Source organism: Diuraphis noxia, unplaced genomic scaffold, assembly GCF_037042655.1.
Source record: "Diuraphis noxia isolate RWA-SAM2 unplaced genomic scaffold, SU_Dnox_SAM2 contig0001, whole genome shotgun sequence".
Lineage (NCBI taxonomy): Eukaryota > Metazoa > Arthropoda > Insecta > Hemiptera > Aphididae > Diuraphis > Diuraphis noxia.
In genome coordinates, this window is record NW_028301711.1 from 19095800 (window position 1) to 19239978 (window position 144179).

A 144179-nucleotide genomic window follows, 5' to 3' on the forward strand; every position below is an offset into this window, starting at 1 on the left:
CGTATACAATAATGAATAATTACAAACATGATTTAAATAGATGTTAAAGCCATTAAAGGTACATTTTCGTAGGCTGGGAACATAGAAACACGTCTTATAAATTCACCGAGACATGGTATGTATTACGAGCATAGAGTATAGACCATAAACCAATAAACTAGGTAATGGATATCGTTTAGAGACAGACGGGATTATTGAGAGAGAAAAGAAACAAAGTACTCTGCACCTCGGTATTTTTGGTAATTACCGGAGTACGGTATTTTCGATAATTACCGTATAACCGGTAATACCGTAGTTACCAATAGTAAACAAATACCGGATACCGATATCTGAATTTCGAATACCGCCAGCCCTATTATACGGTATATCGACGAGTGATCTAAGGACAAATTTAAAAAAATATTTATTTTTTATAACAAGTACCTACGCCATATCATATTTGTCTAATATAAAAAAAAAATTGTATTAAAGTAAAGATTTTTAGAATCATTTAAAAATTTAAAAAAGTATGTTGAGGATTAACTGATCATATGGCGATGCTAAAGTTCTGGTGTAGAGCCATGTTGAAACTATTTCCATTTAAAAAAAAAAATATTGTTTTTCTCGAGTCAATTATATTCAAAATTAATATTTTTTGTTAAAAAGTAAAAATGTTTGTTATAGTTTCATTATTATCAATATTTTTATCATATTTAGCTCAATATCGATATATCACGCCTATCCTGCGACACTTGTGGGATCTTATTGAATCTATTGTCGAACATTTCAAGAAAATCGGTTGAAATATGTAGATTTGCATTAACTTTGTCCGTTTTATGCATGGTATAATTATTAATATAATATGTATTAATTATTGCTGATCCTGTTCGGAGTTTCACTTGATGACAAGTTATATAATGATGCTAGTGGATTTACCTGTCTTAAACTCTGTCCAATTTAAACAATAATAATAATATATATTGACTGCAATGCGCAGTCAGATTAGTGATTTCGACCAAATATAAAATACGGTTCTAAAATTATAATTATACTGCAATATTATAACAATAATTTCAGTTTATTTAAAATCAATTTCAAACGTTTAAAATTCAAAAAATGTACATAACATAATTGTACTTCATCTACTTAATCTTGGGCTGAGGCTCATCAGCTACGCATTTTTCCTTATCAATCTTGTCTAATTTTGGAAGCCTTGCAATGCTCCACACTTTGGTTATCCTCGGAAATGTCGGGTCTTCTGTTTGATTAGTAAATTCGCCGGTTACTGCATCGTCCGCGGGCCAGCTTATAAATTGCAGTTGCTCAAAGGGCATAGATCCATTATTTGGCTTGTCCGACATTTTTAGTTGGTTGCTATGTTCTGAGGACATGCACCTACCTAGTACTTATAAATGTTTGATGTTTTATTCTTAGTATCTTGAAATTAATTTCTAATTACTAATCAAATGAATCTATTAACTCACCAAAACAATGTCCGTACACTGTACAGCATAACTCCCATGCTCTAAATGTATGATAATATGATGTATATTATAATATTGTTTTATAATAATTATAAGTTAAAAACTACGAACTTATTATACATCGTGATAATTTAAAAACGTTTATATTAAATAATAGATCGCCGTATTAATGTTTTATATAATATTATAATCATTTCGGTTTCAAAGGTAAACATAAGGTAGGTAAATCTTATTCAACGAAACATTTCAGCATTTTATTGATTAAATATAACATTGAAAGCGATTTCGTGTCGAATAATAATTATTGTTTAAGAAGAATCGTTTATCAATAAAGCCAAGTCCAGTTCTAATTGAAATGATAACTTACACAAAAATACTGTTCAAACCACGATTTAGAGAAGAGAAGGTGATAACACTCTGCTTGATCGGGAGAAAAAAAGTGGCTTATTTTTCGACGGCAATTTTGTAGTTTAGATAAAATCCACCGTGAGCACCACAAGCTTCGAAGGCCGGTTGTTATTCAATAATAGCATTATAACCACTATGCAATTATGCATTATTTTCATTTTAAATCGAATAAATCGTAATCTATGATCGTAATGTATAAATAAATAAATATTTTATTAAAGATGAAAAATACCTGTGTCTGCCTATGCATTCAATTACCTATATAGAAGTTAACAGTTGGAAATTATAGCAATATTGCATTTAACAGTGTACAACTCATTACAAAGGTAATAATAATTTCTATATTTTGCAAGAAACTCAAAACTATTTATATAATATACTTACTTTTAATTTAATACTTACCTTGTATTAATACCTCTTCATAAATAAATATTTAAATACATCTAAAATATTATTATATGCATATTTATTGGTATATGAAATACTTTATACAACTGCCTAGAAGTTGACAGTTGGAAATTATAGCAATATTGCATTTAACAGTATACAAATAATTACAAAGGTAATAATTTCTATATTTTGTGAGAAACTCAAAACTATTTATATATACCTACTTTATTATATTAACTTCTTATTTCATACTTAGCATATACTTAATAGCAAATAATTAATGTTTGTTATGACTGGAAATCTAGAAGTCTACCTCTATATATTTATTTTATTGAATTCGTGCCTATACATAATATTTTTATTTATTTCAACTTGCATGTATGATATAATCATATTTCGTATGAATTATGAAATTTGATCAATATTTCAAATATTATAACAATAATTTCAGTTTATTTAAAATCAATTTCAAACGTTTAAAATTCAAAAAATGTACATAACATAATTGTACTTCATCTACTTAATCTTGGGCTGAGGCTCATCAGCTACGCATTTTTCCTTATCAATCTTGTCTAATTTTGGAAGCCTTGCAAGGCTCCACACTTTGGTTATCCTCGGCAATGTCGGGTCTTCTATTTGATATGTAAATTCGTCGGTTACTGCATCGTCCGCGGGCCAGCTTATAAACTGCAGTTGCTCAAAGGGCATAGATCCATTATTTGGCTTGTCCGACATTTTTAGTTGGTTGCTATGTTCTGAGGACATGCACTACCGGTTGATACCGAGTTGCGGTCAGGATTAAAATAGGTAAAAAAAAAATCCGAGTTGCGGTCGGAATCTAAGCAGGTAAAAAATAAACAAAATCTAGTTGCGGTTGGGAAATATGATTAATATTAATAATTAGTTAAATATTAAATATTATTAACTATTATGTTTTAAATATTGATATAGTTACATGTTATTGTGCTATGGTTAGATTCAAAATACGTGTTTAACAAATGTCAGTGAGTCAATAGAATACCAATTTATAGTTACACTTGCACATAAAAATACAAAATAGGTACATATTTATCGAATAAAAATAATAAAAGCAAACATATGAGTAAAAACTAAAAAAATATTGTATATCCTAAAAAATATCATGTCTAATAAAAAAAAATAATGATAATAAATTTATAATACATATTACAACGGATCAAATTTGTATGACACGCTTTTCACAAATGTTAGTGAGTCAATTTCTTTATTCAAATACTGTTTAATTTTATTTTTAATAAATGTCTTACTTATGTTATCGCTTTTTTTATTGCTTTCCAAATCTACTGTATTTTATATGTCCAATATGACGTCTTGCAATGAACTAAACGATATAATGTCCGACTGCAATTTGGATTTTGGATAAGAGCTTATCGGATAATCGATAATCGATAACCGAATACGGACCGCAACTCGGACAGTACCGCACTACCTACCTAGTACTTATAAATGTTTGATGTTTTATTCTTAGTATCTTGAAATTAATTTCTAATTACTAATCAAATGAATCTATTAACTCACCAAAACAATGTCCGTACACTGTACAGCATAACTCCCATGCTCTAAATGTATGATAATATGATGTATATTATAATATTGTTTTATAATAATTATAAGTTAAAAACTACGAACTTATTATACATCGTGATAATTTAAAAACGTTTATATTAAATAATAGATCGCCGTATTAATGTTTTATATAATATTATAATCATTTCGGTTTCAAAGGTATACATAAGGTAGGTAAATCTTATTCAACGAAACATTTCAGCATTTTATTGATTAAATATAACATTGAAAGCGATTTCGTGTCGAATAATAATTATTGTTTAAGAAGAATCGTTTATCAATAAAGCCAAGTCCAGTTCTAATTGAAATGATAACTTACACAAAAATACTGTTCAAACCACGATTTAGAGAAGAGAAGGTGATAACACTCTGCTTGATCGGGAGAAAAAAAGTGGCTTATTTTTCGACGGCAATTTTGTAGTTTAGATAAAATCCACCGTGAGCACCACAAGCTTCGAAGGCCGGTTGTTATTCAATAATAGCATTATAACCACTATGCAATTATGCATTATTTTCATTTTAAATCGAATAAATCGTAATCTATGATCGTAATGTATAAATAAATAAATATTTTATTAAAGATGAAAAATACCTGTGTGTGCCTATGCATTCAACTACCTTGTTCAAGATATATGAATATATATATAAATTATCGACGTGTCGTATAACCGAACTTTGGACCTTGATAGCTCGGCGGGCTCGACCGTCACCCTCCTATCTGTGCTAAAAGCTTCGGATAGCCACCCCAACGTGAAGCGTCCGTCGTGTTGTTCTCTCGCGACCGTCGCATGAAACGGTGCCGCAACTAGTGCGTGCGTTTTTCGTATCTCGACCGTGTGCGTCAGTGTTTTTGCCGGCCGTCCTTTTTTGTTGTTGTCCATATTCAACTGGTTGTCGCTGTTTTTGTTGATCTTAAATATTTAAGTCAACGTGTCTGTATTACGTCGATTCGACTGTTACACTATTTTGACGCGTGTGCGTATTTATCCATATTAGTTGGACGTTGAACGTATTTGTCTGCGGCTCCGGTAGTCCGGTCTGATCGGTCGACATCATAGTATTACATTCCTATACGTCGTCCGACCGGTATACGGTGATCCATCTGTGTGGAAAACATTCGCATATGTATATTTGCATATTGCACTGCCGACGCAAACAACTATTGAGGTCAAAGATCTCATAAAAAGCGTACGGAAAAGCACAAACACACGACACACACATGTACATCAGTAAAACCAGCGATAGCTACGCAGCTAAATCTCGTAAAAATTTTCAAACATTTTTTGGATGCATTGTGCGTTTTGATATTATAATAGCACAATTTTCCTTGTTTTATTCTGTCGTTAGATAATACACAAAAATAAAAACTCTTAACTAATAATATCAATATTAGTTTAAAACAGTTTTTCGCTTCGCCTGTCAAATTTGATAAAATCGATTGAGTTTTTATCCAGTAGCCGTTTACCCATCACAGTGACGACATGGCATATATTATTCGATGTGTCATGTGTAGTACTATTCTAGGAGTGGCCAATATGAATACGTCAACGAGCAACATTGATAAATACAATGGATATCAAGAGCCAAAATGTTTAGAAATTTGTTTTTTTTTCGTACTATTTAAATAATTTAATTATTAGCAAATTACCAAAGTTTTTAATTTATCCTCGTCAGCATCAATTATTTTTATTTCGTCCATAGTGGCTATAGGTATACTTAAACTAGACTGGTTGAAAGATCTTTGGTCTGTAGAGGTAACAGAATGGTTTAGATTTGTGTTTATTTCCATCAAAAGTTCTTGGTTTTTTATTAAATCTACTTTAATGATCTTTAATTCCTTTTGTAATATGTCCATCTTACATGAAACTTAATTAAAAAAATATAACAATCATAATTTTATTAAATGTCATATTAATATTAATATTAATATTAAGTGTAGGTATGAAATAAAACAAATATGTACCATCCATAACAGCGTGGCCAATAATATTTATCATTTGAGTAAAATTGTTATTTATATTTTCTGTCTCTAGGTTAGGTATATTCGGAATATTAGAGCAGATATTTTCTGACTCGAGTTGATGCTCAATATTAGAGCTGATATCTTTAATGCCTTAAATAAAAAAATAAAATATATTATAGGTATGTAAATTAAATTATTTTATAAACAATAAAAACATACTTCCTGACTGATAATTAGTGATGATTAGTTTGTCGGGTACTTGTGTGCTATCATCATCATATTCATTGTCATTGTCCACATTAAATAAATCAATTGGGACTAAAATAAATTTTAAAAACCCTCGATTTTATGTATTTTTTATTTTAAAGTAGGTACAGTGTACTAGGGTGGTTATATAAATATTTAAATTTTTTTTGTGGCACCCACCTGTTTTTTGTAAATGCCCAATTTAATATTAACTGCAAACTTTGAAATCAATCAATTGTTCAGTTTTTAGCCGTGCCCCCGGGAACTTGAAGTTCAGCAGTTTTGTAATTTCTTACAAAAATCACTGACATTAGGTTATATATTTTTTTTCAACCAAAGAACATAAAATATTTTAATTGATATAAGTAGTGAAGTTTACCCTACATTTTATGACAATTTCAAAAATGTCACTTTTTCATTATAACATAATTTATTACTGGCACAGTTACAATTTTAAGCAAAAAATAAGTAAAAACTAAACATATCTGGCTAAACCATTTTTTATTGTTTTATATTTATGTAAGCCAAACGATTCATTAAAATTACAAATGTAGAACATTTTTAAAACTAAATTGTCTATTTTAATGTTTAAAAATAATTACTTATATGCTTTGTCACAATTTTTTTTTTTAATGTTTCCTTTTTGCAGTCAGGATATATTTTTCTGTAATCACTTACAACTTGTAAAACAAACTGTTTTTGTTCCTCATTGGTGGTGAGTATTGAATTGTAGTCTTCAATCAATTGTAAGCATTTGTAAGTCGAAGGCAGCAATTATATAATACCAGCGTTACGTGCTCTTAAGAAGATTGATATTAGTCTGATAAATTTTGACGTTGCGAAATAAAGATTGACATAACGCCGTCGTACTGATAGTTATGCACCCCCATACACTCGCAGACTACAGTGGAGATACTACTATCTATCTGCTTGTACGAGGTGTGGCAATTAAATAACAAGAATTTTTAATTTTATAACATTTATTTAATATTTACAATGATTTATACACCCATGCCTTCACAGTACTCTCCTCCAAGTCTAACACACTTGGTCCAGCGTTCTTCCCATTTCTGGAAGCACTCCTGGAAGTCTCCAGAAATTAAACTCTTCAAAACCGTTGTTACGGCACGTTGAATGTCCTCCAAATCCTCATAGCGATGCCCTTTCATTGGTTCCTTTAACTTTGGAAATAGCCAGAAGTCCAGTGAAGCCAGATCAGGGCTGTACCGTTGGTGGGGGGAGCGTTGTTATGTTCCTACTGGTCAAAAACTGTTGAACTTTTAATGATGAGTGTGCAGACGCATTGTCATGGTGAAGGACCCAACCATTTTTGGCTAATTCCGGCCTCACACGAGACATTCTATGACACAATCGCTTAAGAACTTCAATATAAAATACTCTTGTCACTGTTTGACCTTGTGGAACAAATTCTTTGTGCACAACACCCCTAATATCGAAGAAACAGATCAGCATGGTTTTGATTTGACCTTGCATCGTCTTGCGCTGATTCTCGACTTGATGCCCATTCGTACACACGTGGTTTTGATAAGCAGTCATTACCGAACACACGCTGTAATTTACGAAAAATTTTGGCCGTTTTTTCACCAGATTTCACCAGAAACTTGGTGACGATTCGTTGCTCGTTTTTCACGTCACACATTTTTGTACGTCACGACACTACACTACTAACTTTAAAAAATCGGAGAGCACAAAATATAACACCGATCACTATCAAATTTGGCAGACTTGTGTATTACCTCGTGAACTTAAGGTCAACAAATTTTCAAGGTATTAGTGTTACCACTATAGGAGATAGAAACAAATTCTCGTTATTTAATTGCCACACCTCGTATGTATTTTCCTGACATTTTGTATACGTTTCGTTTTAAGGTAAGCGTATTTGAAAGTATTTGATAATATCGGCAGACATTTATATATCAGTGTATAGCTGGTTATACTAAAAGTAAAAAAGTTTCAATAACAAAATAACTTTTTGAGAAAAAATAAGACGAACAATATGAAACCATGAGTGTATATCTCTGGATAAGACGGTACACATTGTTTCCTCCATAGAACGTTTTATTCGTCCGGTTTTCCGATAATGTTATTATGTAACAGGAACGTATGCGGAGATCGTGTTGACTGGAGAACCAGTTGTTGTAGATAGTAGATACCGTCGTCTACCGCCACCACTACACAATACGTATCGACAACCTCTCTGCCGACTTCAGCCAATGCTAAGCCGAAACAGAAGACGCACCAGGAAAACAAGTTCCCGTGTGCTGTAACCCTGGTAATGTGGCCTCCATTTGAACCACAGAATAAGAATGAAAAATTAGAAACATTCGAACATTCAAAACTGAATTTCTATGCTGTAATCTTCTATATTTATATGTTATATAAATTATGTTTATACATACCAATTGTTTTTGTTATATTGAAGAATCTACATTATTACTACGATTTGTTAATATTAGTAAAAATTGTATATACCAGCATATAGTTTGTTGTAGTGAATGTAAAAAAAGTTTCAATAACGAAATAACTTTTTGAAAGAAAAAAATAAAACGAACAATATGAAACTATATGTGTGTATATCTCTGGATAAGACGGTACAAATTGTTTCCTCCAGAGAACGTTTTGTTCGTCTGTTTTTCCGATGATATAATTATGTAACAGGAACGTATGCGGAGATCGTGTTGACCGGGGAACCAGTTGTTGTAGATACCGTCGTCTACCGCTACCACTCCACAATACGTATCGATAACCCCTCTGTAATGTAACTTCAGCAACGACAAGCCGAAACAGAAAAATGCACCAGGAAAACAAGGTCCCGCTGGCTGTGACCCTGGTACTCTGACCCTCAATCGATGATTTCCGTAGTCGTTTAAACCGAATTGGTGGCATACCTACTCTGTCAGCAACACGGAATAGAGGTATTCAATGTTCAAGATGATTTGTTAAGTGCCTACGTCTTATGAATCACTGAAAATCCATGGACGTAAATGGGTGTGACATTGAGGGAGGGGATCTTGGGGATATGTCTATCCACCTTGACGTTCGTTTAAGCTTCATGGTATTATTGTCTGTTATTTTAATCGAGGACGGTGGTGTTTTGGACTTTTCAATTTTAATCCCGACGATCATATTGTATAATAGGCACCAATAGTAAACATTATAACGATGGTCGATGGATAAAAATGATGGTTCAAAACAAACTGATATCACTGTTTACTCCATTTAAAAGTATCCGTACGTACCAATAGTAATTACTAATTAATTTATATTAATTTTTTCAAATTCCAGTTAATTTTTTAACATTTTAACACCCACGATGTAGGCAACTACATAATATATTTCACCATCAGATCTATCGCGTATTCTTCATACAGACACGGAACAATATTGACAATATCGTATTCAATATTAATTTTTAGAGGTTATCACAAAAAAATTTGGGAAACACTGATGTAGATAACACATTTCTGATGGGTTATCACGTATACAAACACGGACTAATATTCTGTAATTATTCTAATATTGACAATATTAATATATATCATGTTCGATACTATTATACTAATAAAGGTATTAATATTAATAATAATATAAAGGTAACTATATTCGAAAAAAAAAATAGAGAATAAAGATGTCTCGCTGTATGCATGATAAATGCAGACTAATTGTAATGATCGTGATTCAAGATAAATCGTGTAATATCATGAAATTCAAATCAAGCCACTCGAAAGCACAGTCATAGCACATTATTTTTTGGTATAACTATGTTATGTATGATTGCCATTTATGAAAATCTTCTTCAGTCTATGAGCTTTGGTGAGTAAAAGAAAAATATGATTATTATTATACTGTTTTTTTCTGGTCTGTTATGCAAAGTTATATCAATATATAATTTTACTCTTGTTTAGGTAAATATTTTGTAACGTGAATTAGATTGATGTACTCGTGATCATATAATTTTGTCTACAGTAAAGGAACACTTCAAAAGTCCACTCAACACATTAAAATTCACCCATGATGGAATGAAACCCAATCACTTAGATACACTATATTTTAAAAACAAAACCATTGGTTATAGTTCCAGGATATTCTTAAACAACTTCGTTCAGTGGTATGTATGTACTTGTTATTGATCCTGTACCAGAAATGGGTTTATGAACTAAGTGTATCTTATGCTATTCTACCTAAAAAACTACATTCTCAGGTGACTTTTTTTTTGCAAATTACTGGAATCTATATGCTTTGGTAGAATAAAGTAATTCTGTGTCAGTTGCTCCAAACAATATTCGATGGATTGGTAATTTTTCAGGTAAACATGTTTTTTCTATTTATATAGGTATCTATTATTTATTTTGATTCAGCTACAAATCAGTACTATACAATAGGCTAATAGCCAATAGGTGTGTCTTACTGATTTACTTAAGGAGTTAGCATATAGATACATAATAAGACGCATGCTGTAATGGTGTATGTAATAAGGGAAAAAATGAAAATGCGTGTTTGAAGAAAAAAAATTTTTAAAAATGAGTCATCTAGTTAAGTAGTTTTGTTGATTATATTTTATTTACTTGCGTCTATTACCATTACTAGTGTATGGATATTATAGTATTTATTACTAGTAAAATTGATTGCAGTACCTATGCCAATATCGGGCTATAAATTATCATTTGAAAACTGTACTTAACAGTGTTCTGCTTTAAATATTTTGTATTCAATTATCATTAACTTGCTATCATTATTACGTTACAGTACTTTGAATAAATTTTTTTATAAAAAATAATTCCAAAGTTTGTTTAATTTTAATTTTTTTTAAACATTTGAACTACAATATATATATATATTTAATTTTAATTTAATTTTCTAAACCTACTCTTTCAATCATAATTTAATTTAAATAAAAATATTTGTTATAAATTATATTCAAACCGCTTTGGTTTTGGATTTTAACACTGCCTACTTGGAACGCATTTATAACATAGGTACATAAAAAATAATTTATTGCCATCCATTGATTGTATATACTCGTAATTGTTTTTTCCAAACTAAACTGTTATTTTTCGATGTGTTGGATGTGCTGATGAATTTATTAAAAAAAAAAAATTCCATAGTTTGTGGTCAACATTTATGATATTGTATAAGTGTAGAAAATATAGCTGATGAAAAAAATCAAAATAAAGGCTTGTTTACAATTAGTTGTCATTTGTTAATTATTAATAGTGAATCATTTTACAGGTCTTAACATATCCAATCATCAATCATAATCTCATTTATTTTATTATTCAATTATATAGTTGGTTTATTGAATTATATATCTAATGAAGTTATTGCAACCAATATGTTGAATATTTTATGTAGATTTTTGCAGTGCTTATAAAACATGAATATCCTAAGGTTTGTATTTTTATCTTTCATATAATTATAATATTAACTATAATTTTCATTTCCAACAATTTTTTCTTTTTGTTCATATATTTTTGTTTTATGTTTCAGTATTAATATTATATAAGTTGCCAGACAAACAACTCAATATTTAAATTGATGACAATTGGTAATTTCAATTGAAGTAGCTTGAAAAATATCATTGTACAGTTTATGACACTATATTAATAACCATATTTACCAGGATTGCTGATCACAATAAATTATGGTATCTTAATCAAATGTGAAAAACATTGCAAATTGTATTTCTGTATTTCAAAGTGCTAAAATAAACAAAATGTGAGTGTATATATTGATTATATCTATTATCTATTGTTTTTTTTCAATATACTTGTAAATATTGTATAATATGTATATGAATTTAAAATAATTTATTTTAACATTTACAAGGCCCACATCAAAAAACCGGCAAGAAAATAATTCTAAAGTCAAACCATTGTCTATAATTGACAGCATGCTCCTATGAATATTGACTACAAATCGCATTTGAATCTTCTGCCGATTGCTGCAATCGTACTTTGAATGCAAACGTTAAATTATTTAAAACAATATAAACATATTTCCTGGTTATTTTTTGATTAAATTTTATTAATATGCATAAAACATTGAAATAAGCACCAAATTATTTATATTTTGTAACTTTTTAAACATTTTTTTTTTGTAGTTCATGATTAATAATAAATATCTAAACCCTAGTAGTATATACCAGCCCTCTTATGGGCTACGTACACTGGTCAAGTGTCTAAGCCAAGGATCTGAAAATTGTTATTGAAATCAACATCGAAATTTTTATATGATATTAAATATGTCTATATTTCTTCTATCGTCTTTTTTGTGTTCATTTATATTTTTATACCTATATATTGTGTAAGTGGGCCTCAGTGTTTTTTTACATTATTAGTGTTACGCACAAATAAAAAAGGTTGGGAACTGCTGGTGTATATCATTAGATGAGCTTAGCGCACTCATTATGAATACTGATGAGATTGTATTTTGATAAGTTATCAAGAAATATTTATAAAATTATTAACATAAGTGTACTTGAAACACAGACTAATTTAGAAGTTATTATAGAAGTCTCAAGTCTGTGACTTGAAAACATAATATTATGTATATCATGAAAATTGGATATATAAACATTGATGCCTATTGAAACTGTATAATAAATGAATAATATTAAATAAATATAAATTATAAACAAATAAATAGTAATAATAATAATAATAATAATAATAATAATAATAATAATTCAATAAATAGTAATCAAAATAATAGCAACTATAGGTGCCACGCTCATCACAAAAAGAAAATTGATGCAGAGTGGAAGAAAATAGACTTTAATTGTGTCAAAAATAAATTTAATAATATTTTTCTCCTAATCAATTACACTTAATCCATATAGCTTCATATTTCTCATTAATAGAATTATTTATTTTTGTTCAAGGGAGTGGCCAACACTCAGCTCACTGTTTGTTTTATTTTTATGGCCAACACATAACATAGACGTATCACATTCAACAGAATCATTTATTTATTTTGTTTTTGAATTGTATTAGAGTGAAATCATATGACACGGTTTTAGTTGATTTAGGTGAAAGCATTTTGTATGATATATTATGCGTGGTTCTAAGAGAAAAAACAAATAAATATCGCACTAACATCCTCTTAATTAATTACATAAAAATAACAATAATTGTAAAAACAGTGCAAATGGTTGGATATTTCTAAGCTCATTGATCAAATTGTAGTATATAATAATATATCTATTAAAAAACTATCATATGAATAGGATGTTCAGTTTTGGGTCGATCATGTTTCAGAATTTACTAAATAGTATGTTAATAAAAATATTTTAAAGTAAAATTTAAGCTCTATTCAACACTATTTTTTTTCAATTTAAATGTTTTAAAAGAAAAAAATGAATATATTGAAACTCATCAAGCTTGTTTTACTGTGGTTGAATAAGAACCCAAATTAAATACATCAATACTAAATGTCTGTGTTGTAATCTTAAATATATGTATAAAAGTTAAATAATATTATAATATGCTGTTTTAATGATCTACAAAAAAATTGATACATAGCATGATATAGAAGATTGTATTATAATAAATTTTTGTCTCAAGCAGTAAGCACCATTCAAGTTAGAGATAACAACAAAAATTAATTAATTCTATATCCATATAAAATGAGAATTAAAATACTTACATTACACAATTCAAACATTTCAAACTAATCTTTATAGTTAAAAATCAAATAATTTGTCAATATAATTGTTCAGTTTTAAAAGTATATATCTATCATAAGAACAAGATACTTGGGTATGTTATATTGTTATGTCTATCTTATAAAATATGTATAATCATGCATATTTTATGTTTGATTTAATCCATTTAACTCTTTTATTTTTAAATTTATAGTAAATTGGCCTATTATAACATTTTAGTGTAAATCTTTTAAATTTTATTGATAATTTAATGTTGAAGACATTTATGATCATTTAAAAATTCACAAACAACTACGAATTTGAATATGTTTGTAATTAGAACATCAATAAAATCTTCTAAAAAGCCCTTTATAACAATCTTAACTTTAGATTTTATAATTAGTCAGCATACTATACTATATTTTTTAAGATAATATATTAAAATAGATTACCTATTGAGTAAGAATAATACATTTTGTAAGAAGGAGACTACACATGCTAGTGTCGCCCTTTAAAAATTTTCTATATGATTTGTAAGCAATATTTACTGTGAAATATGAAATTATATCAAATTACTGTTAGATAATATATATTATTTTATTATCATTATAAATACAATATACTGATAGGTAAATTCAAAATTAACTAATAGTTTAATTAGTTAATCATGGGTAAATTGGTACTTAATATTTTTTTTTATAATGTAAATTTTTGTATAATATATGATTTGTATGATAATATAATGTTAAAAATCATAAAACTTTTACATAAAAATGCAATAAAAATTAATATTATTGATTAATGATTATTATTATTGTATGGTGTCCATTCTTGACATATACTATATTGAAAAAATTGAAAGGATATAAAGAAGATTTTTGAGATTTATTTGTTTTAAAAACTATTAAATAATGAAAATGATAATAATATAAATAATATTCAAATTATCCTTAATCCCATTCTTTTATCTTTCGTAGTAAAAAAGCTGATATTTCTTTCCTTTCTACATTAGTTAATGGTAAAACTACATGTTCCTCTCTTTTATAATGTATTTATTAAATGTTCCTTAATATTACTTTCAAGATTTCTCTACATTCTATATTAATACCCACCATACTAATTAAGGATATAATAATCCCTTAGAAAAAATGTTAAGGATGGGAAATGAATCCGGAATTGATTTCTTTAATTTGTAAGCATCCACCGGATATTTATGAGCTAACGGTTATCTAAATTCTTATATATTATAACTTCTTAATTGTAAGTTAACAAATCTTATTATGTATTTATGTGTTAATATTATATAACGAATGTCATATGTTATAGTATTCTGTTATGCCATCTTTGGCGTTTATCTGAATAAATTAAATAAATGATAACCATTTATTATAAATATATTAAATTTTAAAAATAAATCTTTGCACAAACTTAATACATATTTTAAATCTTAAAGATCAATGACATCAATTTATGACCGTTTCGTGAGTTTATTTCAAGTTTAAACTGTAGTAGCCAATAAAAGTAGCATACACACATTCAAAATGTTTTAATTAAATTTTGTAATCAATGCAATTACCTAGTGGCTAGTATTGAATCGTAGACATTAAAATATGTTAGTTACATACACATTTATATATTATTTAGAAATATATGAATCGCATTAAAATAAGTTGACAGTATTTCCTTATTTTAATAGTTAGACCTTTAAAAAAATATGATTAAATGTTTTTAAAGAATATTTTAGGGCTTACACGTTTGCTTAATTAGTGTTTTCTTAAGGCTATAAGTGTACTTAAAAAGTAATAATAGAATATATTATTCTGTATCGGCTGATTAACAAACAGGTAATCTACCTATGTTATTCATAATGTATTAAACTTTATTTTAACATATTTCTCTTGAATGTAATACTGAAGTGATAAAATTGAATGTTTTACAGACTATATGTTGTTTATCTATATTTTATATTTCATCATCGTTAATACAAAATATAATAGGCAAATAATGAGTTTGTGAATTTAAGCCAGATGGACGTGATTGTTGCAGTTGATGAAAGAGAATTTTGAAAAAACATATCGACTAAATATTGCATTTTACTCTAATCTACTAATACTATACATTATACAACACTATTGACACCTATTATTCTATAATAATACAGTCAGTGATTGCACAATGTTATGATGATGTGAGGCTAAGAATAATTTACAAAAATAATATTTTAGGAATAGCAATAAATAAATATATTTAAATTATATAAAAATGATACAAAAATTAATACTTAATATAAATTAAAACTTAACACAAAATAATGTTTTCATTTTGAATTATTTGATTATAAAAAATGTATTATACACATAACAACGATACAATGTAAGTTTTAAAATGTAAAATGATATATAATACTGAATAATATTAACTATAAATACATGAAGATTTTAGAAAATACCAGTAACTAAATACCCTTAATAACTTCAATGACTTATGAAATGATGCCATTCAATAGTTTCAAATTCTAAAGATTCTAAATTAAAAAGTCATCGAAGCCAAAATCAATACCATAATCCGTTGCCAATAAAATCTCCACTGATAGAGATGGCACTGTCTCTGCCAAAATCTCATCCGCGGTCGGGAGCGGAGCATCCTCCATCAATGGTACAACAACCTCCGTCGCTGACTCATTTACCACTGATGTATCAGCTGACATAAAATTATCGGGTTCAATGGCAAGGGCTTGATCCATGCTATTTACCCGTTCTAAGTTCTGAACAAACTTTCTGGCCAACTGTAGCCATGGATAACGGACGCGTGACTGCGACGTTCCTCCGTGAGATCGACGATTATTTCTATGACGCATAAACGGGCGTCTAACACGATTAAAAACCATCTCCATAGATATTAGGTATACACCTGCTATAAAAAACATTATTATATCAATACTATAATGTGTACATAGGTATGTAATAATAATATTAATGTCAATCGTACTTACTCGACAATACGATAACTAGTATAGGTAATCCAAACTCTGTTAGTAAGTATGTACAGCGTTTATGTGTATGACAATATTCATTAACACGACTTATATTACTATGCTACTATAATAATGTTATTATAATAAACTAATAAAAACGCGAGTTGAGGTCTAGGGACACATCGAATTAACACTTAGTGTTAGTATCAAGACAACATGACATGATGACATATCACAATCATAATATAATATATGATCGTAATTGTATGGCTTATATAATAATATTTAAGGTTATGTTATTCTGACCCAGTGACTTGGAACAGGGGTACGAAACTCCGTGCGTTGGCCGAATCAGGCGGTTGTGGCCTTGAACTCGGTCTCCAGATGGGCGTGGCATACGTTATCAATTAAATATATCATATCAATATCACAATATCATTTGTACCATTTTGTAGTTTTTGTACAATACGAATACGACAATATTGTTTATTAATTTTACCAAGGTTTATGTTTATGTATTAAGATTTAAAATTTACTCTAATGAAAAAATATTACAATACTTAAATTAATGACTAGTGTAATAATAGGTAATTGGATTTGGAATAAAATACTAGGCTTAAAGAACAAACACATTGGAAATTTCGTAAGAATATATTTAATTTATTCAATGAAAAATAATATATTACATTAAAAGAATACATACATTTTATTATAACAATACTAAATGGCTCGCTGTAATAAAATAATACATCGATTTTATTATTTTTCATATGATCACAGTTGTTAGTCCTAAAAAGAACTGTTTAAGTAAAGTATTAGCTTTCTGAATCGATATAATAAAAGACTATTCAATTTTATTATTTGTTACATGACCAGAGGATAGTCCTAAAAAGAACAATTTTAGTCCTAAAAAGAACTGTTTAAGTAAAGTATTCGCTTTCTGAATCAATATAATAAAAGACTATTCAATTTTATTATTTGTAACATGACCAGAGGTTAGTCCTAAAAAGAACAATTTTAGTGAAATGTATTTGGCTAATAATACTGAAATTACTATTAATTTGTTACACATTCGTTGGTTATGAATCATTATAGGCATAAACAAAAATGAATTAATATCAACAGCTGGATTTTTTTTTTTTTTAATTCAAAATTTATAAATTCGAAAGAATTTGAACTTTTCTGTTCATTTTACCAGTACGTAATGTCTGAAATTCCTTGTTGGTTCTATTTAATGAGTTGTATATTCGAAATCTTAAGAACAAGTTAATTAAGAAGTCTTTAGGAAAATTATTACACGGATGATAGAAAAAAATTGTATTTATAATTAAATCTCTAAGAGTTTTACCCACGTTGGGCTGAGGAGCTAATGAAATGAAATGTCTATCAAAAACTTGATTAATTTGAAAAATATACTGATAAAATGTAGAATTGGGCATCATTAAATTACCGAATAATAAAGAAGGATTTTCTTCGTATGATTTAAAATGCGAATAAAAAGTTTCACTAGATAAGGAAGTAGTTGCTTGTGCATAACTTAAACAAATTGTACATTAATGAACTTTTAAACATTGCCCGATTAAGTAGCCACAAATGTATGTCAAAGCATTTTGTTCAGGTAAATTAATTTGTTTGTAATTATTAATGTTTGCAATAGGTAATGGAATTTGAATTGAATTTTTTTCGGGGAAAAGTATTTTAATTTCACTTATAGGGGTTTTTTTCAAGACTGAGTAAGACATCATCTAAATATTGAATACAGTTAGCACCTTCAGAGTGCTCAAAGTAATCAAGACAAAAAAGTGTTTTAAAAGTTCTTTTAAACTGAATGCATGTAGGATTTATGCAATTTCCATTTTGAATTCTTACAGTTCCAAAAAAATTTTCTAATTTATCTTGATTTAACCTATAAGTACATATCGAATCTATTTTGGAATTACCATCATTAGTTAAATTTTGATAAAGGCGATTTAATCCAGCGATTGATATTAACCAGCCATTAATAAATTTTATGTTATAGTGTCTATCTATGTTAACCCACTCATTTTTTTTAGCATTAAATTTTTGAATTTCTAAATTTTCAAAATAATTAAACATTAAATTTAAAAAATCTTTCTGATAAGAAGAGTTTGAAAATGGCAATGAATAACGTTTTGATCCCTCATGATTAGAAACTTCAATAGAATTGGAATGGGAATTAAATAAATCAAACAGTTTATCCATAGAATCTATGAAATCAATTGTATCGAAGGCACTATTCGGCAATTCATTACAAGAAACTAGGGTAGTCATCCCTGCAACCACTGTATGACTAAAAACATGACATGCAAATTTGACTCTCATTTTTTGAAAACTATTAGTATTTAAATGAACATCTGTTAATTTAGGTGCCAATCGATGTTGTTTACTTTTATCAGAATTGTAAAAATTTGTAAAATGAATTTTTTCTGCTATTTTGTTTTGACATTTGAAACGGTAATTGAAAAAGTTATTTCTAGTTGCCTTTAATAAATGAGGTGGGTCAACCATGTAAACGATTTCTTTGTCTCCGACATTAAAGTAAGGGGTCTGGGGGGTAATGCCTTGTTGATCTGCAAAATGCTTGAAATTTGAGCCTAAATCAGAAATCATGACTACTACATTAATAGAAATATTGGACAACCTTTGAATAGTTTGGAAGATTATATTTTGCAGATCATATCCAGTACAAGTAGTAGCAACAAAAAAATAGCCAATAGGTTGTTTCCAAGAACTATGTAGACCACTGATCATAATAACCATAACAGATTTGGTAACATCGCAAGATTTAATGAATCCTGTATTGTGAAAACCTATTATTTCATCTTTTTTGAAATCAAAGAAAAGAAAAGATTTATGTGACATTTCATCTACACACAAGACACATTCTTTAGCCTTTGCTGTCATGGAGTTTGCTTTTACTGCTAGAACTTTGAACAAAAATTCATTCAAACCAGGATTAATTTCCCAATTCTCTGTAGTTTTTTGCAAAGTTCTAACAGAAGGCAAACTCCAGGATTTCCGAAGAAATCTATAAACTTTAGGACCCATAAAATGTATCATGAGTGCAAATTGTTTTGTCTCATAAGAAAACCTATGCCCACGGGGATCTTGCGATGTTAGTTTGGACTGAACTTTAACAAAATTAGCAAAACCTTTATTCAGAAAATTATCGCACATTAAATGAAAAAACTCTAATGTTGAAGACTTTTTTTCTTGGTCGGAACAATGCTTTTTAAGTGTAAGAAATTTTTTTATGAAGATCATTAAATTAAGTTTTTTGGATACTTAGCAGTTGATGAAGTTTAGCCTTTCGCGGTGTATTCATTGACAGACTCTAATGTGTTTGAGTTTGAGAATTAGAAGTTGATGTGGAACTATTGCCTGAGGAATATGACAATGATCTCGATACAGAGCTGGCTACAAAAAAAAAATACAACGTTAATATAATTTTACTTACTTATTATAGGTATAGGTATATTTACTTTTAGGAGTTGAACAAGACATGGCAGATATGTTTGACCAATTTATTGCCGATAGAGACCCACTATTGTCAACAGAATCAGCCATTATTCCTGAAGTACTAGGAATGGACTCCTCAGTAATAACGTCTGAACTTCTGGTTTGTTGCAATCCTACATCAGACCATTTAAATACTGAAGGCACAGCAACACTACTCAACCGACAATTAATAAAATCTGTTTTCAGAAAGTGCTCTGAACATAATTTATATTTTTGATAGCAATAGGATGGACCCTCGTCTAATAGATCAGGACGGCGGCAGATTTCAACCCACTTAGAAAATCTAAAACATAAAATTATATGTTACAACATTGTTAGATTAATATTTAATTAATTCAATTTACCTTTCGCTATCCTTTGGAAATCTATGAAATGTAACACTTGACAATGGTCCATACTTATTTGAACAAACTAGACACTTAATAACCATTTTAAAAATTAAAATGTAAACAAAAATCGTATTTTACAATTGCTGAATAAAAAACTGGGGACCAGTTAGCAAAATTTGCAAAAGTAAACGATACTCGATAGCACAGAACAATACTCTATAAGCAGTCTACAAAACTACAAAAGTAACAAAACGTGGCTACGGCAGTCACAGCCTACGGGAAACCCACACAGCCGCACAGCGTACCCTGCCTACGTGGCAGAAACGTTTACATAATACGGGTGACCTTTGGGTCTAATATCATGTTGGTACGGGAAACGTTTCCATGTTTTTCGGAGGTTCAGACTTCAGATCATAGGGAAACAAAACTCCAATCAGCTGATCGAGTTTCGCTTCTATATTGTTCTGTGCTTGGAATAAACACCACAGTGTTTTCCCGATGGACTGTCGAATCAGTGGCGCCGGAATACAAACAAATCACTTGTTCAAAATATGTTCAACAGTACCGGTAACCACCTGCAATTGGTGTGCACAAGGGGAACGCTGATAAATCAATAATTGCACTTGTCCAGCTGTCAGACCCTTATTGATTAGGTACTTGCGCGCCACTGATAGTGATTATATTAATTATTTACGTTGATTATTATTAATAAGAATTTTTTATGATTTTCATAATTTTATATCATAATCATATTTTTTTTCTCTGCTTAAATTGTATAAAAATAAAAATACAAATAATACGCTGAAAATAATGCACAGCATTACTACGTTTTATCGTATTAAGAAACTAATGTCAACTTTTCTGTTTAAATTATTTACATAGGTTAATTACTAAACAGAGTCGTTTATGAACGTGTACATATTCGCATCCACAAATTTGAGTGGACGATACGCAAACATCACTCGTTTTTTTTTTTTTTAAATTAATCGTGAACGATGTTTATAAATGAGTTTGATCGATTTTTAATAAGACGCTCAAATTTTTCACCGTTTAATCAGGGCACGCGTATAATATCCGAAAATAAAACGGCCGAACAGTATTTTTGACTAAAAGTATTTTTTCCAAATAATATATCATAAGAAAAGTATTTTAACAGATCTGTATTTTTGCCGAAACATATTTTATCCGAACAGTATTTTTGCCGAAAAATGTAACGTCCGAAAATAAAATACAAGAAAATATTTCTTCCAAAGAATCGATTGGGCGTAACCTAAAGTAAAATCTGTTGGGTATTTAGGTTTTAGGTGTTTTTCTTTATGTGTTATAACTGTATTCGTTAAAGTGATGCTGAGGATAGAAAAATAAATTTCAGACAGTTTTATCTTAATTATAAAGTCTTAAATAAAATCCAATAAATTTAAGATTGCCTATACTAAACCCCTTAAAAAGTCTAAGTTCACTTAATGTTACCATATTACACCACTGTTATGCTCAGTCAAAAAAAAAAATTATAACAGTACTCCTCATGAGGGCCCGTCCGCATTGTGGTATTTTTCTATTAGGTAATACTAAATGGTTGAAAATTAACAGAATGAATAATACAAAAATATATTAACTAATAAAATTTAATTTAATAAGATAATTAACAGCTGTTATTTCGGATTCGATGTTCATCCATTCGTCGATAACAATCGTGTATCCGTGCTTAATATTTTTAATGTCACTTTTTATTTTTTTTTGTATATGTTTTTACAATTATACCTATTTCTAGTTACGTTATTTATAGAATGACTAAATTGCAAAAGAAATTTAAAAAATACCAACCAATTTGTTTGTACCTATAATATCATAAAGTAACGTTGTTACTTTTCTATTTTAAAAGTAAAAATAAGAGTAAATTAACCTTATTACATTTATCTCTAAATAATTTACCTAACATTGAACTCTAGTCTAAAGTACTTATTTAATATCCAGATTATCTATAGCTAATTCAATCAATATGTATCGGATAACCACGGATATGTTTGCAACAGTTTTTTCATGCAGAAGCTTTTCTAACAGATACTATTAAATATTAGCAATAGCTTAACTTATAATATCATTACTACCTCCAAATGCAATTTTACAAGGTTGTAAACATATAGATAACCCCTTCGATTTTAATACCTAATTATAATATATTGCCTTGTTTTAGTGTTGTAAGTAACAGCGTATGTGATACATAACGATATTATGTAGGTTAATCAAGAGTGGGTAATCAAAACTTAAAAATTAATTGTAATAAGCAAATAAATAAATAAATATTTAAATTTTACAAAATGAAACGTGGAAAGTGAAAAATGCTATCATTATATTATTTATATTATAATATATAAAGTATTAAGTATACATAACATATATAATATAAATAAGTCTGAAGTCATGAACAATTATATCAAATATAATGTAACGTATTATTACAATTATTATTATAATTGATGTTAGGTGACCTAATTTTTAAACAAATTTTGGCGTAAGACATTTATTTAAGTCAAGCAGCTATTTTTCACATTTTTTAAAAATTAAGTATCAATATTTTTTTTAGAGCTAATTACATCAAAATGCATCGACTTTTTTCCAAATATTGTTTTTATGGGAATATCTTGATATAATAATGTCATATTTCTTAAATTATTTATTAACAATATAACTTTCGTTATTTTTGTCATTAGTACGTTTAACTAGAATCTTTGTTTATATGTTTATTTGTCAGGCTTTTTTGTTACACTCTGTTTACTTCAAAATTTATATTTACATATAAACTACGTAGTATGTATATGACATATTTGAATATTTCTATATGCATATAACTAGGGCTAGGATTTATATACATTTGCATGTTTTTTTCCTTTAGTCCAAATTGATTGGTTGTCAGATTTGTCCACGATTTGGCTTATTCTCGTTTAAATCGGACCAATTTTTTTTTTGCATATTTTGTACATAATGCATATAATTAATTGCATGTTCATAATTTTTTTTAGAATTCGATATTTTTCAACTAAGATTTTTTAATTTTTATAAGTTATTGTTAATTTTAAATGGTACTTCACGAAACCGACAGTTTTTGGTTTATCCGTTGAATTTTTGTAAATATATGGCATAAATACTACCTATTTTATCTTAGGTCAGATGATATCCGTTTGTTATATTTTATTATATAAGATTATTATTTTTTTCGATATAACATTACAAAGTGTCCGCGTTCTGAAATGAACGTTTTTACCCGACCTGTGCAATGTGTACCTACGATTTACGCCTTTTGAATTTTGAACAATGAAACGTAAAAACTACTACAAAGTGACCTTTACTTAGGAGTTTGGACTATAGTCTACAGATTAAAATGAATGAATAGAATAAAATGAACTGACGTACCTAGTGACCTCATACAAATAATTTATCTTTTACATTCTAACTGATTACAGAACTTGAATATGTTTTTGATATGGTAAAAATAATATAAGACAGCCATCAAAAGTTTCAGGATCCAAGGGTCATGTTTGTTCCTGGCTATTAAAATATTATATTAGGTATTAATCAAATATATTAAAGTTATGAAATATGTTTAAATTAAAAATATGCTACCTATATCAGGATTTTTAATAATTTTCTGTAAGCTGTAATGACAATGTAATACTATGTCTATGTGTACAAGTTTACTACGAGTAGTATTTATATCGAGAAATATTTTTTCATAGTATTTGTTTTAGAAATAATTTTAAGGCATTTTTCATCCATACAAATGCCAATCGTTTTATACATAAAAGTGATGACATCTTTGATCTGATAATGCAGATCATTGATTATAGGAAGTGTAGTGTCATTTTTGACAGTTTTAAATACATATGTATATAAATTTAAATTTAAATTATTTAGTTATAATGGTTATATATTAGTTACAGATATATTTGTGATAACAAACTTAATGTTGGTTGATAATGATTATCATTTGTCTTAAAAATTGCGGTGGAAAATAATTAAAAATAATTGCAAATATTATATTATATGTTTGTGAACGGTTTTACTGTTTATTTTACTTATTTGCTATTTATAGAGAGGGATTTTATAATTTTATATTAAACGTAGGTAAATCATGTAAATATTAATAATTGTAATTTTATGGCGTATGTCTTCAATATGAGACTTTAGGCCTACTATATAAATTGTATTGTGTCGTTATAGGTATACGATTGAGAATGATCACCACCAGTGTAGTCGTATTGAACAGCGTCAATTGTCCATAATATAGGGTCCTGGTATGTTGTCCCGGGTATCAACGTCGTAAAGCAAAGCAGTGTTGCCAGATTGAAAAACGTAAATGTTCGTATACATTAAAAATCAAATGACAAGATGGTGGTGGGGGGACAACCCAGCCACCCACTGGCCACTTAAGAAAAATGATAGTAAAATAGTAACTAAAGAGTAAAGACCTTGTTTTTGAACTTTAGTAGCTGGGCTTAAAAAGTTTTTTTTGGTTTATGATTATAATTTCATAACTAAGCGGTCAGAGGTGACAATTGTGCAAGACGAAGAATCTCCCCCCCCCCCTCCTGCACAATAATGAATTTTATAATTTACAAATACAATTTATATTTATTTTATGTACTTTTTGGTGTTTCATTTTATTATGCCCCCTCTCTGATAAATTTTTTGTTTCCACCATCTATAATTATTGAATAATAAATCTTCATTATTTTAAATGATTCATTAATTAATTAAATGGATGATACTATGGTAGGAAAAGGATCAAGAAGTAGTTTGAAGCAGTCAAGTATATGACAATAAAAATGTAATAATATCATATAGGTAATATAATTTTAAGATTTATTTGATACATTAAAATTAAAATTTCACATTTTTAAAGATGTTCTTAATCTTCAAACTGTTTAAGGTCACCTATATTATATTCTCAAAACTCAATACTTCCATAAAAATAAAAAACAAACAAATAATATTACAAAATTAGTAGATATTCAATAATATTTTTTTGAATATCATAATATATTCTGTTATTATACATATTATTAATAATAACATGTATTTATTTTTAAAACATAAATACTTGAAACTGATTTTATATCCCAGAACCAATGGCAATAAAAAAAAAAACCAAGAAATAATGTATGACTATATGAACATCATCCAAACCAGTTGGATTTGTTATATTCCTGAAATCAAAATTAAAGATCAACACTTAAATATGATAAAATATTTTGTTAAATACTTAGACCTAATGTCAGGCATAAAATCTGAAGATCTTTCAACTGCACAATCTTCCATAATGAATTTATGAAATCATCTTCCAGAGATGTATTAATGTAGTTGATACCAAACCAGTTGGTCATTATATATATCTGAAAAAAAAATGTCTGTTAAAAATATTTTATTTTTCATAATCAAAATAACCATTACAAAAAAAAAAAACAATATAAAGTAACCACTTATTATAAAAACAAAATAATACAACATTTTAAGTTATATAATAATAAATAAATGAAACTAATCAGATTCAAAATCAAATTCATCTTCTCTGTTTATTTCTTTTTCATATAAGTTTTTAGAAACCATCATGTCTATCATTTTTTGTGAGGGATTAAAATCAATACAATTACTACTATTAATTTTCATTTCCTGAGAAGCAAACAAACAACCTTGAATAGTATCAGTAACTAATCTGTTCCTTGTTTTTACTTTTATTAGATTTACTTTACTAAATATGCGCTCGCAATCAGCATTAGAATGAGGGAGACATAATACACTGAGAGCAAAGTTTGACAAATTTTTAAATGGAAATTCATTATTCATCAACTTAAGTTCAGATAGTTTGTACCAAAAGACATCTGGCTCGTCCAAATGACTTTTGATATCCTGAGGAATGTCAAAATGAGGCAAATTTCTCCATTCATTATCAATATGTTGTATCAATTCATTATTTCCTAATGATATCCTAGGTAATAAATTTATTAAATTAAATAAAGAGCTATATTCATCCCTAGTTGTAATAGATATTGCAGTTTTAGGATCTATTAATTTTATTGCTGGCATTACAGGGTCACCGAAGTTATATTTTTTTTTAATTTGAAGACATGCTATTTTTAAAAAATTTTGAACCCTTGAATAAAACTCATCTACTAATGCCTTATTATTAAATACAGAACTTTTTTGCATTTCTTTCATAATTTTGATTCCCAAGTATATTTGTAATTTTGGTAAAAACTTGTCAGATTTTTCTGGATTAATATCGTTAATAGGTGTTGTTTTTATGTAACTAGGGTTCATATATAATAATAATATTTCTTTATATGTTAAAACCATTTTATCATGGAGTTGTGTAATAACAACATTTGAACTCTGAAAAAATGAATTTAAAGAGGTGAATTTTGGTAAGATATAGTCCATGAAAAGAAAAATTAATTTTATAAGTGGGTCATTTAATGATTTATAAATACTGTCGACTATCAAAAGTCTTTCAGTTAAAATTCTATCCTTAAAATACAAATTTAAAGCATCCCATTGTTCCAACAATCTAGATACAACCGCCTGTAAGGATAACCATCTTGTTTGAGATGGATGCAATATTTTATGAGTGGGTGTTGAGCAAAATTCTTGGAACTGAACAAATTGAGCATTTCTTTTTGAGCTCATTGAGAAAAAAGAGTAAATGCTACGAGCCAGTTCTTCACAGCGTTGAGGAAGACTTTTGCACGCTTCACTAGCACATAAATGTAATGAATGACAAATACATGTCCAAATTGTTATGCCTGGGAAGTTTTGTATCATGCGACTGGCGACCGAATTGTGAGCACCCATCATTACATTGCATCCGTCTGACCCAAAACCAATTAAGTTATTAAGAGGAATATCATAATCATTAAATGCTTTTAATATGCTATTAAATAAATTCTTGCCTGTTGCACCTTCAAATGTCTTATTATGGTTATGATCATTTGGTTCAAATACACAAGATAATTCAAAAAAATGACTGACAATTTTACCTACATCTTTGTTAAAATACCTAACGACTACACATGATTGTTTTGTACAACTAATATCAGTGGACTCATCAGTAAGAACGCTAAACTTAACTTCTCTGAGGCATTGTGTCAAATATTCTTTATGGCACTTTCCAATTACATTTTTCATAATGGCAGTAGACTTAGTTCGTTTAAGATGGATGTTTTTTGCTATCTCAGAATCTGGGAAACAAGTTTTAATTAAATCAGAAAAATGGTCCATAGTATTAAAGGAAATATTATGTTCGGCCAGAAAAGCTGTTATTTTAATTTCGGCATTTTTTACTTTTTCGGATAATGGGGTAATTTTGGGTTTTAGAGCTTGTACAATAGGTGATGAATTTGATACACTTGAAGAATTAGTTTTATGTTTTTTACTGTTTACATGGCGGTTTAATGACGAAATTTCAGTTGCTAATGTGACGTTACAAATAATACATATCGCATTAGTTGCAGATTTTTTATCTGAACGTAACCAATTCGAAAATAATGGATTTGATTCCCATGTTTTTGAATAAACCTGTTTCCTATGTTTTCGATATTTAGCTTCTCCTCGTTTTATGCGTTTATACTCAGGCGTTAAGCATCTATCAGAGTCAGATTCAATATTATCTTCCTAAGAAATAATATTAATAAACGAATATTTAAAATCATAGTATAGAACTAATCATATAAATAAAACATTATTTTATAAGACAGGTGAAATAGAAGATTACAATTACAATGAAAAGTTTAAAAAAAAAGATAAATATTTTGATATTTAATTTTATATGAGTATATATATTTATAATTTGTGTTTAATTTTTACCAACATTACTGACAACTCTTGGAGTACAGATTTTAAAATATAGACAATTCTTCAATTAACATAAATTAAAATTAGTGAATGCGAGCAATAATAATTTCAAATTCTCAGAAATTTCATTTACTCCTTAAAAGTGTAATAGAAAAAACTACCGAAAGAGTACAATTTTTCGGTATTTAGAGATTCGATTTTAATGTTGTCAAAAAATTTGTATTCATTTTCCTATTTACTAGGTTATGAGAGAAAATATTTAACATTTTACCGGTTTGTACATATAATAATATATTATACTATATGCATTATGTATGCTTAAAAAGATTTGTCTAGATTTTAAAATAAATATTGCATAATATGATGATACATATACTTACATTTTCATTCATTAATTTTAATACTTCATCATCAGATGAATCATCACTCTCAACACCAGTATGTTGTTGGCTTACATTAATTATATTCTGTATACACAAAATAAAATAGTTTTCTTTTAATAATTAGAAAATGAGACAAAATCAAATGGAAACCTTACTTTTTGTTCAGAAATTGTACCCTTTGAACTAGTAGGTTGACTTATGTTTTTATTTACAGGTTCAGAATTCTAGAATATTATAAACGATATGAATATTTTAAGTATTGTTCATATTTTACAAACTGTTCGCGCAAGTTATGAGTTATGATAAGCGATAACGGGCACCCCCTTGGTTGAGGAATCAAGCGCCGCCGTTCAGCTGGAACGTGCGGCAGTTGCCAAGCCTGCGACGCCGCGAGCTCACCGCTGCGTTATTCGCCACCTTCTTCTCCGTGTATTGTCATTACCGTATTTTTTGCTCACGAGTCACGACATCTGTTTTCGGGTCATTGTCTTGGAAATTAAAAACCCGAAAAACCACGTGAGAATACTTTTTTGCCGTTCCTGCGAAGTGCATTTCATCTGTTGGAAGAGGCGAGTTTTTGTGTTGTCGATAAACCATTGTTGTTGACTTGACATTCGCTAGCTCCGGCTTGATTAGCTCCGATCGCCTGGGATACGACCAGTTCCGGTTTGTTGAACATTCATATTGCCAGCTCCGGTCAATCAGAAGAAAGAAATTTAGTGAGTTCCTAATTCCGCTCCTTAAAGGTACCATTCTTTTTTAGTAACATTATTTACAATTATAATTTATAAAGGACAGATGGTCTGTTAGTTATATTGTTAGATACTCGTACGAGTTACTTGTCTTTTTATGAACACGACATATTTTTGTATATTATTATTGAATTGTTGCGTTATTTATTTATATATATACTATTTGTATTCCTCCCCCTTTCCCTATCGGAGCACGAGTCATCGCCGTTCACGAGCCAACTAAGGTAAGTCCGGTGTTGGCGAAACACAAACATTAAATACAAGGTTTAATATTGTCATTGTCTAAGTAGGTAAATTAATATAAACAAAAAAATTTGAATACTCACCATTTCATTGGTCTTATCTTTTTTAATTATATATCGATCCATATTTTAAAACTGTATATAAAATAGGTAAGCAAACAAATGAATGCAACGTGTACTGTAAAGCCAAATTTATATGGACAATCAAAAACGACGAAAACTGAACGATCAACTGAACAGTGAACAGACAGAACAAGCAAGATGTATTTACTATTGAAGTATTGAATAATGCACGGACGGACGGACGTATAATTTGTAGTATTTGTACAAATAAACCAAGGTTTAGTGATTATAGATAATAATCTATAAACCTTACAAATATACGTCGTGTACAACAGACACCTTGGGAACAAGTCAACAAGAAATCTTTTTTTTTTAAATTTTATCAGTCTTATCAGTTATCACGTACTAGACGTTATTCCACAGACTATAAATAAATAATGAAGTCTTTGGTTATTCTGTGACTTGACGGGCATCGGACAGTAAAGTTGGGTCCCGTCCCGTGATAAGAAATTATTAATCAATTATTATTAAATTATTAAAAATGTATAAATAATTTCCATGTTTATATAAAAAAAAAATATTTACATTTTTAAGAATTTAATGGAAACATATTTTAAATGTTCGTATTTATCCGTACGAATGTTCGTTTTTTAAAATGTTCGTATGAAAACGAACATGTTCGTACGTCTGGCAAACGTGCGTGAAGTTGGCCCCCCCACCTTTGCAAATTTCTGTGAAAATTATGTAATCATTTTGCAAATAATTTGCAAATATTTGCAAATTGGTTTTCAGAATTTGCAAATAAATTCCCCACCCACAATAAAAAAAATAAGATAGGGGGGGCCAACTTCACGCAGCCCCCCCTATATGTAGATAGTGGATCCAAGATACTACCAACATTTTGCAAATCATTTGCAAATATTTGCAAATTGGTTTTCAGAATTTGCAAATAAATTCCCCGCCCGGTATAAAAAAAATAAGATGGGGGGGCCAACTTCACGCAGCCCCCCCTTTTGAGCAACGAACTTCAAAATGCTACCAACATTTTGCAAATCATTTGCAAATATTTGCAAATTGGTTTTCAGAATTTGCAAATAAATTCCCCGCCCGGTATAAAAAAAATAAGATGGCAGCTACGAATTGTGCTGACATTTTGTAAACAGCCCGCTAACTTTTTTATAATTTCGAGTTCAAACTCATACCAATCGTTGGTGTTTATACGTATGTATAGTTTATAGTATAGTATAAAATTATATTATATAATACACAATTGAAATAATATACTAGGTACTTATAGAAGTATTTTACATAATAATATATCGGGCTACTATTTAATATAAGTTTAATAAATTGAGCATAAACATAAAAGTAATTGTTTCTTACATACCCTTATAGTCTTAATACATGATACTATTATAACATTAAATATATATATTAATTAATTATGACATTTTTCAGATCTACATCCTATCTACCTACCTATAAAATAACAAAACGAATCAACCACAAATTTTAAAGAGTATTAATAATTTAATATTTTTAAATCAATAAATTATGCTTATCAGATCTTCAAATTTTATTCATTTTAAATTTAGGTTGTTAATTTTTAATTATTGAAGTTAGAAAACGTTGTTCCTAGTTTTTGCCATTTATTATAAAACGTCAGGTCCATACATCAAAACAAATTAACACCACCGGCAATTTTCTCATTTTGATGCAGGATCCTGGAGTCATGTCACTATCATAGAATTGGTAAAAGGAAAATTAAAAAGACAATTTTTTTACTTAATTATTAATAGGTTTTGTTATTACACGATAGGTGTCCCTAGATAAAAATATGAACCTATCACAAATTTTAAAAGGTATTAGTAATTTAATTGTTTTAAATTTATTTAATTTAATTAATCACTATTCATTAGTCCGCGTGGCATGATCCTTTACCTATGTGAAGTTAGCATTACAATGTTAGCAGAACTAACCTTTCAACAATGTTCAAATGGACTTGTTGGACATTGTTGGAAACTTGTTGGAATTTGTTGGACCCCCACTTTTCAGCTATCCCACCATGTATTTTGTACTGCCAACTTCACCCCTAGCATTACATTTTTATTGAAATCGTTCAAAAACCTTCCAACAATGTTCAAACGGACTTGTTGAACATTTGTTGGAATTTGTTGGAGCCTGTCCTCCTCCCACCATATAGTTATTCAATTTCATAAAAAATATATAAAAAAAAAATATTTATAAAAATCGATTTTTTAATAAATAATGCAAATTATAAAAAAATATATTTAATAAAAAATTTATAATTTATAATTTTTTTTAAATTCTTTATTTAGTTTCATTTTTTATTATAACAGTGTTTTTTACAACATTTTTGATTTCTTATCAAATCTTGATTTTTTATTCAGTTAATTTTTTACAAGGTATATATTGAAGGTTAAAGATGAATAAAAAATATTCCATTTTTATAAAATTGCTAAAAAATATATATTAAATAAAAACATTTATACTTGATAAAAAATGTATTTATTATATTAATTCAATAAAAAATCAATATTTGATAAGAAATCAAAAATTTTGTAAAAAAAACTGTAATCATAAAAAATGAAACTAAGTAAAGAATTTAAAAAAAAATTATAAAAATCATTTTTTAAAATATTTTTTAAATTTCTTATTATTTATTTTTTAGATTTTTTGATTACGGTCTGAACTATTTATGAGAATCTTTGTTTTAAATTATCAATCCTTAGTTATAAAAACTGAGCATTTTATAATTTTTTAATTGCAATGATTGATGATTTTCGAGGTTTTGATAAATTTTGTCAAAATTCGAACTTTAAAAGTTTATAAAAAAAAATGTGCCTATGTATTTTTAATATTTTTCAACTGCTATTGAAACAATATAACAGGAGCCTTGTATTAATTTTTCACACATTTTGGCACACCAAATAAAGTTTTATTGATATTAATAGAAAAAAAAAACTAAAAATATTTAAAACTGAAAGTGTGTAAACAGCTCAAAACAAATTAAAATATTTTCAAAATTATATGGTGTATAGAAAATGAGAATATAAACATGTAGTGAAATTTAATTAATTTTGGAAAAATATTATTATTATTGATTATTTTTTTCACCCATTAGCTTTATTCTTCTATACCTCTCCAGTAATCCTTATCTGCTAATTGTTTCCAAGAATCACTGTCACGCCGATTCGGGCAACCGCGCCGGTCGCCGGAAGAAACTCTCACACGCACACGCACATGTCAATTCATCGCGAATAATGAAATATATTCTTGTTTGCATGACTATAAAAACTACTAAAAGCGGTAGTAAATTAAACATACTTCCCAATGTTCGATTGTAATTTTGAAAAAATAGTTGAATTTATAAACTTCTAAACTATGCTTCTTAGGAATCACTTTTTTGATTTAAAATCAGATGTGCTCAAAATAAATACAAATGTAATGCAATTATTTCATGAGATTTCTCATTAAAAAATCGTTATTTTAAGGTCCTTTTAAATTGAAAATTGAAAATCGACTTCCTAAGAAGCCTAGATTATTTGTCAATGTTCATACATGTATAAAAAATGAAAATCGGACATTTCGAAGTATGTGTAATTTACCACCGCTTATTGGTCTGAAACGTATGAAAAATACGTCTGCTGCGATCCCCTTAACAACCTGTTATATTTAAAACTAAACGGTCCGCAAGAAAACCCAATGCAGCATGCTGCAATAACGAATCGTGTGGTCCGAGCATTAAATACAATTATTATAGGCAAATACTAAATTCCAGTAAGTGTTTTCATAATATGGGTCACTTTGGGTCTAACATGATGTCGGTGTTGGAAACATTTCATGTTTTTCGGAGGTTTAGTCTTCAAATCAAAGGTAAACAAGACCGCAATCAGCTGATCGACTGATCGAGTTTCGCTTCTATATTGTTCTGTGCTTTAAACTGTACCTATTGTTATTTCAAAAATAATTTTTTAGTCAACGGAAATATGTCTACACCTATAATAATGAAAAAAAAACGTTACCTGGTACACAACACATGTCCATTTGACTCGATTTCAGTGTTAATTGCAATGGCATATATAGATATACCTGCATACAAAAGTTTCGTGGATATAAATTCAAATATTTATCTTCAATTTTGTCAAAAGTTAGCTACCAAACCGTGCTCTACAAATATATACAAAGAGCGATTAACACTTCTACAAAATGTTTTCCCAGAAGACACCGGAATAACAGATGTCAAACTTATAGACGCGAGATGTAACGTGACTTATATGATCACTAGTTTTTTGAAAAGTGTGCCATCCGCCGTTGAAAACCGACAGTGTTTCCACTGTGCTACGTCGAAATCTATACCAAGTCCAACAATAATTTTAAACTCAACATTTAACGATTTCAATGATTTGGAGGCTAGTTTGAAAGAGTACAGTGAAGAAAAAAAAACTAAATGCACAGAACTAAACTGTTTGGGATTTTTAAATGTAACCAGAGTTCTAGGAAATCATTTATTTATTGAAACAGATTTAATTGCTGAACACCATGAGTACTCACTGGCTGACTTGCAGTATAGTCTGATAATTGACAGTAACAGGTGTTGAATATAATTATTTTAAAATAATATATTATTTAATTAATTGTTTTGAATAATTTTTAGATATATATTATCCGGAGCAGTATCTTATGGACATGATCATTATGTAGCGTATGTACGCCGCGTAAATAGATGGGAGATACACAATGATTTGGCAAAAAAAATAAAAAGTACCCCATTTTCAACAAAAATAAAACCACATATAATTTTATATGTGAAAGAGTAAAAAAAAGTTATGTTTATAGGTACAAAAGTCAACTATAGTAATAAGAGAAGCTTATTTTTTTTTTTTTTTATAAAACAAAAAGACAAAATGGTTATATTTTAATAATTTTAAATTTATATTATGAGTTTGTTACAAGATAAATAAAAGTAATACGAATCAACAAACTATTAAAACAATTGTCTTTTTTTAATTTTCCTTTTACCAATTCTATGATAGTGACATGACTCCAGGATTGCATCAAAATGAGAAAATTGCCGGTGGTGTTAATTTGTTTTGATGTATGGACCTGACGTTTTATAATAAATGGCAAAAACTAGGAACAACGTTTTCTAACTTCAATAATTAAAAATTAACAACCTAAATTTAAAATGAAAAAAATTTGAAGATCTGATAAGCATAATTTATTGATTTAAAAATATTAAATTATTAATACTCTTTAAAATTTGTGGTTGATTCGTTTTGTTATTTTATAGGTAGGTAGATAGGATGTAGATCTGAAAAATGTCATAATTAATTAATATATATATTTAATGTTATAATAGTATCATGTATTAAGACTATAAGGGTAGGTAAGAAACAATTACTTTTATGTTTATGCTCAATTTATTAAACTTATATTAAATAGTAGCCCGATATATTATTATGTAAAATACTTCTATAAGTACCTAGTATATTATTTCAATTGTGTATTATATAATATAATTTTATACTATACTATAAACTATACATACGTATAAACACCAACGATTGGTATGAGTTTGAACTCGAAATTATAAAAAAGTTAGCGGGCTGTTTACAAAATGTCAGCACAATTCGTAGCTGCCATCTTATTTTTTTTATACCGGGCGGGAAATTTATTTGCAAATTCTGAAAACCAATTTGCAAATATTTGCAAATGATTTGCAAAATGTTGGTAGCATTTTGAAGTTCGTTGCTCAAAAGGGGGGGCTGCGTGAAGTTGGCCCCCCCATCTTATTTTTTTTATACCGGGCGGGGAATTTATTTGCAAATTCTGAAAACCAATTTGCAAATATTTGCAAATGATTTGCAAAATGTTGGTAGTATCTTGGATCCACTATCTACATATAGGGGGGGCTGCGTGAAGTTGGCCCCCCCTATCTTATTTTTTTTATTGTGGGTGGGGAATTTATTTGCAAATTCTGAAAACCAATTTGCAAATATTTGCAAATGATTTGCAAAATGTTGGTAGCATTTTGAAGTTCGTTGCTCAAAAGGGGGGGCTGCGTGAAGTTGGCCCCCCCATCTTATTTTTTTTATACCGGGCGGGGAATTTATTTGCAAATTCTGAAAACCAATTTGCAAATATTTGCAAATGATTTGCAAAATGTTGGTAGCATTTTGAAGTTTGTTGCTCAAAAGGGGGGGCTGCGTGAAGTTGGCCCCCCCATCTTATTTTTTTTATACCGGGCGGGGAATTTATTTGCAAATTCTGAAAACCAATTTGCAAATATTTGCAAATGATTTGCAAAATGTTGGTAGCATTTTGAAGTTCGTTGCTCAAAAGGGGGGGCTGCGTGAAGTTGGCCCCCCCATCTTATTTTTTTTATACTGGGCGGGGAATTTATTTGCAAATTCTGAAAACCAATTTGCAAATATTTGCAAATGATTTGCAAAATGTTGGTAGTATCTTGGATCCACTATCTACATATAGGGGGGGCTGCGTGAAGTTGGCCCCCCTATCTTATTTTTTTTATTGTGGGTGGGGAATTTATTTGCAAATTCTGAAAACCAATTTGCAAATATTTGCAAATTATTTGCAAATATTTGCAAATTATTTGCAAAATGATTACATAATTTTCACAGAAATTTGCAAAGGTGGGGGGGCCAACTTCACGCACATGTCTGGCAACACTGAAGCAAAGACAATTTATTATATAATCCTCGTCGCCGCGCCACCGCCGCCGCCGCCGCCGCCCGTGGTCGTCCACACTGTAATATTATTCTCACCGACGGCGACGAGTCCAAACAATTTCTACATTACCACCCAAACAGCCGTTTTTCACTCGGTGGTATTAAATTAATTAATTATTAGTATATTATTATATAAATCTGATTACTGAGCTGTTTGCATAAAAACATTTACATAGGTAGATACGTACGTTATTTGATTGTTATTTATAAACTTTTATATTAGTATTTATTATTTTAAAATTATTTAATTTTCTCTTTTACCCGAATAAAAAATGCATATTTTATACTTATAGTTATTATATTATTGTTTTAAATTTAATAATGATTGACTTTTTTTATTATTATTATAGCTCGGTACATATTACTTTATTTTATATACCTACACACTTATGCTATACGACATACGTAATGCTATACAGTGGTCTCAAGCTCAAATTATATTAAAGCTTTGCGAGTAAAACATGTTCATAGACCTTTTTATCTCTATATAATATTATAATTAAAATAAAACATGAATCATCAATTTAATTAAATAAAAATATTTACATTAGATTATAAAAATAAAACATTACGAATGTAAAATAATATTAAATTGATAATTATTGAAATAAAACTAAAATGTTATCAAAAAATTAAGTATTTAAACGAGTTTTTAACTTTTGAACAATAATACTTAGATAACCACAGTTATATAATACATAGGATATAGGTAGCTAGATGTGTTATACAGGCAATTCGTAGAAATTTAAAAATTTTATTAAATAGCATCAGTAATAAGAATATTACCTATTTACGAAAATGGTTTACTTATCAATATATTGCACTATTGTGAAAAGTAAAAACCAAGGTTTCGGTAATTTGGTAATAAATCACATTTAGACCAATATAGTATTTGTATAATAAATAAAAATGATATTTTTTTATAATATTTACCATACCTAGATATTATTATGCATGCTAGTGATTTGTGTATTTTACTCGTTTGTGAGGAGAAATAGATTTTATAATTTTATACTGAATGTAAATTACGTAAATAATAATATTAATGTTAGTAAGTCGACTGTCTAAAATATTATGTGGGTGGGTGCTAGCCTTGTATTTTACGATTCTTTTATCTCAATGAGTCGTATGGAGTAACTCGAGTATACAATTACCTACTCAATTGAAAACGAAGGAGAATTCTAACTATATTTATATTTACGATGTATTGGGCGTTGACTTCAAAAACATTTTTACCTATTTGATCCATTTATTTGACTCACAGTTCCGTGATGCGGAATTTATTGATAATTAACTATAATGAGGGAAAACCGCGATGGCCACATCATTATTTAAAAAGAAATGCCCAAATAATGTTTATTATATGGCTATAAATCATTAATGAGAGTATAATATTTGAATAAGTACTTATAAAATAATTATTTTCTGCGATCAAGCACTTCTAACGAAAGAATTTAAACAGTTGTTTTTTGTGCTAAATTAGACAATTATAGAATGTATTTACGTCTAATAGACAATTAAGTGAGTGAAAATTCAAAAATTAGAATTTCACACAACTCTTGTGTAGGTATAGATAAGATATTATAGAAAAAAATTTTGGTAGGTATAGTATATTAATCTAATGAATATGTTAAGCGTTAAGCAGAATTTACGTGATAGCTGAAAAAAATAAATATAAATTGAATAATATATAATATTACCTAATACGTTTGAATGAACGCATAAAAATACAACCGATTGTTAACTTTTAGAACCTTTTTGTCATGTAAATTACACTGACACATAATTACTACCTGAAAAAATTGTATTTCCACTGGTATGTTTTTTTACCTGAATGTAATAAAATGTCATATAACAAGTAATTAACAACTTATTAAATAACCGATTGAGACAATGAGTCGTCGCTGCAGTTATACGAAAGTAGTTCAAGCAGCGTCGTCGGTACAAACATAAAAAAAGGAATAATAAATCTAATTACTACGTCATATTATGGATTATTTATTTAATAAGTGTTTGTGAAATTATAACAAATCTTGCTAAAATCACTAAATCAGCATATTATGTTATAAATAAAAATGTACATCCATGTATTTTGTGGGACATCATGTTTATCGAAAAATAATTTTACTGTATGCGGGATTAACTGTTTAAACTAAAAACTCAGATGGAATTTTTTCGGTACATATTTTCTGCATACAAAATTGAAAAAGTAAATTCCTAACCATGGGTGGGCCTATTATAGAAACGTTAGGTTAGGTTAGACTATCTAAAGTATGCACATAAAAATGTTCTTGTAGTAGAATTAACACAATACCATTGTAACAAGATAATGGCATCCTCTGAAATATCCTCATGAAAATAGATGTGTATAGACAGTGGTGTACACAGGGGGGAAAGCTAATTTCAGGTGCTCTAGACAGAACATTTTCAACATTTTCAACATTTAAAATAGTACTTAAGATCAACCATGATTGAGGAACGTCTTAATGGATTACCTTTAACAATAATATCAATAAAAAAGAACTGACCGAGTTAGTTCTACAACAATTTGCAAAAATCTCACCTAAGCCTCCCCTTTCCCATTGAAAAATCCTGCGTACAACACTGTGTTTAGTTTTAAACCATAATTGGAGGTAGGTGAATGAACCGAATGCAAGAATAAGACGTCATCTTGATTTGTGAGTTGATTGTTTCATGTTTTTTAACAACACACTGTCAGCCACCTTGAGTTGAACCAAATGAATATTTTTGTCTGTTAAGTTGAATACACATCGCTCTCTATACAAAAAATAAATACATTATTTGACATAGAATATTAAATATATTGATATAAAATTATTCAGTTATTGTACTAACCTTTAAAAACAATATTATTAGGACAAAGCAATACAAGATAATGTTTGCCAATACACGACAGGACTTAATTACTATTGATTTTAGCAGCATTTTGATGCCACTAATAAACAAAATGTATTGGTATTATTGGCATCCATATCAAGGCACTCAAAATACAATAATTTACTGTAGGTATTGCCACGTATCACCTTCAACTAATCCGATTGGAATCATCGAAACTTAGAATCCTCCAGATGAAAGAAAAATGTAAGCCTCGTGTCTGAGTAGCGTTTAATGGCCAATTTATTAGCCTTGGGCCACACATAACAGCCGTTTTTTCAGAAGCGACCGTTTCCACGGCTGAACCGCTAAAGTTTGAACGCATATAAAGCGATTGGATTTAAAATCAAACATTTTGAATTTTGTTAGGCGGTTCAACCGCTGCAACCCAACTACCTACTATGTGTGAACCTACCCTTATACGACGTTAGGTTGACCGGTTTTTCATACTCGAACATTTTGTAGCTCGGTTGAGAGAGTCGTCGCTTGAGTCTGAGTGTATAGATAATATATTTTTCATACACGATATAGTAGTGGTGACTAAAGTACATAATACTCATTATAGCACTCACGATTTAAGATAATATACCTTATAATATTAGAGGCTTAAATTAATATAAATTTAAAATTTTCTTAAACGACTTAAACCGTGCCACCACAGTGACTGCCACCGTGGATAAACAGGGACATTTAGGTCATTTAGGATAAGATACTATCTTAAATTGTAAAAAATTGTAATGATAAACAGTAAATATTGTTATCTATATCAACGCTCCGCGTCGGACGAACAATGTTTTGTGATAAGCTGATAAGTACTGTTACTAACACGAAGACACTGACTCTTGGTTACCCTAATATTATATCCTATAAGCATTGACCTATTATAAATTTATAAATTATAATAGGTCAATGCCTAATAATTGCCTATAAGTTATGATTAAATAATGTTTTTTTTATGTTAGTTATTTAATCAAGATTTTGTTATAAATTTTATTATATTTGAAATTAACTTTAAAAATATGTTCAGGATAGTGATAAACTAGCTGCACGAACTGACAATAATATTATAATGTTATAAACATATTTTGTTGAAAAAACTTTTTTTTCATTCACCCCAAGTCTTAATTGTTGTTGTTCTTTAGTATACACTATGAATTGGACATTTTATTGTGTGTAAGTGCTAACAGTTATAATAATTAAATTATAATTTTATACCAAACATATTTTCCAATATATATATATATATATATATATATGTATTATTTGTTTGAAAATAGTGATCATACACTGATAAACGACAGCACCTCAGGTCAGAAAAAGGAATTATGGGAGAAGCCGACTGTAAATTTGTTAAGTTGTTCCAGACTTTTGAATTTGAAGACCAAAAATAATTATATTGTCATGAAGTCATGTCTTGGTTAAGAATAATGGAATATTTTGAGGTAAATTATAGTAAATAATTGCTGGAAAAAAAATTATTATTTGCTGGGTAGTTAGATTATTTGATTGTATTATGGACTCACAAATGTAATCACTAATTTTTAGGAACTTAAAAATGTTTTTGAACTATAGTTGGAATTTTGCTCATAATTTCCCCTTGGTAAAATATAAAAAAAATTATTGAGAAATTTAAATTGGATGGTACAACATTCAAGGATTGTATTTATATTTGGTCAAAACTATCAAAATGGCCGTAATAAAAATATACAAAGAAGATTTATATGGGATAAATTGACGGGCATTGATAAACAAAAAACAGTTTGTTTAAATGTATCATCATGGTTGGATATTTTAGGTAAGGCTGTAATATAATATAGTTGAATAATATATCCGGAGCGACTCACTGGCTGTTCAACATAGAGCCTAGACAATGATAGCTTGAGGCTTGCAATTTTCACAGTACCTTCACACAACCATATTATAAGTGTTAACTAAGAAAGTATTTACCAACATTTGCATTATCAAGTGGTCGGTACTGCTTAATTTACTGAACTGGACCATAAATAGCCGTAGCCTGGGCAAACAAAGTTCGAATAGCATGAAATTCCACAACTGTCAACGTAATACATCCATACATCTCCCCCCTAAATTCCAGATTGAAGTCGCAGAAATATCCCAAACCAGTAATTTCTGCTGAACTGTTCTCAAACTCGTAATACTTCACCAAAAAATATGAAACTTTGTACACGGCATCGGATGTACCGTACTTAGACATCGTGAAAATTTATAGTACCTACCGCGAAAACTCATCCGGTTACGACACAGTTCAGTAATTTCCGCTGAACTGCTCTTAAACTCGTAATACTTCACCAAAAAATATGAAACTTTGTACACGGCATCGGATATACCGTACTTACACTCAGAAAGAAAACGAGTTTTAGTTTTAATTATTGGGTATCATTAATTTGTAACACTAAAATTTGTTTATTAGTAATTATAAATTTCATAAAAACCAAGGGAATATAATTAATTTAAGTATATTTACTTTGTTTATATTATAAAAATAACCCATTAAATTAATGTTAACTAATCAATTATATAATAATGAATTTATTAAAATAATTACATTGAAGTATTTAAATATAATCATTCACAACCTTTTTATAATTAAATCAATGATATTACGACAATTTTTTACGACATATTTTCATTGTTTTTGTTCTTTTATTAGTTAATTAAACCTATGCTAGATCAGATTAAAACTAATGATAAAAATCCTCAAATTTCATTACTTTAATTATTTTAATTTACTTGATTTAATGAATAAATACCATTAATTTAATTTTTTTAAATTAACAGCTTATCGTCATATTTATTATTAGATATTAGATGATATTTTACTTGAAATTAATAAAAATAAATGTATATAAATTATTTCAATGATAACATTAGTATAAAATCAATGATCATGACGTTTTTAATTCAATTATTTTGTATTTATGTATAAAAATAGAATAATAGAATATTTCCCATTTGCCCCGCGGCCCGCGCATTCACGAATTAGGCATAGACGCATAATCCGAATCGTGTGTGCAGATAAACGTCATTGTTAGTTGTTACTGTGGTAGTATGGTCTGTGGATTTTATTAATTTATTATGTCTTTATGAAACACTACACAGTACGCGCGTTAATACGTTATATTTAATTATATTATTTATATTATTATTAATTATTATATTGTTAATTCTTATTAATTAATAAGAACAACATAACCTCGATTCGTGAATTTTGTATATCGCAGTCCTGTAGAAGTTTCGAAATCGGTAAGTACATCATATTATTATAATATATAGGCACCTTACGTATTTTATACTTAGGTACTGCCTACTGGCTACCTATTGGACTATAATAAGTATAATATAGAATAGGGCGTCACCGTTTTCAGCCACTGTCACTTTTCGGCCAAAACTTAACGTTTACTTTTCGGCCACTGTTCCTTTTCGGCCAGCACAGTTTTCTTTAAAATTTACAATTTATGAGTTATGATTGTATCAAAAAATGTAATTTTTTTAAAAAAAATATTACATAATACTTTGTGAAAAAAGAATAAAAAAAAAAGGTTATAATATAATACATCAGTCAAATAAAAATATAATAATAATTAAATAAGCATCTAATACTTTGTGAAAAATAATAAAATAAATAAGTTGAATAAAATGTTATAATATAATACATCAGTCGAATAAAAATATAATAATAATTAAATAAGCATATAATACTTTGTGAAAAATAATAAAATAAATAAGTTGAATAAAATGTTATAATATAATACATCAGTCGAATAAAAATATAATAATAATTAAATAAGCATCTAATACTTTGTGAAAAATAATAAAATAAATAAATTGAATAAAATGTTATAATATAATACATTATTCGAATAAAAATATAATAATAATAAAATATGCATTCAGATTAAGTTTTATTTGTTATAATTATATGATATTTGTTTGACAAATTTGTAACGACATATTTTATTATTTTTATAGTCTTCAATTAAAGCTTCATTTCGTCGTTGCCGTTCCACATTTTTTGTGTCATGAGGTGTTTTTAAAATGTTAATACTTTTAATTTTTATATATATATATCTGTTTGAACTTCATTTATAAGTACAGCTAACCACCTCATTATGGGTGGAGTATGTTTATAAAAGCATTGATTGAAAAAAGAGTGGAATGACTCGCATGAATTTGTAGTTCTAGCCAAACTTGCCGACGCAGCAGCCCAATATTGAGGTGGAAATATACTTTCTTCATTTATGAAATTGTCAGTTAAGTAATCAGAGTATTTTTTTAATCGTTCATCATCAGGACAGTCTGACATAAAATCATTTACAAAACATTCTGATACTTCATGTGGGTCTAAAAATAATAATCCAAAAGTGTGTCTAATCCTCCATTGTCCTATTTCAGATGACATATTTTTATAATCTACGGTAATCCAAATTTTTGCACACTTCGCCACCAAGCTTGAGTCAAATGAAATCTACAACCCACTATTTCAACGTTAGGCCAAACAACTTCTACAGCTTTGTGAATTGCCATTTCAAAGTCTATTGTGACCCATTTTGGAGAAAATTGTATATTAAATTGATTTAACAGACTATTTATTTTATTAAAAGTATATACATAAGTTTCATAACTTTTGTTTAAGAATAAACAAAAAATTATAGGAATATAATGACCATTTTTAAGTATATGAATGGTAAACATTTGTGTTAAAAATCGAGGACAAAATTTAAATGTACCATCCATATATATTGTATCTATTTCAGATAGTAACTTTAAATTTGTGTTACAAGAAAATATAACCACATTTTTTTCTATATCATTTAATAATAAAAAAGGCTCACCTTTTTTTGTCACTGGTTTCATATCGTCTAAAACTTTATGTACTCCCGCAAGGTCATTAGGATTAGCAGGAAGAATTTTCTTACGTTTTTCATAAATATTTTTGCTTATTCTTTGAACGTCTATAGTATTAGTATTTAATGCCGGGGTTTTACATATTTCTTCCATGATAATTTTTTTTGGTCTGTTATGAAGATCCTCTTCAGCTTTTCTTTTACAAGCTGTATTAAGTATTTGACGATCAATTAAATTCCTTGTATATGGATCATAGTTTATGTGTATTATATTCTCGCTTTCGGAACAAATTGTATTTGTTTGATTTGTATATAATATAGCAGCACACTTACGATTAATGCATTTCCAACGAGTTGTGCCGTCCAATTTTGTATTAGCTTTTGAAAACTTATAATTTTCAAAAATTAATAAACACTTTCCCCGGTTACTTTCAATGAATTCAGCCATTATAAATTATTTTTTTGTTTTTAAATTTTAATTTAAAAAATGTCTATCACAACTCGATAGGTACTAAAAAGTATAGGTAAGTATGCTAGAACACTTTTATACTGAGTGTTTATAATTGTTTCATACAATGTGTGTGTATGTGTGTGTGTGTGTGTCGTGTTAAATTGATGTCCACGATAACATATAATTAGTTTTCCATAATGTAATATAATATTATATATATTAGATAAGATGGAAACGATAAGGTACAACATTTTTGCATTACTATACACCTATATACTTTAGACACATCATATTATAAGTTATAACTGATTGGATAGAGTTTTACATTGTATTATATCAAACAAGAAATAACGCTGGTTTATCTTTACTTCCAAAAAACCAACTATAAACGAAATTAAACTTACTTTGAAGAGTGAGGACTATAAAAATAGTAAAATTTGTCAAACAAAAATTAATTTTTATTTAACAAAATGTAATAATTTGTTCAGTTTTTAAAATTGTAAATTTTAAAGAAGACTGTGCTGGCCGAAAAGGAACAGTGGCCGAAAAGTAAACGTCAAGTTTTGGCCGAAAAGTGACAGTGGCCGAAAAGAGTAGGGTAAGTGTTGGCCGAAAACGGAAGGGTAGATTTTAACCGAAAAGGGGGCCGCTCATAGAATATGTACTTGTATATATTATATAGTACATGCCTACCATCTTACCTAATATAGAGTACGGAACTATGGCAGACCTGCCTGTGACAGACTCTACAGAAGTTTTTATACTAGATTTAACCATTGAAATGCTTGGCGAAGGCGATGATAGTTTGATGAGTAATACATCATTCAATGAAAATACTGGAATTTTATTGGATAAGTACATTAATTCAATTAAAAGGGGAAAGTTTTTTTAATGCATTTATTGGTAGGTATTAAATAATATATTTTAATTATTAATCTAATGCACACTACAGTAAATGTATGTTCAGTAGAAACCCCTAACTTGTGTTGTTGGTTAATATTTGAATACATTTACCAATAATTAAATTTAAAGTTAAGAATATGTGTTTTTATGCCACTTACGAGTATATAAATTATTTCAATTAAAAAAAAGTTAATGCAAACAGATAATATTCTTAATTTCATGCTTGATAATAATGGTTGGTAAATTCACTCCTATACTAGGTAAAGCGAAAAACACAAGTTTGGATCAGCAAATTTTCCGTCTGACAGTCTTATTTCATTTTTTTAATTTTTTTATAAAAAATAAATTATATAAATTTTTTGATGGTTCAGATATAAAACAAAGGCACGAGTACATGAAAATTACTAGTACATTGGGGCAAAAAAATACAAAAATGTATACATCTATAAAATGTATTATAATATAAAACTGGAACTAATATTTTTGTTTATATCATGGAATAACATTAGAAAGTTTAAAATACATGAATGAAAATCATTTAAATACCATTTGTCCATTGAATAAGTTTGGTGAAAGAATAATTATTGAACATCACTTACGTATTTGGCAAAACAAAATAGTTGTAAGTTAATTAATAAAGTCATATTAAATTTGTTTTCAGCTGACAAATACATGAAATTTTTTTATTGTCATTCAATTTCACCAGGTATTCCTCTTTTTCACCTTTAACTATAAAACATTGAAGTTGGGGAACATGTACAATTCTATTTTGCAAAATTAATCGTTTTGCCAATGAAAATGTGCTATATTCTTCTTCATCGCTTTCCAACTGTTTGCCTCTCGTGTCCTTATTCATGAAACAATATGGGATGTCTTTAAGATCTATCGAAGATTTAGGATATTCTGCTTTCATTGGTTTTACATAAAGGTCATCAACATAATAGGTTTTTAATTTATAATCACCAAGTTAAGTTTACTGTATCCTCGTATAATTTCCTTGTTATAATATTGATACAGTTCGTACATTGAAAGTATACAAATTTGCGCTTTAACCTCCTGTGTAAATAATCGTTTCAATACAGAATTAAAGCTTTCAGAGGGTTTGTTAGTAATGCCGGTCCTCTCTTTATAAATGTTTACTTCTGAGCTATTCAAAATCCATTTGACACTTGTCATTATATCATCCTTACGGTACGAATCGAAATACTTGGCAAATTCTTTTGTCCAAGTGTCAGCCATTTTCTCATATTTTAAGAGGAACTACTCTTCGCTTTCACTGTCTAGAAGATCCCAAACATTATTTTTGTAAATGTCTTCATCACAGTCTTCGCCATGTCTTTTTTTCTTAACCCAATATTCAACATCTCGCAGTATATGGTTCCAACAATAATATAAACTGACATTTGGCAATGAAGATTGTAGTGCTTTTGTTATACCAGCTTCACGGTCTGTTACAAACTTTAATCTACGTATTTCCATGGCTTTACGCTTTGTCTAGAAAGTTTCAAAAAATAATTTGTGTACATCAGTTTTTTTTGAATGGTGAAGCATGCCTGCCAATGGAATAACAGGTTCTTTTTCAAATGCAGGATGTTTGTATACAAGAAGTGACACATAGAAATCTCCAATGTTGAACGTTGTATCATAGTGAATAACGAGTTCAGGCATATGAATTACTTCGTCAAACTAGGTCATCACGGGTATGGTGAAAAAAACTACAACAAAATCTGGAATTAACTGCATACCATGATTTCTTTACAGATTAATAGAATGTATAAAACAATTTTTTTATTAAAAAATCAATTATGTAATGTACAGTAATGTACAGTATATCCACAGCTATACAGGCAATTTGTAATAATTATAAAATATTTTATGATTTTAGAATGTACAAAATGTTATGAGATGGGTCACCGAAGAAGACACTGCCCTTATACAGGTGATTAAACATGACAAAGTTTAAAAATGTAATATAATATTTTATTGTAAGTAAAAAAATACATTATTAAATTATAAATGTTTATTTCCAGTTCAATACCGTGTGTTACCGCCCGCCGAGGCCAATACAGAAACTAAGAACTACAATAAACTACTTAAAACTACAGAACAGCGGGCCAAAAGTCTACAATAATGTCAATAACATAGGCGTGCGCACGGGTGTTGCAGGGTATGCTATAGCAACACCTGCGGGCTGCAAACACTCACAATTTTTATTTTTCTAACCAACAATAGTTAATACTGTTAGTAGTTAAAATTTACAAAATAAGAAACATTACAAATTAAATTTATTAATATATTATTTTGAAATATTTTACAATAAGTTTATTCTTGTAGTGTGGCCACACTGATATATTGTATTGTTGATAATAACATGACACGAGCGTCTAGAGACAGCGCCTCTTATCAGCACTATTGTTATCAGTATCACGACAGTTGCCTTATCACATCATCGGTTGATTACATTTAAATACTATTAGCGCCATACTGCCATGGCCCATGACTAATATTATGCACTTAATAATATATTATGTAATTATGACATCTACTGCTGATGCTATACAGTATAATAATATCCTAATACATATATAAACAATTGCATAACATTAAATATAACAAACATTAATAATATAATTAACCAAACCAATTCACATCCTTCATTTTTAAGTAATTGAATATAATACTTACAAGATTCACTTTAACTGAATCTTATATTATAAAACGCTAAAATCGCCGACAAATCCCACTTGGGGCGCTGCCTGAATTCCGCGTTTCTTCCATGACGACCAATCACAACGCTTCCCGTTCTTTTCCGTCGCCGCCCACTTTTGCGTCGCCGCCCGCTCGCTCACTCGCGCATCTATTCTCTCTTTCTCTCTCATTCTCTCTTATCGTACTTCGTTGTCGAAATGTCGACGACGGGTGGCGTGAATATTTTTTTAAATAATTTGTTCCGTATTATTTTTATTATATATATATATAAATGCGTATCTAGCGTATGCCATTTATATTAAGATTATTATATATATTGTTTTTTTTTTCAAAATTATTGTTTATATATATATCACTGTTTTAAACCTATCTTCTAAAATGTTATGTTATTTTACAGTTGTGGAATCAGCATTTTAATAATTAAAAATGCACAAATTGGATAGAAATACATTTTACTTATAGCTAAGAATTTTAGTAGGATTTATTATATAACAATGTAAGTAAGTAAACATATAATATATAATATTCATTCAAGTATGTTGATTTTCTTTATTTATTTATATATATTACTACTATCCTTTACATTGGCTTTACACATATTAATAATAAATTGAATTTAAATTCCTCAAGTGGTGTAACTATTCTACTTTATAATATTTTATTATATTCAACTTTATTATTGTGTTTAATGTTATATATTAAAATAATATATATATATATATATATATGTGTATGAAAATAATAAAAAGAATTAGGTAGGCATAACCTATCTCCTAAAAATACAATACACATATATAAAAATAATAATGCTATATCATGCTTATTATATATACTTTAATTAATAAATAGTAAATGTTCTCATGCATATGATGTATTATGTAATGTAATTATTTAATTTAATAATTTAAAATTATATATTATTGCTATTATAAATTAACGCACCTAAGCAATAGGTACATTTACATTGTTATGACAATGCATACCATCTTATTTTTAAATACATTATCAGCATTTTATAATAATTAAAAATATAAGTAGTTTGAATGCACAGACTGCAATACATTTTACTCATACCTAAGACATAGTAGGAGCTTGATGTGTCAATTGTTTATGACATTGTTATGTAAGTAATGTGCAAGTAATAATAATAATAATAAGTATACTATAATTATTTTTTATTTATTATTATTATTTATTTTTAACATTATTAGTATATATTATAATATTTTTATTTTATATTATACAAAAAAAGAAAAAAGAAATTTCAGTGCAATAATGATTGGAATATACAATTTTATGACTAAACACTAAACAGTGTATATAGATACATAATTAGTAATAAATAGTACAATATAAGGTTTACTGACACACAATTCACACAAATTTAATCAGTTATATTATATTATATTATTATCTAGATGATATTATGAATGATGATTAGTTTTAAAATATAAAATAATATATATAGATATATATGTATTGTACAATAAATACAGTCTATAGTTATTCATTGCTCACTTATAGTAATTATATATACTATTATAATACACATATAACATACTATTTGATATATATTATTTTAATAATTAAAAACATAAGTAGTTTGAATTCACAGATTGGATTGACGTTTTTCATGTGTATTGCAATACATTTAACTCATAGATCTATTGTCAAACATGCATTTCAACTGGCTGCAACTCGCACACCAGGTGTTAAATTATTTAGATTTATTTATTTACTAAAAAATATACCCGTAGATGTTTGTATTATTTGTATTGTTTCAGAAACATTACTACAAATGATTTCATCTATAAATATGAAATAGAAACTATATAAAAAAAATATACACAAATTATTATAATTTCAAAAGCACATACCTACTATGACCAGTGTTTCTAACTGATTGTCAATTTTGCTGCATTTGTAATTATATGTTTGATTTCCATGTATTGCTGTCAATGCACGAATTAATTAAATTTTTTTAAATACCTATACACGTACATGCACCTATGTTTGTTTTTGTATTGTTTAGCAAAATCTTTTGTAGGTAAACATAATGAGGTTTGATTAAATATCGTGCCACCGCTAATGATTTACATTTTAAACATATCAGTATATTATTTGTTATGTTAAAAATATAATTAACGACTAAAAGAATTACAGCGTTTAATTTATGTATTTTAATATTCTTCAAAATGCTACTCATTAAAACTAAAATTGAAAAGATTAAGATTCGAACCTATGCTATCCATTTTAAAAGAGTTGTGCAAACTAATACTTATTAATTATTATAACATGTGTTATGTTGTGATATAAGTTAGGTTAGGTTATGTATAAAAAAAAGACAATTATAAATTATTGTTTTAACAACATTTTATTATTCATTCTGAAATATATAAAAAAAACAAATTAGAATTAAAAAATTAAAAATTAGTAGGTACAAGGTACATAGGAACTTTTTATAGCTTACCCCAATCTACAGATCTGCACTCAGAAAAAAACTAGTGTTGGTTTTAATTATTGAGTATCATTAATTTGTAGCATTAAAATTGGTTTAAAAGTAATTAGAAATTTCATAAAAACCATGAGAATATTATTAATTTAAGTATATTTACTTTGATTGTATTATAAAAATATCCCATTGAATTAATGTTTAATAATCAATTATATTCCAAAAAAATAATTAAAATAATTATATTCAAGTATTTAAATCATAATCACCTACAAATGTTTTATAATAAAATCAATAATAATATAGAGACAATTTTTATGACATATTTTCATTATTTTTGAACTTTTGTAAGTTAATTAAACTCATGTCAAATCAGATTAGAACTAATGATAAAAATCCATAAATGTCATCAATTTAATTAATTTAATTTACTTGATTTAATGAAAAAATATATTTTGTTTAATTATTTCAGATAAAAAGTTTATCATCATTTTTATTAGATGATTTACTTGAAGTTAATATAAATAAATGTTTATACATTATTTCTATGATGTTATTGGTATAGAACCAATGATTTTATCTTTAATTCAATTATTTTTGTATAAAAATAGAATTATTGTCCCATTTGCCCCGCGGTCCGCGCATTCACGTTATCAGCATAGTCGATTTTTCAGCATTCGCCATCATTCAGCAATTGATCGCCATTTATTAATATAGTGATTTTGTGAAACACGAAGTTATGCGTTTATTTAATTCGTATTAATTCAATACTGCAATTTATTTCATTACTGAAGTTTCGAAATCGGTAAGTACATCATATTGGTATACCTATATACTTATTTTATACTATTAGGTCTTAGGTAATTTAATATTTAAACAATGCTTGGAAGGAAAACGCGTTTAAAGAAACTCGTTTCAATGATTTTGTAATATTATTGACAATGTTTACAAAATGTCGAGTCAGTCACGGCGGTCTTATAGGCCTTAATTTGTATGAAATTAATTAATTAAACATTTTAGAAACAAATCAACAACCTAATTTATTGAACAATTTGTTGCTATAAATTATATCAATATTTAATACAGTTTAAAAATTATACATAAAATGTACTCTATATTTAGGAACTAGGAAAGAAACTAGTTCCTTTCTTTAAGCTAGGAACGAGAAACGATTTAGTTCCTTATTAATAAGATGAACGTGAACTTGAATTCATTACTTTTTTAATGGAACTTTCCAAGCACTGTATTTAGAATAGTTACTTGTGTATTATGTATAGATATATATAAATATAATATATAGTATATGTCTACTGTCTAACCTAATATAGAGTATACCGAATTATGGCAGACCAGCTGCTGCAGGTGACAGACTCAACAAATGTTTTTATACTAAATTCGCCTATTGACATGATTGGCGATGATGATGAAAATTTGATGAGTAATACATTTAATGAAAATACTGGCATTTTATTGGATACATTAATTCAATTGAAAGGGGATTGTTTTTTTAATATATTTGTTGGTAGGTACCTATTGAATGATATTTTAATTATTAGTTAAAGTCGCACTATATAGTAAATTTGTGTTCAGCAGTACCCCCTAACTTGTTTTGTTAACTAATATTTGAATCAATTTACCAATTATTTAATTAAAGTTAAGAATATGTGTTTTTACGTTGAAATTTTTATGCAAGTTATGATAACTTTAAGCTTGATAATTATTGGTAAATTCACTCTAATACTAAAGCTAAAAGTTTGAATCAGCAAACTAACCATCTGACACTCTTCTTTTATTTTTTTTTCCAAATTAAATTTAAATGTAATATTGTCATTTAAATTATAAAAATAACTTATCTAATAAATAATACTATAGGTAGTAGTTACTAAATTATTTTATTAGTTAGTATTTAGTACCTAAATGTATATATTTAGTTCCTATATATATTTTATTTCTATAATAATAATAAACAAAATTATATAGGCTTATCTATACATCAATATATATTATATAAAACTGGAACTAATATTTTTGTTTAGATCATGGAATAACAATAGAAAGCTTAAAGTACATGACAGAAAACCATTTGAATTTAATTTGTCCATTAGATAATTTAGGCGACAGAATCATTTTTGAACATCACTTACGCATATGGCAAAACAAAATAGTTGTAAGTTAAACTATTAAAGCCATTATATTGAATTTGAGATTAATAAATGATATAATATTAAAATTATTTTGAATTATATTATTATATTATTTATTTTGTCTTGCAATTTTGGTAGCATGACCATTTAGATTCTACAGATAATTCGACTGCACCGTCTGAGTCTTCATCAGTATCAGAATTGGTCCACCAAGATTGCAGCGATGATTTGATAAAGGAACATGTAAGTTCATATTTAAATTTAAAAAAACATAAAAATACTATTTATAGTAATTTAAATTTAAAAATTTTAGTGTAGTTTAAGTGGCTAAACAGTTAGCTACTTAAGATATTAATTTACCAGTATAATATGATTATAAATTAGGTATGTTTACAATTATTAAGATTGCAAAATTAACATTGATAATTATAGATTAATATTGAAGACATTTTAAGAAATTCTGGGAAAGGTAATTTGATATTGGCATATTATAAAAATCACAACAAATTAACAGATGGGTTTAGGAAGTCATTGGCAGATATAGTAATAGAATACCTAATACAACATAAAATAAATGCATCACCCAAATCACTTGAACACATTGCTAATATAATAGTTAAACTTTTTAAATCTGAAATTAAGGTTTGTGAATAATATTTAAATTAAATATATTTAATATTAAAACTAAATATTCATATTATTGTTATAGTATTTCTACAATTTTCATAATTTTTGTATTATAGGAAACATATTATTTGAACGTCAATAAACAAAAACCAAAAGGGTTATTGTATCAGAAGTACCACAATACAATAAGCAAATTACGAAAGCATGACCTATGGCCCAAGAAAATTTTTAATTCAAAAGTTGTGTCTTCCACTAGCACTTCTAATAATTTACACCATAATATCTCATTGCCTCTTGAAGTTGAAGGTTAAAAACAAAATCTTATTTGTTTGTTCAGCTTTTTTAAATTTAAATTTATTACCTTACAGACCAGAATTTACTGCATATTAAAAGATGGCTCCAATACAATGTTGAACCTTTAGAAGAAGTTTTGATGAAATGGCAAGAAACAGTCCTTATCCGTAGACAATTTCTTATAAATACTGATACAAAAATTAACCATATATTAGATGACTGGCCTCTATATAAACAGTCATTTGGACATAACTTGGTATAAGATTAATATATTTCAAGAATATTTATTAACTGTGTTTTTGGTAAAATATGTTATATTATTCTATTTTTATTTAGATAAATATTGATTTTGAGTATATTTATCCTGGAGCTGGTGACTTATTTTTTGAAAAGTGGTCACATTTGGTTCCAAAAATCTTAACCTTAATGACAACTAAAGTAAAGGATGGAAACAGTAAAGAGATGTTAAAGCAGATAACTGAAAACCCTGATATAGAATTAGGTATGATTGAATCTAAAGTATATCTCCCAGTACAGACTTAATTGTTTGTTATTGTTATGTGTTACAGATTCTAGAAATGTTGTAATATTTGCACTTTTGAGTTCTATGATTATTCCAACGTCTAAGTCCATTGTAATTGATAAAGTTACCAAAATTAAACGCATTACCAAGACAAGTATAGCGGATGCGAGAAAATCATTTATGCGCCTTGTTCCCACAACTAATGACCTGTATGTACAAATTCAGAGTGAAATTGATAATTGCTTTTCTATGAAAACAACTTTACAACCATTAATATGCATAGTAGGAGATGATTATATAACTTCAAAACAATTCTTTGTTTACTATTTTAACACTTATTATAAATTGCCCAATATTGTAAAAGCTGTCGATGTTTGTTTCAAAATAATTCATGTATTTAACTTAAAATATCCTATGGAATCTTTGCTAGTTTGGACATTTATCCAGAAGTGTTTTTATGGTATTGATACTGAAAATGACGTAAAAAGTTCCTCACTATTATCTGTTATATCTGACTTAAAAGATTAGTTTTAATATTTTATTTTGCATTTTCAATTTGTTTTATTATTATTTTAATGTTTGAAGCATGGAATTGAATTGTTATATTTGTAACCTAAAATTAACCCAGTTAGAGCAATTCTTTATGCATTTAAAAATATATCATTCTTTACAATCAAACTCAATTTATAAATGTGGTGTTATTAATTGTTCTCAACAGTTTACATCTTTTCGATCTTTTTCCAAACACATGAAATCTGAAATTAATAATTTTAATCCTATCTACGCCAAATCATTAAATAATGAAAATCTTCCTACTAATGTACATATTATGGAAGTTGACTCTTCTGACAATTACTCATACTGTAATACAAACTCTTTAGTTCATGATGATATGTCCCATGTTTCTTCAATAAATGTAGGTTTGTTAAAAGATTCAGTATTAAAATTTACACTTAAATATTATGGTAAGCCAAATTTTTCAAGAAAAACAACATTAGAATTGCAAACTGATGTTATTCAACTCATAACTAAAGTTATTGCAGAAGAAATTGAAACAAAAATAATGAATAACTGTACAGACCCTCACATAAAAAAATCACTAAATATAATCACAGATTTTTGTAAGAATCCTTTTATTGACATAAATACAGAGTACAGATTTTTAAAACATATAGAAGATAAGGAATTGTATGAGAAGCCAAAAATTATAACTTTAAATAATACAGTTGAAAACATTGTTTTAAATACTGTCAATACTATTGATGAAAAAAAAAGTAAAGGTGTAATATTTCCAATAAAATTTCAGTTGAAGAAATACTTTGAACTGCATGGTGTATTGAATTCATTTTTAGAAAATCATAACTCTATAAACATGAATAATGTAGGCTATACTAATTTTCTTAATTCTGAGTTATGGCAACAAAAGATGTTATTACATCCAAATAAACTTGTGATTCCTTATTTTTTATATTTTGATGAGTTTGAAGTAAATAACCCACTTGGCCCACACTCATCATCAATTTTAGGCGTGTACTATTCTTTCCCCACAGCTCCTCATTGGTTACGTTCTAATTTGAAAAACATTTTTATTGCTGCTCTTTTTAATTCAAAAGATCTTAAGTCTTTAGGAAATGATAAAGTATTTTACAACTTAATTTATGAGTTAATTGACTTAGAAAATAATGGAATTGAACTAAAGCTTCCTGATAGATGTGTTAAACTTTATTTTTCTATTGGTTTGATTGTAGGAGATAATTTGGGAGTCAATACTGTTTTAGGATTCTCTAAATCATTTTCAGCAAATTACTTTTGTCGATTTTGTCGTATGGACAAAAGTAGTACAAGTGTTCTTGCCACTGAAATTGTTAGCTCCTTACGTAACAAAATTAATTACAGAGAAGATGTTATAAAAAACGAATTAAGATTAACTGGAATTAATGAAAATTCTATATTTAATACAATTAATTCTTTTCATGTTGTTGAGAACTTTTCAGTTGACTTAATGCACGATATTTTTGAGGGGATTTGTATTTATAACATGTCTCATATTATCTTAAACTTAATAAAGGCAGATTATTTTAGTTTAGAAACTTTAAATAATCGAAAACAGGGTTTTGATTATGGGGAATCAGAAGTAGGAAATATGTCTCCTCCATTAAAAATGTTGAATTTATCCAATATAAATATAAAAATGACAGCTAGAGAAATGCAAACATTTGTAAATATATTTTCAATTTTAGTTGGTGATTTTGTTCCTCAAAATGATCCAGTTTGGAGATTTTTTATTAATTTTATAGAAATAATAGATCTACTTTTACTATCAAATTACGATGATCACATAATCTTGCTACTTGAAGATCATATAAAATATCATAATATAAAATATGTAGAACTTTTTAAGGATACACTTAAACCAAAACATCATTTATTAACACATTACTGTCGTATAATTAAAAATCTGGTCCTTTAAAGTATATATGGTCTTATAATTTTGAATCTAAACATAAGCAACTCAAGTCATACACAAAAAATACTAATTCTAGGATAAATGTTTCAATTTCTCTTGGTATTAAGTTTTGTATTAATTTCTCTGAATTCATCTGTAACTTTGATATTAATACATATACTGTGTATACACCATTAGGTGCTGCATTTTCAATTTATTCATCTAAATATGTCAAAGAAATCTGTGATTTATGTCCTAATAAAAATTTAGATACTATGCATGATTCTCTCATTTATGATAAAATTATGCTTTTTAGTACTACGTATAAACTTGATAATGTTCTTATAACAAGTGAAAATGAACTATCAGTTTATTTATTAAAACAAATAATATGCTTAAATGAAAGAACAATTAAATTTTTTTGTCAAAGGCTTGATATAATTGGTTATGATAAACATTTAGCTTGTTATAAAATAAATAAAATTAAAAGAGAACAATATGTTATAAAAAATGTTAATGAATTTAAAGGACCTCCAATTCATTTATACAATTGTCCTAATTACATCCATCATTTAAACTTTATAAGATTAAAATACTTTTAAATTTTTGCTTGTAAAATTGTTATTATATGTTAAGTTTCAATAAAAAAATGTATTGTAATATTTAATATTGTATGTATACTTTATTAATTTGTTATTCATTTTTATTTGTAATTATTTCTAATATTTATTTTGTATGCAACTGCAGTATAAATGTAAAATAAATATATTTTGATGAAATTAAATTTTTTTATTTTTTTTTCATACCTTAAGGTACCTAAAGGTCCTTTCAGCTCTATATTAATAAGTTTCTATGAAAAATAGTCTTAGTTTTAATACCACATATTTAATTATGTTAATAATATAGGCAATTTGAATACCAAGTTATTTTCATTACCTATAATTTGAATGTAATATTTGGATTAAATTCAATGACTTGTTGCATTAATTTAAAGAAAATTGTAACACAAATATAATATTTCTTAAGAAAAAGAAGTCTTTAAATTAATAATGTTTTGCTTATATTTATTATACGATTTACTTAAATGATAGATAAAATATCATAAATTTTAGTAAAAGTTTAATGAATTACATTATACTTGGCATAGTATTAATGAAGAACAATTTTCATATTTCAATTAAAGAAATACCCACATTTTTATGAATACACTTCATAGGCTCGAAATCATGCCCGTTTTTCATTAAAACAATAGCCATTTTTACTTAAAAATTGTACTTTTTTTTCTGAGTGTGTCATCCTATTAACAATAAACAACAATATATGTTATTCATTATATATATATAAAAATATTTTTAATATTACTCACTTTGACATGCAAGATGGACAAATGGTGGGCCACCGACGACGCAGCACTTGGGCCTCGCGCATGCACCCGACTACGGTTCCCCAACACCGGGGGGGCCGAGTCACCACGTACGTGGGTGACCCTGCCTCGCCGCCGGTGAGGGGACCGGGCTCGCCGCCTGTGAGGGGACCGGTCTCGCCGCCGGGGGGATGACCGGTCTCTCCGCCGGTGAGGGGTTGATGGTTTTTTTGCGTCTTTTTTACTCCGGCCTGCATAATCAATAATATTTTAGATGTATTGCTTACGTACCACATATATATATTTAAATTTACAAAATGCACTTACAATCGCGGGCTAAATGCCCCAGTTTTCTGCAGTTGTAGCATTCTGAAAAAGAAAAACGGATAACATTAATCTATATTCATCAATGTATACGTCAGGATGGTCCAACCCGCGGCCCTCGAAGCTTTTTATTTTACCAAACACTTAAAATTTCAATTCAAAATCATAATAATATATTATAACAAAATCTTAATAAGAACGTATACAATGTATACGATCTAATTACGTCATTCCTAGCCTAATTTATTTTTTAGTAATATTTTGATAATTTTAAACATGACAACAACTACAAAAAGTTGGACAACCCTGGTATACATAATTACATGTGACAATATTTAAACATACTTTTGGGTACGACTCCTTTAGATTGATTGGTGAAGGGGCTTGCAGCCACCTTCACCGAACAATTTTTGAAATGGAACATTCTATAATGAAAAATTACCATATTAAGAAAAGTTTTCATTAACAAAAAAAAATTATTAAAAAATATAATAAAGTAACGTGTACTCACTCGAACTGGTTGTCGGTAAATGTATATAGAATTGATTCCACAGTTTTTAGTTTTGTTCTAGCCTAGCATTTTATGTATTTACCAATGTTATTACCAATACCGCGGGTCTGTCAAATTCGTTGACCATTGACAAAAAAGCTTATTTACCTTAACAACAAATTAAATTAAGTAGCCAGGTAGGTAACATTTGGTAATACTGCTGTCATGTGGTGGCGGAGTAGAGGGCGAAAAGCGCAGTGGACCTGGGTCAGTGTTCCTGCCACAACTTCGGGAGACTTTCTTCGACGAGCGTCTTGCGTCTGTGCGATACGTTCGTGTTTACGTGATTACGTATACTATTAAAATTTGCGCACTTTTTTTTCTACTTTTTTTTGTTTATTCCGTTGGATATTTTTTAGACTTGGTAAGTACAATTTTTATTCTTTAAAACCTTATTGTTAACCTATGTATATGTTCATCATTATAGTCACTCCTCACCCAATTATCAATTTACACCTAATTAAAAAAATTACATGCATTGTTTTCCGAGCGTGCTGCTCCCTCAAAATCCAAACTTGCTATTCCGAAGGTGTCGCGTTTTTTTATTTGCATTTCAATGTTTCTATTATTTCTACATTCTTTCCCAAGATCATCGATCGGTAGATGTTGAATTACATTCCCGTTACGTACGTCGCGCTTTTTAAACATCATATTTTGTTATAATTCTTTTCTTACACTTTTGTTTTGTACGTTAGGAACATTTCTTAAACAATTTTTGTACCATTTTTTGTACCATACTACCATCATAAGTGTACGGTATACACACTCCTTCTAAAAATAACACAAAACTTTTGGAATTCCCGTGTTGCCGTATAATCGGACACTGATAAGTGATAACATACTGATAATAACAATGATAACATAAAAACGATATAACGACGCCGAGTGTCGTGTGTACGTAAAAGATATACAGTAGATTCTCGTTATGTCGAATCTCAAGGGGAACAGAAAAAAGTTCGAGATATCGAAAACTTCGAGATATCGAGTTTTATTAAAAAATAAAAAATAATAGAAATGTATGTTGTATAAGAATAATAAATAATACGAATGCCTAAAATACATAAAAATGACTGAATAAATTATTCTTTTTTAAAAAATCTGTCATTAAAGTTTGCTTAATATTACTTTTTTTCTGCCACGACGTCTTCCAAATTATTTAATGCAGAAAAAGCCTTATCATCCATACCTGTAGTAGTCTCGACAAAATTCCTTATGGCCGGTTTCACCACCTAGAGTTAAAGTGCGAGTAAACGGTAACTCGGAGTTAGCGAGAAAAACGTATTTCACGACCTCGAGTTAGATGGTAACTCCAAGTTAATGAAAATCTTTACTCCCAGATTTTAATCCCCAATATTTCTGAGTGTTAAGAGCTAACTCTTAGTTACAATCGCGGTTTACCGTGATACTAACAACCATTGATAGTGGTTGTTGTATAAACACGTTTTCTTATCATTTTTCTTTTGCCTTCTGTGCTTTGATGAAAATTGAAAAGTCTGTTCGTTTTTGTTTGAATTTATTGTAAGTTTTTGACGTTTTAATTATGTACCATCGAATATTATTTGATGGCGAAAATGCAATTGATGACGAAGTTATTGCGATGCAACGGCGACCAAAAATTTTTTATGAGAGGGTCAACTATCTTGAACTGTACGATGACCATGATTTTATTAATCGATTTCGCCTCTCAAAAGCAACGTTTAGTACAATATTGAGATTAATAGAAAATGAATTATCTCCTCCTTCTACAAGGTAAGTAGACTTTAATTCCATATAAAATAATTTTGTTTTCTTTACCTACCTAATATTTATTTTTTTGTTTCAGGAACAGAGCGATATTACCTCCAACTAAATTGTATATGATGCTGAGGTACCTCGCTACAGGTTCGTTTTTGTTGTGTGTTGCTGACTTCACTGGAGTCAGTGAATCCTCAGCTTGTCGATACGTACACCAAGTCTGCAGAGCCATAGCGAGACAAAGGCCAAATTTCATTTCATTTCCATCTAATGAGATTGATAGAAATAAGGTAATCAATGGATTTTACAACCACAGTAGATTTCCTAGAGTGATAGGAGCTGTGGATTGCACCCACATAAAAATCCAGTCACCAGGTAGGCATAACATATAAATACTATTGCCATCTTAAATGTTCTGTTTTATTCAAACATGGTTTGTTGTAATTTGTATAGGTGGAGATAATGCAGAAGTATTTAGAAACCGGAAAGGCTGGTTTTCTATCAATACCCAATGCATTTGCAATCCATGGCTCAAAATCATGGACATAGTGGCGCGATGGCCAGGATCAAGCCACGATCAAATAATTTTTGACAACTCTAATATCAAACACAAATTTGAAACAGGTGTCATAAAAGGCTACCTTTTAGGTGACGGTGGCTATGAAGTTAAGCCCTACCTTATGACTCCTCTGCTCAATCCTATTACACGAAGCCAGCAATTATATAATGAGAGCCATATAAGAACAAGAAATGTAATAGAAAGGTAAATATTAAAAAAGCGGGTAAGTGGGTATCGCTCTGCTGTACATTAGATAAAATTGTGCCTATGTATTCTTATAATTTTCTAATCATTCTAAGAATAACTTATGAGAAACTTTGTATTAAATTTTCAAGTATTTTGACTCAGCCAAAAAAATTTTATTGACACTTCAAAAAGTTTGAAATTGAAGCATTATTTCGACTAGTTATGCTGTACACAGACACACAAAAAAAAACACACACATTGTAAAAACAATACATTCATCACTTCGTTCAGAATCTAAAAAATACTCAAAAATACTCTATGCCAAAATTTGGAAAATACGTTTATTTTTATTCATTGTGATTTTGTAGATGTTTTGGTGTTATGAAACGGAGATTCCCTGTACTCAGTAAAGGGTTAACAGTGAACTTGAATAACACACAAGCCATTATAGTTGCATGTGCTGTTCTCCATAACATATGTGTTGATATGCATGATGAACTTCCAGACGATGAGCTGGTGGAAAACAATTTTATTAATGATGTTAATGAAAATCACATTGGTAATTTGGTAGGAACAGGAGGAAGGCAAGAGAGAGAGAGGCTGATCAATGATCACTTTGCCAATTTACTATAAGAATAAACTTAAACTTTAAACTGTATTTAAACTTATTTAACTTTATTTATATTGAGTATTATAATATTTAATTTTATGATTAACAAAATATAATGATTAACAAAATAAAATATATATTGTAAAAAACGTGAACAAATTTTTAAAAATTTATATTTGTAATTTTTGTTTTAGAAGTTCTATTTCTAGTTTTAATTTTTGCTCTTCCAAAATAAGATTCCTCTTTTTGACTTCATTCATTTCAGATTCTTGCTCTAAACATTTAATCTGCAATTCGGTAAGCTGATCTTTATGATGTAATAATTTTGTTGCCTCGACAGTACGACTTTTTTTTTTTCCTGAAAAAAAATGCAAGTCATCAACATCCCCTAATTCTAGTTATCAATATTATGGAAATTTTTTGCTATGTTAACTCACTGTGAAGAGTTCTGAGTGGAGTACTCAATTTCGATTTTAAGTTTTGAGGAGTCACCACATCCCATTGACTGATAGTTATACCTGAAATAAATAAATGTTTATTAACATTGATGCTATCGAAGTAGATACATCTTTGATCTTTACTATTATAATGGGTATCTGTTACGATTTACTATTTAGTATTTGCTAATTGTTAATAGTTAACTAGAAATAATATTTATTTTATAAACCTGGTTGAGTAGTGATGTTTGTGGAAGTCAATGATGAAGACTTGTCATATTGAAATTCATCAGGCATAACTGGAAACAATTTATTTACATTATATTTAAAAAAAAAATACTAAACTAATTAAATTGTTACTATTATATTATGTAAGTATGTAACATGACCTTACCAGTCACAAAGCATGAATTGTCATTGTTGTCATCGTCGAACATTACAAAATTGTCTGAAAAATAAATATTTTGAGGTTGGATACAAATACAGGACAAGCTTAATATGATCTTACCATCTACTTCATTGGGATCCTCATGAACTGGAGGCATGGCATCAACTTCACAGTCACCGTCAAACTGTGAAGGCATGCCTTCAATAGAGAGTTGAATCATGTCCTTTACCTTTTGTTCGGCATCATTGAGAGCTATTGCTTCATTTTTGCCACCACCTGTCTTTAGATGTTCCAGTCTTGAATTAATAAAAAATAAAATTATCAAAGGTGGGCATTAACTTGAAAAAAAGTTAAAGATAAGTTAACTTTTTTTAATTTTTAACTATTTAACTTAACTACTTAATTATTTTTGTCAATACATTTCAGGTAATAATGTACCATACTAAAAATGTGATTTGTTATGTCTGCACAGTGTTAAACATCATGGTAAATGTTTATGTAAATTATAAAACTAGGAAAATGTATGATTTATGATTGTTTTGGCTTGAAAATAAAAATTTGCTTTTTTTTAACTGAGTTAAGTTAATTATTTTTTCTCGCTGAACTTTAAACTAGTTGAGTTGAATTTTTTAATTATTTTCATTAACTAGCTCATGTTTGAAAATTATCAATAATGAAGATAGATATGTATCGTCACACTTACCTAATTGAAGCACTTTTTTTCCTCACACATTTTTTGATAATTTTGTATTTCAGTTGAAGTTGTTGTACGGTGCGTGGAACTAATAGTGATTGACTATTAAATTCCGACGCTAGTTTTTTCCAACACACTTCCTTCTCCTTCCACATGACTGCGTCGGTTTTTTTATTTTCAAGAACATGCTTGTAGGTGGTCACTAATTCCACTAGCAGTTCTTCTTCTCTTTTATTAAAATTTACGTTTCTAGACCTCTTCACTTCATTTGAGTTCATGTTTTTATTTGAAAATATCCGTGAACCAATTTATAAAGTACAAAACACAAATACACAATGAATTTTAAAAACGATTAACGAACAGTAATCTAACAACTTTATCACTTTATCAGGCTTATTATCAATGTTATCAGTGAAAAATGAATGTTATCATTAACAGGCCTCCGGAATAGGCCAATTTATGGGCCAATCGTAAGCTAACTTCTGGTTAACTAACTCTCACACAAAAACCCGTGGTGAAACCGAAAAAATTATAACTCTGGGTTACTGGATAACTCGGAGTTAACTAATCTGCGCTTTAACTCCTACGTGGTGAAACCGGCCATCAGTGTTTTTAAAGCATCTTTAGCTTGTTGAATTGTTACTTGGGTAAAAATGACTTCCTCCTCATTTTGTGGTTCGTCTTCACTCTCGCTGGTATTTTCGATGGTTTCTGATAAAATTTCGTTATCTGTCCATGTTCCACATACCTGTACATTATTGTCCATTTCCACATAATGTGAAAAATTTTTGATGATGTATTTGGTGGAATATTGAATTCATTGGTGATTTCACATTTTTTACGGTCACCTTTTTCAACTAACTGTATTAAACGAACTTTATCCGAAATTGAAAGAACATTTAATTTACGCTTCTTTTCCATTTCACTACAAACGAATAAACGAACTACGAAAGACTACAAACGTGACAACCAACGCGCTAAATCACAATCGCTATACTGCACAATGTATGCAATGTACTGCACAATTCCTGTTTTAACCGTAATACAAATATTATTTGTGAACTCGAGATAACGAAAAACGATTAATTTTATATCGAGTTATCGAGAGCAAAACACTATTAAGTGTAACAGTAGTTTCAAGGGGAATTTAAAGTAGTTCGAGATAACGAAAAATTCGAGATAGCGACGTTCGACATATTAAGAATCTACTGTATTAACCTTTTTATGCACTATTTGTCTATTTATTCTACATGTTTTTAATAATAATAATACAGATGGCTTTTAACATAATATAATACATTATTATTAAATTACGTTTTCAATATGGTGCTATTTTATATTTTCTTTAAAATGTCAAACTTTAGGCACATCACAATGGTTAAATTGTGTTTGATCTGCGGAAACGTTGATGGTGTTGATGGGGTTTCATTGCACAGGTTACCATAATTTTATTAAAAACTCAATCTAAACTTACACTAAAACTACTCATAATTTAATGGTTAAATTAGGTTTCCAGCGAATGACCAACAGAGGCGTCAGTGGGTGTTGTTTGTTGAGAACTGTGGTATAAATGCACAACGGATTTTGGCCAGCTCAAAACTGTGCTCCAGACATTTCATACTAGGTCGTGATTACAGAGCAGAAACAAATCGTCGTCGCCTGTGCCCAAGAGCGGTGCCATCTTTGGTGAGTGCATTATAACTATTGTTATTAGGTATTCTAATGACACTGTTTCAATGTTATACCAAACTACACATAAACATAAGTTACACCGCACAAATTATATGAGGTTAATTATTCTTTTCTTTTCTTAATAAATTATGAAATGATTAATTTCCAAAATATTTCTTAAACAACCTTTCTCAAATAACAAGGCACTAATTGCAGTAACAAGTAACAATATTACATAATGTCATATAGTGATATCATATATTAACGTATAGCTTCATGCTTATTAGACACAATACTAAGTATATTATTTTAAAGTAAAATACCAACTGTTTGTTTCATATTACTATTCAGATACACCAAAAGTAATTTTTTCTAACAAATTAATTGAACTTTTCACATTAACACATTTGTTCTTTTAACACATTCATTTCTACACCGCCATTATGTGTATCTTAAAGGTATTGTTTCCCTTATTATCAGAAGGAATACATTTCCTAGGCTATAATTTATTTTATTCATGTAACATATACATTTTATTACAGTTTTAATTATTCAACAAATGGTACTAATAAACTTTTTTCAGTCTTTAGTGTAACTCACTATGTCATACAGCTAAAATGTTACTTCTTTTCTTTTCTTAATAAACTATGAAATGATTAATTTCCAAAATGTTTCTTAAACAACCTTTCTCAAATAACAAGGCACTAATTGCAGTAACAAGTAACAATATTACATAATGTCATATAGTGATATCATATATTAATGTATAGCTTTATGCTTATTAGACACAATACTAAGTATATTATTTTAAAGTAAAATACCAACTGTTTCATATTACTATTCAGATACACCAAAAGTAATTTTTTCTAACAAATTAATTGAATTATTCACATTAACACATTTGTTCTTTTAACACATTCATTTCTACACCGCCATTATGTGTATCTTAAATGTATTGTTTCCCTTATTATCAGAAGGAATACATTTCCTAGGCTATAATTTATTTTATTCATGTAACATAATACATTTTATTACAGTTTTAATTATTCAAAAAATGGTACTAATAAACTTTTTTCAGTCTTTAGTGTAACTCACTATGTCATACAGCTAAAATGTTACTAACTAAATGACTGTAACATACTCTCTATACACTGTTTTTAATTTATTTAATGTGTTGTGCTTATTACATTCTCTATCGGTGAGCTAAATCTCAGATGCTTAGCAAGTTACACGTCATTGATATGTAGTTAATCATTATAATAACACATACAACACATATATTGACTGTTTAAGCTTATAATATTTGGAATTGTTATTACACATCACAACAGACTTTCTTTAATACTATAGGTAGTTCAACCAGTCCTTGAGATTGCGGCACCAGAAGGTGAACTGGAAGCGGACGTGGCAATCCCTGGTAACAACGGGTTGGAGATGGAAGTTATTGAAGTCCAAGTGGAAGAGGTTATGATGGACCTAGCTGAAGAAGAAATTCTACAAGAGGAAGTGGTACAAGATGACATTGAGTATATTGATTTACTTCCTGCTGACGCAGAGGCAGAATTTGAATTCAGGGATATATTTGACGTTCCACTACCAGACGTCAATGAAGAAGTTAGTAAATACATCTCATTAACATTAAAATAAACATTAATAACATTATTCTTAATAACTGTGCATTTTAATTACAGTTTGTACCGATTCCTCCTGTTGTACCGAGAGTATGGGCGCCCTTGAGAGACCGACCAGCTGGCATTCAACACGAACTTCCAGAACGGCATGAAATGGGATCATTGAATGTTGTCTGCTTGCACTGTGGTGCCCGCCATTTCTTCTGCGAGCGTACTTCAATGGGTCATTTTTCTACATGTTGCAATAACGGTCAAATGGCTATTACAGGAGACCGTGTTTTGGGTCCACCACCAGAGTTATTAATTCGTTTATTGGTTGATGATTCGCAGGTAGCAAAACATTATCGAAAAGAAATCCGCAGGTACAACAACACTCTGGCATTTGCGGCGTTCTCCACTGATCTAAGCCCAAGGCGTTTGCCAGGTCAGGGACCAAGAGTATTCTCCGTTCACGGTCAGGTGTATCGTAGGATTAGTAATGATGTTGTCAGAAATGAACTAATGCAACCGAGGTATTGTGAGTTGTATTTTATTGAATCAGGGGCAGCAAATCAGATTCGCATGGCACAACAGCCACGTGAACGACCATTATTGGAGAACTTGCTTGCAGACTTAGACTGTATGTTACGGCAAATCAATCCATTTGCAGTGGCTTTTGAGTAATATATATTACTTTAAATTATTAACATAATTACATATTATTTAGCAAAATAAGTACATCACATTTATTAACATGTTTGTAATCAATCAAAATAAATAACAATAATACTTCAATATTTTATTGTTTAAAAAAAAAACCATTTAAATTAGTAGTTAGTGCATTGAATACACATTACATTAATATAGGTATTGCACTTTTACATATTTCTATAGGATACAACAAATAATAACTTTGGTTAAAATTGCATTGAATAGTAGAGCAACATTTTTGATTAAATATCTATCTATATTCTGTAGTTTACTTTTTAATTAAAACACACCACTTAAAATAATTATTTTACTGCTGATCATAAAAATCTAATGCAACTGCTCTTTGCTGACTATATTTCATAAATTATTTAACTGGTATTTCCACCATAAAAAGATAGTTTTATACTCACTGAATCTGAAAAAATTTAAAAAAAAAAAAAATTGGAACAAAACTTACCAAGTTATTGCTAATTTTATAACTCTTAGCTAGGGTTTCTCAAAAATGTACTCCGCTAAATAAATTAATGCACAAAATCAATGAAACATTAGATTTTTTTATGTCAAACATTTATTTTTAATATTTTATTAATAACTCCAAGATAAACAAACAACACTAATATGGTAATAATATTAAAACCAGAAAATAAAATATAAGATATGCGAGTAATTACTGCAACGGCGGAATAAAAAATCTGATTTGAAATATTTCGGTTTATCATTAATTAATGCTAGTTTGGGAACCCTGGAAAATAAAATATTTTATTTTACTTATAACTTCTTTGATAATTGTCAGATTTTTATTTTTATTATCTCTTTGAATTCCTCTGATTATTTACTACATGTTCATGTTATCACATCAATGAAAATAGCAGTTGTTGATTTTTAAAATGAAAAGACGCATATGTGCGTCCATAGCACCACAGTGTTGCCTACGTTGGACGCATATATGCGCCCACAGCAGTGAAAGGGTTTTAAAAGACATGATTGAACTCCCACAGCTCCTTACAATTTCATATTTGCAATTATTCAATATAAATATTGATTTTACTTTTGTTACCATTACAGTGTGTATTGTACCAAACGACACTTTCACTTAATACTTCTATGCAAAATTGTATTTCATACTTTACATTATTTGTGCTTAGTAATATGTATTTAACAGTATCAGTACACATCCGAATAATATGATATATACTGTGCTGTGATATTTATCAGGTTACACTTGCATATGGATAACATTTAATCTTTATCCTTATACTGTACACACATGTGGATATATCATATGGCTTTAATAATACCACAATATTATTTTCTTACAGAAACATGCGACAAGTATGGCAAAGGGAACAAGATGCTGCTGCTGCAAATCCTATGTTGCAACCGAAAAGAGTGACAATGCACATCATCGCCGACCCGAACAATGACCCACGGCGATACAATCAACCAGCTGCTCATGTGAACGAAGTAGCAGTTGTCTTTGTTGGTGAAGATGGTCTACCACCAAGGAACCTCGATCTGGTCATCTATGACTTGAACCTAGTTGATCAAAATCACCGGATTCAAAGCATATCAGCTGGCTCACCTCATGCAGATCCAATGCTGTATCCATTGCTCTTCCCACATGGAGAAACCGGCTGGCATTACAACCTGCTACAAGAGGGCAACCGCTGGAACACAGTGCGTGTTCGGAACTCTACCAGAGAGTTTGCTGCTTATCGCCTGGCCATCAGATATACTGAAACTAATAGCAATGGGAATGAAGGCCATACCTTTAGTTTATTACACGCTGGTGGTTTTTTATTACAGATGTACATATGCGATCAGTACGTTCGCATGGAAGCGAACAATCTACGTTACATCCGAGCCAATCAGAAAGCACTCTTTGCTGATGCCTATCAAGGCATTTTGGACCATATCAACCAACAGCTCCACCTAGACGAAATCAATCCGGTCGGCCGCAGGACAATCCTGCCTTCAACGTTTCTAGGTGGCCCTTGGTACATGAAACAATGTTACCACGACGCAATGGCCATTGTGCGTAAGTATGGAAAGCCTGACTTATTCATAACATTTACGTGTAACCCTAGGTGGCCAGAAATAGTAGATAACATTCCAAGTTGGTTGAAGGCAACCGACAGGCCTGATTTGGTGGCAAGGGTGTTTCACGCAAAACTGAAGGAGCTAATGCGTGACATTACAGTTAATAAAATATTTGGTAATGTCGATGCTTATGTTTACACCATTGAGTTTCAGAAACGTGGTCTTCCACACGCACATATCCTCATCATCTTGAATGAGGACAGCAAGTTACTTACTAAGGATGACGTCGACAATGTTGTGTGTGCCTTCTTGCCTGACCCGGCAACTGAAAGGCGCCTACTCGACAGTGTGAAATCGCACATGATTCATGGTCCGTGTGGACAACTCAACCACAACAGTCCGTGTATGTTGGACAACAGTTGTACAAAAAAATATCCCAAAGAATACAGCGAGGAGACTACATACATTTCTGATGGTGGTTACCCGACTTATCGTAGGCCGAACAATGGACTTGTGGTCAATGTCAGAGGTCATCCTGTCGGCAATGAGTTTGTTGTCCCGTACAACCCTTACTTGCTGGTCAAGTATGATGCACACATAAACGTTGAGGTGTGCTCAACCGTGAAGAGTGTAATGTATTTGTATAAATACGTCTACAAGGGCCATGACGCAGCTACCTTAGAAGTTTGGAATGGAGATGAAATTGAAAAGTAAGTGATTCAAACTTATAGTTTTAATTGTTGACTTCAAAATTACATTTCATCTATCACTGTTAAATTATTTTTATGATACAAATGATATTAACATTGTCCAACAGTCAACCTAAATTATTTTAAAGCTGCATCAATCTCAGTAATGTTACCTTAAGTGTTATTCTGTATTTGTGATTAATGTTGTTGGTAAATTGGATTTTCATTAACATTAATATCTACAATATAATATTAAATTACATTTTGTAATCTCATACACAATAACAACATTTTGTTAACAAAAGTAACATTGCATACCACTTCAATACATTAATTAACTATACTTTACACTTAACAGACATTTGTATACAACATAAACGGAACATTAGCTATTTCACTTAAAAGGAAGTATTCACTTCTTTATTACATAATCTTTATTACATAATGTTCTATTGACATTGAATTGGATGTGAGCTAATCACATTTTTATGATTTATATATTTTATTCTTGAATGTTTATTATATATGTTGGTATTGATTTCAGTTACGTAAACTCACGGTACGTCAGTCCACCAGAAGCCGTTTGGAGGTTATTATCGTATGAAATGTATAACAAGAGTCATACGATCGTTAGACTTCCTGTCCACCTGGAACACTATCACAACGTGTACTTTGGACCAGGACAGGTACTAGAGCGGGTGCAGAACGCAGCTCTGGCTCGGACCAAACTCACGGCATTCTTTGAGCTCAACGTGACGGACGTAGAGGCTAGACAGTAACTTTACCAAGAGATACCGGTACATTACACTTGGAACGCGTCTAGGAGAACGTGGTCACGACGGCAAAGACAGATGACGTACGAGACGTTGGCTCGAATGTACGTTGTCAACCCACTTGATCGCGATCGTTTCTATTTACGATTGCTACTTCTTCACAAGAGAGGCCCACAGTGTTTCCGGGACATGAGGAAGGTAGACGGGGTAGAGCATCCAACATACGCGGCTGCAGCCGTCGCGATGGGAATTGTGGAAGACGACCAAGCTATGTTGGCGTGCATAGCTGAATCAGCAACATTGGACACTCCAGCCCAGCTACGTTACCTATATGTGACGATGCTATTGCACTGCGAGATAACAAACCCGCTGGCGTTGTATCAAGCCAGCGAACCTCACGTGTTGGAGGACTTCAATCACCGATTGAGAGACATTGACCGGGCGAGGGCTGCGTGTTTGGACGCAATCAACAGCATGCTTCGTGGTCACGGGAAATCGCTTGCGGACTGAGGTTTGCCACTACCGGATGTCACATTGCTGGAAGAAGACCCGGACGATGACATGTTTTGTGCTATAGACGCTGTGGTGCGCTGGGCCGTACAATTGGACAATTTGAACGACGAACAACGGGCGGTGTTCAATCGTGTAATGGCTGCTGTAGACGACAACAGAAACGTTTCAAAACTTTTCTACGTTGATGGTCCCGGAGAAACAGGTAAGACAACACTATACGGATGCCTCATATGGTCGCTTCGCAACCAAGGACGATCCGTGTTGTCCGTGGCTTTTTCAGGAATCGCAGCGTCGCTCATGGACGGCGGCATGACAGTGCACTCGACGTTTGGATTGCCATTCGGTACACTGAACGACGATTCGACGTCGACCATCACCTTGCAGTCGTTGCGTGCTCAGAGGATACGTGACGCAGCACTCATTGTCTGGGACGAAGCGCCCATGTCTCCGGGACTGCAACTCACAGTGGTCAATAGGTTGCTCAAGGACAGCATGGAATCAGAATTGCCGTTCGGCGGTAAACCTGTACTGTTCGCCGGTGACTTCAGACAGATTCTACCTGTTGTGCGCTGGGGAACAAGGAGTGACATCGTCAGGTCATCTATCAAATACAACTCTTTGTGGTGCAACTTGGAGCAGTTCAATTTGCCGCGGAACATGCGCGCTGATAATGACGCTGACTTTGCAACCTGGTTGCTTCAGCTCGGGAGCGGCCAATTACCAGCGGTTGACAGTGTTCAGGACACTGTTGAAATACCCCGGGAAATGGTATGTGAAGTCGCTAATTTGATTGATTTTGTTTTTCCGCAGCAAATGTCGTTAAATAATGTCAACGAGTTTGCTCGGAAAATAATTTTATGTCCCAGGAACGACGAATGCAGGCAGGTCAATCGTACGGTGTTACAACGTATTGATGGAGTTCATCGAACCTACACGGCCATAGACACTGTGGTTGTAGACGACCCCGACGAAGTGGCTAATTATCCGACAGAATTTCTCAACACTCTGCAACCAGACGGACTACCACCGTACAACTTAACGCTAAAGGTCGGTTCGATTGTTATGTTGCTTAGGAACCTAGATTCTAAGAGACATCTTTGCAATGGTACACGGTTGGTTGTTACTGAACTGCGACGATACAATTTCAAAGCGAGGATGTTGTCTGGTGGTGCACAGGAAGATATAGTCATACCTGCGGTACCACTCACGTCGAGTGGCGAAGACGACCTGCCCATTATAATGCGACGAGTGCAATTTCCTGTACGTTTGTCATTTGCTATGACTATTAACAAGTCACAGGGACAAACGTTTGATAGAGTTGGATTACTCCTGCCTTCGCCAGTTTTCACGCACGGACAACTGTATGTAACGTTTTCACGTGTGAGGGACTCTCAATCCATCAGAGTTGGTATGTACAGTGATGATCGTGGTAGATTCGTCACTAGGAACATTGTTTACAGAGAAGTTCTACAAGCAATATAACTATATATGAAGTCTACTACAACTTTGTGAACATCAAATCTGATCTGTGTGATCAAAGTCTGTGTGACAAGTCTGTGTGACGTATGGTTTATAAGCAGTCATAAGTACAACTTGCGGAGGAGAGAAAGTTCGACAACCTCCACGTGGTTCTCTCTGGATGCGGATTTCGTAATGAATTCGTAACTGATGTCGAACATGAATTTAAACTGGCTGCAACTCACACACTGGGTGGTAAATTATTTATTTACTTAAAAAAATATCTGCAGATATTTGTATTGTTTCAGAAACAATACTAGAAATAATTTTATCAATGCAGATGTAACAGAAACACAATAAAAAAAATCATCATTGTACTACTACTAATCCAAAGAAAGTTTGACAACCTCCACATACTCTCTCTGAATGCTGATTTTGTAATGCATTTGTATCTAATGTCAGACATGCGTTTCAACTAACTGCAACTCACACACTGAGTGGTAAATTATTCAGAATTATTTATTTACATAAAAAAATATCAGCAGATATTTGTATATATTTCTATTGTTTCAGAAACAATACTAGAAATAATTTTATCAATGCAGATGTAACAGAAACACAATAAAAAAAATCATCATTGTACTACTGTCTACTTCTAATCCAAAGACAGTTTGACAACCTCCACGTGGTCTCTATCTGGATGCTGATTTTGTAATGCATTTGTATCTAATGTCAAACATGCGTTTCAAACTGGCTGCAACTCACACACTAGGTGGTAAATTATTTAGAATGCTTTATCATCATCGTATCAATACTGATTACTAACTTCTAACTAAACCATACTCTGTTAATCATAAGAACTACTACACTCAATTATTATTAATAGTAAATTTGTAACTGATGTCGCACACACATCTATTTAAATTGATTAATTGTTAGTTTCATACAAAAATTATTATGATTTCAAAAGCACATACCTACTATGACCAGTGTTTCTAACTGATTTAAAATTTTGTGTAGTCAACGCACCACTTAATTAAATTTTTTAAATATCATTACACTACACTATGTATGTTTGTTTTTGTATTGTTTAGCAACATCTTTAGTAGGTAAACATAAAGAGGTATGATTAAAATGTTGTGCCACCGCTAATGATTTACATTTTAAATATATTACATAAATACTGATTAGTAATAACTAATAGATTGTATATTATTTATTATGTAAAAAATATAACTAATGACTACAGAAATAGTACAGCGTTTAATTTATGTACTTTAATATTCTTCAAAATGCTTAACAAATAATCAATGTTCATATTCATCATTATTATATTATTACTTATTAAAACTAAAATTGAAAAGATTGTGAATGACAGCAGTAACACTAAAACTACAAGCATGTACACAATTCACACAACATATATAATATGATACATTTAATTGATGTTTTATAACCTACAACAATATATGCATTTAACTGTAGTTAAGTACTTACAAACAATAATAATGTTATGATAGGTACATCACACCTATAGGTGTCTATATAAGTAATTTATAGCATTCAATTATCAAGTTAATGGAACATTTTAATTTCACTTACTACGCACACGGTGTCGCAACCAGACACCTATATATCTGATTGACTTATCCTTTTTATTCACTTCACATTTGGCATTAACAATTTCTCCTAAAACAATACAACATCAGACTATCGACGTTAGGAGGTATGCCCAGCACACGTATAAATTCGTACCAATTGAGAACTGAAAGCTAGACACACAATAATTATACTTTTCATTATGCGTTAATTCTTTTTGCAAGCACAATTAATTATTAAATTCATAAGTAGTTTGAATACACGGATTGGATAGACATTTTTCATGTGTATTGCAATACATTTAACTCATAGATAAGAGTTTAAGTAGGAGCTTGGTGGGTCAATTGTTTATGACAATGCTGTTAAATATATGTAAGTAATAATAAGTAAACATAAAAACACTACAATAAATGTAATATTATACATTTATACTGATATTTTGTATTACCAAGTTTAATTACTTCAATTCATTCAAAAGAAAAGATATAATGTGATATATATTATAATAAATTGAATTTAAATTCCTTAAGCGGTGTAACTATGCTTAAAACATTGTATGATTTATCATCATTTTTATGTAGTTGGCATGCAAACATGTATTATAATTTATAAATGATATATATATTATAAATAGGTATCATTTTACTACATTATAACTTTTTTAAATTTTATTGTGTTTAATGTTATATCAAAATTTAAAATTTAATAAAATTAATTGATACCTATGTTTAACTAATAAGTACAATTGACAAATTACCTACATTTTTTCTTACTTATTTTATTGCAATACTTTTAGGCTACCCTTACCTAAAATAAGCCATTGGTTACACTAAATAAATTCCAATTCCTTAAAACATACAATATGTTGTTTTCAGTATTATTCAATAACCTATAGGCTACACAATTACCAGCAGTAATTTGTTCGAACTTATGATGAAATGTGTATATAATTGTAATATAAGTTAGGTTTGGTTATATAGGTATATAAAAAAAATATACTAGAAACACCCTTGAAGAAAAACACATATATAAATGGAATATCTTTTATATTACTCATTTCATCTATGCAAATGTAACAGAAACACAATAAAAAAATCATCATTGTATTACTTATTACTAATTTGTGACTAAACCATACTCTATTAATCATAAGAATTTCTACACGGCATGCACACCATTTTATTTGTTATATTCATTAATTTCTTAATTCACTTAATACTTTATTATTATTCATTCTGAATTTCTAACTGATATCACACATGCATATATATATAAATTTAAATTGATTAAATAATTAATTTTTGCGATCTTAAAATATAGTGAGTTTCATACACAAATTATTATAATTTCAAAAGCACATACCTACTATGGCCAATGTTTGTAACTGATTTTCAATTTCGTTGTATATGTATAATATTATGTTTGATATCTATGTATTGCTGTCAACGCACAAGTTGGTTAATTAATTAGAATTATTATTATTTTTTTTTTAAATATAACTAATGACTATAAGAATTGCAACGTTAAGTACAGTGTTTAATTTATGTATTTTAATATTGTTCAAAATGTCTATCAAATCATCAATGATCATATTTATCAATCATTATTATTATTATTATTATTATTCTATTAGGTACTACTTATTAAAACTAAAATTGTAAAAGATTGTGATTGATAATATTAAAACCAAAAACTATAAGCATGTGTACAACACACATATTATATTATAATATATAATAGGATACATTACATTTAATTGATGTTTTATAGGCTACACATATTATATGCAATATGCATCTAACAACTATGTACTTAATTACCTATAAACAATAATAATGTTGTGATACACCTAACCAGGTGTCTATATAAATAATGTATAGCATTTATTATCAAGTTTATGGAACATTTCAATTACACTTACTACGCACACGTCGTTCGCAACCAGACACCTAAATACATGGTTGCCTTAACCTTTTTATTCAATTGAGATTCGGCTTTAACAGTTTCTCCTATAATAATACAATATCAGACTATCGACGTTAGGAGGTATGCCTAGCACACGTGTTAATTTTTACCGGTTGAGAACTGAAAGCTAGACACACAATTATACTTTACGTTATGCGTTTATTCATTTTGCACGCACAAAAGAACCGGGTATGCGACGTTACATGCATCCAATCCATACGCGGATGTTCTATCCCGCACAGATTTGCATACAGTGATGATTGATAGCTAGACATTCGATTACAATTATTTGAATTATTCGTATTTCCTTATTGTATATACATTCAAAAAAGAACTGGGCATGCAGCAGGACACGGCATTACACCAGATGAGGAAAGACCGTTAGACACACAAAGTCACAGTTTTCGGTATGACTTAAATTTTTGAATTTCCGGTGAATCGATTTTCACTTGACCACCACGACTATATTCGCGACGTCGCTCTCTTTTCTCCCTCTTACCGCTATCACTTTTCGTGTTTTCGCGCGGATTTTATCATTATTATTAGGTACATAATATATATATTGACCATAAACTTTATTTCCTTCCTTCACTTATACCTACGCACGTAACGAGGTCCGCAATCCATCGCAGTTGGATTGCCTACCTAAGAGATTTGATGACTGATAGCTAGACAATCAAATACAGCTATCGCTCTACAATTTTTGACAACCAAAAGCAGCAGACAAACGTAACAAAATTTTCAGTCTGTTTAAATGCAGTTTAGTTCCCACGCGATGTTTTCGATTTTTATCCCCTCCAAAATGTGTGTGTGTTTAAAGCACTGAACACAAAAATCTTATTCCAAAATTCTCGCAAATCATTATTTTGAAAGTTACAGTTTATTATAATTAACGACTTTCAAAAGGTAATAGAACTGATAATGTTTTATTTTCGTATTAAATATTACTGTTTGATGATTACTAGGATCGATCACGAGGTAGCCACTATATAATAATACTTTAACAGACGGTCGGTTAGGTTAAGTTAAGGGATAAGGGCGGTGAAGTTAGGTTACCCGTCTGCCCGAAGGGCAGGGATGCTCGCCCTCCCGCGACCCCGTAGGGTTCGCCAACCCCCTCCCGGTTAGGTTAGCTATATTTTTAGCCCCGGGGGGTTTGGGGGCCGAGCCCCCATCTAACTCGAGGTCCTCCGGAGCCGGCAGGCGAATAGGTATACCAGCAATTGTTTCTTGAACAATATTTGGAATAGGAAGATATCTAATTTCGTTTTGGTGACCAAAGTGAGTCTTACAATATGTGACATCTATATTGATCAGTCCAGCTACAGTTCTTATAAAAGAAGGGCAGCATTGATCTAAATCATTAAAAAATAAAAATTATAAAATAATGTGTTGTATAAACTTATAACATTAGCTTTTTACCAATTTTACAAGATCCAGTGATCTTCAAAGCACGTTCTCCTTTCCCTTTGGATTTGAATACTCCAGAACGATGGCAGTAATACTTAGTGGTAATTGTTTTGTTTGTATTCACTTTTGAGCCTCTATGTTGGACATAGCGTGTCGAAGTGGCCAATTCCTCCTTCTCTTTCCAATCATTAAACTCTACAGTAAATTTTAATGAAATACAAATACCTACTTTACAAACAAGAATGGTTTTGCACATAATTTTTTTAAATCCTTACCTTGAAGAGAACCAAATTTAATCTGTACAGTTTCCAATTGTTCACTTGAAGTTGAAGACATTGTATAAATAGTAAATACTGTTTATTTGAATAATTTAAAATATAATATTTAAATGTTAATGTTTAATTAATATTTAAATATTTAAATTATAGCGCTATAACCAATAAATAATATCAACCGATGATGTGATAAGGCAACTGCCGTGATAGTGTGATACTGATAACATAGTGCTGATAAGAGGCGCTGTCTCTAGACGCTCGTTAACATGACCGCTTAATATTTGTCGTGATAATGATAAATTGCTAATCTAATCTAATGTCATTTAAATAACAATTGTGGTAATTTGTAAATTTTTATTACTTAAGTTTATACACTATACAGAATGCATAAAAGAAATAACCAATCGACTTTGTTCGATTTTTAAAAAACAAAAAACAAGAATCATGATTCTATTCTAGAAAGCGGTAAGTATATTTTTCATATTTCATATTTTTTCATTAAATATGATGCACTCAATTCTTATAATAATTGTGAAAGTAAGTAGTAGCCTACAATCAAAAAGTATTAACCTTTTAACAGCGGTATCTTTAGTAACATCATTAAAAGCAAACATTCAAAAGTTTAGATCTGAAGATGAATTATTTAATAATATATATCAAGATACAGTTCAACTTTGCTCACAAAATAATATAATAATTCCTGAAGTGAGAAAACGTAAAATATCTTGTTTTTTGGATGATAATAAAACTCAAACATTTCATCAGACAAAAGAACATGAAATTAAAATAAATTGTTATTATGTAGCATTAGATGACATGATAAATGGACTAAATACTCGATTTTCTCAGGAAACATTAGGTATTATTTCAGCAGTAGGTAATACTCTTCAACTGATTCCTACAGAGAATGATTAACAATTACTTCAAGAAAAACTTAAAGTAAATTCTGATTGTTTTAAAACAGAAATCAAATTACTAAAAGAACTTCCAGATACTCCTGAAAAGACTTCTTCTGAATCTATAGAAAATTGGATAGAATGGTTACTTAAGTTAGATAGACTAAATATATTTACTAATTTTTTTGATATTTTAAAAACATTTTTAGTTATTCCAGTCACTAGCTGTTCTAGTTGAGATCATTCTCAAAACTTTCGTTAGTGAAGTCAAAGTTGCGGAATACAATGATTAATGAAACAGGATAGACTTGATTCTTTACTGTTATTATTTGTAGAACAAGACCTATTGACTAAAATTGACTACAATGATGTCATTGAAGAGTTTAAAATATTAGTTCCCCGGGGAAAGACGTCTGCCATTATAATAAATAATATGTATTAAAAAAATGACATTTTTGTATTAATCAAATAAATAATGTGTATTGACTTATTAAATACCTATAATTTTTAGCAACAACCACTAAGTCCTGCGCACGCCTATGGTCAATAATATATACCTAATTATTATGTTTTGACTTTTAAAATAAAATAAATATTTATAACAATTCACAAAAAGAAATGCTTATTTCATTTTTTTCATAATTTTTACATATTTATTTATTTATAATAGAACATAGCATTTATTTAAATAATTTGTGATCCGATTGACTATAAAACACATAATTAGACATTATAAATTAGACTAACACAAAGTGTATAAATACATATTACTCATACAGTGGCGGTTTTGGGGGTGAGGCAAGTGAGGTGGTGCCTCACTTAAAAATTTAGTAAGAGGAATATGTTTTTTAAACATATTAGACATAGTATATATTTTTTTCATTTGTATAATATATTATTAATGTTCTGAATTTTGTCATAGAAAAATGTCAAAACAGAATATTAGATTTTAATACAAACATCATTCTGTAGTTAATAGTAATTAATAATATGGTATCAGTTTATACGGGTGTAAGGACTACGCGGAGCACGGGGCACAGGTTGTTTCAGGCTAAAATTATACGCGATTTTGTTGCCCGCCGCCCGGTGTCGACTGTGGTCTCGTAATCTTCCAACCGTACCCGTAAGAGCGACCGCTGACGGTGCCTCTCACGTGTAGTTGTATTTAATATTACTGAATAATACGATCCCGCACGCACACGAGCCGTACGCATAGCACATGCACTTCATAGGCGACGATTGAGGCGGCATGTAAACATTGGCTCGGCCGAAAAAGTACACAATAATTATTGAATTATCATCAGTGTTGGTGACACTGCGTAAAAATCAGCTAAACGACGCGCGACGTACAATTACAACACTGCAGTTATCTTCTATTCGTATCGAATTGTTTAATCATAGTCTGTGCTTGTATTGTCGTCTATCTGCTATCTCTACTACCTATTCTACTAATCACTTTCTAATCTTTTCAACATGTCAATTTGTTTAATGTATTATAAGTTTGTGTTTTTATTATATATATATATATATATATATGTAAATGTATATAATTGTTGTATATATGTATGTTAATATTTAGTCGCCTCAGTCAAAATTGAATCCCAAAACCGCCACTGTACTCATATCAATTATAAGTTATAACTCATATGTACCTACCAACTATTGTATTTTTGCGATAATCTACACGAATGCACACAATTACTTTTAAGATATTACACATTAGCTGTATTCATAAATCGAACTAAACAATAAAATAGTAAGGACTTAGTAAGTACTAAGTTGGAATCATATATTCATATGTTAGTTATTTTTAAAAAACTTGGTTAACACTGTAAATTATTAGTGAAATGTAGGACTTGGTAAAAAACCTTAAAAATATGCCTTTGTAGTTATACATTAAAGTTTAAACAAATTAATGTAGGTTGTATCACTTTTATGTTAAATAGTTGTATATCTTTTTTTTTCATTAAACTACAAATAAAACAAAACCTTTTAATTAATTACTTACCATACCAAAACTTTTATTGATAATTTTAAAAGGTACATATTTAAAACAACAAATGAAATAGGATACCAACCTATGATTTTCAATATATTTATTAAAATATGAAACAGTCCTTAATACAATTTAAACTATAAAAATTGTAAGGTACTAAATAACCATAAAAATAAGAATAAGGTCATAAAAATTTTGTATACAGAATTATATAATTTTGTATGTTTATATGAGGTTTATAGCGGTTTCTATTACATTTTAAGTTTTTATGTCAAGAAACTAATATGTCATCAACATAAATCGACAATTATTTTTAAGAAGTAAATTTTAAAGAAAAGTGTATAATCTTTATAATTAATTTCCACAACTTATTGTAACTGTTACAGATTGTATATTATATTCTTATAAATGTAAAAAGAATAAAAATAAATATTATGACAAAAACTTAATTGCTCAAAACGCTATATTATTAGGTAAGTGGTATTGTATAAGTGATGGTAGGTATATTATAGAAATATATTTTATACAAATTTGATTATATTCTGAAAAACTACACTTCACGTCTTAACCACATACCATTTATTTATTTAGGGATCGCAGATATTGAAATATCATTAAGTTAAGAATTGTACTTTATTGGTAAAAAAAAATCTTTATACCTACCTACTTAATATATAAGTGAATTTTTATGACAAAACTAACATTATATGATAAAGAAAAATTTTGTTTACGCTCATATAGTTATTGTAACTGTTACAGATTGAATATATACTAATAAATGTTAAAAAAAAAAAAAATAATAATATTAAATATTATGATATTACACTCATCAAGTGACTTGAACTGATCAAGCAATAGTAATTGAGAATGCCGCTGACAGAGATCATTGGAGAGTATTAGTAGAAGCTGCATACTTCATAGTTTAATATACTATAAACTCATTGGCATATAAAGATAAATTAATAATTATACTGATTCGGGTATGATAGCTTTGATTTAAATGAGATACATACAACTGCATGCATTTTATGTATTACCATTCTGGCACAAATAACAAACCCTTCATTTCAATCATACATTAAATTTCAGGTATCTATATGGATGGATTCTAAGTCACTCTCAAGTGTAATACATTGCTTTATTTTAGTAACTATTGTATAGGTAGGTACTAATTTTGTTAAAGAATTCAGTTTTTAAAAAAGATCTATATAACCACCATAATTAATTTCCAAGAACACATAAGATACAACGCTGGGCGCCCAAAATTGACACTTATAACGATGCCAATACACTACAGGTACAAAAAGGTTCAACTGATTGCGTTTATTGATATCTTGTAAAACATGTTGCTTGACCTTAAGACATATTATTATTATATTATGTTAAGACACATTATGATGTAGGCGAACAATTCAACGCTCTAAAAAATTATTTACAATATAATATACCTATATGAGCAGTTCAGCAGTTGTCATAAGAATGTACTTATATTGTATTATAAATTATAAAATTATTGAGGTGTATAAAATACTGCTTCATTCGACAATTCAAAAAATCTAAATAACGGCTTACCTTGGTCAATTGGAAAAATTATAAGTCAACGTCAGTTATATAAGTTGCTTTATTTTAGTAAGTGCCCTAGGAATGTTGTAATGCAACAAAACATACAGGATTCTTATCATTTATGCTCCAGTTCAGTAAATCAGTAATTCAGCAGTTCGGTAAATTAGACTGACCCAAGTGGTCGATGACAATCTTCAAGTTTTGAACACCAATACACCGAATATTAAAAAACATTTTTAACTGGCAACAAAGTGTATGGGATTCACTAGTAGTTTATAATTTTCTTATTAACCTGATTAAATACTATTGTTAAATTATATCACTATAATAGAATTATATAAATAAATAATGTTTGTTCATTTAAAAAAATATTTTGACTTATGTGTGATACCTGTTTTAGGACTGTAAATTTGTTATGTTTGTTCACATAATATACATATTGTTTTAGTATTACTATTCATACTTTACTGTTGTATAATATATTGTATTACTAATTATAGATAATAAAGGATATTTTGATGTCTACCATACGTTCCTACACTGTACACTGGATGTTTTGAAGCATTCAGCTATTCTACGATCTCGCAATATAATTTACTGAGATGTGAAATCTTGAAACCTGAAAATTGGAAATCACTGGTTGTGTGAAATATGAAGATTTAAATTTTGCTAAAAACCTACATGTAATTATAAAATACTTAAAACTCTATAAGATTTGTATAATCAATTTTTCAATTATAGTTTCAGAACAGAAGAAAAACCAAAACATTCTTTAGAACGCCAGAATACATTACACCTTAGCTATTCTCAAAAGGGGTCATGATTCTGATTTGGAGTGCTTATGTTTGAACTGAATTTCTGCAAAAAACTCAAAGAAAAAAATTACCTGATAAAAAAAACCATAATCTTTTATGTTTAATTTTAGTTGATATTTTATTATAATAAGCCCGTTTAACAAATTGCTTAAGAAGATTTCAACGCAATATTGATTTTCTCTCTCTGGCTCAAGCGCAACATGGACAAAAGGTATTTTGCAGAGAATCATTTTTTCTATGTTTTTAAGTAAGCTTGGTTTAAAATCATCCATTACAAAAATGATAAAGAATAACATTATATAAATACATTATATAATAACATATTGATTTGTCTAAATGTTGTCTCAAGATATGTCATTCTCTAAAAATATGATTCCTTATCTTTTTTGTTATAGCTGATTTTATTCTAAGATAAAAAAAAAATGATACTACGTAAATATATTTTGTGTATGTTGTGTGTGGGCTAGAAAGAGAAAACAAATGGTGCGCTGAAATCCCCTTAATAATATATAATTTTTTTTATAAAACGTAATTTTAGTTTTAATTTTTTTTTAAATCCATATTACATGTATCTTAAAGATAAATAATTAACTATTTAAGTACCCAATAATAATATGTAAGATTAAGTTAACTGTATTCTGCACTAACTAGATAACAAATGCTTCACACGCATTTGGTGTTTCTATCTAACAAGTTAGTAACATTGCAAATTTACACTAAAAAAATCATGATTACCTTTATTAATTTAAAAATTAGAGTGAATCAATCTATTATGAAACATACCAGTAAGAGTTTTATCTGTGGTTGCGTGTGAATTTCTTATGATATTCAATTTTTGTAGTGAACTACGAGCATTTTTAATTTTTTGTATTACCTATTGTATATTAAGCATAACTTGCTAAAAATAAACTATAGTAAAAATCCACTTACAAACATAGCTAATGTTCAACCATTAAGTTTCATAATAAGGTTGATTCTCTCTAATTTTTAAACTAACAGAGCTACATGTGATCAAAGCATAAATTTGCTATGTTATGAACTTATAAGATGGAATCAACAAATGTGTGTCGTCCTCTTATCTGGTTTGTGCAAAGTATGGTTTGCTTAATTTTACATAATATTGTCGAATTCTTACATAATCAAACATTTATATGCAAGATTCATTTAGTATGAATAAAAAAACGAAATTTAATTTGAAAATATTAATAGTAAGTACATTTATAACAAAATACTATTAAAGAATTGATTTTTTTCTTTTATCATTTTTGTTTTTAATAAGTAGAATTGTACAATACACGTTTTAATATAATGTTGTTTAATAGCACTTAACCAATCAATTACATATTTGTATTAACATTTTTTTTCTATAATAATCAAAACTTTTGACTGATGTCTAGGTAATAGTGTACCTATAAATAATTACAGCAGTGTTCATACTTCTTGGCTTACATGTTTTATCATTTATGTATTGGCAAATACCTACTGGGCTTGGCAACCAACTTCAATATTTATTAATCCTATAGAGTATCAGTAAAGTCTAAAATAACTTATTCATAAAAATAAATATTTTTAGAAATACTTAAAAAAATTAGAAAGCAAACTAAAATATTAGAGCATACTTTAATTATTTTTTAAAAAAAAATAAAATATTTTGCATTCCTAATAATTATAAAAACCTGATTTTAACATAGATATTAAGACATTATTAGTAATATCAATAATATGTGTCCATTACATTAAATATATAACTACGTTTAAATGATAATTAGTACAACATAATATAATTTAAAGTAGCAACGTATTTGTCACCATAATAACGTCTGTTGTATATGTTCATCAATGTTATATTATATTATTCACTTTTATTAATATATAATAAATGTATAATAATAATATTTTATAGGATTAAACTGATAAAAATATTATATTATATTATTATTAATGATTTATAATATTACACAGTGCATTAAGTTACAATATTAGTGATAAGTGTATAGTTTATTATGGCTATAAAAACTAACACATTATTATATAATAGTTTAAGTAAATAATTATTTACATTTTAACTTATCTCAGCTATTAGTACAATTAAAATAAAATCTTATTCATTACCTATAACTTTTGTTATATTGAAACATGTGTAGATAGAAATATTTGCACAATACATTATTGTATAATATTATTTGGATATATTCATAATTTATATGTAACATGTAACATAAGGTACTGACGAAATTATACTGTAACAAAAAACCTTTTACAAATCAAAACCAATATTTTTATATTGTCTACTGTTTCCAAATATGTATTACAAATAGTAGTAAACAATAACTATTGACATTTGTATTTAGGTTCCTATTAGTAAAATGGCTAATTCTATTCATAGGCGCTAAGATAAAATGTTTATAATTTTGTTTTATTTTTTAGTTTATTATTATATTATTACAGCCATACACAATCTTTCTATTTAGACAATTTATGATGATCATTGATTGTTACTAAATTCTAAAAATATTTATCCGTAAACAATTGTAATAAGAAAAGAAAGATGTAAATATAAGCCTATGGTAGATATTATTCATTAGTTAATAGGTATATTTGTTAAAATATTATTCTATTATGGTTTTAACAATAAATGATCGAATGTTTTTGTATCGTAATAATTATCACTTTTTAAAGTGATCAAGTAGATCTATTATATAGTCAAGTAGATTTTAGATATTACAGATAATATTGAACACACTTTATAATGAAATACTAGGTAATGCAACTTGCTTTAAATTTAATGAAAAATCATAACAATACATTTATTACAACAATGCTTACAATATAGCAGTAAAACATATAGTCAGAAATTGTATTGGTTTAATTATAAAAATAAAAATTTAGATAATATCCTTTTTGATTTTAATATGGATATAGTTTTTTTTAAATCACTCATATTATACAACAAAATGGGGATCTGAAAATATGAATTACCTATAATTACATATATGTACATATAAGTAGTATAGATGTACCATTCCTGGCGCACTTTTATTTTTATCAGTAAAAGATCACAAAGAAAACAATGTGTAAAAAGATCAGACAATTGAAATGCAATAATAATTAAAATATTTTTCATAGAACTTATGATATTAATAATTGAAAATTGAAATGCAATAATTATTAAAATATTTTTCATAGAACTAATGATATTAATAATTGAAAATTTAAATGCAATATTTCCCCAAAAATATTTTTCACAAAAAATATGAAATTAATAATTAAAAATTGAATTGCAATAATTATTAAAATATTTTTTTTTTTTACAAAACTTATGATATTAATAATTAAAATTGAAATATAATAATTATTAAAAAGAAATTGAATACCTTAGTTAAAGGAATTGAAATGTATAATAAAACAATGGATACAACTATCAAAGATTTTAATAAATTACAAGAAAATGAAATGCAAAATGAAATAGAAAAATCAATATTAAATAATAAAATATTAGTTAAGTTTTGTAAATATGAATACTATATTACTAATAATAAAAATATTAAAATCATGAAATATAATCTAAATGCAATCCCTATTAAAGGAAATATTATAATCGTCGATAATGGACACAATATTTCTGGAAATGGAAAGCCTTATGCTTCTAAAATACTAGAATCACCAACTTGGCTCGAAATTTGTAAGATAGCCAATGATATGATAATTACAACAGGTACTTTTTTATTCAAATATCTTCATGATATTTGTGTTTTTCAAGATTTAGGAAATATTAAAATTTGTTGTCTTGGCATGGGAGGTACAGATTCCGATCACAAATTGCTTAGAATATAACTAAATAATCATCATTTTTTAATAGAAATATTTCTATTAAAAATATCTTAATAAATTATATTTAAATAAATTTTTTATAATTGTAAATAAATTCTAAACATAAATGTCCACATATAGGTGGATCATCATAGTTTTGAAACTTGTCATTGTTATACCACAGATTATCATCACCTAAATAATTTAAAATTTCAGGAGGAGGAGTACTCGAAAATGAATCAAAATATATTTTATAATTTTTTATTTTTTTCCATGCAACCCAATGAGAACCATTTTGAGTAGAATTATTTAAATTAAATATCCCACATTCATTTAACCAAGGTTTTTCAGGTAATTCATTTATCATGAAACAACCTCTAAATTTTTTTATATTATTCCCAAATTTTATTATATCAAAATTACTTAACGGTTCGATATTTATATTTTTAACTTTACTCCAAAAAGTTGTATAACAACCTGGATAATTTTTAATGTTTTTTCTAAATGTTGATATATCGAAATTAATCATTTTTTCGATTTTTTTTTTTTATTTGTCTTCAATCCAGAACCTTTATTTTTTTCCATTTCTTTATTGTGACGAATTATTTCCTCTTCTATTTTTTTCTTATGTTTAGTATCTTTATAACTATCATACAATGCAATTAAAGCTGGAGTAGCTACTGCTGCAGCTTCTAGAAAAGGTAAAATTAATGGTAAAAATCCACCTTTAATTTGCTTCGGTGTAATCTCCAACCTTACTCCAGAATTTTTTTTCTTGGCATTTTTTAATTTATCTATTTGATTTTGATCTAAATAATATTTATTTTCTCCTTTATATATTTTATCACTAGCAATATGAATTGTTGCATTAGAATTTTTTTTATGAGCTTCAGCCAATTTTTTTTTATGGTTTTCAGTTAATTTAAAATGCATTTTATTATACAAAATATTAAATTTTATTCAAATATTAAATTCATTCCTAAATATCTTTTTGTTTTCATTACATTTGCAGTTGTCAAAGCAGCAATTTTTTCATTCAAAGAACTATCAGAAGCATAAAATCTTTCCATTGCTTTTTGTTGTAAATTTTTATCAGCGATATGTCTTGTTTTAGTATCTTTATGATCTTTATAAAAATAATCATGTTCTCTTGCATATTCGTCTAACTTGTTAATCGGGGGAATATTTTTATCTAAATTTGTAAATGGTCCTAGATAATTATATCCAGGCCAATGTATCGGAGGTAATTTTGAACAATTTAAAAAATCATTAAAAAACCCTGAACCTTTTATAATATCCTTTGGTAAATGTGAAATATACGACATTAAGTATTCTACACCTTTAACGGGAATATCAATTATCTTTTCTATTTTTTTAATACAAAAATTAAGAATTTCAAGTTTTTCATCATGATAAGTGTTTTTTCCCGATCTTTCTGCAGATGATATAACATGTAGTCTGTCAATTAATTGTTTAATATTATATTCTAACTTATTTGTTGTTTCTTTTGGTAAATTTAACAAAGATTGTAGTAAATATTCAACACCTTTTTTGGGAGTATCAATCAGTGTTTCCATGTTTCGTTTAAACAAATGAACAATACCAAGTTTTTCATTATGAAAACCATAATTTCCCGCTATTTCTTCTGCTAATATAAAATATAGTCTGTCAATTATTTTTATTATATTATCGATATAAATAAATTCAATAGGATTATTTGTATATTTTATTAAACCTTCTCCTTTGGGTAAACTTTGTGATTCTTTCAGTGTTGGTGATTTATCTTTTTTTGATGTTTTTGGTTTACTTTCTTTAGTTTTTGTTGATGTTAGTTTAATTTTTTCCCAAATAGGTTTAATCATTTCATTATATTTAGCACTTCCACTTGATTTAGGTTTTCCTGTGTTAATATCATTATTTTGGTATATTGAATCTGTTTCAATTAATATTTTTTCATAATTTTCAAAATCTTCTTTTGTATAAAATTCTGATTTTGTAACATCTGTATGAGTTAATAATCTCCACATACCTGGGGTTAGTATATGTTTTTTTCCATTTAAAATTATATCATCAAAGTCAAATATTATAGGGTATTTTCCGATCATGAATTCATCAGTTTTACTTATATAATATATTCCAAATGGATTAACACCTTTAGCTTCATTTGGTAAAGTTGGTAAATATTTTTGCGCATTTTCACCTAATATTATTATATTTTTAGGCATAGGAGATTTATTTGTTGTTATTAGTGGAGAACTTTTAGGTGTTTTCATATTATCTTGATCTTCTGTTAATCGTAATAATTCTGGATTACGAGGTTTATAAGGAGTAGGTATTATCATCTTTTGAATATCATTATCGGTTTTAATAGCAACCTCTTTAACATCATTAACAGATGATTCAACATTTGATAAGGCTTTTAATATTGGTTCATAATGTTTTACTTTTTCTTTTGATGTATATTTATCGTTTAAAACTGTTTTTCTATAGTTATTTTGTAAATTTTTTTTAAGATTAATTATTTTTTGGATATTTTTTGGTGTATATTCAACGTGCCCGAGAATAGGGGACGCGTTATTGTTGTCACCTTCATCTTCATCTTCATCTTTTTTTATAAAATTTAAATTTTTTTCGGATTGTTCTAAATCTGATTTTTTAAAAGTTTTTTGTAAATTTTGTCTAAGATGAATTAATTGTTTCATTTTGTCTGTTTCGTTTTCTAAGTTATTTCCTACCTTGGAATTGTTTTGATCTTCAAATGTTACATTTTTTTTAATTTTTTTTTTTAATTCATTTTGAATTTGTTTGATATCCATTTATTAAATAAAAAAAAAATTTTATCGTTCATCAATACTTAAAATATCATTACCTTTATTGTCATAGATAACATTTTTTATTATGTCTATTGTTATGAAACCATATGTTTTTATTTTATTTTTTTTATCATATGTTTTACAATAAGTTCTAAAAATGTCTTTAAATTTGTCTAATGGTATAATTTTACTAATAAAATCGGACCATATTTTTTTAATATAATAATTTGATTGATTAAAAACAATTAAAACAGTTAAATTATTTCTTATTGTTTTTATATCTACTGAAGTATAACTTTGTGTTAAATAAATAACACTAATATTCTTTGATCTCGATCTTATAAAATATTCCATTATCAACTTTTGATCTTCTAAAAGAAAATCATCAATAACCACTACACTATTAGGTTCACAATCATCAACAGATATTATATCACCATCAGAAAAATGAATGTTTATAGAAGATATTTCATCAAATATTTTTTTTAATTTTTTATAAACTGGCTGATCAATATTTTTTGTAAAAATATATAGATTTTTATATGGAATCCAATAACTTATAATCATATTATACAACAAAGTTGTTTTACCACAGCCAGATGCTCCTACCACTAAAACTCGTGAAGGTATTTCAAATAAAGATTTTTCTTTACTATCATCTTCAATATATTTTTTTACCATTAATTTATCCATTTATATAAAAAAAAATATATATATTTGCTATTATAAATAATAATGTATAATATTTTTAAAAAATACGATCAATATATTGAAAGATCTCAATATAAAACTTTTTTACCTTTGAATAATTCACAACTTAATACACCTAATAAAACTACAATTTTTAGAATAGATAATATAGATGATTTTCTGAGCATTAAAGATGCAAAGTTTTATATTTATGGTAGATATTTGCAAAAAGATGGAAAAGATTATCCTAAAGATTCAAAAATACAACTAATTGATAATTTTCCTGCATTTTTATTTACTAGAATTGAAGTTAAAAAACATGGTAAAGTCTTGGATGAAATCGAAAATCCAGGAGTTGCTAGTACAATTAAAGGTGTGTTAGATTTTTCTGTGGATCCAAACGGACCAATTATAAACTCAGGATTTTCAAGTAAATATAAAGGTGGAGGTCGTTTTAATGTAATGGGTAAGTTATCACAATTCGGATTAGGATGGTTTAAAGACCAAATATATCCTGTTTTCCAAGGTGATATGGAAATAAGTTTTACGAGAAATACAGATGATGATGCGTTAATAAAAAAAGTTGTTACAGGTACAGAAGATGGAAAAATTATTATTGATGAATTTACAATTAAAATTCCAATTTTAGAATTCAATCCTATGTATAAAGTTTTATTGTTAAATGATTTAAAAACAATTTCTCAAGAAAAAAAATATATTTTTAATTTTAAATCATGGCAATGTATTGAAGAAAGAAATATATCAGGAAAAACCATAAAACTCGATTTAACAACTCAATATCGAAGTCTTAATAGTCCTTTGTTTGCGGGTGTGGTATTTCAAACAAACAAGTTAAATACTCAAGAACATGATCCTTGTGAATTTGATCATTGTAATGTGAAAAATTTTAGGTTTGAAATAAATGGAAGACGTTATCCTGAAGAAACTCAAGATTTAGATTTTAAGAATGAAAAATATTGTGAAGCTTATGATAGTTTAATGGATTATAAAAAAACTTTTCATAAAACTCATCAAGAACTTCCTTTGATGTATAATGATCCAAACGATTTTAAAACATTTAGAACAATATATCTTGTAAACATGACTAGACAACCAACAAATATTTCTGCAACTAAACAAAATATTATTTTACATGTGGATTTCAATGAAGATTTACCTAAAAGTACAATTTGTTATGTATTTTTCATCAGAAATGATGAATTTTTATTTGATATTGAAAAAGGAACAATTGAAGAATCTTTTACTAATTAAATTAGATAATAGATTTACACTTCTTTTAAGAGAATTATTTTCATGTCTTTCTGACAACAATAATAGTACTCCACCTCTTTCTGGAATAAATTTTTGTGTTTTCAATAGAAATATTTCTATTGAAAAATAATTTTAATATTTATTTTGTTTTTCTTCAATTAGATCAAGATAAACAATAAAATCATCACCAAAATTAACAATATCACCATTTTGATCAAGAATATATATTTTTATCATTTGAATTGTTCTTACATTTACTTGTCTGTACATTATTGGATTACATCTTATAAAAGGATTATTTGAATCATAATAAAAAACAAACAAAAGTTCCTCTTCGATAACTTTTTCATCAATAGATGAAACAGACTTTTCAATTATGTTGCAATGTACTTCTAACAATTGTTTATTTATATTACTATCTAATTTTTCAGAATCTCCTACATGTTTATATAAAAAATTATTATCAATCCCTAAACTTAATTTTAAATTTTCGTCTATCAAACAAGTATTTTTTGAAGTTAATTTAATAAAATTATTATCATTTAGTAATTTGATATTTGAAGGTAATATACTATTCAATTGATCAATTGAATAGTTACCTTCAATTTTAGTTTTATATATTTTATCAGATTTTTTTGTTTGGCTAAATATAACACCGTTTATATTTTTTAAAAAACATTGTGTATAAAAAATTGGTTTGTTTGATCCTGTTATTGTATATTCAATATCAGGACCTAGTTTCCACGAATCAGGCCATACCCTATTTATAGGGATTAAATATCCCATATAATCAAAACCTAAACAATTTGATAAATATTCATCAAAACTTAGACCGATTGAGGCTGTAATATTTAAAAAATCATCAATTAATTCAAGACTTATTTTAGGAAAATCATAACAATTCATTAAATTTTCAATTTCATTTATTGTGTATATTCCTATTGGAATTTCAATCTTCGGTATTTCACCATTTCTACCTAATCTAATTATACATTCTTGATCTATATTTATATATTTTTCTTCAGAAGTAGGACAATACATTAAAGTATTACCAACTAATGAAAAATCAAATTCTGTATTTTCAAATCCTAAATTTTTTTTAAATTTTTCATCTAATTTATAATAACAAGGAGATTCAATTTGAATTTTTTTATTATTATAAGATAAGAATACCGGTTCAATTAATTTATTTAAATATGAAATGCTATATATACCTTTTTTTATATATATTTCTCTATGTTCAATTTCTATTTTACAATCTGATTCAATATTAATCAAATTTAAACTTTTTAAATACATTGATTCGAGACCTATTTTGAATTTATTATTATCATTGAATTCTGGTTGTGGTAAATGAATATAACCATTTTTTTTTACTTTTATAAATACCATTTATAAAAGTTTATATATTTTTTTTTCTAATTTATTCAAAATCAATCAAATGCATTGATTTTCCTTTGTTTAATTTTTTCATTCCTTTATAAATAAGATTAAATTTTGTTTTCGAATTTTTATATAACGATATATTTTCATCTGTCATTTCATAATTATCTAAATATCTATTTGGTAAAAATACTCTAATTTTATTATCTAATACAACAGTTATTGTTTTACCATGCTCTGTATCAAAATATTCGAAAAAAGTCACCTCATATTTTTTTCCTTGTTCTAATGTATCTAATTTTACAAAATCATATTGAGTGTTGTCGCATTTATTTAAAGATGCTTTAAAATTTTCCATTTCTATTATTTATTATAATAAAAATAAAAATTTTTAAACATCGAAACATTAAAACATACATTTAAGCATAACAACATAACTATGTAAATCAATTAATTATGTTCACGTTGTCGTTGTTGATTTTCACGTTCACGTTCACGTTCACGTTCACGTTCACGTTCACGTTCACGTTCACGTTCACGTACACGTTCACGTTCACGTACACGTTCACGTACACGTTCACGTTCATGTTCACGTTGTTCTATTATCTTTATTGTCACATTGCGGAAATAAAGCATATTCTTATGTTTCTTAAGTTTCTTGATTTCATGTTCATATTCTTCACACTGTTTTTTACGTAGTTCGATTTGAGATAATACCAGGTTAAATATATTATATTCATTATAATCACTATCACTATCATATTTACCATTTTCACGTAGACATTGTTTATTTTCATGTTTACATTCGATGATCAAATTAGTAGGTAATGAAAAAACAACATAACTACGTTGAATAATTACGTATAACTGTATAAGTATAAGATGAATAATTACGTATAATAATATTTACGTATAATAATAATAATATATAATATATCAACGTTTGTGTAGCTAGACTGATTATTTTTTTTTAACATCCGGTATTGAATATCTTATCATATATATATATATATTATGAGGTTTTTATTTATCGAATTATTTAAATAGTGTTTAAATATCATTTATACATGTCCAAGTGTTGTAGCCTGGTCAGTTAATGCGTTTGTTTTAAATGTGTTCTTAGTAAGATCGTAATTAGTGGGGAATGTGTGGCGCTGCATATTCTCCTGCTAATTTAATCATGCTTTGAAGACGTTTACAGTAAATTGGATAGGTGTAGGCGCCCACCTATCTAGTTCTACTGAAAAACTGTAGTTGACGATCAACAACACTTGGATAATTTCTCCCTCCCACGATAGCTTTACAGATATCTGTAAAAGAGTTCCGGCCTCCTTTTTTCATAACGGGTATCTGTAAAGCTGGGAATGATTTTACCGATTTTTTGCATTTTTTTTCAGATTTTTTTTTTCAATTGAAAATATTTGTTATTATTATTATTATTATTATTAAATATTTTAAAGTCTGATAATTCATTTAATAATTGATATTATCAAGTCGGAACAGCACAGATATTATTTATATACTTATCTACACTATATACTAAAAGTTTACCCCTCACTTCATATTTTTGATTTAAGTATAACTCCGGTAATATTTATGTTAGAAAGTTCATTTTTGCTTTAAACATTTTTAATTTTAATTCTCTTTAAGTCCCCCTCATAGTCTGATAGTCTAAAATTATTTCCAAAGATTTTTTGAAAAATCAAATAAAAATTTTTGCAATATAAAATGAGCGATGAATTATTACAAACTATACATTGTCTTAAATGTAAAAAAAGAACAAAAAATTTAAATCCTATTAAAATACAAACAGTTAATGGTCAATGGAGAATTTCAACAAAATGTTTGGATTGTAAAACAAATAAAAGTAAATTTACAACATCATCTGAAATTGAACAACCCGTCACCAATAAATCTATAAATCAAAATATTTCAAATAATACAGACAAATTTTTATTAGCTAAAGAACTTCATAAACGCGATGAATTATTACAAACTATACATTGTCTTAAATGTAAAAAAAGAACAAAAAATTTAAATCCTATTAAAATGCAAACAGTTAATGGTCGATGGAGAATTTCAACAAAATGTTTGGATTGTAAAACAAATAAAAGTAAATTTACAACATCATCTGAAATTGAACAACCCGTCACCAATAAATCTATAAATCAAAATATTTCAAATAATACAGACAAATTTTTATTAGCTAAAGAACTTCATAAACCAGTCAGATTAAGATTTCCTAAAAGAAGGATTATCACTAAAGGTATTGATGATCTATGGGCTGCTGATTTAGTTATAATGAGAAATTATTCAAATGAAAATAAAGGTTATTGTTATATAATTACTGTTATAGATACTTTTTCAAAATTTGTATGGGCATTACCACTCAAAAATAAAGATGGTATTAGTGTTTCAAAAACATTTGAAAAAATAATAAAACAATCTAAATCACAAAAACATCAACCACCAAAATCACTACATGTTGATAAAGGCTTGGAGTTTGTAAATAAACATTTTAAACAAACTTTGGAAAAATATAATATTCATATGTATCATACTCAAAACGAAGAAAAATCTGCAATTATTGAGCGATTTAATAGAACATTAAACAAAAAAATGAGAATAAAATTTGAAATGCAAAAATCTAAAAAATGGTTTAACATTTTACAATCTTTAATATATGAATATAATTTTGATGATATACATAGATCTATTGGTATGAAACCTTGTGAAGTAAATAAATCTAACGAAGACCTTGTTCTACGCAAATTATTTTTTACAAAAAACAAACCTAAATTAAAAATAAAATTTAGCGTGGGTGATAGAGTCAGAATAAAAGCTTATAAAAAAACATTTGCTAATAAATATAGTAAAAATTGGACAACAGAAATATTTATAGTTAATGAAATTTTAAACACAAAGCCTATAACCTATAAAATTATAGATTTAAACAATAAAGAGGTTGAAGGGAGTTTTTATAACGAAGAGATGCAAAAAACAGAATTATGTAAGTTATTAACTTTAACCCGTAGAGGATCAATGTTAATAAATTACATAAATTCTAATAAATTTTCTATATTATTGTCTCCAGATATTATGTATTGTTATTTTTAATCGAAATTATTCTATTAATAAATTGAATCTAAAAAATAATAATATTTTTTATAATAAATAATGAATATATTAAATATTACTGAACCCTTAGTTAAAGAAATTGATAACAATAATAAAATGAATATATTAAATATTACTGAACCCTTAGTTAAAGAAATTGATAATAATAAAATGAATAACAAAAAAACATATCCTCCCAAAATTTGTGATAAATGTAACTTAACAGTTGATAGCAAAAATTGGGCTGCTCATTTGAAAACTATTCGTCATCAATCAAATGATATAGATCAAACAATTGTACCTTTTAGATATAATAAAACATACAAAGGATTACCAATTAATCAAGAAAAACAAAACAAATATAATTATTTGAAATTAATGAAAAATGATATAAAAAAATATATGAAAAAATTTTCAAAAAAAGATAATTTATATGTTGAATTTTGTGCTATTGAATATCATGATAATACTGAAATAATTAAATATAATTTACATAAAATTCCAATTTATGGAAATATTTTCATTATTGATCAAGAAGATGATAATACTAGAAATCCTTATATTTCTAAACTATTACATTCACCAAGTTGGTTAGAACTTTGTAGAATAGCCAATGATATGATAATTACAACAGGTAATTATAGACATCGTTTTCTAGAAGATGTTAAGGTTGTTCAAGATTTAGGAAATATTAAAATGTGTAAATTTTTTATGGGATCTTAATATTAAAATAATATTAAATTAAATAAATCGACTATATGTTTCACATTGTTTTTAAATGACATGAGTTAAAGGAAGTGATATCTATAATACAACAGATGAGAGGTGGGATAGTAAGTAGGTCAACTCTTATCTGTTTTTAAAAAATGTATTTTTAATAGAATAATTTCTATTAAAAATTTGAATGTAAAAAAAAAATAATATCCTCTATAATAAAGAATGGAAAGTTTAAATAAAATTGATTCCTTAGTTAAAGGAAATGTTAATATTAATAAAATGGATAACAAAAAAACATATCCTAACAAAACTTGTGATAAATGTAACTTAACAGTTACTTACAAAAATTGGTCTAGACATTTGAAATCTATTCGTCATCAAACAAATGATGTAGATCAATCAATTAAACCTAAGTTTAATAAAACATACAAAGGTAGAACAACAAAACAAATAAGACAAAAAAAAGAGAAAATACCAAAAACAAATAACAAACAAATAAGAACAAAAAAAGAGATAATATCCAAACCACATAGAGTTTTCAATTTTAGTGCAAAAATGTTTGAAAAGAACAACATGATTCGCCCTATTTTAAAAAATGAAGAAACAGCATTTCAAAGTAGATTAAAAACTTATGTTATTAAAAATAATAATATGGGTATTAAAGATGTTCAAGTGTTTTTAAATCGTTTAGATAATTCAGTAATAGGACAACTTAAACATGCATTAAAGAAGAAAAATTTAAAAGTTAATATTATATTTCTTGCTATATATAAGAGAGGTACTAATGAAGAAAATATGGAATATAAAGAATATAATTTTAAAACAACAAATAAAATTTTAACTACAAATTCTGACTTAAATGATTATTATACAAATGAAAAAATTAAAATTTTAAATGAAATTGAAGTGTTTGAAATGAAAGATTCTCAATGGAGACTTCATCAAATTTTAAGTTTGGGAATAAATATAAATAAATATGTTCCTTTTAAGGGTTCTTCATATATTCCATTACCTAAACATATTGGAGATAAAAAAGCTATTATCAATGTTAAAAATAAAGATGATAAATGTTTTCTTTGGGCAATACTCTCTGCTTTACATCCTGCTAAAAAAGATGCGCAAAGAGTAACTAAATATATTCCTTTTGAAAATGAATTTGATAATGCATTAAAAGGTATTGAATTTCCAGTAAAAACCACAGACGTTCCAAAATTTGTTAAAAGAACAAAAGATATTTCTATTAATATTTATTGTTTAGATAAAAAAGTAATTGTACCTTTAGAAGTAACTATTATAGAAAAAACCAATCATATAGGTTTGATGTATTTAAGAAAGGATAATAAGAATAAAGGTCATTATTGTTGGATTAAGGATTTATGGAAACTTTGTGGAAGTCAAATGACAAAAGATGGTCATAAAAGACTTATATGTAAAATGTGTTTAAATAGTTTTGATACAAAAAATAAGTTAAATGACCATCAAATTTATTGTGCTAATAATAAAGCTGCTAAAATAGTTCTACCAGAAGCCTATAATAAAACTTTAGAATTTCAAAATTATAATCATTCATTAAGAGTCCCTTTTGTGATTTATGCTGACTTTGAATGTACACTTAAACCAATATATACTTGTCAACCAAATGATACAGAATCTTTTACAAAATGCTATCAGAAACATATACCTAATAATTTTTGTTATTATATTAAATATAGTAATGATGATTATAAACCTCCTGTAGAATATTCTGGTCCAAACGTTGCTCAAAAATTTTATGAATGTATGAAAAATGAAGAAATACTTATTTCTAAAATGTATGATAAAATAGTTCCTATGAAAACTTTGAATGCAGAACAATTAAATAATTATTATAATAAATCTGATAAATGTCATATTTGTGAAAGATATTTATCAGATTTACCTCCAATGCTAGAGAAAAAATTTAAAATAATTAAAGATGTTATTGAATATTACAAAAAATTTAAAATAGTTAAAGACGGTGATGATGCTAAAAAATTAAAATTATATAAAAAAAATTTTAAAATAATTAAAGATGTAATTAAATATTACAAAAATTTTAAAATAGTTGAAGACGATGATGCTAAAAAATTAAAATTGTATGAAGATAAACTTAAAAACGAAATAGAAAATAAAAATAAAAATATGCGAAAAGTTCGGGATCATGAGCACTTAACTGGATAATATAGAGGAGCAGCACATTCTATCTGTAATCTTAATTATCAAAATCCACGTTTTATTCCAATTGTTTTTCATAATCTTTCAGGTTATGATGCCCATCTATTTATAAAAGAATTTGGGAATGATAATGAAAAAATAAAATTACTCGCAAATAATGAGGAAAAATATATTTCTTTTTCAAAAATGATGCCACGTAAAGTAACTAGGAAAGGCGAAGAAATAAAAATTTATACAGAATTAAGATTTATTGATTCATTCAAATTTTTACCTAGTTCTTTAGACAAGTTAACAAATAATTTAAGAAATGATTCAAAATTAAATTTAAAAAATAAATTTAAAGAACTTAGTAAATATTTTCCTGAAGAACATTTAGATTTAGTTACTAGAAAGTTAGCTTATCCCTATGAGTATATGGATTGTGAAGAAAAATTTAATGAAACATGTTTACCTCCTATTGAAAAATTTTATAGTTCTCTTACTAATAAAAATATAACTAAAGAGGAATATGAAAACTCACAGAAAATTTGGAAAGTGTTTAATATACAAAATATGCGTGAATTCACTAGTTTATATAATAAGATCGATGTTTTATTATCAACAGATATAATAGAAAATTTTAGAGATATTTCTTTAAAAAAATATAAATTAGATCCTATGTGGTATTACACAACACCAGGATTTGCATGGGATTGTATGTTAAGAATGACAAAAGTAAAATTAGATTTATTAACAGATATAGATCAAGTATTGATGTTCGAATCTGGAATTCGAGGTGGTTTATCTCAATGTAGTCAAAGATATTCAAAAGCAAACAATAAATACATGGGAGATAAATTTAAAAAAAAGGAGGAGTCAATATTTTTACAATATTTGGATGCAAATAATCTTTATGGGTGGGCAATGAGTAAATATTTACCTACTGGAGATTTCAAATGGGTTGATAATGTGAAGAATTTTGATGTAATGAATATTTCTGATAAATCATGTAAAGGTTATATTTTAGAAGTAGATTTATCTTACCCTAAAGAACTTCATGATATACATTCAGATTTTCCTTTAGCACCAGAAAAACATTTTGATAACGAACAACTCCCAAAATTATTAACAACTTTGTATGATAAGAAAAAATATATAATACATTATGAAACACTAAAATTATATATTAATTTAGGATTAAAGATAGAGAAAATTCATAGAGTGTTAGAATTTAGTCAATCTCCTTGGTTAAAAGTGTATATTGATTTTAATACTAATCTCAGATCAGAAGCTAAGAATGAGTTTGAAAAAGACTATTTCAAACTAATGAATAATAGTGTTTATGGACGTACTATGATGAATGTTCGAAATCATGTTGATATAAGATTATGTTCTAATGCACTCAGCTTAGACAAATTAATTGCAAAACCAAATTTTGATAGAAGGTCAATTTTTACAGAAAATTTAGCTGCAGTACATATGAAAAGAACACAAATATCTTTCAAACAACCAATATATCTAGGAATGTGTATTTTAGATTTATCTAAAATGTTAATGTATGATTTTTATTATAATATTATAAAGAAAAAATATGGAAATAGAGTTAGATTGTTATATACAGATACAGATTCACTAATATTAGAAATAAAAACTAATGATTTTTATCAAGATATGAAAATTATGTTAGATCATTTTGACACTTCAGATTATTCAAAAGATAATATTTATGGTTTACCTTTAGTTAACAAAAAAGTCTTAGGAAAGTTTAAAGATGAGTTAAATGGAAAAATTATGACTGAATTTATAGGTTTAAGATCCAAATTATATTCACATCGAATCATAGATACTGAAAAAGAAATTAAAAAAGCTAAAGGTGTTAAAAAAAATGTTGTGGAAAATAAAATATGTTTTAATGATTTTGAAAATTGTTTACTAACAAAAGAATCAAAATATGTTAAACAAAATTTATTTAGAACTAAGAAACATGATATTTTTACTGTAGAACAAAACAAAAAAGCTCTAAGTGTTTATGATGATAAAAGATTTATTTTGGACAATGGTATTGATACATTAGCTTGGGGACATTATAAAACAAACATAGATAGAAATGATTTTGTAAACCATCTGAATACACTAATTAGAAATCAAAATCAAAAAGATTAGAAAAATATTTTTAATAGAATTGTTCTATTAAAAAATGTTTATAATAATAATGTGTGCCTGCATTGGGCATGCGTTTAAATATATGTTTTTAAAAAAAATTTTAATTATTAATAATATAAGTTTTGTAAAAAAAAAAATATTTTAATAATTATTGCATTTAAATTTTCAATTATTAATATCATAAGTTCTATGAAAAATATTTTAATAATTATTGCATTTCAATTTTCAATTATTAATTTCATATTTTTTGTGAAAAATATTTTTGGGGAAATATTGCATTTAAATTTTCAATTATTAATATCATAAGTTCTATGAAAAATATTTTAATAATTATTGCATTTCAATTTTCAATTATTAATATCATAAGTTCTATGAAAAATATTTTAATTATTATTGCATTTCAATTGTCTGATCTTTTTACACATTGTTTTCTTTGTGATCTTTTACTGATAAAAATAAAAGTGCGCCAGGAATGGTACATCTATACTACTCATATGTATATATTATATTAAATGTGCGTATGTATTATGTACTTAGTTAAAAACTTAATTTTCTCAGACTATTGAAACAAAATCTTTAATTACGTCTTCATTATCAACGTGTTTTGTTATTTCATTCTCAATTTACAAAATTGCTGAATTAGTTAATCTTTCTTGCGATATATCATATGTGGTTGATTGTAAATACGTCCTAGTTAAATTTCAATTTACCTACTAAAAGAGTGTTCCTTAGAAGTGACAATCTAAATGCAATCATTAAGTTCGGCAAGTTGAATCAAGTTCATATTTTTAATTGCATTTAAAATATTTAAAACAGTTGCGTTTTGTAACTTTGGTTTCTGATCTTGATATTAAAAAGTTCCATTTCATTAATTATTTCTTGGCATACCTATATCTTCATTGTATTTGATTACCTACTAAATCAGCTGCTCATTTTTTCAATGTTTCAACTTATGTAACAGATAGAGATAGTGAATGACCAGAAATGAATTGAAAATCATCAGCAATATTTGATAATTTTTAAACCTCCATTTAATTTGAGCCATCATAATAATATTATCAAGAACTTTGAAGCAGGTATTCTCTAATATTAAAAATTGATTTGCAAAAATATCTTCACCCATAACTGCTTTATTTTTAATTTTTAATTCAGATTGTATTTTAACTTAATCACTAATACTAATAGCTTTAAAATTTGTTCGTTCCCAATCACGCATTTTTTGAAGAGAAACATTTAATGAACATTTAATATAACATTTTTGAAGCCTGATCAATTGAAATATTTGAGCTTTGTAATAGTTTATTTACATTTTATATTTTATTCATTATTTTATCCTTCCCCACACAGCAATTTGAATATATAAATATTTTCACAATATTTGAATTAGTCTTCAAATATTTAAGGCCAAATATTGTCACAATATTTTCAAATTATTACATATAAAATATTATACATCAATTTTCCATCCAATGTTTTGAAAATGTTAAAAAACTATATTTATTCTAATTTTTATATCATCGTTATATATTGCATATTATACAGGGTGATTTTTTAAGCATGCTCGACCCATTTTGATGCTTAAATTATGCATATATTCAAATTTTGATTTTTGGAATATTTAAGTGTAGTTAAAGGCGATATTTTTGAGTACTTAGATTTTTCACAACTTTTAAGGAGTATCCTGTAGCGATACCAACTTTGGTTTTTCAAATGACAACCTATATGTTTTAAAGCAAAATGTGATTCAGATAATTTTTCTGAAAATTTTGACATATTGCAATCAAAATTCGAACGGAAACTTCCAGAGTTATTCTACTTGAAATACTAAGGAATAAGGATAAAATTCTAATACTTAAATGCCTACGTTGTGTTAGAGATAATTTTTGTCGACCGCGGGGCGACACTGTTGCGAGCTCTACCGGACCGATCGTCGCCGTGACGATCGGCCTGTTTTGCCGTAACCGTCGGACACGACGTGTGTGTCCGCGGACGAACTGCCGTTTCCCGTTAATAGTGTTAATACCAATTAGTTTAACTACTGTTGTCGATCTGTTGTTTAATAAATTATCAGCCGCATATAAAAGTAATCGTTCGTTCTTAATAATCCTGACAATCTAGAATACGTTCTTTACAATTCAGAAGTGGGATAACGACTCTTTCGTAACAAGAGTCGATCGTATCCATCTCGTGGTTGTGCCATCGTTACGCGCAGTCGTTTTTGCGTTTCGCCGTACTCGTGGAAGTTATCGTGACCGCGAAGTTGTGAGGTGCCAACTCCGCGAGTTTCTAACGCCTGTCGCATAGTTCGAGTTCGTCGTGCGAACAACGTCACGTGTTTTATTTAGGCAAGTGCCGGCAGACGGCAGTCGAGTCCAAGGTCCAACCTGTTATTTGAGGTTAGCCTGTAGCGGGATTGCGCTGTGACGTACCGCAACCGGGTTCGCGTCGTTACCGCAACCGGGTTGCATCGTTATCGCGATCATATTCGCGCCATATCGCGAAGTCGTTATCACGCGGTATCGCGACCACATTCCGCCGTATCACGGAGTCGTATTGCACTCCTATCGGTGTTTACCTTCGTTGAGCGTTAACGTTTTATTTACTTTTGTAGTCAGACGACGGTCGCGATGAATAATCCCGACAACGAAAGTATGCCGAAGGCTCCGACATACAACGAACTGTTCAGTACCGTGGCTGAACTAACCGAAAGACTACAAAAACTCGAGTCTACTGCGGGTCCGCAGTCTGTTCGCCCTCAGACTACTAAACCCGACGATATCTCCGAGACTACTTCGACAGTCGATTATCGTATTCTCCCAGACGTAGGAACGTCCATATGGTCATTCACTGGACACGAGTCTAGCAGTCGAGCAGAGGATTGGATTAGTTCGATCGACGGTCTGGCGCAAGTTAACCAGTGGCCACTAAGATACCGATTGCTATACGTCCGTTCACATGTCGCAGAAGCTGCGCGAAGCTGGTATCTGCTCGAGGAGTTTCGTGACTGGGACACTTTCGTCCGCAAGTTTAGGGCGACATTCGTGCGCACGCTGCGCAAAGCGGATTTGTGGCGAGAACTTGAAATGCGAATACAGGAGCCGAATGAACCAACCATCGACTACTTCTACGCCAAAATCGGTCTATGTCACTCGCTCGATCTGGAGTTTGCCGACACCCGTGTAGCGTCCCAGCATACAGGAGGACAAACGACTGGTGTTGAGGTAGATGGATTGGGTGTAATAAGTATAACAACTTAATTTGTGATTAATTTATTAGGTATTTATTTGATTATTATGTAAATAAAACACTTTTACTGCACAAAATGATTTGGTTGTAAAATATTCTAAGTCCGAATAATTAAATTGGACTGGTGTCTGGCGTGAAGGTGCTTGTTCTGACTCTGGTGGCTCACGTCTGAATTGGGTCTAATCGGGGCTCTCCTATATAGTCCAGATAGTCCTACTCTCTGCGTTTCCTCTCCTATCGATAAGATACGTATGTGTCCATGGCCGAGTCGTGCAAAAGCGTACGCGTGTATTATTTTAATATCGCAGCTTCCCACGCCCATGCGACCGGTCGGTCCACATCCTGGTTATTCGCGATACGTAATCTCCATAACCCGACGACATTAATCATATCTCTAGATACGCCTGTCAAGACTACGATTTCATATTTAATATTTCGTATATCTAATTACTATAGTAATATTTTGGAAAGGCTAGAAGTTTGGCCTTCGATATAACTATTGAGGTCCTATACAATAGAATTGGTTGGCGAATTCATACGCCCCAGGGTCACTTATACATATCTATGTGTAATGTGTATATGCGTGTTTAGATGTCTCAGCGGGACGTCAGTACATAGCACCTCCCCCCTAAAAAAAAGGTTTCTGTCCTCAAGACAGAAATCTTTAAATAGTATCTGTAACAGTTATTTTACATTTTTACATTTACAAGCTTTAGCTTGTGTACAAATTCAAATGTTATATGTTTTACAAGTTCTTACAATTTCGTAATTTTACATGCAATGATTATAATGTATAAATATATCTATATGCTTATCGCATTTACAATAATTAGATTACAATAATAATAATGTTTTATATAATATGATATATTTTTGGTTAATAGTTATATTAGTAATATATTTTTTTTTTTTTTTTTTTGTTTGTACTTATATAATAATAAAGATTGTGTTAGTAGTACATGTATATTCCATTAATTGTTTATTTATTTGATTAACATAATTGTCCTATAATAATATTTTCCCATAACCATAGTTTACATTATTTTTTTTTTTCATTTTTTTTTTTTTTTATAACAATATTAATAAAGTTCCTCTAACTAACTTATCCCTTTAATTTAATTCCCTTAACCATACATTCTATACGTTCTAAGTGTATATATATATATTCTAGTTTATAGGTACTATCCGGTTTTTCCGGTGTTCTTTATCTATTCCAACCTATGGACATATCCGTTACGACTCTTTTGCATAGGTCTCAAGTCGTAGCGGTCCATCCATAGTTTTCTATTCTCTACCTATAGTTATCTAAAATGTTTAATTAAATTATCATACCCCATTTTTCTTACTACGTGGTCAAATATACATTTTGTAAATTGTACATCCGTCCGAGGATCGTGGGCATGTGTTATATTATGTGTCTTTTTACAAACTGCATCATGCGTTTCTTCTGTATTTAAATGGTCACTCCTAATAAGACTTTTTATTTTATCTACGCGTGCACTATCATGAACTATATTTTTTATTTCGTGATTATCTGTATCCACGTCATATTCATATGATATTTTATTAATCTGCGCTAATTTCACTTCCTGTGCTACTTCTGATATATTTAATACACTAACTGTAATCTTGCCATTTTTAACCGTATTATATATATTTGCGCAATACACATCCTCTGATAATTGTTGTTTATTTATTAAAATATTTTTATTTTCCATATCGGGATCTGCAATCGGTATGCAAACCACCGTTTCCGTTCGCGGTTTTAATGTGAAACATATTTTATTTTCGTTAAAGTCATTTTTATCTTTTATTGTTAATGTACTATTTGCGATATCGATTATAGCGTTATTCTCTATCAGAAATTTCTGTCCTAGTATTCCGTCCTTATCGACCGGAAACTGTTTATCTACTACAAAAAAGTCAGTTTTAAATTCGTTTTTATCTATTATTAATGTAATTATTGTACGTCCAATTGTAGGAACTATTTTTTCGTTTATGCCTTTTAGATAAATTTTTTCATTTTCATTTATTATCGTGTTATTAGCTAATTTATTTATTTTTATTAAATTTAAATCGCTACCCGTGTCTAATAGTAATTGAACGTTTTCTGTATTAAAACTAGGTGATTGTAACATTATATGATTTTGAATTATAGCTGTTGAAATGCGTAAGCATCGCTCTGTGAGGGTTCTGAATCGATTATTTGATGTACCAATCTCACCCCACTCGAGGTTGGCATCTGAGCGTTTCCCGACGAATTTGCATTATTCCTATCGTTTCGCTGTTTTGTGTAACAACTCGAAATTTCGTGTCCTCTTTTATTGCAATAGGTGCAACTCAGTGGTTCCACTACGTTATTATTACTATTGTTGTTTCTACGCGGATTGAAATTTGGAATTTGTTGTCTATTCATATTAATGTTTTGTCTCAGATTTTGACCTGCCTGCCTACAGTCTCGTGCGAAATGATTTGTGCCGCCACAGATATGACATCCTGCGTTATTTGGCGATATCCTGTTTTGATTATTATTACGCTGATTAAAATTGCTCTGGTTTTGTCTTCCGTTATTATATCCGTTCCGATTAAAATTTTTATCGGATGTATTATTATATACGTTATTATTAGCTCGCCTATTAGAATCGTTATACCCGTTGTTATAATTATTATATCTATTATTTCCGCGATTAAAATTTTGTTTGTTACTATTATTATCATTTCCTTGTTTCCTAAACTTATTTTCAAGTACATTTCCCCCGTTTAAATCTTGTCTTTCCAAGTTTTTCCGTAATTTTTCTACATCTAAATTAGCATTATATTCGGTTTCTTCGTCTTTCGCTACCTGCATAGCATCCTCTAAAGTTTTTGGATCCCTAGCTTTTAGTGCAAGATTTAAATGTTTCGGTAACCCGTTAACAAAAATTATTAATGCCTGATTTTTAAGTTGACTTTTATAGATTTTGGCTTCGGCTTCATTTAATTTCTCTGTTGCAATTGTACATAATTTATAATAGATTTCTTCGATTCGACTCGCGTACTCCGCGACGCACTCGTTTTCTTTCATACGCGCAAAGTGTAACCCTAAAGTCAGTGTCCTCTCAGATGACTTATGTTCAAAAGCTCCCTTTAGAATTGACTTTATACTATTCCATGTACTAGTCTATGTATTTACATGCTTCTAAAGCATTTCCGGCTAACTTCGAATTTATTACTTTAACTAACAAGTCTAATTTATCCTTATCTACTGCTTTTACAACAATATCACACGTATTAATAAATTCCGCGACATTATTCGCGCCCGTACATATCGGTATAAGGGACGTAGCTTTATCGAATTCCATTTCTAGTGTAGCGTTACTAACTTTTCTGGTTCGTTTCTCTGCGACTAATTCCGTGTGTATTACCCCCGGATCAGATCGAGTTCCTCCTCTTCTAGGTAAACTACTCGGTGTTTCAATTAAATCTACCCAAGCTATTCCCTTAGCTGTTCTTAAATACCTATCTTGGTCAGAATATTGTGGACTCGGGTATTCAATTGTTTTATTCAAATCGATTAACTCTTCGATTTTTACTATATTTGTTTCGGCAGCTACTACGCTAGCACCGCTTGCCTCTCCTACCTGTACGCCTATGTCCGCAGTACTATCGTTATTTATTTCCGTTAAATTCCCTGTCGGATTCTCTGACGTATCTCCCAAATTTTTATTCATCAATGTATATTTTATTCATTTAGTAAAATTATTTAAATAAAATTATTTATTTATTTTATGTACCTAAAATTTAAATACCTAAATTGTATTCTAATGTCGCTAACTATTCTATCACTATTTATTTAATAACCACTATTTATTATTAATTCTATAACTGTTCAAAATATTTATTTTGAAATTCTTAATTTAATTATTTACTAAAAGTAACTATTATATTTATTACCCAATACTCCAATATTCACTACGATTTATTTCTCACTAATTTATTTAATATAATGCTTATTCTAGGGCCCCTAAGCTACTCTATTATATATCTTTTCTCAATTACACTTTATTCAATTTTACTCTTTAGTATTTCTCTTTTAATTCAACTTATATATGTATGTGCGCACATTTATTTCAAATATTTATTCACTTATTTATTTCTTCTTTTTAAAACTCAATTATCCATTTATATCAATATTTCTCAAAATCACAAAAATTATGGTTTAACTACCATTTAATAAACTCTCAATTATTTTTTTAACTCAATATCTCTTTATTTCAATTCAATCTATTATATGACCTTGCATTATATGACATTACATTATAGGACATTACGCGCGCAATTCCAATTATATATATACTCTTTATTATTTTCTCAATTATATTATATTCACTTTTATATCTCAAAATTATTCTCATTTATTTTCACTTATATTCATTTCATATTAATTTATACCACAAAATTATTCTCATATAACATTTATTTAAATTCACTTTATACTCATTTATTCTCTTTATAACACTTTTATCGGTACATATACCCTTTATATACTCAAAATTATCCTACACTTTTATACATTACCTACCATATTATTTCTTTAAGTAGATAACATATATATATTTCTCAAAATTTTCCTACACTTTTATACATTACCTACCATATTATTTCTTTAAGCAGATAATATATATATATACACCTTCACAATAAATTTTATACGATGGTCCTAACAGGTCCAAAGGAGACGTGACAGAGCCTTATAATTAAAATTCCTACATAAATAAGTACCCCAAAACTTAAATTACAACTCACAATACTGTCACTGCTTGAGTTGCTTCCATTGTTGCTCTTGTTGTTGTCCTGACTGCTCTAGCTGCTTGCTACGTAGATTCTCTTTTTCCCGGAGTTGCTGGAAGGTGATCAGTCCTCCAAACGTGACTCTTGGGTGAGTTGCCTCCGTGAAGTTGAAAACAAAAAATTTTCAGCTTCCCGTTGATGGAAAATCCTACCGACTGCGCCAAATTTGTAGCGTCCCAGCATACAGGAGGACAAACGACTGGTGTTGAGGTAGATGGATTGGGTGTAATAAGTATAACAACTTAATTTGTGATTAATTTATTAGGTATTTATTTGATTATTATGTAAATAAAACACTTTTACTGCACAAAATTATTTGGTTGTAAAATATTCTAAGTCCGAATAATTAAATTGGACTGGTGTCTGGCGTGAAGGTGCTTGTTCTGACTCTGGTGGCTCACGTCTGAATTGGGTCTAATCGGGGCTCTCCTATATAGTCCAGATAGTCCTACTCTCTGCGTTTCCTCTCCTATCGATAAGATACGTATGTGTCCATGGCCGAGTCGTGCAAAAGCGTACGCGTGTATTATTTTAATATCGCAGCTTCCCACGCCCATGCGACCGGTCGGTCCACATCCTGGTTATTCGCGATACGTAATCTCCATAACCCGACGACATTAATCATATCTCTAGATACGCCTGTCAAGACTACGATTTCATATTTAATATTTCGTATATCTAATTACTATAGTAATATTTTGGAAAGGCTAGAAGTTTGGCCTTCGATATAACTATTGAGGTCCTATACAATAGAATTGGTTGGCGAATTCATACGCCCCAGGGTCACTTATACATATCTATGTGTAATGTGTATATGCGTGTTTAGATGTCTCAGCGGGACGTCAGTACATAGCACCCGTGCTATGTACTGACGTCCCGCTGAGACATCTAAACACGCATATGATGGGGCGTATGATTTCGCCAACCAATTATATTGTGTAGGACCTCAATAGTTATATCGAAGGCCAAACTTCTAGCCTTTCCAAAATATTACCATAATTGGAATTAAATATACGAAATATTAAATATGAAATCGTAGTCTTGGCAGGCGTATCTAGAGATATGATTAATGTCGTCGGGTTATGGAGATTACGTGTCGCGAATAACCAGGATGTGGACCGACCGGTCGCATGGGCGTGGGAAGCGGCGATATTAAAATAATACACGCGTATGCTTTTGCACGACTCGGCCATGGACACATACGTATCTTATCGATAGGAGAGGAAATGCAGAGAGTAGGACTATCTGGACTATATAGGAGAGCCCCGATTAGACCCAATTCAGACGTGAGCCACCAGAGTCAGAACAAGCACCTTCACGCCAGACACCAGTCTGATTTAATTATTCGGACTTAGAATATTTTGCAACCAAATCATTTTATGCAGTAAAAGTGTTTTATTTACATAGAATTCAAATAAATATCTAATAAATTAATCACAAATTAAGTTGTTATACTTATTACACCCAATCCATCTACCTCAACACCAGTCGTTTGTCCTCCTGTATGCTGGGACGCTACACGACTGGGTGTACGGTCGTACGCACTCCAACCGCGATGACCTGCTGTCAGACATCCGTGACTGGGAACGCATGCGCGCGAAGCGCAAAGAAAAGTTCGAGACCGCTAATTCAGCGTCCACTTAGCCACGACATGTTAAACAAAAATCCGTTACTGAACCGCTAGGTGCGAAATCGACATACGTCGCGCCCGCTGTTCCGCCGAAAACGACGATTGGCGCTGGCACTAAATCGGCGACGTACAAGGCCGAGGCCAAAACAGACGTTCCGAGAGAACGTTCGACGATCTACTGTTTCAACTGCCGCGCTGCGGGGCACATCTCTAAGGACTGCCCGAAACCTCGACGTCCGATGAAGTGCTCTAACTGTGGTTCGGACCAACACACTCGAGGTCGTTGCCCCGTAGACGCTATCGAACGTTCCGAATCCGCGTCCGTTACCGACCTGGCTTTCCGTGCCGACGCGACCGCGAGTGCAAAATCGAAAAACCCGTATTTAAAAACTGTGAGAATCAACGGACGACCCGTTGATGGTCTTATTGACACGGGCAGTTCAGCCGTTTTGATGCGTATATCAGCTGCCCGTGAGTGCAACGTCTCTATACGCGACGCCGTGTGTCCGCTTTACACTGTTGGTAATGCCTCACAGCCGAGTACCTCTACTATTGGAGAAGGGGACGCCGAAGTCGCGATTGAAGGCGTGTTAGCAGCCGATCACACCATTAAGATAGTGCCGGACAGCTCGATTCCGGTAGACGTGCTGGTTGGTCGGACCTGGCTCGATCTGCCTCCCGTGAACTATTCAAAACAAGGAGGTGAGATAGTTTTCGATTCGATGAACCGCGTCCAGGCCGACGCGCTCGATATGTCGCATGCCGACGAAAATGTATACGTCGCCGTAGAGGAACCGGTGCGTCCAACGAAAGCTCCTATAACTGAAAATGACGTTGTTATCGACTCGCACGTATCCGCCTCGCAACGCGAAACGTTAGTCGCGTTGCTTAACGAATATCGCGATGCTTTTGCGAAAAATATTACGGAATTGGGTTGCACCGATGTCATCGCTATGGACATCACCGAAACGCCGGGCAGTTTGCCTGTTAGTTTAAAACCGAATCGGACGTCACCCTCCGACCGACGTATTATAAGCACCACGTTACGCGAATGGCGAGAAGCAGGAATAATAAAGCGACTCTACTTCTTCCTATGCCAGCCCGGTACTCCTGGTCAATAAGTCCTCGGGCGAAAAACGGTTGTGTGTGGACTATCGACGCCTTAATCAACAGACCGTACATCAGCCGTATCCGATGCTTGACGTCGACTCGCAACTTGGAGTCCTATCGCACGGTGTAATATTTACGACATTAGATCTATCCAACGGATTCCTACAAATACCACTCACTCCCGAAGCCAAAAATAAGACTGCGTTCGTTACCGAAGAAGCGACGGCCAAATTCGAACGCATGCCCTTCGGACTTAGGGGTGCGCCCGGAACGTTCCAGAAGCTGATGAGCATTGTGTTCAAGGACCTGAAAAACGAAGGCGTCGTGAGTACGTATCTAGACGATATTATATTACCGTCGAAAAGCTGGGACCTCATGATGCTCGACCTACGCCGAGTGCTAAGCGCACTACGCGCCGCCAACCTTACCCTCAAACCGTCGAAATGCACGTTCGGTGCACGCGAATTGGATTATTTGGGTTTCCGTATATCCGAAGGTATGGTTAAACCAGGTCGCAAGGTGCTCGCGATCGCTAAGTTTCCGCGTCCGCGCGACGCGCATGAAATCCGACGCTTTTTGGGTCTCGCCGGCTATTTTAGGCGCTTTATAGTTAAATACGCGCAGATCGCCGCCCCGTTAACGTGTCTAACGGGTAAAGACGTACCGTTCGTGTGGTCAGAGTCACAGGAGAGCGCCTTCACCGCGTTACGCGAAATTTTATGCAACGGGCCAGTCGTACGCATGTACGACCCGGAAGCCGCCGTTACGCAAGTACACACAGACGCGAGCAGCCTAGCCTTATCGGGGATTTTGCTACAAGGCGAAACTTCTACCGCTCTACATATGGTATACGCCGTGAGCAAGAAGACGACATCTGCGGAATCGAAGTACCATTCGTCACGTCTCGAATTACTCGCGATTATTTGGACACTAAACCGATTACGTCCGTTCCTTTTAGGAATTAAATTCACCGTTATTACCGACTGCCAAGCATTAGTGTACCTAAACTTGCACAAGACCGTGAAACCGCAAATCGCGCGTTGGTTTGAAGTGCTACACGAATACGATTTCGAAATAAAATATCGTCCAGCTACCCGGATGGCTCACGCCGACGCTCTTAGTCGAGCGGTCGACGACGAAACCGACGACGCGCACTCCGTAGACCAACAGCTGACGGAACGGCTGGAAGTGTGTGTTGCATTGACGAAAGAGGAACGCGTCCGATTTATGCAACGAGCTGACGAACATACGCGTAAGTTGATCGCGTTGCTCGAGTGTAAAAACGACTTAACCAAGCAAGAAAAGAGTGAGATAGAAAATTTCGAACTATCGTCGGGCGATATATAATACCGCGTATATGAAGGGCGTCCGTTACTCGTTATCCCAAAAATAATGCGGAAGGGTATCGTGATCGAAGCTCACGACCACGGAGGCCACTTCGGGCTCGAACGGACCATCTCGCGGATCACCGCCGATTACTGGTTCTCGCGCTTACGACGCTACGTGCGTCAACACATTAACATGTGTCTCGACTGCCTAGTGCACAAGCGACCGTCGGGCAAGAGGCCGGGCCTATTGCACCCGATCCCGCCGGGAAAACGACCGTTCCAGGTCATACATGTCGATCATCTAGGGCCGTTTGAGACGTCGACATCGAACAATAGGTACCTGTTAGTTGTTGCCGATAACCTCACGAAATACGTACAACTGTATCCGTGCGCGACGACCGACGCCGCCGGTGTAATACGCATACTTAAAAAGTTTTGTGACGACCGAGGTATTCCGGACCGGATAATCTCCGACAGGGGAACGTGCTTCACATCGCGGGCGTTCAACCAATTCTGCCTCGACCGCGAGATTGCCCATACGCTCAACTCTACTCGACACCCACAGGCCAACGGGCAGGTCGAGAGGGCCAACCGGACAATAATACCGCTCCTTAGTATGTCAACCTCGGACCAACGCCGTTGGGACTTGAAAGTGAAGGATGTCGAGCGTCTAATGAACACCGCCGTGAACAAAACAACGACCAAAACACCGTACGAAGCCCTCCACGGCTATCTGCCGCGTTTTCAGCTAGGTACGTTACACGCGCTGAGTCGTACTCGGAACGAAAGTGATTCGCCCGAGGAAGTACAAGCGGAGGTGCGCGAGAACATTGTACACGAACAAATGAAAATGAAAGACCAATACGACCGTAAGCATTTCGACGGCATTCGATACGGAGTCGGGGAGGTCGTAGTCATGTTGAGACAGCCCACGGCAGGCCAACCGTCGAAACTGCAAGCCAAGTACCGCGACAAGCCGCTGCAAGTGATGAAAGTGCTTCCGAGCGACACTTATCGCGTCGCCGAGCTCGGGTCCGACGGACGCGAGATTTACGCCACCACCGCTCATGTCTCGCAATTGAAGTCCTGGCGCATTGTACGCGAACCCGACGATGAATGCAACGACGAAGCGAATGGTGAAAGCAACGACGAGTCCTTGTCCGACGACGGGAACAACGACGAGGTTCAGCCCGACGCCACCGATAGAAAACAACGGGATCCGACCGCCACGACGCCGATGCCTGCTACCGTGGAGACCGTTCAACACCGTCAATCCGTCAGGAAACGACAGGTACCCGCGCGGCTAAACGATTACGAGCTCGGTCGGCCCTAACCGCGTTTTCTTTCAAGTTTATATTCTTTTTACCTTAAATGCATTTGTTGTTTTTATGAATTATATTACGATTGTTTAATGTTTTTTTTTTTTTTTTAAAGAAATCACGTTTGTACGTTGCGCGTACGGCGATTAAGCCCTGTATTTGTTTAATTATATTTTGTATTATTACCTCTTCCTTTATAAAATTAATAGATGTCAAGGCCCGAGGTCGGTCCTAACGTAGGAAGGCCGAATGTTAGAGATAATTTTTGTCGACCGCGGGGCGACACTGTTGCGAGCTCTACCGGACCGATCGTCGCCGTGACGATCGGCCTGTTTTGCCGTAACCGTCGGACACGACGTGTGTGTCCGCGGACGAACTGCCGTTTCCCGTTAATAGTGTTAATACCAATTAGTTTAACTACTGTTGTAGATCTGTTGTTTAATAAATTATCAGCCGCATATAAAAGTAATCGTTCGTTCTTAATAATCCTGACAATCTAGAATACGTTCTTTACAGTTGTAAATGGATACGATAATTATAATTCGGTATACAATATAAAAATAAAATATTTGTTAATAATCACTACTTATTACTAAATGGCCAAATATTGCATCTGACAATTTTCAAAAGAAAAGAAAATATGAATAAAATAATTTCTTTTTTATTTTATCCATGTTACCTATACTTTATAGGCAACGTTAATATTTGTATAGCATAGGTATACCTACTTATAATAAAATACCGAACAATAGTGTACAATAGCACAAATGCGAAATATGTACGTGTATCCATTTACAACGTAGGCATTTAAGTATTAGACTTTTATCCTTATTCCTTAGTATTTCAAGTAGAATAACTCTGGAAGTTTTCGTTCGAATTTTGATTGCAATATGTCAAAATTTTCAGAAAAATTATCTGAATCACATTTTGCTTTAAAATATATAGGTTGTCATTTGAAAAACCAAAGTTGGTATCGCTACAGGATACTCCTTAAAAGTTGTGAAAAATCTAAGTACTCAAAAATATCGCCTTTAACTACACTTAAATATTCCAAAAATCAAAATTTGAATATATGCATAATTTAAGCATAAAAATGGGGCGAGCATGCTTAAAAAACCACCCTGTATACAATATAGTATATATAATAAAAAATTGTATTTTATTATTAAGTTTACTATTATAAGTTGCATAATTACCTATGTATTATATAAAATAGTTTTAAATTATAACTATATATAATATATGTATGATATCAGTAAAGTATACCTATATATATACTATTATTTGTATTTATCGATCGCGATCGCGACTAAAAAATAAGCAAATTGCAAATCAAACTATTTCAATACAATCTACTTTCTGCGTTAACAATCCCGTCCCCCAAAAATCGGATTGGTAAATATGAATAAGATATGAATTATGAGCATTTGAAATTTAAATTTTTACAACATTGGATTTTCACTGGATTTCACATTTAGTGATTTTCTTATTTTGTTGTAACTCTAAAAATCTAAACAATAAATGACCGCAGATACTTGAAATTTTCAATGAATGTTTATATAGGCATTTTATATATTTGATAAAATTTTCAAAATATTTACATTTGTTTTGAGCTGTTTACTGACATTTTAATTTTTCAACTTTTTTAGTTTTTTTTCCTATAAATATCGATAAAAATTTATTTTTTCGGTAGAAAAGCTTGAAAATTTAATACAAGGCTTCTAACATGTTTTAAGAATAGCAGTTGAATAATAAAATAAATTCATGGTCACAATTTTTTTTTTTACAAGGATTCAAAGTTTGAATTTTGACAACATACGTAAAAATCATGAAAATTCATAAATTATTTTATGCTAGAAGTTCATAAAAAAATTTCGTTTTATATCTAAGATTTGAAAATTTAATACATAGTTCCTATCATATTTTTACAATAGCAATTGAAAAATAAAAGAAATGCGTAGTCACAATTTTTTTTACAATCATTCAAAGTTTGTATTTTGACAACATAATATCCTCCTGAGGCCCAACGTCCATTATAATGGACAATTATTATCACTGATTTAGCGCCCAAGCTTAATTTAATTTTTGTATTTTTATAAACCCGTTGTCCTCTACAGTGGACATTTTCTCTTATCCCCACAAAAGCCCGCCAATTTTTCTTTGCTTATCTTATACTTCTATCAATATAACCTTAAACTAGTAATAATTTGGGAGGAAAAACATGTGTTTGATAATTTTTATCTGATACCATTTCGTCTACCACACATATTTTAAAATGTCCATTGAATTGGACATTGGGTTAATGTTAATTCAAAATAACAATTTATTAATATTATTAAATATTTTTATTTTTTAACAATGACTACCTTTTGACAATTTTAAAATAATGGTTTAAATCTATTATAGTTTAACTAAACAGAATTATTTTGAATGAAAGTTTTTATAATTATATTGAGAAACATTAAATTAAATTAAAAATAATTTTAAATAAAATATTATGTATTACATAATTTTGATTGTTTTTTATTTCTCTGGATAATTTTTTGCACTTGAGATTTTCTTGATAGCTATATTGTCTCATTCTCATTTGAATATAATAAACTATGAGTTCTGTAGTAACTTCTACCAGGTGTAAGCTACATGGAAATTTGAAAGTTATATTGTGTGTTATGTCACTTATAACTTTTTCAAATACATCTAATTCAGCACAATATTTAGCAAAAGAATGTTCAACAGATCTCAAAAAATCAAACAAATATCCATTAGGATGAATTAATAAACCTCTAGATTTAGCAACAACAAGTTCTCCAGCTGAGTGTGTAACAACACCATTATTTAAAAAAGCAATGCATTTGCTACATTTTTTGCAATCCTGTACACTAGATTCACTATCCGAATCAATAATAGGAAGAACATCACATGCTTCCCATTCATTGTTTTCCACAAGATCATCAAGTTTTGTTTTTAATTTTTCAATTTTTTCCCATCTTTCTGAAGGTTTTTCATGAAAAATATCACGAATGTCTGCTAAAGATATTTTTTGTGAATCAGAATTTATAACTGTACAGTTTCCATACTTTGGTGGCTTTAGCACAGAATATACAGAAAGAATTTTGTACAAATGCAAGAAGGTGGGTGTTCGCACTAGGTGCTCCTGTCACCGCGGTTGGCACCTAGAACTCGCACACCCTGGACCAGATACTAGGAGCTGATATAAATATATACATACAAGCTAATTATAACCATAAAAATACAAAATAATTTATTATAGTTAATACATAAAAGAAACAATACATTAGCTGAGATGATCAGTCTCAGACTAATAAATACAATTAATAAGACAATCAGACCAAATAAGACTGCTAGATACTCTGTCCCATACCAGAGTACCTCTAACACAATGAGTGTTATAATATATACAGATAGATATAGGGTGACCAGACGTCCTCTTTTACGAGGATTTGTCCTCTTTTTATGAGTGTCCTCTGTTGTCCGGGCTCTTTTAAATAAAAAGTCAAAATGTCCTCTTTTTTATACGTAGTCTCTATTCAGTGGTAAAATGTATTTTAAACGATATTATATTTCCAAAAAATAATTTATAGAATTGGTGATAACATGAGTATTGCACACGATTGTCGATTATAGACAAAATTCTGATTATGGCTTGTTATGGCTGTAGACAGTAAGTTGTAAGTTGTCCTGTAGATAGTTATATCACAGATTACATGTAATCTGTGGTTATAAATTGTGTTGATGTGATAAGATATTGTGATAAGATTTACAAGAACTTTTCTATTATTATTACTATCACAGTATGGTTATTTTTAGAACTAACAATGGAATAAGAATATAATATTATGCCATAAAATATAAAAACATTTAAACCAATTGCCTTTCCTAGACAATGATAAGACCAAAAGATAATTAATAAATATTTATTCCGATTAATTAGTTTCCGATCAATGGATTGTACGCCTGCAATCTCTAAGGTTGTTTGAAAAGGTTAAAAATAAATGTTTTGAATTTGCATTTAGTTTTGGTCGATTATTTTTATTTTATTGTTTCTAATAGATATGTTAGATTTTTATTATGCTGTTTATATTGTGCTTCAATCAGCCAACTGAGTATGATAAAATTGTGTTAAATAAATATCACAAGTATGTTTTGTATATTATGAATAATTTTAAAGTACCTATCCATAATATTAGTAAAAAATAAAAATGTCCTCTTTTTTTATAAGAGACATCTGGTCACCCTAGATAGATATTATATTATATTACAAATTATACAACAAAAGGTGAATGAGACAGCTGCTCAATGCACAAATACGTAAGAGGGACCTGGATGCTGAACTGCAAACGAGCTGATGTATCCGACTTGAGCTGGAGCTTGTAACCACGAGGTTTGGGTCCGAACTGGACGGTGTGAGCAAATATAATCTCACTGATATTGCTGCGAACTGCAAGACAATGGACAGCGAGCTGCTGGAGCCTGTTTTCTATCGCCAATATAACAGAAGACAGAATCTGGAGGATCTTCCACAATAACGGACGGTTGTACAGTAAACCAACGCGTTATACACAAGAAAAAAAACGTTGTTGTAAAAAGACTGTTGCGAACGGCAATATAATAATAAAACAGCGACAACAACAACACACACATACGTATACTACGAACACACACATACGTATACTACGAACACACACGTGACCGTTGCGCGCTTCATGCCGACGACCGGGATGAAGAGGAGCGTCTCTTGACCAGTGTTGCCAACCTAGGGCAGTGGGACTGGGCAGCGCGAACGCAGGCTGTCGAAGTCCGAACAGTGGGTTTAGTGGGATGCATGACGAAATAACAAGGTATGATCACAATTTTGTGATACGCATCATATCCCTATTAACAGAAATAGGAGTGGGAGTTATCCTCGGCTTTTCATTGGTCCTTGGTATTACGCTTATAAAACATGTGGCCCTGGCCCTCTATGATAACTATTAACTAGCATTTGAAAAAAAAATAATAATTATATTATGCATAAACACAGTAAAGTAAATAATTATTTTTAGTATTATTATTATACTATTTTAATGTTAATTTAAATGTTTTAATTAAAAAACTATTAATTGAAGATATATACAATATAGGTAGGTAATATACATTAAATTAATGTAATGACTATTTAATAAATTTTTGTTTTTTTTGTGTTTCTACTTTTTTTTTTTGATATTTATCTGAAATTAATTGCTTGTTTAGATTATTCATTCTGATGAATGTTCTTGTTCTCACTAGACAGTCAATAACTTCTTGTGGAATAGACAAATATTGAATTGTTGGTGTCAATCTGTTAACCATATTCTTCATTATTCCTTTACTTTTTGTAATATTATCACCATTAACTAATTTAAATTCAATTTCAAGAAATTTGAGTGCTGTCAACAAATTGTTTGATGGTAATTTCAAACCACCTCTTGATTTGAAATTAGTCCAACAGTCTTCTGCAACATCACTATCATCTGTTTGTTTTATCAACTCTGGATATTTGCTGGCAAACCGATTACAAATATAGCCAGCTACATATTGAGCACTATCCTCTTCAAGCTCATTAAAAGGTTTATTTTCTTCCATCTAAATCACATTAATTATTAATATTTACTATGTTTGATTGTATGATTTAGTTATGTGCTAAAATATTTTTTATTTACTTCAAATTCTTTTAGAAGATCAAAGCACTGTTCACTGATTATTGGTGTACATTCACTACCAATATTTGACTGTACGTTGGTTATTTCTGTTGGGTCATCTGTTTCAAACGTACTCGAATTCAACATTTGACCAGTCAAACACTCATTTTCAGTCAATAATCTGTTTTCTAGATCAAGCTGTGAGTTTGTATTCTCAGTAAATACAAAATCTGAATGTTTTCCAAGAATGTACCATCTCAGGCTAAACATTTTTTATTCACAATTATACATTTTAATTTTTTTAATTTAATTATTTAAATAGTATTTAATATATTTAATTATTTTATGACTATTTATGTAAATTATAAATGACTAGTTATATACTTATACATAATTTAGTACTTACCAGTATTTGAAATCTAGAGGTGTTATACAATTACTCGCTGAACCTGTCATGCCTTTCAGAAAACTAAATAGATTTTCTATTATATCTTGATTTAGCCTTCTACCAATGATGTACTCCATGCCATGTTCATCTTTTAAATATTTTAATAATGATTTTAAAGATTTATTACACACTGCTATTCCTATAATAATAGGATAAAATAATCAAGAAATAATTATTAAAACAATACATGTTTTATTACAAAGTATAAAATTACAACCTTTTTGGAAAGGAACAAGGGTTTTTTTTCCATATATTCGCATTTCCAGTATAAAAGTACTCATTTTATCAAGAAGTTCATCTTGATGCTCTACATTTATACCATAGCTTGGAGTACTGCCATCAAACTTATGCTGAGTGTTGAAGATGTCAAACCAATTGTTGAACAGAAGAATCATTTCAGAGGCCTGTTTTTCAAGTAAACATATATTCATAGGTCTATTATTTATAGCACATAAATTAAAAAGCTTCTTACATCTTTCCAATTTAGTTTATCTAAATAATTCTTTTCCCCACAATAAGCTATGGCTTTAGCAACAGTTTCTGAAAAGACTTGGGAAGCTAGTTTAACATTCATCCTTCCACAACCCTGTACGTCCAGATGTCTCTCGGTCAAACGATATGCTAACTTTAAGTCGCCTGAATCAATTTTTAATAGAGTCTGTAAAATTGATTTACCTACATAATTTGAATTTGGAAGTACAAAACCACTAAAAAAAAAAAAATATTTATTATTATAATATATAATTAAAATTTCTTTTTATTTCAATATTCAACTTGTCAATTAGGTGATTCCTGGCTAATTTCAAAAGATGAGGTACATCTGCAAAAACATGTATTTTATTGGATGTCGATGGATGTTCAAACGTTGTATTTTCAATTGAAATGTTCAAGGTTCGCCATAAACCCATGTTGGAAGGACCCATGTCGCTTACCATAGCAATAACATTGAAATCAATTTTGTGTAACTCTTCAATTATGTTAAATAATAATTCTTTAGTCATTTTAGTATCATAGTTGTAAAAAATTGGCTGTTTCCAATTACTTGTAAGACCTAAATTGTTATTGGATTACATTTTATTAAATAATAAAATTAATTAAGAAATAGTAAGTTGAATTATTATTTTCAGTGAAACTTAAATAATATTTGGTACCTCTAACTACAACCGTTTGTACACATTTATGTGGACCAATTACTTGTTCGTTCTTTTTGTCATAACATAATCTGTTAGACACGTAAGTCTCATCAAAACAAATTACAGTAAGTTTTTCTCTACTAGTCATTAATGTTCCTTGGAAAAATAACACAAGTATACAACAATTTATTTAGAACGTTGATTAAACTACCTTTTTTACTTATAGAGTTTAGTTTGTCAAAAAAATGTATTGTTTACCTTTGGCTTTCATTAGAGTTAGTACACCTTCCAATATTCCTGGTTCAACTTTAAAAGTTGATGCCCATCTTCTTAATGTAGATAAACCTTAAATTAAATTTTATAGTTTAGTTGGTATAATAGTATCCATTTATTATTCTTTTTTATATGTTGTAGATCTTACTATTTATTGGGAACAGATTAATTTGTGAATATTAATTTTCATTTTCTTAAAAAATCTGTTCCCATTTTATAAATTAAATATAAACTAACCGGGTAATGGATATTGCTTTTTATTTCTTAAATATCGATAAGCTTTAGGGGATATACTGCGCAAAGTGATTGCTGAGGATATATCTTCAGGCAACCACTTGTATACTTTTCTAGTTGGATGAAGAATTTGACTGATTTGGGTTGGACTGAATAATTTATTTAACAAATCATTGAAACGAGTTTCAAATCTCTGATTTTCCAAATCAACAAAATTTTTATAATACTCATTTTGAGCACTTAACCCTTTTATAATATTTTGAAGTTTAGTATTTTCAATTAAAAGAACTTCTTTATCCTTCTTACAATTTTCAAAATCATTTTTCAATCTAAAAGTATGGTGTTATACTCAAATAAATAATACTTAGGTATTTATAAATAAAAAAACAATTAACATTTATTTGATCATCATGCATAACAATGAATAAACAATAAATTCTAGTAGTAAAAAAAAATACAATAATACCAAACCAATAAACAATATAGTTTGTTATAAAAAAGAAAAACATGAATAAAATATGATTTACAATACTAGTTGAGTTGCACATTTATAAAATATTTTACATAAGTACATGTTAGTTAAGTAATAAAGTAATAATGTATAATTTATTGTCAATATTTAAGTAGCTAAATAAAACAATTATAATCTATATATTTGTAATAATTATAATTTATACATTTGTAATAGTTATGATGTATAAATAAATTAATGCTATTGATTTATACATTTGTAACAAATGTTTAAAAAAAATTGCTAAAACATATTATATTTCAATATTAAATACAATTCTTGGTCCGTCAGGTTATTATAAAAACTATACTCCCGCACGAACCAAGAAGTAGTATTTATATTGAGATTAACTTTTATGATTTTCAAATGGTTATCTTCCTAAGTAACTGATCAACTATGGATTACAACTAGTCATGCAAAACACAAAAGCAAATATAAAATATAATATTGGTTATTATAGTCACAGAAGAAATACATTTATTATATTTTGAAGATTTAATTATTTACCTTTGATACGAACAAGAATCATTATATTCTTCTGCAAGAACTTCTACCCCAAAATTTGTATCAGATTCCAACCTATCAAAAAGACTAATTTTACAACTTTTTTTTACTTTAATTGCTGGTTCAATACTGAAAAAAAAATGTTTAAATGTATTATAAAAATAGAAAATAATTAATTTGTTTAATTTTTTAAACAAAATAACAGCACATTGGTTTATTGATACCTGGTTGGTTCATCAGCTAGATTTGTAACTAAAAATGATCCAGACGGTGTACAAATTTTTGGTGATTGTTGAACTGGACTATTTTTACCATGCATACTTGTTTCAAGACATTCACGATTACTATAGTAAGCAAATAACATTTTTTTATTTGTATTAAACCAACTTCAATATCAGAAATAGATGGGACTTTAACCTTAATGGTACTGCATCAGGTTTTAGTTTTCTGCCACGGATGGGTGTGTAATTTAACATGTTTTGTGCCCTTGTTTTGTTCTCGTATGAACTAGGTGGAAAATGTAATGAACATACTGCAGCTAAAATTAAACTCGTCAAACATTGAATTATTATTTATAAACTAGTAACTAGTAAACTAACTTATTATGTCTTACTGATTTATTACAGAGTATTTTAAATATTATAGCGTTAATAGATTCATTTTTTTATTGGTTTGCTTGTTTATATAATTATATGTATTGTTATTACATACCTGTTTCAAAATTAATATTCACAGTTTCCTTTGAACCTTTTTGAATTTGTTCAAACCATTGAGCCCTCATATGTGAGTCTTTAGGAAATCTATAAATGTGAACTTTAGTATTGCTACTTTTTATTTTTTTACTGCCACTATAGCAACCAATAAATGCACAAACTGGCATAGTGAAAAAGCCAAGAACAACAATTTATAAACAAACACACTAACAGGAAAAAATGAAAATGTACCAAATACAGTATAATGTATAAAAAAAAAATATTTTAATATTTTATTATTAATATAACACAATGCATTATACAATCAAAAACTCATAAAAGGCGCGTAAAGTATAAGCCAATCAAATGACGAGGATTACTCCCACCCTATTCTGCGTAGACTGAACGAAATTCAGTTTGTTGTGATCATACCTTGTTATTTCGTCATGGTGGGATGGTCGTTTGGACCAGCGGCTTGTCTAATAATACCAAAAAATTTCTAAAAAAAAAACAAAAATTAAATAAATTATAGAAATTAAACAGGAGTTGCATACTTCTAACGGATCCTGACACATTTTCCCCGTTAGAACGTATTCGAAACCACATTTTTCCAATAGATACATAGAAAGATCTATAGTCGAATGTAATGTTACTCGGAGACTCTGTGCAGTTTGAGGTGTTAAAAACTCTTCTGGTGTTATGTGATGAGCAATTACTTCATTTTCCCAACTATTTAAGTAATTAATCGCATCATAGAACTTCTAAAATATAAATAATAAACCCGGGTTAACAATACAAATACTATGTCAACAATTTAGTATTTACTTCAAATCCCTCATCACCAATCCTAAGTCCTTGCCAAGGTAGAATTCTATTGAAATTGTCAAATAAATTATTCCAATATTCTACAAAATTTGCAGTTTCTGAAGCACCTTTGAGCATCAAACAACCTTTTTTCATATAAAATCTTAATGCATGTGCCATACTCATACTGAAAACCTGATTAAGTACAAAATAATTATTGTATTTTACAATAGAGAAAAATAATAATTATTAATTAAAGCATTTAACAAAATAAATTCAAGTTTAGTATGAAATTTTAAGTCCCCTAACACAATGATGTTGTATTAGAATGAAAAAAAATTAAGTAAAACATATCTCACTTGTGTACAAAGGCGTACTCTCATCTTTGCCATAGAGGAGAGTTCTAGATGTTGGGGAGTTATCCTTGGTATCAATCTTAAATTTGCAGGATGCAAAATATCATTTTTGTATACTTCTTTAAAATAACTCCATGATACACAATCACTGTTATGATGGAGCTATAACCAAACATTGCATATATAAGATTAATAAATGATATATACAAAAAAAAAAATGTAAATCCTTACTCTTAAAGATGTATTGTTGTAAAGACGGTTACGCACACATTTAAAAATATGTACGAAGTCTGAAAATGCATAAATCTTTCGATTTTCATCCAAGGGATGCTCAAAATAATGTTTTAATTTATCTTGAGTTCCATTAACTCCTAGTTCTTTCCACATTTTTTTATTTGTAGTGGCTCCATCACATACAATGCCATCAATTAAAATTCCATTTTTTTCTAATAATGTTGTTGCTTTTAAGACTAGTTGAGCCAAAATAGTACCTTAAAATATTTCAAAAAAATTAATAATACAATACGATTATTAAATTATTTCATTTTTACCTTTTACTTCACCTTTAGTAGCAAAAACTCCGACAGTTTGAGAGAAATTTGATGCCAATGATTGCCACATAAATACACGCGCATGATTGGCATATTCTTTATGACTTGTTGAAATATCTCCATCACCATAATCTTCAAGTCCAATATACGATAAACTAGATGTATTTACTTGTAAAGATTGACGTAAATTAACTTCATCAAATATAAGAACGCCATGTTTTTCTACAGAAGACATATTCTGTACTTTCTTTGACAAAAGAGATAAAAATTCTTTATCAAAACCACATGTGGTTTTTAAAGATGAAAGTAATCGGCGTACTGTTTTCATATGTGGTAAAGGCAATAATTGACTCTCTCTTAAATATTTATAAGCACCAGGAGAACGAATACTAAATAGAAGGCATTACAATAACCAGTTTTCGCTATATCTTCGATTTCTAATATTTTTTATTTTACTAGCTGCAAAACACTCTCTGATTAGAGTTTTTTGAGATTCATTCATCCCTTCAATTTTTGTTAGTTCTTCTTCAATCAATTTATTAGAATAATTTGCCATACCATTTTTAACTTCATGTAATTCTAATCTTAAATTTTCAAGTTTTTTATTAGCCCTTAAAACTTTTTTTTTTAAGCATATTTTATCTCTTCGCAATTTATTTAAACGTTGACTTTTGGTAGGACATAAATATATGCGTTCTTGTGCAACATTTTCTTTTCTTTTTTTCCACATTGCTAATGAATTACTTAGTTTTTTACATTTAATACAATATTTTAAATTTTTTTCAATTATAAGGCAGCAATCAATGTGTCGTAGCCTTCCAGTACAATCAGCAACACACAATGCTGTTGAGTGTTTTTGACAATTCTCTACAAGTGGCCCACCATGACATACATTGATATTTTCAAAATCTTGTAAATTATTAACAAATTCGCTTATATTTTTTGCTGGAATAATGTTAAGTTTATGTTCTTCAATTTGTTTTCCAAATACACCAAATGTTATAATACCATCAATATTCACACTTACACACTTTTCAATAATTGAAAATGAAACTCCTGAACAAAATGAAGAAAATCTATAACTTGTTGTTGCATTAAATCCTTTGCAAATACTTGAAGTCTCAGGCCATGGAATATGAGATGTTAGAGTACCACTTATAGCTAAAGAATGGATTTGATCATATAAATTATTAGTTGTGATATGTGATGTACTTTGATTTAAATCACAATTCGGCTGCTGAAAGTCTTCAGTATCATTTTGAGTTTTTATTTTTTTCTGACTATTAGTAACATTCTGCCGTAAAATAGGAGGTTTTCTTTTTTTTATTTCTTTTGACAGATATTTTGGTCCAGGAAATATAGAAGGAACTGCATTTTCTACTAACTTAGGTATTTTATATGGAACCTAAATTTAAAATGATTACATTTATTATTTACATATTTTATATAATAGAAGCTGGTTATATACAGGGTGATTCGTTTATCAAACAACACTCATTATTTATAAAAGTATTGACTTTTTTCAAAATATTGTTTTACATAGTTTCAAGTTGTTAAAAAACCAACGCTTTTATTAAAAAATTATATTTTTAAATATTTTTTATCCTTATCATTTTTTAAGTTTTTTACTTTTTTGAATGGCAACATAGTTTTTTAATTTCATATTCTAAAGCAGAATATTTTTCTAAAAATTTTGATACGTAAAAATCGAATTTAGGACTAGTAGTTTATGAGTTATAAGTATTTAAAGTTTAGACAAGCGGAGTAGTGGACAAACATTTTGCGGGGTAACCCCGTACCACTCCACTCTGCCAATCTAAACTTTAAATACCTATAACTCATAAACTACTAGCGCTAAATTCAAAATTTTAACGTAATAATTAATTAAAAAAATAGCTTTATTAAATTATGAAATTTTAAGTATAGGTTACCATTTGAAAATCAAAAGTTGATGGTGGTGTATATAATAAATATAAGGGTGAAAAATATAAAAATAATAAACAATTCAAGAAGAGTGTAAATCTACAATTTTGAAAAAAAAAAAATTGAAAAAAGTCAATACTTTTTTAAATAATGAGTGTTGTTTGATAAAAGAATCACCCTGTATATATATATTAGATATTTATAGATATTTATTTACTTCTTCAAGGAAATAATTTACTCAATAAAAAACAATATAGTTTTCACATTTAGACATGTAGTTTGTTAAGGTACTAGGTATATTATGTTCCCATTAAATAAAAAATAAAATTAATTGTATTGCAATATACCTTTAAGATTATTATAAAAGTAAATAATACCGAAGTTCTACTAATCATTTAATGTTTATGCAGTTGTATAAATGTCTTAAGACTGCTGTAGTAGGTAAACCTATAGCTTAATATAAATGTACCTATTATTGTTATTGTTTATATAATATAGGTATATCAATTTATTTACCTTAACAACCGTTGTAGCATCACTACCAGACTGCCAATATCGAGTTATACCTGATTCGTTAAAATGTTTTTCACACACATATGTGGAATCAGTTAAAATACAATTTTTTCTGGGGATTGCTTTGGCCCATTTCTTACGCAGTTCTTCACGGGCAGCTGCAAATTTTGACACTTTTTCATTGTTGCTTTTATACCCCGATGTACAAAAGACAACACAACACTTCACCATTTTAAAGGTTGATACTTTGATACCACAATTTAAAATTTAAAACTTTAATAAAAGAGTTAAGACATACACTTAACAATCACTCGGCTGATGTAAATTATTGTTCTCATTGCAAGATAGTATGTTTTATTAGAAAACTAGATACTATAGAGAGTAGAGGGCCAAGAGCTACTAGCGCTCATAGTTCACATTCACGCCGCATGGCCTGATATTACAGTGGAGATAGATAGGCCGTTTCGCAACCTGAGTAGATAACCGTGGTTCAACAGTACCGGTAACCACCTGCAATTGGTGTGCACAAGGGGAACGCTAATAAATCAATAATTGCACTTGTCCAGCTATCAGACCCTTATTGATTAGGTACTTGCGCGCCACTGATAGTGATTATATTAATTATTTACGTTGATTATTATTAATAAGAATTTTTTATGATTTTCATAATTTTATATCATAATCATATTTTTTTTTCTCTGCTTAAATTGTATAAAAAAAAAAAATACAAATAATACGCTGAAAATAATGCACAGCATTACTACGTTTTATCGTATTAAGAAACTAATGTCAACTTTTCTGTTTAAATTATTTACATAGGTTAATTACTAAACAGAGTCGTTTATGAACGTGTGCGTATTCGCATCCACAAATTTGAGTGGACGATACGCGAACATCACTCGTTTTTTTTTTTTTAATTAATCGTGAACGATGTTTATAAATGAGTTTGATCGATTTTTAATAAGACGCTCAAATTTTTCACCGTTTAATCAGGGCACGCGTATAATATCCGAAAATAAAACGGCCAAACAGTATTTTTGACTAAAAGTATTTTTTCCAAATAATATATCATAAGAAAAGTATTTTAACAGATCTGTATTTTTGCCGAAACATATTTTATCCGAACAGTATTTTTGCCGAAAAATGTAACAAAAAATTCAATCCGAAAAATATTAAGTCAGAAAAGTATTTTTGTCGAAAAAAAAATGTTCGAACCGTATTTTTGCCGAAATATATTTTATCCGAACAGTATTTTTGCCGAAAAATGTAACGTCCGAAAATAAAATACAAGAAAATATTTCTTCCAAAAAATATTTAAGCAAAATTATACTCAACGAAAAAATTCAATCCGAAAAATATTAAGTCAGAAAAGTATTTTTGTCGAAAAAAAAAATGTTCGAACCGTATTTTTGCCGAAAATTATTTTTAGGATGATTTCGCATCAGCGAACTCTAGTGGATACTGAATTGAAACTCTACTCATTATACGTGCATAATATATGACGTTTGACGGGCGACGGCGAATTAAAATTAATCATTTAAGGGCATGTGACCTGTTTTTCCTTCAAAAAACGGTCTGGAATAAATTCACGTCTTAACACCAACCTTCTCGCGATTTTTAATATTGAAAAATATGGAAACTGAAAATGGTGGTGTTAAAATAATATGCCCGAAACTATTATTTTAGAAGTTATAGCCGTTTCAAATTTGCGCAAATAGCGTTTGGAATTTGGGGCCTTGGGGGTATGAGGGCTAAAGCCTTACTTAGATAATATTAAATAAGCTTAAAACAAAATGTAGGAAATTTTTGGAGGCTTGCCCCTTAAGAGACCCCCTATTTGATTCTATGCGTTCAACGCATACCTGCTATAAACTGTATTAATTTATTATGAGCGCTTAAAATTTCAATTTTGTGACTAAACCTATAGACAGTACCGGATCTAGGGGCGCAAATTTCAAATTTGAAACTCATCATTTTTATGATTTGGTGACTTTTAGGGGCGCTAATATTATGTTGTATAATTTGTAGATCCGGTACTGCCTATAGAGGAAAAGTTTAAGTATAGGTAACAATAATAACGTTCTCCCTATATTAAAAACCAATATAATTCTGGAAGGTGCAAATTTGAACGGTACAATTCTGGAATGTAAATCGTAAATTATTTACTATATAACTCCTTAGAATTTATTACATTACAACAGTGGACCAGGACTTACTGAATTTATACATAAGCATAGCATAATAGAGGGGCTATATTTTAGCCGAAAATATTAAAGCCGACAGTATTTTAGCCGAAAATGTTATAGCCGAAAGTATTTTATCCGAAAAATATTACAGCCGAAAGTATTTTAGCCGATAAATATTACAGCCGAAAGTATTTTAGCCGAAAAATATTACAGCCGAAAATATTTTAGCCGATAAATATTACAGCCGAAAATATTTTAGCCGATAAATATTACAGCCGAAAGTATTTTAGCCGAAAAATATTACAGCCGAAAATATTTTAGCCGATAAATATTACAGTCGAAAGTATTGTAGCCGACAAATATAACAGCCGACAATATTTTAGCCGAAAAATAGAATTTGACAGTTGGTAATATTGATTATAATCAATGGTTGGTATGTAGGTTATTAGAAAATTTATAAACCTTGGGTTGGTATAACTTCTCCAACCATTCGAAATGTTTTGCTGATTGTTGATTCGTATATTTAACTGCCTATATTAGCCTCCTAAAATAAAATATTTCATTGAATTTATATATTTTGTATGTTATAAATTGAATATTTATGTAAAACAAATAACAATAACAATTATTAATATAGTTTGTATATGATAAAAAACAAAATCGATAAATATACAATTTTAATATAATTCAAATTTGGACGAAATGTAATATTTATGTTCTTTTACCCAGACTGACATACCGTCTCCGCTCAGAATCGTTTTTCTTATACAATGATATTATTGTAACCTACTGTACAGCAGAGCGACATCCACTTACCCGATTTTATTTTTATCAATAATTTATTGAAGCTGCAGTCTGCACGTGTCATAGCCCATAGGACGATTTTTTCAATTTTTAATACTGAAAATAGAACGAAAAGATGTTATATTTTTATGTTATACCTATACGGCTATACGTATGATATAAAAACAAAAATATTATAAATATTAATCAGAACATAAGTTATTTCGTTTGTCAGATATTTCTGTTACATTGCATGACGTATATTGTTAAAACTAAATAGTCAATATGAAAACAATGAAGTTGAAAAATATATTATATTTATTTTGTCTTTCAATCGCTGTTAGGGTTAACAAAAACCTATACCATATATAAATATATATATATGTTGTTATAAAAATATTTATGTGCTGAACGTCGACTAACAATTCAACGCACATATTGTATTAAATTACCTACTTATGCGGTTATTTTAATAGTAATGGTAATATTATAATATGGCGGCACGTAAAATCTTGGATATTTTAGCCGAAAAGATATCAATATATTATAGCAATTGCCAATGCGTAAAAAAAATAGGCATTATTTATCCTGGAGTCAATTATGACTCACTAAAAATAAAAACCATATTTATTTTTAGCTCATTGTTATTTTTTTATTTGATAAATGTGGAATATTTACGAATGTATTTAACCTAATTCTCGATTTATTTTCATTTGTCTCTGCATCATTGTATGTGTTATTTGGTCATTAAAACAGTCCTATTTTATTTGATCAGTTTTTTTAAATATTTTTATCCCGTAAAAATTATTTTACCATTGTTTGCTTACTTTTTTTTAAAAAATGGAACACGACGGATTCTACTATAAAATCAATAAAACCATTGGTGGTAAACGGTAAGTCGCACTCAATTTTTTATTATTAAAAAATTATAGAAATACATGTAAAACGGTATTACAGTTACTATGTCTGTGCAACACCTAATGTATACTGTAAAAGGACACTAAACCAACTGGAAAACGGCACCATCATACCAAATAAAGTTCACACACATTTAGCTTATGGTCCAACATTTAATAAGCAACAACTTATAAAACGTTTTAGGACAACTTTAATTGAAAGGTCAAAGACAGAGACTAAAGCTCTAAAAGTTATATACGATGAGGAATCAGTTAGGTAAGGATAACTTATAATGCACTTTAAAATTCTTAAATATAAATAATATTTTTGTGAAATGCAAATTTGATAGAAACCAGGAAGCTGCTTTAAATTATAGTTGGCCAACAGCAGAGTCTTACATGCGGCAGGCCAGAAGAAGTGTTGGTCCAAGATTACCATCCACACTACGGGAGCTGGGCGAATATTTAGATTTAAATGCTAACAGGTACGATTATATAGTTAATACAATTTAAAATTACTGATTGTTGTAATTTAAGTACCTCATTTATAGGTATCAACGTAATAATTCGACATTCTACCAAGAATGGATAGTGGATAGTAACGGAAAGAATAGTGTCATGTTTGCGTGCCAAGAAATTATTAGTTCTGTAGTTAATCAGGGTGCCACAGAACTACACGCTGACGCTACTTTCAAAGTAGTTCCATCAATTCCCCATTGCAGACAACTCTTTATGTTACATTTGATCCTGCAAAATCATGTAAAATATTATAACTATTAATTACCAATCATTCCAATTAATTATACGAATAAATCCATATACATGCTTTGTTTAGTCTATACCTGTATGCTTTGTTTTAATGGAAGTTAAGACTGAAGCTTCATACAGGAAAGTGTTGGAAAGATTCCATTCAAAATTTCCTGAAGTCAGACCATTGCCTATTATGATTGACTTTGAGACTGCACTACGCAACGTATTCTCCGACATATATCCAGAAGCAATGGTATATTCTTGCTGGTTACATTTTGTACAGGTTTGAAATTATTTTTGTATCAGTTGTTATATTTAAGTCTTCACATTGTATATATTATTAAAGTTATTTATTTTAGAGTTTGCAGAAAAATATTTAAAAACTGGGCTACTCAAATTATGTACAGCAAGAGAGAGAAGCAAAAATGTGTCTAAGAATGTGCGCAGTGTTAGCACTATTGCCTCATCATCAAATTGAGGAGGGATTTCAAGAGATTAAAATCCATGCCCAAAATAATAATGTTTTGATGCCAAGATTTTTTACATATTTTAACAGGTAAATTGTATATAAGCTATTGAGTTAAATTATATATTATTGATTGGAAAAATAAATTCTCAAAACAATCTAATAGTTTTTAATTTCTACAGTTTTTGGCTCACTCGAAAAGGTCCAGAGTGCTTTTCAGTATTCAATCAACCGCGGCGCACCAATAACAATATTGAAAGTTTTCATTCCAGTCTTAAACAGACTTTTCAGGTGACACACCCAAATTTGTGGAGAATGTTGGGTGAGTTTTTTTTACTAATTTTTCAAATTAAAAAAAATAGTAAAATGTGGATAAAAAATAAAAATTGTATATATCTTCTTCGGGGAGAAGCTGAAAACAAATAAAATGTTTATAATTAACAATAATTAGCTTTTGTTATTAATAATTAAATCTTAGAATTATGTATTTCTATATAGTGACACAGAAATAGTTGTATAATTATAATATGTATTTAGGTATTAGTTATTTTAGCTATAAAAAGAAAAAATCTAAAGAAAATAATTACTTAAATCATAGAATTTTATTTATTTTTACTTTTTAAAACTTTTTTACCTACTATTTCTGTTTTTTTTTTTATTTTAAATCGAGATAGTGCAATAGGCATATACATCTTTAATGCATATTGATATTTAGCATAGGAAGCCTTTTTTAACAAAATTAGGAAGGATTTGTAATTCTTAAGATATAACTGATTAAATATAATTGATAAAACATAAATATTGAAACTAAATAGTTTTTTTTTTTTTTAATAATAAATTAATCATAAATTTAAACATAAATAAAATGTATTCAATTTTTTATAGTATCTACCCAAATTTACAATCGGTACATATAAAAAAAAAATACCGGTAATTAATAGTAGGTACCTAGTCACTTATTGTATAGAATTTGTGTTAAAATGAATGTTGCTTTAATTAATAATTTAGTAACTATATATTTGTGCATAATATTTAGAAGGATTAAAGAGCATATAATCCAACACCTTATAAATTGTAATTGCTATTTGCTATTATAAGAAAATGATTAAAACCATATATGTGTGTAAATATAGGTTAATGAATATTATAAAATTAAAATTAATGTTCCACGGAAATAAATAATTAAAATTAAATGTTGATTTTACCTACCTAGAACACTTGAAAAACTTATCAATGAAGCAACATATTGTGGTGAATCAATTGGCAGCAGGAATGGCTACAACACGCAACACAAAAATTAAATTCATATTAAATAGTCTACGTATTAAACATGCAACAGTTCTACTTACCACAGGAGCAATTACAATTAAAGAGTTCTTGATACAGTGCTCACACTGTGTGGATGGTTACTTAACAAGAGAGTTGAATTGGCAAGATGAAAGTGAAGGTACCTATAGTATAATATAGAGTAAAATCAATTATCCAAGTAGCTATATTTAAATATCATATAGCATGTACATTTTACATGATTTCTTAGTATTTTATTAAGGACCATTATGGTCCTCACAAAATGATATAAAATTATTGCTTTATGAAATAATTATTTATGTTTCAAATTTAAATTATTATTCTTGTTGAGATTAAAACTTTAAAAAAACTAAAATGTAGGTACCTATTTTATCCATGAATAATATTAATTAATATTAATAAATAGACATTAATAACTAATATTATATACATTATAATAACTTAAAGTATTTTATCTACATATAAATAGCTTTGGTCTTTAACTTATCTATAGATTCTGAAGAAGAGGCTGATATTAATGTGATTAATGCACCTGTAGTTGAGGTCGTTGAAGATCTTCAATTGAATAATAATGTTGTTGATAATCCAGAAAGTAAGTTATAACTTAATCTTCCACTTATACTACCTTCCTAAAATGTAAAAATGTAAACTTACCTTATGTCATTGACAATGATCTAGGTATTTTTCTTACCATAGTTTATATATAACATATTATTTGATATTCCAGTAAATGATCCTGAACAAGAAGTTCCAGCAGAGGTTGAAAATCAAGCTGTCAATAATATACTGAGTAATTATCTTCTTACTTCCTACATATTATTATTTTTTTATATTTAATTTAATATAATATCTCATCATTACCTGGTTATTAGATCCAGAAGAAGAATATAATGAGGCAGATTTCTTTGTACCTGAGGATTTGGCCTTGGCAATTTGAGAGGAGCAATATGGTAATGATGAAGAACAAGAAATACCATATGCTCCTGTTCCTCAAAATATTGCAACCATGTTTCCTCGTAGAAATGAAGAGGATCTATGTGTTGTGTGTAGAGATGGTGTGAGAACACATGCACTTATACCGTGTGGGCATAGAGTTCTGTGTGTCGATTGTGTGCCAAGGTTAGAACGAGAGAATTGTCCTTTGTGTAATTCTCACTTTACAGGTACTATAAGAATTGGGTAACATTCAAAACCAAGTCATATATTAATATAAAATTGAATAAATAAAATAAATTGTTAAAAATTATTTTGTTTTTGTTTAATTAGATACATAAGTAATAGTTAATTTATTGTTATTAACTGTTTCTTACTTCAGTTTAAATGTATCCAAGTAAGTTTATCCTCTTTTCATTAAAAAAAAGTTTTCTTGACCAATAACCAGAACACCTTATTTTCCCTATTTAATCGACTATTATCAGTTCATGGTTATCATTTATCAATAAATTGTTTTCTCTGTTTTCCATAGGGTATATTACTCTATGCTGTTTTTACTATTATATAATAATATTTTTTTATAGTACATGAGAAAAATAAGTAGTAATTTTAAAACAATTAAAATAGTAAATATAACAGATATATTTAGATTATATTGGCTCACTTCTAAAAAGCTAAAAGCTTATGCTAAGAAATGAGAGTTTCATATAACATTTAGTAAATAAACGATAAACTAAGAATCGTATAACAACATAATATAAGATAATTAAATAGGAAAAATAAAAAATAAAACAAAAGAATAAAAGAAAGGAAAAGATTAATAAATCATAATTAAGTGTAATATTGTCAAACTGGTTAAGTTTAATATATAATTTTAATGAGTTAATAATATTAAAGTTAAAAAGATTTAAGTTTAATTTACGACACAGTAATGTACATTTGTAAATAGGACTCTGAGATGTTACAGTCTTATAAAATGTAATAGAATTAAGATTAGAATGATATTTATTTCTAGACTTCTAGTATTATAATTATTAATTATGATCTATCGTATTTAAACAATGTCTGTATTTATATATAAGTAAAAGTAATGATTTATTATATAATATTGATATGCGTTGTACATTAAAGTCAATGTTTAACTGATTTGTTGGGTATAAAAAAGGCTTCTAGTTAATAACTTTTGTTAAACTGTATTAATAGTTGTATTTAACGGAGTTAAATAATCTTTATAGGTAACACCCCAAAAAGGCAATCCATAGTAAACTAAAGACTGAACTAAAGATATATATATATATTTCTCAGATATTTAATATCTAAAACCTATTTTAAGCTTTTAAAATTATAAAATAGTTTTCTGATAGTACCTAATTACCAATTTATCTACATGATAATTCCATTTTAGTTTTTTATCGAATATTAACCCTAAATATTTAATATGATTTACTCTTTGAATATGTTGACAATTACATGATACAATTTTATTTTTACAATTAATGGAATGTGGACATATATAAGATTATGTATGTTAACTGAATCAGATCTAAGATTAAATAATATATAGTTAGACTTTTTTAGGTTTGACTCTAAAAAATTATTATCATACCAACTCTGAACAATATCTAATGAATGATTTGGGCCGTACAGGTTTTTAAAGACAACACATTTAAAATGCTCTTATGTTGCAGATCTCAAAAATTATGTTTTTAAATTTTTTTTATGTACATTTAATATTTTTTATATTTTAATTTTGTTACAAATTATAATATACCTAAGCCACGATTGCCTAATTTGTTTAACATATGATTTTTTAATAGGTATAGGTACCTTATTTTATATTTATTGGAGTGATTAATAAATTAGTATTATGAACTGGAACTTCCAAAAAAACTAACCAATACTTACCAAAAGCAAAACTAACCAATATTTAGATTAAACATATTAAAATTGGATATGCTTATGATTTATGAATTACAATAATCAGTAAACTATGCATAAATGAAAAAATAATAATTTATTTATCTTTATCTTTACCTAGATGAAATTATATTTATCTGGGCTCAACACTGCTTTTCCTTAATGGTTTATTGTGCATTTGTATGATGTGAAAAAGGTTCAAATTAAAAAAATGAGTAGGTAGGTAGGTACTGACTGGAGGCTTGTCAAAATCAGGAATAAAATGAATTAGTATTGTTTAACCACATGAAAGATGTATCATAGAAACTAAAAAAACTAAAACAGTATATTTCATAGGAAAATTCATATGCAGGAAATTCAGTTATCCTATAATATATATGGATATAATAGTCTCAGAGCATTGTAGTAATATACCTAGTGCAGTAGTGCATATAAACTATAAGTAAAGTTATAATATTATAACTTATTGTGTCGTTTTTTTAATACATACCCAATTAAACCCAGTTTACTCTAATCTCTGACCTTCAAAATATGTGATTTAAGGTTTTATTATAAATGAATGAATAGTTTAACAAAAGTACTTAATTATTATATTTTGTGGTATTTATTTCCATGGTTTTTATGTCATTCTTTGAATAGGTACCCACACTTATTTTTAATTAAATTGCATATAAATACATAATAACTATAAATATAACTTTGATTAATGTTTGGTGAGTACACTGGATGTCAAATTTGAGAGCAGAGAAAAATTAAAATCCTCCCAAGTGTTTAAAATCTATTTATCAGTGATTGTTACTAGTTAAGAATTTTTTTTTGGCGCTGACAGCATATTAAACAATTATTTAAAAAAATAATGTCTACAAACATAGACATATAAATATTAAATAGGTATATATATCTATTTATATATTAATATATATGATTTGCACTTTGCAGTTAGGCTCTGAATTAATTATACATATTTTCCCTTTTTATTCTTTATTATTATTGAAAATAATAATTTTGGGTGGCATTTTTTATTCGACTGGCAGTTCCATTTAAAATTAAAATTAAAAGATATTAGGCCGTTAAGGGCATCCATTTGCATATATATAAATGCTCAAATTGATAAGAAACAAAAATTAAATTGCTGTTCTTACCACCTTATATTTGTTTTTACTTAAAATTTTTTTTAAGCAAGCTTGTGATAGAGAGTAAAACAATGTTTATTATTCTAAAACAAACAAATAAGAAAAACTATACCTAATAGATATGTACATTCAAATAGTTATAATACAAGAAGATATTATTGATTAAAAATTGAAAACAATATAATATATTTCAGCAAAGGTGAGACATGATGTTCTAATGGTTGGATACATATCCCTGCCTAAGTACATAATACATATTGACAGAGATTGATACAGCATATACTTGTATAACTTATAGTTTAAATAAATGCAAGTCTAGATGACCATCCATGCACCCTCTAGACTCTAGAGAATTGTCAGTCTTAACTCTTAAGCTTTTAGAGCTGTCTAGTTCTAGCAATAATTATATACCTACAACATAAAACTCTTTTTGCTTTATATTATAACTTATAAGTATGAAGTATCCCTTTTTTGTTAAATAATGTTAATTGGCTAATTTGTTCTTGTTAGTTGATAATAAAATGTCATAGTTTTCTGTGTGGTTATTGTACTTCCATCAAGTATTATTAACAATACCACTGCGGCGTTTTTATTTTCAAAAAGGTTGTTTAAGTGTTGAACATGTAATTTTATATAAATTATATATAATTTATATGTAATTTTATATAAATTAATTTATTATTATATTTTTATACACTTAATATACTTATTACTTAATAGTTAATCTATTGTATAATGTATGTAAAATATTAAATTTATATTGTGTACTATCACAGTATCACTTAATAAATTAAAAAAACTGATTATGATAACAATTATCGGTATAAATTCGGCTTTAATACGTTTCGGCTAAAATACTGTCGGAGCAAATATTTGTCGGTTAAAATACTTTCGGCTGTAATATTTTTCGGCTAAAATACTGTCGGAGCAAATATTTTTCGGCTAAAATACTTTCGGCTGTAATATTTTTCGGATAAAATACGGTTCTGCTAATTTACTTGTCCAACCAATTATTTTTCGGCTGAAATATTTTTCGGCTAGAATACGGATCGGCTAATATATTTTCGGCCATTATACGCGCTCCCCTAAATACTTAATAGTGCTTAGTTGCTCTAAAATTATACGGTTTTTAAAAATACCATTACAATTGAACGAATGAAAACGTTGATTGTGTTGTTATATTAAAACTTGAGTCATTATTAAAATAAATGTATTTTGACTTATTAACGGTACCTAATTAAAATCTATTTAAGAGTGTTATACATAAACAATTGTTTATTATAATTTATAAACTTTGAATTTCAATCATCAAAAAAAATGATATATAATATTAATATATATACCTACCCAGACAGCAAAACCGTAACATTGATATTTTGGAAATATTTTACCTAAGTTAACATTGGAATATTTTATAATTTATTTTATAATTACTTTTTAAGAATGTTTCAATCATTATATTTAATATATAACATTGTAATTCTTTTTTAACTAAATTAGAAATATAATATTTCAACTATAATTTGGTGGGAATGTTCTGAAAAAATTTAAATTGCAATTTAAAATAATATTTTCATTGACAAATTATGATAATATTGCAGGCCAGTTAATTTTAAAACATTTTAATTTGAACTTAATCGGAGTATTCTAAAAATATATGAATTGGAATTCAAAATAATATTACTAATTACAGTTTACAAAAATGTTTCACCTTGATTAAATATGGAATATTATTTTGAATTCCAATTCATATATTTTTAGAATACTCCGATTAAGTTCAAATTAAAATGTTTTAAAATATATTATATAGGTGAGGTTATGCGTCATCGTCACATAATATAATATATATAATAAATAATTATATATTATAAAATAATATAATATACCGCCTATACCTGATATATAAAATCAGGCGCACAAGACGAGTATATAGCGGGCGATTCACTCGGTAACTATAATATATATATATGTACGCTATACTCAAAAAACCGATTCAGAATAAACTACCTATAATAATATAATATAATTTACCTATAATACTTTTAGATTATATTTTATATTATCATCAAGCATTGTCAGGTTATATATTTGATTTTACAATGAATGCGTGTGTGTGACTGTATAGTGTATATACCTATTATATATACATGATGATAAGTAGATAACTAAATAAGTAATCAAAATAATGATTAAATTTCAACAATGAGAGTTGTTTCTTATGTCAAATTATATCTATATATTTAGATAGTATAAATAATTGATTCTTTTGAGAGGTCAAAATTGAAAATTCCCTGTAGATACTTTTCAAAAACGTGGCATGAAAAACCAAAACATTTAACTGAATACAAGGTTATTTAAGTTAGTGTTAATGATCAAAATGTTAACTTTATTGTAATACATAATATATTATGCGATATATATATATATTATATTATATAATACAGCAATCCACATTTCTACATTGTTGTTAACGGTTATTTTTTTATCTTTTGGGACTTGGAAGGTCCAGGCAGTGGTAAGTACCTTATTTTAACATTATTATGTATATATATTATTACCTACCCTATTCATTAATTATTATATTAATAAATTCGGTTTTATTATGATAATAAGCTATATCTGCCTATCTGACAGCAGCTGTTATATGCTTTATACTTGAATAGTCTGCGAATTATATTCTTCAAACGTTTTGCTTTTGCTTTACGAATTGTATGGGAGGTATATTTAATAATATTTAGATTGAATGATAGGTAGCGACTAGCGAGAATAGCGATTTTTCAACGAGTCGCTCTGTGTTTCCCATCGGTGATCGGTAAAAGCGGCACTAGTCAAAGTCCAAAGGAATATTTGAAGATGTAGAATAGAATAGAATATTATACCCAATATTACGTGAACGACATAAGTACCTATTATAATTTATAGATAGGTATAGTAATCGTAAATCCAAATTTTCAAAAAGATCCTGGACCTACCCTTATGTATTATACTATCATCATAAATATTTTTCTATAATTTATGAGAAGTATTTTCTCCGAAAAAAAAATATTTATGTTATAATGTTGGCTAAATTCACGTTTACATTTACTGTAATAATATGATCATTGCTCGACGAGCACATATAGTCATATAATATGTCATGCACACTACACAGTAATACGGTATCCAAACCACTCGTATTAAAGTATATAATATTATAATTAACCCTAGATTACTAACCTTATTTATTTGCCTTTATTTCTAACCATTCGTCAATATGACGAATACTATAAATATTATGAACATTTAACCATTTTTAATTGTTTTTTTCAATGAATCAAAAATATAATTTATAAAAACACAATAATTAAACTTTTGGATAACTTTATTGTAAATAATATTAGTAAAAAAAACGTTTTTCCTCATTTTTAAAATGTAAAATCGTTAAACATAAATTATAACTCTATAAAGGTATAAAATAATTATATAAGAGTAGGTAATACACAGGTTATTTAGCATTACAAATTGGACAAGTTACTATTTGATGTTCTCCACAAATATGTTTTTTACATGTTGCACATTGAGTTTTTGTCATTCGCCTTTTTTTATAGTTACAAAAAGTGCAAATTTTTCTGGCTGAACTTCTTGGCTGAACAGTCACTAGTCAAGCTAGATCGCTAAACGTTATCGGGATAGATATAGGACATAATATATGAGAGATACAAGGAGGGTTTAATGATATTAGATAAAATGCCTAAAAATAGCAACAATAAAATTATCAGTGTTCGTCGAATCGACGAATAGTTAGCGATCTAGGGTTAATATAGGTACCATATTTTAGTCGTATATCATACTAAATATATATTTCGTTATAATTTAATGAACGCGAGTAAACGAAAATAACTTCATAGTTCATACTGCATACAATCACCCCGCGTCCCCGCACGCAGTTAATCAACCTACCACACCATAATAATATGGAAAAACTGGTCTTACTCGGTTCGAACGGTCAGCGAATCGAACGGCCAGCGAAAACAATACTATTTAAAAATATATATTTATTAATTCGATGAAAGAATACAGGGTGTGATAAAACTGCATCCCGAGTTTCGACATGGAATTATTGTAGATTAGCTACGGAGAGTGTTTTGTTTCACACTGTATTCTACATTTTATTTTTTCCATACTCCAATTTTATATTTAGTTCGTTTCAAGATTTACCCGTGTAACGCGACTGCGATAGTGCAATGCCGTATTCGGCATTTCGCGTATTCCCGACTCCCGTCACTACCATCATTATTCATTGTTGAGAGCGGCACGAAACCATAAGCTTCTCACTACGTCAAGACGACACATGATAATATTATACTGTTCGTACGTTCATTTAGTTATCAGATTTCTTTGTTTTCTCATAATAATTAAAATAGTAATAATCGCCAACGATTGGCACCGTGCTATTTGATTACCGCTGTCTCGACGGACAATTTGTATAGACGACATTCGTCTACCGTAATTAATTTATTGAATAATAATATTTGAAGTATTTGGAAATACAACAGTATTGGCAGTTATTTCAACATACAGTTGGCTGTTGGCAGATTGGCACTTTGGAGGTAAATTTGTAAGTACCTACCTAAAATAATATATACCTATTTTAAGTTTTGAATTAAGTTTCTAGGTACTAACATTTTAAAAGGCAGGTATTAAGTAGATATTTCATATAGCAAACATGTTTTAAGTTTTTAAAAATAATATGCAATCATGTAACCTAATAGTGGATCAATTTTTATTCTTATACTTGTAATTATATTCGGTACCTACATTTAATTGAAAT

The 144179-nt window shown here is 29.1% G+C and overlaps 15 protein-coding genes, 1 long non-coding RNA gene and 1 pseudogene across 16 annotated transcripts; 10 read left to right on the plus strand and 7 right to left on the minus strand.

Annotated features, from left to right (window-relative positions):
* Positions 1 to 5502: 5502 nt before the first annotated feature.
* Positions 5503 to 6785, minus strand: LOC149060190 (uncharacterized). The gene is made up of 4 exons (XM_089228137.1): positions 6770 to 6785; positions 6049 to 6147; positions 5830 to 5979; positions 5503 to 5732 (listed from the first exon to the last, which is right to left on the minus strand). The coding sequence occupies exons 1-4, from the start codon at positions 6783 to 6785 to the stop codon at positions 5503 to 5505; spliced, it is 495 nt and encodes a 164-aa protein (XP_089084263.1).
* Positions 6786 to 6813: 28 nt separating this feature from the next.
* Positions 6814 to 12303, plus strand: LOC149060191 (uncharacterized). Its single transcript, XR_016189903.1, has 7 exons — positions 6814 to 9600; positions 9690 to 9909; positions 10002 to 10208; positions 10298 to 10402; positions 11326 to 11484; positions 11584 to 11811; positions 11923 to 12303. It is a non-coding gene; the product is annotated as an uncharacterized LOC149060191 (long non-coding RNA).
* A 7466-nt stretch (positions 12304 to 19769) lies between these two features.
* On the minus strand, positions 19770 to 20855 carry LOC149060192 (uncharacterized). The gene is made up of 3 exons (XM_089217597.1): positions 20597 to 20855; positions 20216 to 20535; positions 19770 to 20150 (listed from the first exon to the last, which is right to left on the minus strand). The coding sequence occupies exons 1-3, from the start codon at positions 20680 to 20682 to the stop codon at positions 20068 to 20070; spliced, it is 489 nt and encodes a 162-aa protein (XP_089073723.1). The 5' UTR covers positions 20683 to 20855; the 3' UTR covers positions 19770 to 20067.
* A 5261-nt stretch (positions 20856 to 26116) lies between these two features.
* LOC149060193 (uncharacterized) lies at positions 26117 to 26932 on the minus strand. Its single transcript, XM_089228147.1, has one exon. It carries the CDS (start codon positions 26930 to 26932, stop codon positions 26117 to 26119), a length of 816 nt encoding a protein of 271 aa, XP_089084273.1.
* A 4-nt stretch (positions 26933 to 26936) lies between these two features.
* On the minus strand, positions 26937 to 29488 carry LOC149060194 (zinc finger protein 862-like). The gene is made up of 5 exons (XM_089228156.1): positions 29417 to 29488; positions 28965 to 29033; positions 28831 to 28893; positions 27067 to 28246; positions 26937 to 26968 (listed from the first exon to the last, which is right to left on the minus strand). The coding sequence occupies exons 1-5, from the start codon at positions 29486 to 29488 to the stop codon at positions 26937 to 26939; spliced, it is 1416 nt and encodes a 471-aa protein (XP_089084282.1).
* Positions 29489 to 54362: 24874 nt separating this feature from the next.
* Positions 54363 to 55030, plus strand: LOC149060195 (uncharacterized). Its single transcript, XM_089228163.1, has 2 exons — positions 54363 to 54481; positions 54549 to 55030. The coding sequence occupies exons 1-2, from the start codon at positions 54406 to 54408 to the stop codon at positions 55028 to 55030; spliced, it is 558 nt and encodes a 185-aa protein (XP_089084289.1). The 5' UTR covers positions 54363 to 54405.
* Positions 55031 to 55874: 844 nt separating this feature from the next.
* LOC149060196 (uncharacterized) lies at positions 55875 to 56972 on the plus strand. The gene has a single exon (XM_089228167.1). It carries the CDS (start codon positions 55875 to 55877, stop codon positions 56970 to 56972), a length of 1098 nt encoding a protein of 365 aa, XP_089084293.1.
* A 5472-nt stretch (positions 56973 to 62444) lies between these two features.
* On the minus strand, positions 62445 to 64071 carry LOC149060197 (uncharacterized). Its single transcript, XM_089228181.1, has 4 exons — positions 63803 to 64071; positions 63220 to 63395; positions 63101 to 63159; positions 62445 to 62606 (listed from the first exon to the last, which is right to left on the minus strand). The coding sequence occupies exons 1-4, from the start codon at positions 64069 to 64071 to the stop codon at positions 62445 to 62447; spliced, it is 666 nt and encodes a 221-aa protein (XP_089084307.1).
* A 1033-nt stretch (positions 64072 to 65104) lies between these two features.
* Positions 65105 to 67758, plus strand: LOC149060198 (uncharacterized). Its single transcript, XM_089217542.1, has 4 exons — positions 65105 to 65229; positions 65302 to 65479; positions 66815 to 67078; positions 67156 to 67758. The coding sequence occupies exons 1-4, from the start codon at positions 65117 to 65119 to the stop codon at positions 67756 to 67758; spliced, it is 1158 nt and encodes a 385-aa protein (XP_089073668.1). The 5' UTR covers positions 65105 to 65116.
* A 1350-nt stretch (positions 67759 to 69108) lies between these two features.
* Positions 69109 to 70177, plus strand: LOC149060199 (uncharacterized). The gene is made up of 2 exons (XM_089228187.1): positions 69109 to 70000; positions 70089 to 70177. Exons 1-2 carry the CDS (start codon positions 69109 to 69111, stop codon positions 70175 to 70177), a joined length of 981 nt encoding a protein of 326 aa, XP_089084313.1.
* Positions 70119 to 70539, plus strand: LOC149060200 (uncharacterized). The gene has a single exon (XM_089217307.1). It carries the CDS (start codon positions 70186 to 70188, stop codon positions 70537 to 70539), a length of 354 nt encoding a protein of 117 aa, XP_089073433.1. The 5' UTR covers positions 70119 to 70185.
* A 580-nt stretch (positions 70540 to 71119) lies between these two features.
* Positions 71120 to 71797, plus strand: LOC149060201 (uncharacterized). The gene is made up of 2 exons (XM_089228198.1): positions 71120 to 71289; positions 71338 to 71797. Exons 1-2 carry the CDS (start codon positions 71120 to 71122, stop codon positions 71795 to 71797), a joined length of 630 nt encoding a protein of 209 aa, XP_089084324.1.
* A 444-nt stretch (positions 71798 to 72241) lies between these two features.
* On the plus strand, positions 72242 to 73282 carry LOC149060202 (ATP-dependent DNA helicase PIF1-like). The gene has a single exon (XM_089228205.1). The coding sequence runs from the start codon at positions 72242 to 72244 to the stop codon at positions 73280 to 73282; it is 1041 nt and encodes a 346-aa protein (XP_089084331.1).
* A 3495-nt stretch (positions 73283 to 76777) lies between these two features.
* Positions 76778 to 78568, minus strand: LOC149060203 (uncharacterized). Its single transcript, XM_089228210.1, has 4 exons — positions 78508 to 78568; positions 78245 to 78427; positions 78040 to 78177; positions 76778 to 76866 (listed from the first exon to the last, which is right to left on the minus strand). The coding sequence occupies exons 1-4, from the start codon at positions 78566 to 78568 to the stop codon at positions 76778 to 76780; spliced, it is 471 nt and encodes a 156-aa protein (XP_089084336.1).
* A 33291-nt stretch (positions 78569 to 111859) lies between these two features.
* LOC149060204 (uncharacterized) lies at positions 111860 to 112741 on the plus strand. Its single transcript, XM_089228219.1, has one exon. The coding sequence runs from the start codon at positions 111860 to 111862 to the stop codon at positions 112739 to 112741; it is 882 nt and encodes a 293-aa protein (XP_089084345.1).
* Positions 112742 to 124039: 11298 nt separating this feature from the next.
* On the minus strand, positions 124040 to 125038 carry LOC149060205 (uncharacterized). The gene is made up of 4 exons (XM_089218215.1): positions 124870 to 125038; positions 124576 to 124696; positions 124383 to 124502; positions 124040 to 124287 (listed from the first exon to the last, which is right to left on the minus strand). Exons 1-4 carry the CDS (start codon positions 125036 to 125038, stop codon positions 124158 to 124160), a joined length of 540 nt encoding a protein of 179 aa, XP_089074341.1. The 3' UTR covers positions 124040 to 124157.
* An 8442-nt stretch (positions 125039 to 133480) lies between these two features.
* Positions 133481 to 136569, plus strand: LOC149060206 (uncharacterized; annotated as a pseudogene).
* The last annotated feature ends 7610 nt before the right edge of the window (positions 136570 to 144179 follow it).

Coding starts and splice junctions, on each gene's coding strand:
- LOC149060200 (XM_089217307.1), top strand. CDS start 70,186: ATGATTCATGGTCCGTGTGGACAACTCAACCACAACAGTCCGTGTATG.
- LOC149060193 (XM_089228147.1), bottom strand. CDS start 26,932: ATGGTTTTAACATATAAAGAAATATTATTATTATATATGAACCCTAGT.
- LOC149060201 (XM_089228198.1), top strand. CDS start 71,120: ATGTATAACAAGAGTCATACGATCGTTAGACTTCCTGTCCACCTGGAA. Junction 71,290..71,337: donor ACGGACGTAGAGGCTAGACA/GTAACTTTACCA, acceptor GAACGCGTCTAG/GAGAACGTGGTCACGACGGC.
- LOC149060195 (XM_089228163.1), top strand. CDS start 54,406: ATGACAACTAAAGTAAAGGATGGAAACAGTAAAGAGATGTTAAAGCAG. Junction 54,482..54,548: donor AAACCCTGATATAGAATTAG/GTATGATTGAAT, acceptor TATGTGTTACAG/ATTCTAGAAATGTTGTAATA.
- LOC149060190 (XM_089228137.1), bottom strand. Junction 5,980..6,048: donor CACTAATTATCAGTCAGGAA/GTATGTTTTTAT, acceptor TTTTTATTTAAG/GCATTAAAGATATCAGCTCT. Junction 5,733..5,829: donor TGGCCACGCTGTTATGGATG/GTACATATTTGT, acceptor TTTTTAATTAAG/TTTCATGTAAGATGGACATA.
- LOC149060199 (XM_089228187.1), top strand. CDS start 69,109: ATGCGACAAGTATGGCAAAGGGAACAAGATGCTGCTGCTGCAAATCCT. Junction 70,001..70,088: donor TACAGTTAATAAAATATTTG/GTAATGTCGATG, acceptor GAATGAGGACAG/CAAGTTACTTACTAAGGATG.
- LOC149060192 (XM_089217597.1), bottom strand. CDS start 20,682: ATGGTTATTAAGTGTCTAGTTTGTTCAAATAAGTATGGACCATTGTCA. Junction 20,536..20,596: donor TTTCCAAAGGATAGCGAAAG/GTAAATTGAATT, acceptor TTTATGTTTTAG/ATTTTCTAAGTGGGTTGAAA. Junction 20,151..20,215: donor GTCTTGTTCAACTCCTAAAA/GTAAATATACCT, acceptor TTTTTTTTGTAG/CCAGCTCTGTATCGAGATCA.
- LOC149060202 (XM_089228205.1), top strand. CDS start 72,242: ATGTCTCCGGGACTGCAACTCACAGTGGTCAATAGGTTGCTCAAGGAC.
- LOC149060203 (XM_089228210.1), bottom strand. CDS start 78,568: ATGTCTTCAACTTCAAGTGAACAATTGGAAACTGTACAGATTAAATTT. Junction 78,428..78,507: donor TAAATTTGGTTCTCTTCAAG/GTAAGGATTTAA, acceptor AATTTACTGTAG/AGTTTAATGATTGGAAAGAG. Junction 78,178..78,244: donor CACTGGATCTTGTAAAATTG/GTAAAAAGCTAA, acceptor TTAATGATTTAG/ATCAATGCTGCCCTTCTTTT.
- LOC149060205 (XM_089218215.1), bottom strand. CDS start 125,038: ATGCCAGTTTGTGCATTTATTGGTTGCTATAGTGGCAGTAAAAAAATA. Junction 124,503..124,575: donor CCTGATGCAGTACCATTAAG/GTTAAAGTCCCA, acceptor TGCTTACTATAG/TAATCGTGAATGTCTTGAAA. Junction 124,288..124,382: donor CTAGCTGATGAACCAACCAG/GTATCAATAAAC, acceptor TTTTTTTTTCAG/TATTGAACCAGCAATTAAAG.
- LOC149060204 (XM_089228219.1), top strand. CDS start 111,860: ATGAAGTGCTCTAACTGTGGTTCGGACCAACACACTCGAGGTCGTTGC.
- LOC149060196 (XM_089228167.1), top strand. CDS start 55,875: ATGAATAATGTAGGCTATACTAATTTTCTTAATTCTGAGTTATGGCAA.
- LOC149060194 (XM_089228156.1), bottom strand. CDS start 29,488: ATGTTCAACAAACCGGAACTGGTCGTATCCCAGGCGATCGGAGCTAAT. Junction 28,894..28,964: donor GTACAATTTCTGAACAAAAA/GTAAGGTTTCCA, acceptor TTGTGTATACAG/AATATAATTAATGTAAGCCA. Junction 28,247..28,830: donor ATGATTCATCTGATGATGAA/GTATTAAAATTA, acceptor ATTATTTCTTAG/GAAGATAATATTGAATCTGA.
- LOC149060197 (XM_089228181.1), bottom strand. CDS start 64,071: ATGAACTCAAATGAAGTGAAGAGGTCTAGAAACGTAAATTTTAATAAA. Junction 63,396..63,802: donor AAAAAAAGTGCTTCAATTAG/GTAAGTGTGACG, acceptor TATTAATTCAAG/ACTGGAACATCTAAAGACAG. Junction 63,160..63,219: donor GGATCCCAATGAAGTAGATG/GTAAGATCATAT, acceptor TTTATTTTTCAG/ACAATTTTGTAATGTTCGAC.
- LOC149060198 (XM_089217542.1), top strand. CDS start 65,117: ATGGTGCTATTTTATATTTTCTTTAAAATGTCAAACTTTAGGCACATC. Junction 65,480..66,814: donor CAAGAGCGGTGCCATCTTTG/GTGAGTGCATTA, acceptor TTAATACTATAG/GTAGTTCAACCAGTCCTTGA. Junction 67,079..67,155: donor TACCAGACGTCAATGAAGAA/GTTAGTAAATAC, acceptor TTTTAATTACAG/TTTGTACCGATTCCTCCTGT.